Source organism: Onychostoma macrolepis, chromosome 02 (genome assembly GCF_012432095.1).
Source record: "Onychostoma macrolepis isolate SWU-2019 chromosome 02, ASM1243209v1, whole genome shotgun sequence".
Classification (NCBI taxonomy): Eukaryota; Metazoa; Chordata; class Actinopteri; order Cypriniformes; family Cyprinidae; genus Onychostoma; species Onychostoma macrolepis.
In genome coordinates, this window is record NC_081156.1 from 1,307,404 (window position 1) to 1,424,193 (window position 116,790).

The 116,790-nt window shown below is 39.4% G+C and overlaps 2 protein-coding genes and 2 long non-coding RNA genes across 7 annotated transcripts; 2 read left to right on the forward strand and 2 right to left on the reverse strand.

Moving 5' to 3' along the window:
* Positions 1-9,779: 9,779 nt before the first annotated feature.
* Positions 9,780-79,077, reverse strand: crfb16 (cytokine receptor family member B16). Of its 4 annotated transcripts, none has more exons than XM_058764954.1 (8): positions 78,876-79,077; positions 32,342-32,521; positions 31,568-31,691; positions 30,595-30,782; positions 30,385-30,509; positions 12,178-12,325; positions 11,882-12,033; positions 9,780-11,435 (listed from the first exon to the last, which is right to left on the reverse strand). In XM_058764954.1, exons 2-8 carry the CDS (start codon positions 32,397-32,399, stop codon positions 11,283-11,285), a joined length of 948 nt encoding a protein of 315 aa, XP_058620937.1. In that variant the 5' UTR covers positions 32,400-32,521; positions 78,876-79,077; the 3' UTR covers positions 9,780-11,282. The 4 variants fall into 4 exon arrangements, with proteins under 4 accessions (XP_058620937.1, XP_058620929.1, XP_058620947.1 ...); XM_058764946.1 differs by having other exon boundaries at positions 32,342-32,594; XM_058764964.1 differs by lacking the exon at positions 78,876-79,077 and having other exon boundaries at positions 11,888-12,033; positions 32,342-33,107.
* On the forward strand, positions 48,085-58,452 carry cldn15la (claudin 15-like a). The gene is made up of 5 exons (XM_058764986.1): positions 48,085-48,398; positions 49,409-49,573; positions 49,708-49,789; positions 57,505-57,618; positions 57,733-58,452. The coding sequence occupies exons 1-5, from the start codon at positions 48,182-48,184 to the stop codon at positions 57,812-57,814; spliced, it is 660 nt and encodes a 219-aa protein (XP_058620969.1). The 5' UTR covers positions 48,085-48,181; the 3' UTR covers positions 57,815-58,452.
* LOC131533039 (uncharacterized) lies at positions 69,265-77,995 on the forward strand. The gene is made up of 3 exons (XR_009269033.1): positions 69,265-72,108; positions 76,729-76,826; positions 76,917-77,995. It is a non-coding gene; the product is annotated as an uncharacterized LOC131533039 (long non-coding RNA).
* A 9,869-nt stretch (positions 79,078-88,946) lies between the features above and the next one.
* On the reverse strand, positions 88,947-92,082 carry LOC131533033 (uncharacterized). The gene is made up of 4 exons (XR_009269031.1): positions 92,022-92,082; positions 91,847-91,919; positions 90,851-90,885; positions 88,947-89,110 (listed from the first exon to the last, which is right to left on the reverse strand). It is a non-coding gene; the product is annotated as an uncharacterized LOC131533033 (long non-coding RNA).
* Between the last annotated feature and the right edge of the window lie 24,708 nt (positions 92,083-116,790).

Below are 116,790 nucleotides of genomic sequence, written 5' to 3' on the forward strand. Positions count from 1 at the left end.
AACACCGAGCCCATCTCCCGCAAATGACCTGATATTACCCAACACACGGGAGGACACGGGAGGACACGGGCTCCACTCGAAGATTATAAAATCCTGCAAAGGTGTTAGGTGTCGCGCAGTCCGCAGCTCTACAGATGTCTGTAAGAGAGGCGCCATGCGCCAACTCCCAGGAGGAGGCAACACTGCGAATGGAATGAGCTCTCACTCCCAGGGGGCACGGACCACCTTGGGACTAGTATGCCAAGGTAATGGCATCCACCAACCAATGAGCCAACCTCTGTTTGGAGACAGCCATCCCCTTCTGCTGTCCTCCAAAGCAGACAAAGAGCTGCTCGGAGCGTCTGAATTTCCGGGTGCGTTCCATGTAAATTAGCAAGGTGTGGACGGGACACAGCAACACAAGGGCCAGGTCTGCCTCCTCCGAGGGCAGCACTTGCAGGCTCACCACCTGGTCTTGAAAGGGAGTGATGGGACCTTGGGCACGGGGTCTCAAGGTAACGTGAGAAATCAGCCGGACCAAAATCAAGACATGATTCGTTGACCGAGAATGCCTGCAGGTCCCCCACCCTCTTGATGGAAGTGAGCGTGATCAGGAGCGAAGTCTTGAGAGACAGATGTTTTAGCTCAACTGAATCAAGCAGCTCAAAGGGGTCCCTCCGTAATCCCAAGAGAACCACGGAGGGATCCCAAGAGGAGATGAGGTGTAACCAAGGAGGATTTAGTCTCCTCGCACCTCTCAGGAACCTGACGATTAGGTGATGCTTCCCCAGGGACGAACCGTCCACTGCATCATGGTGAGCCGCAATGGCAGTGACATATACCTTCGAAGTGGAGGGGGACAGCCTCTGCTCCAGATTTTCCTGCAGAAAGAAAAGCACCACACCAACCGAGCATCTTTTAGGGTCCTCTCGGTGAGAGTAACACCACTCAACCAATAGACCCCTCTTCAAAGCATAGGCCTGCCTCGTAGAGGGGGCTCTAGCTTGAGTGATAGTATCTAGGCAAGGCAAGGCAAGGCAAGTTTATTTATATAGCACATTTCATACACAATGGTAATTCAAAGTGCTTTACATAAAAGGAAGTGAAATAGTCATTATTAAAAATAATAAAAATCACAACAATAAAAACAAAGTGATTTAAAAATTGATTTTAAAAGAATTTAAAACATTTAAGAATAGAAAGTGATTATACATAGTGCAATCAGTTCGGACGTAGCACAGTGCTCATTCAACAAATGCACAGCTAAACAGATGAGTTTTGAGTCTGGATTTAAAAGTGGCTAATGTTTTAGCACATCTGATCTCTTCTGGAAGCTGGTTCCAACTGCGGGCAGCATAATAGCTAAAAGCAGACTCCCCTTGTTTTGTGTGAACCCTTGGTATTTCTAACTGACTCGATCCTAATGATCTGAGTGGTCTGTTAGGTTTATATTCAGTGAGCATATCTCCAATGTATTTAGGTCCTAGGCCATTTAGAGATTTATAAACGAGTAGAAGTACTTTAAAATCAATCCTAAATGTAACTGGAAGCCAGTGTAAGGACCTGAGGACTGGTGTAATATGCTCAAATTTTCTGGTTCTAGTCAGAATCCTGGCAGCAGCATTCTGGATGAGCTGCAGCTGTCTAATGGTCTTCTTTGGAAGGCCGGTGAGGAGACCATTACAATAATCCACCCTGCTGGTGATAAAGGCATGAACCAGTTTCTCCAAGTCTTGACTGGAAACAAAACATCTAATTCTTGCAATGTTTTTGAGATGATAGTATGCTGATTTAGTTACTGCTTTGACATGACTACTAAAACTAAGGTCTGTCTCCAGAAACACCCCAAGATTTTTGACTTGGTTTTAGTTGATTGACCCCTAGAGTCAAGGTATGCATTCACCTTGAGAACTTCATCTTTGTTTCCAAATGCAATGACTTCAGTTTTCTCCTTATTTAACTGAAGAAAGTTCTGGGACATCCAACAGTTTATTTCATCAATGCATTGGCAGAGGGAGTCAATGGGGCTGTAGTCATTTGGAGATAAGGCTAGGTAAATCTGGGTATCATCAGCATAGCTGTGATAGGCAATTTGGTTCTTCTCATTATTTGACTTAGTGGGAGCATATACAGGCTAAACAAGAGCGGTGCAAGAATTGAGCCTTGTGGGACTCCGCATGTCATGGACGTCCACTTAGACTTATGCTCTCCTATACTCACATAATAACCTCTCCCTTCTAAGTATGACCTGAACCATTTGAGTACCATCCCAGAAAGCCCGATCCAGTTTTCCAGTCTCTAGAAGTATGTTATGATCAACAGTGTCAAACGCAGCACTAAGATCTAGTAGTACCAGCACTGATATTTTGCCTGAATCAGAATTGAAGCGAATATCATTTATTATCTTAACGAGTGCTGTCTCTGTGCTATGATGTGCTCGGAAACCAGATTGAAAATTGTCCAGGTATCCATTTAAGTTTAAGTGGTTGTTCAGCTGATTAAAACTACCTTTTCAATAATCTTACCTATGAATGGAAGATTTGATATTGGTCTATAGTTGTTCAACATTGTGTTATCAAGATTGCGCTTTTTCAGAAGGGGCTTAACAACTGCAGTTTTCAGGAGTTTGGAAAAGTCCCAGAAAGAAGTGAGGCGTTCACCACTTCTAAGAGATCTGCTTCTAAACAGTTAAGCACACTTTTGAAAAAGATGTGGGAAGTGTGTCAAGATAGCAGGTTGATGATTTAAGGTGCTGTACTATTTCTTTCAAAATTTTGCAATCAATTGCTTCAAAACAGACATAGTCACTTCTTTTTGAAATTGCGGTCGAATCTGTGTGACCTCTGCAAAAGTAGATATGCCAATCTCCTTTCTGATATTATTGATCTTCTCAGAAAAGAAGGAAGCAAATTCATTGCATTTACTGTCGGAGAGCATTTCACTGGGAATCTGACTTGGGGGTTTGTCAGTCTCTCCACAGTAGCAAAAGAGTGCGAGAGTTGTTTAAGTTACTGTTTATAAGGTTTGAGAAGAAGGTCTGTCTAGCTGTGGCTAGTTCCACATTGAAAGCATGAAGGCTGTCTTTATAGATGCTATAGTGAATTTCAAGTTTTGTCTTCCGCCACATCCGCTCAGCTTTTCTGCATTGTCTTTTCATACTCTGAACTGCTGTTGATTTTCTCCATGGTGATTTTTGTCTGCCATTCTTCTTGCAGACCCTTGTCGGAGCAATATCATCAATAACATTCTTAACTTTTGAGTTAAAAGAATCCAGGAGAAGATCAACAGAGTCTGCAGAAATGCTTGGTGTTAAAGATATAGCCTTCATAAATAGCGCACTAGTTTTCTCATTAATGCATCTCTTTCTGACAGAGACAGATCTAGATTCAGTGTTAACAGAGATCAATATATCAAAGAAAATACAGAAGTGATCAGATAGTGCTACATCCTTAACAACAATGGATGAAATTTTTAGACCTTTACTGATGAGTAGATCTAGAGTGTGTCCACGATTGTGTGTGGGTTCATGCACATGCTGGATCAGATCAAAAGTGTTTAAAACAGTAATAATTTCTTTTGCAGTTTTGATTTCTGCATTATCTATGTGAATATTAAAATCCCCTGCAATAGTAAAACAGTCAAACTCTGAGGAAATCATTGATAACAGTTCTGTGAACTCTTCAACAAAGGCTGGAGAGTATTTTGGAGGCCTGTAAATAATGATAAACAGAATGCGTGGAGCACCTTTCAGCACATTACCTAGATATTCAAAGGACAAATACTGACCAAATGACACTTGCTTGCATTGATAAACATCTTTAAATAGAGCAGCTACACCTCCACCTCTCCTAACAGTCCTGCAGACACTTGTAAAGTTAAAGTTAGGAGGGGCTGTTTCATTGAGGACTGTTGCACTGCAGCTGTCTTCAAGCCATGTTTCATTTAGAAACATAAAATCCAGGTTGTTTGTGGTTATAAAATCATTGATCAGAAATGATTTATTTTTTAGTGAGCGAATGTTTAAAAATGCTAACTTGATGGAATTACATTTTGTCTCTACAGCAATCTTAGATTGACGCATTACAGGCCACAGATTAGATGGGTCAGCCGTACGGCTTGAGAAGGCCTTAGACTTTCTATCACGTGATAAAACAGAAATATAAAAAGCTACAGGCACACTGGGTTCCCGCTTGTTCTGTGAACATTTGTGAGTGTTGCTGCTAATATAGCGGGGACCCGACACATATCACTGAGAGCTGTTATCAGTTGTTTTTGGTTCACCTACAGCCGATGGAGGAGGGTTTGGGCCCTGGCGTTGTGGCAGCGGACGGAGAGCTCTCATAGGAGGAGGAGGGAGAGCTGGGCATGAAGTCTTTGGTGGTTGTGGGGCCCGCCGTTTTTTAGTTGATATCTGGGGGCTTGCAGCGAACGAGTGGGAGAGTTTGTTCCCAGCATACACCAGTTCCTCCATTTTCTGTGAGAAGCTTACACCGTGTCCTAACTACACGCGACGCCGCGACACGCGATAAAAGGTATCTTTTCCATGTTAATCAGAGTTTTTGTCCTAACTAGCAGCGACGGCGACAAGCGAAATTTCTAATTTAGAAACGGTTTCTATTTCCGCGACGTCGCGGCTGGAACAACAACATACAAACTATATGACAGTAGATAATCTCAGGTGATTATATGCTTTATTCAAAGTTAAACGTGTCTAATATGAGTTTAAATATCATATTGCGTGACCCTATAGCCATACTGAAAGCAACAACAGATAGTTTACCTCAGATCTTGAAAAATAAATTAAATCAAAGATGACCGTTAAAACGGTGAACTCACTGCGAACCAACGAGTGTATTCCATAACAAAGATGTTATCGGTCACTCAGTGTGTATATTTAATGTTGTTAAAAAGCTTTAAAATTTATGAATTAGATTATAAACGTATCCATTTCGTTGCAAGAGCAGTGCGCTTCCAGAGAGAGCCCGCCCACACACGCTTCTGATTGGCTGTGATATTTGATTGATTCTGTCGCGTCGCGGTGTCGCGTCGCGTCTGGTGTGGACACCTAAATTGCTTGTCGCTGGAATCTTGTCGCGTCGCGTGTAGTTAGGACACGGTGTTAGAAGTGGAGATTCTGGAGAGAGGGATAGTGTGTCTGGCGAGCGGGGCTCTGGCTCTGGTGTTTCCGGTGGCTGTGATATGTTGTCCTGGCTTCCCTGGCTGTTTTCCAGATAGTTGTCCTTGGGTGCTGAGTCTTGGAGCTGATGTAGTACGTCACAGTCTGTTTGTGATGAGCTGTGTGGGCAGGGCTCAGCCGGGATAGTCTCTGTGAGGAAAGTTTGTTTTGGCTGCGTGGTGTTATCAGTGTCCTTGTGGGATGTGTCAACCATAAGATGACTCTGAGGCTGACATGAAGTCCTGTGGTCACTCATATTCTGTCCAGGTGTGTGTGTGCCATTGAGGCCGAGTGGATTGGCACACACCACTGAAGGATGACGGAGGGAGAAATAGATATTGTCCTTTAGCACTCTCGCACCAAGTTTGTTTGGGTGGAAGCCGTCCAGTTTAAACAGTTGTCTATGGCCCCAGAAAATATTGAAGTTCGAATCGGTTCTCAAGATGTATAGGGGGTTGTAAAATGCCAGTGTTTACAAGTCTTGTCATAGCCGTATCTGGGGTAGAGGATGCTACCGCAGCAATACGAGATACTCGTGACAATCTGATGTCTCGAGTGCCTTTGGGTCTCGCTCCCTGTTTGTGCCATCGATTAGTCTGTCGATCAGCTTGTTCTTCTACACTTTGTATAAACTGTTGAGATTCACTAGATTCATAGGACTCACCGGCTGTATGCCGCGGGGGTCTGTGATGCCGATCTGCTGTGTGTTCCACCTGTTTTGGAGGTCCAGCAAGTAACTTTGTTTCAAGAACCGCAATCCTTTGTAGAAGTCTGTGGCAGTTCATGCAGCAAGTAGATTCCACAAGGGGCATTTTCTTTCCCATCTGTTTGAATGTAGGCAGCTGTGTTTTCCCATCTCCAGAATGTAAACTGCTGGCAGTGGGAGGCAAAGAGTCTTCCTTTTCTAAAAACTGTGTTGTTTGAGCACTGTGCTGATATGCTGAAGTTAAAAGTGCATAAATATGGAGTGAAGCGCAGAGCAATAAGCAGGAGCGTCCGAACAGTTGCGAAGCCGTAATAGTATTAATAGTAATAGTATCTATTACAGCCTGAGAAAGGCCAGAGAGGTCTACCGCGTCCCATCCAAAAGCCAGATGTGCAGGTCCCATAGATCGGGTCGCAGGTGAGAACGCGCCCATCCCCTGAGAAAGAAGGTTTTTTCTCAGGGGAATCCTCCAGCTAGGGGCTGTCGCGAGAAGCATGAGGTCAGCAAACCAGGTCCGGGTAGGCCAGAACGGTGCAACCAACAGGACCTGCTCCTCGTCCTCCCTGATCCTGCACAGGGTTTGTGCAAGGAGGCTCACTGAGGGGAAGGCATACTTGCGTAAACCCCGGGGCTAGTTGTGTGCCAGTGCATCCGTGCTGAGGGGGGCCTCGGTCAGGGTCCCCTCAGTGACCTCGACAGCAGTGGAAAAGCCCCTGGCCCTCCCCCAGGGGTGAGGACGCAGATGTCGGTGTCCCCCAAAGAACAGTTCTTGTCATCTCTGGGTCGCCCGTCTCAGGGACGCGTCGCTGTCTTCTGAGAACACTTAGCAGTGCCCTGATAAGCAGGCTGCACCCCTTTCCCGTGGCCAGCTCGACGCCCCTGTTGAGGGGTTACCTCCTTCTGTGTTTCCTGGGGCGGAGAAGGTGTTGAGGCTACAGAGGGACGCCCTTGGGCGACGGGCAGACAAAGACCTGGCTCCCGGCGGCTTGGTGTTCGAAGAATCATGCCGGGGCAAGATGTGCTTGATAGCCTCCGTCTGCTTCTGGACTGACGAGGACTGCTGGGCAAAGTCCTCGACAGTGTCGCCGAAGATGCCGGCCTGGGAGACATGTGCGTTGAGAAAGCGAACTTTGTCTGCGTCACACATCTGTGCCAGGTTCAGCCAGAGATGGTGCTCCTGGACCACCATGGTGGACATCACCTGACCGAGGGTGGAGCATGGCCATCAACTCAGCCTCGGACACCAACTGAGCAGCCGCCGTGGCAGGGGGCTGCTCAGCAGAATATTCGGCTTCCGAAGACGATAGCCCCTCCTCTGATGCAGCAATAGACATCTTATCTTCTTCCGGAAGCCCCAAAAGAGACACTGGGTCTGCCGAGGGATGGACCAGCGCCATCTACCAGGAGCTCAACGGGGCTACACTGAGAGGGGCCGGACTTCCGTGGTTTCTGGCCCGACGGAGCATTCCTGACTGTGATCCTCATGTCACCCTTGTCCCTAACCAACGCAGCCGCAGAGTCTTTACGAGAGCCCGAGGGAAACCTCATTATAAATGAGAGCTGCGACCTTAGCGTAGCCATGGACATGCGCTAACAGTGTGGGCACGAGCCATCCACGAACGCTGTCTCTGCATGCTTATGGCCCAGACAAATGAGACAGCGATCGTGTCTGTCATGTAAGGAAACTACCACACCCAGAAGCACATGGTCAGAAAGTCATCTCGAAAAATGCTCTCAATAACCGTGCGTGCTGTAGGAAATTGTTCTTTTAGTTGGTGTGCCCAGGGGAGGACCACAGCACTTATCTGTGCTCTGACAGGGCGAGGTAGAACTCAACCAGAGGTAACCCCTGCAGCTTCGATGAAATCTTCTTTTCTTCTTGAGAGTAGCAGCGCTCACGAAGCGATTGGTTCCGAAGCAAAAATCTGAATGAGCGGATGCATGCCGCCATCTTATATACCCGTGCGTACGGGGGAGTATTTTGTGCTTTTGAGGAATAAAGAAAACAAACAGGGTGCGTTCTCAGTCTTCACTCTCTCCGCGAACTGCTTTTTGAAACACGTCACTAAAATGAACTGTAACTCAGCAAATACTTCACACAGAGACATGAGAAATATATCTACAGAAAGCTTGACATGTCTACTGTTAATGCCTTGAATTTTATGCGAGCAGCTATTGGTAGTAAGTGCAAATTGATGAACAGAGGTGTGGCGTGCATTAATTAATCTTGCAGCAGCATTTTGGATTAATTGTAGAGGTTTGATAGAACTGGCTGGAAGACCTGCAAAGAGAGCATTGCAATAGTCCAGTCTGGACAGAACAAGAGCTTGAACAAGGAGTTGTGTTGCATGTTCCAAATGAAAGGGCCTGATCTTCCTAATGCTGCATAAAGCAAATCTGCAGGACCGGTTAGTTTTAGCAATATGGAGAAATTCAGTTGATTATCAATCACAGCTCCATGGTTTCTGGCTGTTTTTGAATGATTTATGGTTGATGTGCCTAACTGGATGGTGTAAGAAAAAGTGAAGAGGACGTCGAAGATCTTGATGAAAAATAATCTTTTATTACAGCGTAGCAGTGACAAAGTACAAATAGTACTTCGGATTCAGCGGAGTCGGAATGAACCCCCAACATCCTAAGCTCAAACATTTTATACTGTATTACGTTCCTCTTCCCGCTCAACATGTAAATTAAGTTTCGTTTTAAATGTAAATTGCGGATAACAATGAAAGTGATAGCCTTCCATTCCCACATCTTTGGTAGACTTTCAGGTGGGAACAACCAAATGTTAGGATGACAAGATTAAACAGAATCCCTATCATTGTTTCATTTACCCTTTTGGTCAGCAGATGGTTATTGATGGCCTACTGCCGTTCCCACGCTATAAGTGATGAATTATCACTCCGGAGATACTATTTACATATCTTTTAAATGGAAAGAACTATCGCGATGATAATTGGGCTCTTTGTAGGGAAAGGAGTATAGTTCAATACACAATTTGGAGTGAAAGCTGGGTCGAGGCAGACTATAATTTCTTACAATGGTGAAATTGAAATGAAGTGATGGGCTTGTTGAAACCACATCCAGTTCTGTTTTGGCAAGGTTGAGTTGGTGATGGTCCTTCATCCAGCAAGAAATGTCTGATAGACATGCTGAGATGCAAGCAGCTCCCTGAAAGGGAGGTGTAATCTGTGTAACATGAGTGAGTGTGGTGCTTCTTTTGGGCCAAGAGCATCAAAGGGGGGACTGTAAGAATCTATAGTCTGCCCCGACCCAGATTCCAATCCACAATATATGTTTGGTCATGCTCATTTCCCAAAATGGCTTATTATTATAGAGAAGAAGAAAGTCAGCAGTTACGTTGTTTCTAGACCATTTGGGATAATCACATCCTGAGCAAATGGTGACCAATTGTAGAATGGGAATGGGCGTGGGACACAAAGAACCATCTCAGACAACGAGGTGTCAGAACTTAATTAACATACAGACCACAGCTGTAACAACAGGAGCAACTTCATTTACATTAAGCAAGTAGTAAACTGTAAGTGTATAAAAGCTTTGAGCTTAGGATGTTCGTGGGTTCATTCCGACTCCGTTGAACCCAAGATACAACATGTACTTTGTCACTGCTATGCTGCAATAAACATCTTCATCGAAATCTTCAACGTTCTTATCACTTTTCCTATACTTTCATATTATCAAGAATTTATTCTTGTAAAAAGAGCTATAACTTGTAATAGCTATGACTTGGTAAGAATTATATATATATATATATATATATATATATATATATATATATATATATATTTTTTTTTTGTATACTTAAAATACCAATACTTAGATAATATACTTAAAATACTTAAACATACACAAAACACATGTATTTAATACAAAAGTTAGTTACCAGAAAAATGCAGTACTTAAAATTGGGGATCATAGAAATTTAGACATGTAAATGTAATAATGTGACATAAGCATAACTGTTTTCTGATTCAACAGGTGTATTTGTAATTTGTAGATGGCAAATCAGGTCACACACAGTTGTTCATGTGTTATCAAAAACAGTTTTAGCTTTTGAAATCGTTTGTTGACACTTTTTACACTATGTTCAAAAATGAAGGCATTAATCATTAACTTTAATGTAATCAAAGGAAATTTAAATATTACTTTCATTTTTTGCAAAACAATACGCTGCACAACAGATGTTTATTGTTAAAATTAAAACAGAGAAGACAAAATTGTGGGATTACTCCTTAATTTGTAAAAAATAATTGTATTACTATTATTATTACTATTATTACATTGAGAAGTACATTCTACTTTTTGATGGGTTGTCGTGAAGACCTTCTACTTTCTGTATATGATATGATGATAGATTTGACATTTAATTAGACATGAAATTGTGAAAAGGTGGTGAAATGACTCTCAGAGTATCTCTGAAGATGAAGCTCATGTGTTCATGATGTCCTCATATATTGAGACGGTAGAGAATGGAAAAAATTCAGGCATCATGCCGCATGTGCTTCATGAAACCCTGTCCATGACATTCATTCACTCAGAGATGCGCAGCACAAGCAACCTTCACATTTAAATAGAAGTTCTTTTGTGCTTTAATATTCACAGATACTATTCCATGTAGTGTACAGAGATACTTTTGAATTATTCATCCAAGATTTGCTCAAAAAATGTGTCATTAAATGTTATAAAGTAAATTACATTTTATGACTAGATTCAGTCCACATTTTGCACACTGCGGAAATCACACAGACCTAAAATTATTTTGTAGAACCCTTGGCTGTGTGACCCAACTTTAAGAAACCCTGATTTAATGTATGATAAAATAAATCTGTCATGAAAACAAGTTATAAGCAGACACCATGTAGCCTAAATATTATATTTAAACAACAAATTGAGTAGAAACATAACTTTGTAATTGCATTTAGAAGTTAATGTAAAACTGCCCTATGTGCAATTGACATGTTTGCATACATTTTGTTTCATTTGATTATTATATTTATAACTATGTGAAATTTACATGTTTGCATTTCTTGGAGTGCTTATTATATCTAAAAATAAGTAGAAATTGTATTTAATAGTTTGGGCTCTGTTGTTAATTGTAACCTTTAATATTATAGTAATGCACAAGCAATATTGCTCCTTGTGTGTGTATATATATATATATATATATATATATATATATACACACACACACATATACATATACATATACATATACATACATTTTTAATTATAATTGAATTGATTTAAATACAGAGCAATAGTTCAATAAACCACTACTTAATTTTTAAAAAAAAAGTCTATATGTTTAGTTATCCCCCTGCTGTACAAAAAATGTACCAAATCGAGACTTCAAAACTGGGGTATGTACCACACCGTCATTTTTTAAATTATTTTTTCAGCTCATGTTCTGCATTCCACCTCCTTCAGCCTGTACCCTCCTAACTGCACCGTTGTGCACTGATGCTCTGCTGAGAGGAGCAGCAAAAGAGGGTCTGTGGGCTCCAGTGAAACATCAGTACAAAGGATGGGTGTTCTGGTGGGCCAGTCATCAAGCTGGAAAAATCAAGATCAAGTGGTCATTCTTCCAAATAATGTAAGTCATCACATCTAGAAATGGTGGTTTGGGGTGTTTTCTTTGTCAGATAGATGCAACATGTGTTCATTGGAAAAACATACTGTACTGGTATCTACATTTTTGCAAAACTACAAAAACGTACCAATATATACAATTCACTGCAGTTTCCAGCTGAAATTCACAATAGAGGCAGTAAAACAACTTACTTTTTGCTTGGGTATCACTTCCATGAGACACAAAATGTGTAAGAAGCAATGTAATCATTTTACATCATTACATCATTTTGCTGAAATGTCGCCACAGGCGTGCATTTCCAATGACCTTGGGTTGCAGCTATGCTAAGTAAATTAGTTTCTTACAGAAAAAAAGATGGGCTTATTCAGATGTCTGTACAAGAATTGATCATGAAGTTAAACACAGTTACCAGTACATTGGGAATGGTCTCCCTGTAGCAAAAGGTTTGTTTGATCTGTGGACCAAGATGTGTTGCCAGCCATCCCAGAATAAAAGCCACGGTAACTGCTACCACTACAGCGATGCTCACCATCACCAGCCTCATAAAGTCAGATGTCTGCTCTAGGAAGGAAATCCCATGTTAATGTGAACAAGTTCAGAATTAGATATTACTGTATTTATAATCTTGCCTATTCTCTTCACAGTTGTCTTTCCAATCTAGAGATGGAATGTATCAAACGATCACACCCTGCAGTGATCACTCACTAGGTATGATGACACACTGTGTGTCAATGCTGCAGCTCTTGTTAATGGCTTCTAATAGTGCTTCTGCCTTGAAGCACATCTTCTCTTTCCCTCGATGGGCAGCAATGGAAAAATGATATGGATAAGCTCTGATCACATGAATTAAGGCCTGCAAAGACATCCATCATGTCACAATAGGCCTTAGTTTGGACAGACAACAAATTGTACTTTATACAAATGAAAAGAAGGCTGTGAGTGATAGAGATACACACTCTGTTCAATAGGTTGCACTTTTCATAAGCCATGTTTTCCTATTTTTTTTTTTCTACTCAAAATGTGTCATCCAGTGGCGCAAATAAGGGGTAGCCTATGGAGTATATGCAGTGCATATGGGCGCCATTTTGCCAAAATCATTTTGTGAAAATCTTCTATAGTAATAAAACGTCATAAATAAACAAAAGCTTAGTTATTGAAAACAATTAATGCAACGTTTTTACATAACAGTTTTTAGCATTTTAATGAGTTAAAAAATGTATTTATTAAAAACTTATTAAGACGCGGAACGGCCGTATCTCTTTGCGACCACAACGAACCGGAGACTTTTCAGACGCGCACTTCAGCTTGCCCTCGGCGCGCGAGTCAAACAAGCGCGGAAAAGGTAGGCCAAATGAGCTTCAGTAGAACCAGAGCCATAGAGAGAGAGAGTTGCGACAACTCCGTTGACTCCAATGGACCGTTTTTTTACAGCAATGGCGGATCATGGAGCCGCTCAATAGTTCCCGGAAGTTCGCGCTCATACTATCAGCGCCATAGAGATACAGCAGAAGAGACCGCTGTGATGAACTTTTAAAAGGTAAGACATTTATAGAACAAAATTGTATATTATCAGCACAGCAAATCAAATTACCTTGTGCATTAAAACAGATTATTATTAGATTATTCCTCACTTAATTAGTAGATTTACGGGATGTTATTCATTCTCTTCGGGCAGTTTCATTCGTTGTTGTGTAATTAAGGCTTTTAAACGTGATTTCTGCTGCTGGGAAGTTATTTAATAGATTTAGATTTATTGCAAAGGATGCTGATGGACCTGAGTGAGAATAAAAATAGGCGAGCAGTTTTCATTTCAGAATCATGCTAGGCTAAATTTCCAAAAATGTATTATATAGGCCTACCACTACTATTTTATAGAAGTAATCACAATAAACCTGTACTGTATTTTATACTTAAATGTCTTAGCTACTGTAGAAGCACTGTGTTGAAGGAGCAGATGCCACAAGACTGAAATGTGATGGAGCATCATTAACCATTTCTCCTGTGTTTTTCTCCTTCTCTATCTGGATCAGAACAAGAACCACCTGAAGACTCCTGTAATGAGAAATCACCCTCACAATGAGTCTTCACTGGGTTTGGCAAGTCTTTCCCTGTTCTTTGTGGAAAAGTGTCAGTTCCCATATGATTACATCACATTTTGTTGGTGTAATCTATAGATTGCACCTGCTGACTATATCCAGCCTCTTATGAAGACTTCAGATGACCAGCACCTGTGAAGAGATGACGCCAACCCTTGAGTGGACTTCAGATGAAGCTGTCTCTGACTCCGAATAAACATACAAAACTGCTAAATTTTCCTTTCATTGTAATCAACATGATCAAATCATGTAACCATTGCTTTAATTTATTCATTGTTTCTGAACTCATGACATTACTTAACTGCATGATTTGTATAGCCTAATTTTAGAACATTTCTGCCATATGAGCATTACTTTGACAGTTACACCTGTTAACAGAACTCTTATTTGTAATGTAGAAACATTCATTTTCTGTAAAGCTGCTTTGAAACAATGTTTGTAATAAAAAGTGCTATACAAATAAATGTGAATTGAACAAAACTTGATGCATAATTTTTTTCTCCTCTCCGTGTCAGTAGGGAAACCATACATTCATACTCCTTTCTGTGAGTGACTGGAGCGCTCCCATGCAGCACATAGTGCTCCACAAACTATAGTGGAGACCGTTCAAGGACAACATGCTTTATAGCATGTAAATAAGTGCATAACAAAAGTTAACATACATCAAATATATGATTAAATGGGTAAAAATGTTTTAAGTTATTTTAAATTTGAATATACTACAAATATATATTTATATATTAATAATGGAGGGGTGCACAAGAATCAAAAACATTAAAAGAGATTAATTCCACTTAATCTTAAAATATCTTCACTTATTTGGAATGAGTTTTCAAAGACAACAAATTTAACATTCACCATGAGATTAATAAAAGGACAATGAACATTAAGATGTGATTGCACTTGACTAACAAGTTGTTAGACAACACACACAATTATATTTATACAGAGAGGCTGAAGTTACTTGGTAAAAGACCACGATGTCGTTTATATAGCAAACATGGGCTTTTACTATGGTAACGTCAGCCTAAAATATGTTAACATGGCAGGGAAGGACAGCTGACCACATTAATCCTCAAATATTAGCGAATTTTATATTTTAAAAACAACATTGATACAGCTACATATACTACGTATACATTATTTTATAATGTAAATAAAGTATTTTATTGTCTACTAATTACCAAAAATCGCAGTTCTGTCTCACTATAGTCACTAACTCAATGCATTCCAATTGCCCGCAATGAACTTCCTGGAACTATTGAGGTCTACGTGAACCACGTGACGATCGAGCGTTTTGAACTTCCGTTGTCGCAACTCTGTCTCTCTATGGCTCTGAGTAGAACAACAGGGAACTGCGGTCTGATGGGATATTGTTATATGTCAGTAAAACAAACTTTCCTGTCCTGTTTTACTGTGCTCACGACGCACACACTTCAACTGTATGCGAATATGAGGCGCACGCTCTATCACTTAATCATAAAAAAACCGCACTAGAAACTGCGAGCATCGTCAGTTAAATCACGAAATTACCAAAATGGCGATTAAAGCTGCAAAGCTGTGCATGCATGTATGTGCATTACATTTAAGAACGTCTCTCAAATGCATGCAGCCTACTGAAATATTCTGCAATTCGAAATCACAATAGTGCGCAAGATGATAGGATATGTACATTGTTTTTTTTTTGTTTTTTTTTATTTAATGCACAGGTAGGTCAAATGTGAGCACAGTGCAGTTAAATGTACTAGAATATATGCACTAATTTTTCGTTAACTTGTAAAGTACGAAAATGAAACCATAAAATGCATAAAATAACTAATTTTACATTCTTAAATTATTTTCCTTTGTACAGAGCTCGATTTAGGTATGACAAAAGTGCTGCAATTAATTAATTTTGACAACTAATATAATGTTAGAATAGAATGACTGATACGTTTTTTAGAGTTCATTGATTATGTAAAATTCAGTGAAGGTTGACTGCATGTCTCATCCATGCAATGATGGAGAACAAGATTTTGGGGGTGTTAAGACCCAGAACCAAGCTTACTGAGCAATAAAGCTATAGTGAGCCCTTTTATTAAAATACCTGGAGCCTAGGTAATACAAAAATAATACAAAAAATGTCATTCACTCAGTATTACTTAATGTAATTCACAACTATCTCAGTTACAATTAAGTACAAATTAATTGTATTCAGTTGTGTTTTAGGCACTAAAACAGTCCAGTACTTTATAGTCAAATCCATTTCTATGTTGAAATAATGAAGATTTCTGTGCCACCCCAGACTGGTTGCTGCCCCCTTCCTGGCCACCCCTATGAAAGAGAATTAATTCATTTGAGATTGTAAACAAGGATACAAACTAGCCACTTTTCACTGAAAATTGCCGTTGTAAATTTAAAATAGGCCATCTGTGTAATTCAAGTAGATTCAATGAGATGAAAACTCTTGCTACTTCATACTTCAAAACAAAACAATGCTGAACTTTGACAAAAAAGAGACTTTTAAATCTTATAATAGTGATTTTATAATGTCTAAATATAAATCCATTAGCAAAACCTGTGAAAAGAACTATATTACAGAGTGGAAATGGTAAAGGAGACAATACATGATCCTCTGTATTGGGAATAATAACATTCATTTTAATAGTATTTGTTTTTCTACCAGGTGAAATCTTGGCAGAAATCTTCCACTTAGCATGGCACATTTTCCATGAATTATCTCTTTAAGTAAAAATGAAAGAAAAAAAAAATGCATTTGTTCTTTAAAATAAATTTTACTATATAAAAATGTAGTAAATTCATTATTATCATTATTATATTGGTTATATTGTGTTAGGTCATGTGACCCTTTGTTCACATGTATAAATGGAGGCATATCAGTGTTGCTCATTTGTCTGATGAAGAGCCTGTGTGCTCGAAACGTTACACTATGTGAATTTTTAATAATAAATTTTTCTTTGATACTTTTGGAGCTTAGGTGTTGCCGACTTTGCATTTTCAATATGCTACTATATAAAAATTTGCAAGAATATGAATAATTTTTAGGCAAATAAATAATATTATATTATATAACAAGCGAGCAATATTACATGTGTTTGAAAAAAAAAGAATTAAAAAAATGTTCTACTGTCTGGGGTCTACCATCAGGAGTTAAAGGGGATGTTATGTGACACACTTTTCTTTTCTTTTTTTTTCTTGTTTTTTACTTTTTTCCCTATGGTATTAAACTAGTTAGATACTAATCATGTTAGCAACATGTTAGTAACTTGCTAATCATGTTAGCAAAATGCTAGTAACTTGCTAATCATGCTAGTAACATTCTAATCATGTTGGAATCATGCTAGGAACATGCTAAAACATGCTAGTAACATACTAATAATGCTAGCAACATGCTAGTAACTTGATAACCATGTTAATCAAACTTCAATTTCAACAACTTCAACAACAAATTCAAACTTTAAGCTTTTCAAAGCTATTTCAAACTTTCACACAAAGCTTTCTCAAGCCAACTTCAAAGTTTGTCTGCGAACTTATCTAGTTACTGGTGCTTGCCAAAGGCAAGGCATCACTATTATCTTGCATACTTCTTCCACACAAAATTTTGGCACTATTCCTCCTCCACCGTTTGTCACAGACTCATGAATAAGGCGTCAAATCGTGCGACTTATTGAGGAATGTTGTGCTTTTATCTTTTCTAAGCAATAAAAAAAATGATTTAAAAAATCCCATAGACTTAACATTGCAACCAACTTTTACGGGCCGTAGCACCGAGACAGAATTTTGCAGAAACATGTGGGTCACCACATTTGAAGACGCTGTCAAACTGTGTGAGAACATAACCCAAAGTGGGGTGTAAGTTGTACCCCTGGGGCACAATAGTGCCCCAAAGTTGCCCCATAAACATACTAAGATGAGGTACGGCCCATGAAACAGCATCTGAACACACATTTTTCCTACTATGGTAATTTACATAGGAATTTTTCACTGAACATAACTCTGCATCACAATGTCATAGAGACATGGGGTGGACTCATTTTACTCAGGCAGCCAATTAGACTCTCAGGATAATTATGAAGCTGTCAAGCCACACCCTAGCAACCATTTAGAGGGTCACCTAAAGATCACATGAAGCGACGCGAACTTAGCTGCATTGAAACAAAGTCCCTGAGTGCACATGTGCATATACAGCTCCCAATTGGGGCGAAGTTCATGGGATTTTGTCCATAGAATGATAAGAGCGCACGTTTTAACACGTTATTTTATTATTTAAAACTCAGTATTTTAACTTAAGCGCTGCAAGCCATGCATTCAGCGCCGGACATAACAGATTTTCTGTTACGCAAAAAAAAGGAAGGAATTCCTTTAGCTTATTACCGTTACCGTGGCAGCCAAAAACAGCACAACTTAATCCTGCACATATTTTTATATTTAGTTATATTGCAAAAGTTTCAATTCAGTCTATCTTTTTTACCCCGTTTTAACATGGATTTCTATGGAGACCTGCCGTAGCTGATGTCAGATAGCAGCAGCAGCACATAATATCCGTGTTCTGATTGATCAGATCACCTGTCAATCAAGCTCCCTGTGAACGGTCAATTCAAGCAATAGAACATATTAAAGAGGTAAATTAAGTGATTCTTAGCTGTTCTGTGGTCGCTGAGAGACCTGTTCTCGGCGCACAAACAGACACATACATACAAGATTACTTCAAATACATGATAGTTGTTTATGTCTGAAGTGAACAGAAACTGCTGAGAAATAAATGGGATGTTAATCATTACATTGGATTTGAACATTAAAGTGACCACATTTACCAGCTGCTGTCTTTCTTTGTTAGTCCATCAAAAAAAAAAAAAAAAAAAAAAGAAAAAATCATTCATTTGTCTTGGCTTCTTTTATTTATTTATTTATTACTCTAACAAGAATTGATCTATATTTCATGAAAATTATGCAATGCTATTTTGCATTTGTCAGCTGTATTTTACAGCTGTCTTTAACCAGTATTACCAGGGTTCGTACAAGGTGCTTAAAATGGTTGAAGTACATGACTTTGACTTGGAAATTAATGTTTAATCTTTGCTAATGACAATTTTTGTTGTCATAAAAAGTTTGTTCATTACAATACAAAATAACAAGGATCTATAGAAAATATTATGAAAACAATAACAGTTGTACTTTTTTAAACATTGTATTGTTTATGAATTATAATTGTTAAATTACCATTTAACAAAGGACATAATAATCAATCATTACTGCTTAAAAATGTAAGTTGAAAATTCAACTGTTAAAGCATGAAATAAGATACCGAATAAGTTAATTTGAGTTTAATGTGGGTATATTATCAGTAAAGTAATCATTTAACATTTGTAATCATTCAAAAAATATTGGCCATTTTTATTAATGTGCTTCAGAAATGAAGGCCATAATACTAATGTTGTCCACACGAGGGAGCTACAGAATAACAAATCCTTCAAGATCTCAGTTTAAAGACTGTGAAAATGGTTAAATAAAATTACTAAATTAAAAAAAAATGCATATAAATTCGTTATATTTTCATAAACTTTATAAGAACTTTATAAGCCCAATATAAGTAGTATGCAACAACTGTAATCTCGTCAATACTTATAGAATAGTATGTTTTTTATATTAATTTTAGTAGTATTCACAAGTTGAATGTATGTCCAACTGAAGAAAGGACATTATATTATCTATTTTAACATTGTGTATATAATAATACATGTCCATTGTATAACACATTTACACAAGCCATTGTGCTTGGACCCCGATGATTGCCTCAAGTTAAACTGCATTGTTTCAGTTACCTTATGTGTCGTTGCCCACAACGCTTCAGTGACAGGAGTTTGAAATAACAAACATGGAGAAAAAATATAAAAAGACATGATTTATTTCACATCCAGCTAGCCTACTCCGTCCAAGTTGTTGTCATAGCCTAATAGGCTTTTTATTAGAATACAAAATAGCAAGGGTTCATAGAAAAATACTGAAAACTGAATACTGAAAACTGTTGTACTTTTTTGCAGCGGGGCAGCTTAAGAACGCCGAACACACAAGTAATCTGGCTCTTTTGCCTCAAGGCCGCCCATGTTGGCTTTATCAAGCCAACATTTAAAGTTTGTTCACAAACTTTAGTTTCTAATTCTTCTTCTGAGACAAAACATTCTGACTGTATCTCCTCCTAGATACACTTTGACTCTACAAACTCAGCCCAGACCTTCAGACTGATCGGACTCGAGTTGATATATCTTTTCTAACTGATCAGACTTATGGTTTTCATAAATATGGAGATTAAAAATTATAAAAATCCCATGAACTTACATTGACAGAATGTTCAAATGAGCCAAAACTATTCAAAGTCCAACTGACAAAATTCAAACTTAAACTCCCAGAATCCCCTGAGACTCAATAAAGCTTCCCTTCTATGTACTATTTCTAACCCATTAAAACTCATTCAAACGTATCTAATATTTACATTTTCATTTACATTTAGTCATTTAGCAGACACTTTTATCCAAAGTGACTTACAAATGAGGACAATGAAAATCAACAAAAGAGCAATGATATGCAAGTGCTATGACAAGTCTCAGTTAGCCTAATGCAGTACATATAGCAAGGTTTTTTGTTTTTTTTAAATTATATAATAAATAAAAAGAAAACCGATAGAATAGAAAAAGAATAGAGCAAGCTAGTGTTAGAGGCCTTTTTGCTTTTTGTTAATTGTATAATAAATAAAAAGAAAACAAATAAATACAATACAAAAAGAATAGATAAGCTAGTTTTAGTTTTTTTAGTTTTTTTTAAACAAGCAGTTAATAAATGAATAGAGTGCAAGTCTAATGTTACGGAAGGAGACTCAGACAGAGGATTAGAAGATACACAGATAACTTTATTGACAGCAACGGTAGCAGATGGTGATGGCAGGTGAGTGTCAAGAGCAATGGAACAGTCTGTGGATTGATGGGGAGTATAACCTTGTTTCTTGTTTCGCAGGAGATCTTGGAATGGAGACTCTCTCCTATGAGCAGTGACAAGATCCACAAGGAGAAGGCACCTGAAACTGACGTTGGAGCGAGGAGCAGAGAAACACACTGGAGGAGACACAAAGGGTAAGTACACAAGGCAAGTATTTCTGAATAGTGTTTGAAAGGCGTAAGAGTGAGTCCACTTCGTAGAAACGAGACCGGACACCGAGTGAAGTGAGGTGTGTGCTTATGAAGGAGACCTGATGAGAGTGATGATTCCAAACAGGTGCGTGCAATTAATACTCAGGTGACTGTGTGCGCTGTGATTGGGTGGTGGATGAGCCTGGCCGATCTGTGACAGTAGCCCCTCCTCCACAGCCCGCTCCTGAGGGCCGAGGACCCAGACGTCGTGGTGATCTACCTCTCCCTCAAGGTCTAGGACGATCTGGATGAATGGAGTGAAAGGCTTCCAACAACATGGGATCGAGGATGTCATATCTGGGGACCCATGACCGTTCTTCTGGCCCATAGACTTCCCAGTCCACAAGATATTCCTAGAGACCACCACGGCGCCGGGAGTCCAAAATCTCGTTGACTGTATAGATGGCGCCGTCCTGCTGGATTAACGGGAGAGGGGGTTCCTCTGTCGGGCCAGGCTCTGTGGAGACAGAAACGGGAGGATGATAAGGTTTGAGTAGTGAGACATGGAAGGAAGAGTGAATCTTGTACTGTGAGGGAAGTTGATACGTGACTGAATTAATGCTTGATGATGGTAAAGGGGCCAGCGTATCTGGGACTGAGCTTCTTGCAGGGCAGGTGCATCCTGATGTCCTGGGTGGACAGCCAAACCTTCTGACCAGGTTGGTATGATGGAGTTTCAGCCCTACGAAGGTCTGCTGTCATCTTGGTTCTGGGCACTGCCTGCTGAAGCTGATGAGCTGCGTCCCAGACCCTCTCGCTCTCTCGGAACCAGTAATTGACAGATGGGACATCAGATGGTTCCCCCGACCAGGGAAATAGGGGAGGCTTGTAACAGAGGACGCACTGGAAAGGAGTGAGTCCAGTGGATGGTTGGCGAAGGCAGTTCTGTGCATACTCGGCCCAGCCTAGGAACTGGTTCCAAGAATTCTGGTGGCCATGGCAGAAGGTTCGCAGGAAACGTCCAATTTCCTGAATCTTCCTCTCCGTCTGCCCATTAGACTGATGATGGTATCCTGACGAGAGGCTTATGGTCACACCTAGGAGTGAGAAAAAGGCCTTCCACACTCTGGAGATAAACTGTGGGCCACGGACTGAAACAATGTCTTCTGGAATCCCGTAATATATGAAGATGTTGTTAAACATGATCTCAGCGGTTTCCATAGCTGTGGGCAGACCCTTGAGGGGGAAAAGTCGGCAGGATTTAGAGAATAAATCAATGACTACTAGAACACATGTGTTACCGTCCGAGGAAGGCAGATCTGTGATGAAGTCAACTCCTAGGTGTGACCAGGTGCGGTTGGGAACGGGCAGCGGAAGGAGTTTGCCAGATGGTAGGTGGCGAGGGACTCTTGGCGATAGCACAGTCGGAACAGCCTTGGACGAACCTGCTCACATCCCTAGCCATATTAGGCCACCAGAAGCAATCCTTCAGCAGCGAGAGGGTGTTGTTGGCCCCTGGGTGGCCAGTGCCCAGAGAAGTGTGAACGGAGTGAATCAGGGGAGTGCGTTGTGTTCTGGTGACATATTGCAACCCCTGTGGACAGCCCGGCAGAGTGGCTGTGGAAGCGTTGGCGGAGGTAGCTGGATTGGAGGTCCATTGGATGGGGCTTACAAAGATTTTCTTGGAGATGATGGGTTCAGGTTCCTCACTGACTTCTTCAGGAGCATGAAGGCGAGAGAGAGCATCTGCTTTAACATTCTTGGGACCTGGACGATAGGAGGTGGTAAAATTGAATCTGGTGAAAAAGAGTGCCCATCGAGCCTGGCGAGGATTAAGTCTCTTGGCATCTCGCAGATACTGTAGATTTTTGTGGTCAGTGAGAACAATGAAGGAACGTTGTGCACCCTCCAACCAATGCCTCCACTCCTCTAGGGCTAGCTTAATAGCCAGAAGTTCCCTGTTGCCGATGTCGTAATTTCTTTCCGCCGGGCTGAGTTTGCGAGAGAAGAAGGCACATGGATGGAGTTTGGCTGGAGTCCCCTGCTGCTGAGAAAGCACCGCTCCTACACCTGTGGTGGAGGCATCCACCTCTACAATGAAGGGCTTGTTGGGGTCTGGATGGATGAGGAGCGGTGCACATGTGAAGGCTTTCTTGAGGGCTTCAATGGCTTCAGTGGCTGCTGGTGACCAGGACAGAGATTTGGGCTTGTCTCTTAACAGACTTGTTAGTGGACTGGTTATGGAGCTATAGTTGTGGATGAATCTTCTATAAAAGTTGGAGAATCCCAGGAACCGCTGAAGTTCCTTGATGGTAGTTGGAACAGGCCAATTCCTGATGGTCTCTACCTTCCCCTCGACCACTGTGTTCTATGATGTAGCCAAGGAACAGCACTGAGGACTGATGGAAGGAGCATTTTTCAGCTTTGAGGAACAGGTGGAATTCTCTCAGGCATTGCAGGACCTCCGCAACGTGGTGGTGATTTTCGGCCATGCTCCAGGAGTAGATAAGGATATCATCAATGTAGACGAGAACGAACAGATGGAGATACTCCCGGAGAACCTCGTGCATGAAATCCTGGAATACGGAGGGCATGTTTACTAATCCATAAGACATGACGAGGTACTCATAGTGACCAGTAGGGGTAATGAAGGCAGTCTTCCACTCATCTCCCTCACATATCCGAATGAGGTTGTGGAGGTCTAACTTGGAGAAGACTGTGGCTCTGCGGAGATGTCCCAATACCGCTGGGACGAGGGGAAGTGGATAGCGGAATTTGACTGTCAACTTGTTCAACGTCCAGTAATCGTCCTTCTCGGCCACGAAGAAAAAGCTCAAAGCAGCAGGGGACGTAGAAGGGCGGATATAGTCTTGATGTAAAGCCTCCTCAATGTACTCCATGGCCTTCTGTTCTGGGAGTGATCGTGGATAAATCCGATTACCGATTGGACCTGGTAGGTGGTTTTGGTGGTAGAAGTTGGGAGCTTGAATTGGCAGCAGAGGTTCCCGGAGATGAAGTTCCTGGCTGACCCGGAGTCAAAGGAGGGCGTGTACTGAAAGGGAGATACCGGAGGCAGTAAGCTTCACAATAGAGGTGAGGGGCTGCATATTGATTATTGATGGCTCAATGACACTCACCACGGGTCTTGGTGGACGAATTGGGCATGCAGCGATCACATTCCCACCAGCTCCACAGTACAAACATAAGCCCTGGGTTAGCCGCGTCTGCCGTTCCGATGAAGAGAGTCGAGTACTATCCACCTGCATAGGCTCATGACCTGGTTCTGGAGGGCTGATGGTGTCTGGCCGGCGAAGAAGTGGAGTGGAAGATGACAGTTGATGTTCTTCAATACAAGATTGCATACGGGTGGCACATCGGATGGACAGCTGTATAAATGTTCCAGACCATAGGAGTTGTCATAGGCAGTGAGCTGAAGCCGCACTCTCGGCTCTAATCGCTGCCGGTAGGTGGTGAGGAGCGAGCGCTCATTCCAGCCGCTGGCCGCTAAGAGTGTTCTGAATTTAAGACCATAAACATTAATGGGAAGAGAGCCCTGATGGAGATGGTAGTGTTGTTTGCTGACAGAGGAATCGCCTGCTGGTCTGCCAAATACTTTCTCGAAAATGGGCAACAAAATTATCAAGAGAGAGGGTTATAGTACCAGCTTGTGACCAGATGGTCTCGACCCACTGGAGCGCTCGCCCCATCAGCAGGGAGATCAGGAATGCAATCTTGGCTTTTTCCGTTGGATACAGATGCAGTTGCATTTCTAAAGCAAGCAAGCATTGAAGTAAAAACCCGTTGCACTCCTCCACCGAGCCAGAGAAGGGCGCTGGTTTGGCCATGGGACTGGTAAGGATAGTCGGAGAAGAAGGAGCGGCAGTGTTGATGTCTGGTGGTACAGGTGGTGGCGGTGGTACTGGTGCAGGAGTGAGAATCCGTTTAAGAGCATCCACAATCTCCTGGAACGGATCGGCTGCACTCATGTTGCTGAATCCTTTAACGGTTCAGTCTTCTTTTACGGAAGGAGACTCAGACAGAGGATTAGAAGATACACAGGTAACTTTATTTACAGCAACAGTAGCAGATGGTGATGGCAGGTGAGTGTCAAGGGCAATGGAACGTTGGAGCAAGGAGCAGAGACACACACTGGAGGAGAAACAAAGGGTCAAGTATTTCTGAATAGCATTTGAAAGGCATAAGAGTGAGTCCACTTCGTAGAAACAAGACCAGACACTGAGTGAAGTGAGGTGTGTGCTTATGAAGGAGTCCTGATGAGAATGATGATTCCAAACAGGTGCGTGCAATTAATACTCAGGTGACGGTGTGCGCTGTGATTGGGTGGTGGATGAGCCTGGCCAATCTGTGACATTTAAAAGGGCAAGTTTTTTTTTTAAAGAATAGAATTAGAATAGAGAGAGCAAGAGTTAGAGGGTCAAATAAAGATGGAAGATATGTGTTTTTAGCCAATTCTTGAAGATGGCTAAAGGACTCAACTGCTCAGATTGAGTTGGGCAGGTCATTCCACCAGGAGGGAACACTTAATGTAAAAGTCTGTGAAAGTGATTTTGTGCCTTTTTGGGATGGCACAATAATGCGCCATTCACTTGCAGAATGCAAGCTTCTAGAGGGCATATAAGTATGAAGTAATGAATTTAGGTAAAGGGGTGCAGAGCCAGTGGTGATCTTGTAGGCGAACATTAATGCCTTGAATTTTATGAGAGCAGCCAGTGCAAATTGATAAACAGAGGTGTGATGTGCATTCTTTTCGGTTCATTAAAAGTTTTTCTTGCTACCGTGTTCTGGATTAATTGTAAAGGTTTGATAGAACTGTCTGGAAGACCTGCCAAGAGAACATTTTAATAGTCCAGCCTGGACAGAACAAAAGCTTGAACAAGGAGTTGTAAAGCATGTTCCGAAAGAAAGGGCACGATTTTCTTGATGTTGAATAAAGCAAATATGCAGGACTGGGTAGTTTTAGCAATGTGGAGCAATTTGTAGCCCTTAGCAACCACCCAGGGTACCCTAGTAACCGCCCTAGCAACCACCCCAAGTAGCCTAGAAACTGCATAGCAACACCCTAGCAACCACACAGAGTATGCTAGCAATCACCCCAGATACCCTAGCAACCACATAGCAAAAACCTAGCAACCACCCTGAGTACTCAAGCAACTGCATAGCGACACGCCCATGTACCCTAGCAACTGCATAGCAACATCTTAGCAACCACCCCATAGACCCTAACAACCACTCTGGGTACCCTAGTAACAGCCCTAGCAACCACCCAAGATACCCTTGCAACCTCATAGCAACACCCTAGCAACCACCCCAATTACCCTAGAAAAATAATCCAGAATACCTGAACAATATTTCTAAGCCATATGAACTAATTTTTCTGACAGACTGTATTGCCTTCAAGCTTATTCAAGCTTTAAAGGGGTCATATAATGCTACATGCATTTTTACAAGTTGTTTGAACTGAAATGTGTGTTGGCAGTGTGTATACGTACACAACCACCCTATAATGATAAAAATCCACCCAGTGTTTTTTTTTTTTAATCTACTAAAATCTTTACCCCTTTCTCAAATCGAGCCGATCTTAGATGCCTCTCTGTGTGACAACACACAGGCGAAGGCCACTCCCACTATAGTTTGATTGACAGTAGTCTCGCATAGCCAGACCTTCAGATTGACGGCTGAAGGTCTGGAATAGATGGCAGCTTTCATTGGCCAAGGCCCACCCATGATGCCGTTTGGCCGACATGTCAAACAACCAATCACAGTTCATTTCGTTCAGTGTCACGTTTCGGGGCGTGGAAATATCGCCACAATAACAGTGTATTTTAATTCATGTATTTTAAAGATTCTATGCCGCGAACTTTAAATATTTCACATACTTTTGAAAATCCAGCGTTTATTTGATCCTGATAAGCGTTTGTCGTCACAGTTGTAAGCACGACGGCTTTCTTCTTTCGTGAGGAGGTTTGGCGCCACAGCATTTTTGTTTCCAGGCGGACACACACGTCTCCCGGAAATCCTGTGTAATTCAACCAATCCGACGACGACTTCGATACTCCTGAAGTGTTTCCAGATAAGTGTGCCATATGCATCAGACGTTCAGCCAACGTTCTGTGGGCATGACGTCTGAGGCAGAGACTAGATTGACAGTGGTGTTTTAGCACAGACTGCACTGGTGTCTTACGTCAGACCCGCCCTGAGTGAGCTGTCATCAGTTGTTTCATCGCCGGAGCAGATGTAGACAAGAATGGCTCCTAAGCGATTGAGATGTTTTGTTGTTGGATGTAATAATGAACATAGCAGTAGTCATTTACTCCTGTCATCTGAGCGGCTGAAGAGGATTACATTTGGTTCTGAAGGGAATGTGCCCCCGATCTACCTAAATGCATCTATGTTCGCGCAAATCATTCGTGATCCAGCTTCACCTCTAGAAGAAGTGAGTACAAGGTTTTTTTTAAATGAATCTTTGCAAATCGCCTTTCCTAATAATGTGCTAATTAGCAAGTTTCACAATGAATGCGGCTCGGAAGAGAGGGGCGGGGTCAGCAGAGCTTATTAACATTTAATGGAGAATGACACAATACGGCTTGCTCTGACAAGAGCTGTTTTTGACAGGGTAAAAATGTGTTTTACACACTACCAATGAGAAATTTTAACCAAACTATGTTACAGACTTTTCATTAAGACCCTAAAGAATAATATCAACTTGTGGAAAATGGGCATTATGTGACCCCTTTAAGCTTTAAAACTATTTTAAACTTCAAACTGTTTCAGACTGAAAACCGTCAAACCTTTGAAACTTTTAAAACTTTTTGGTCAAGCTTTCTCAAGCCAACTTAAAGTTTTGTATCTAGTTACAATTAATGGCAAAAGGTATCTTTGGAAATAAAACTGATATTTCCTACTGAGACACTACAGCAAAAGATAGCTTGATAACTAGTGTTGTTTTTGGCAGCCTGTTTTAATTTTAGTTTTAGTCTAGTCTTTGTGTGAAGCTGTCATTTTAGTTTTTATTAGTTTTAGTCACGTTCATACTCTTTTTAGTCTAGTCAAGTTTCAGTCAACTAAAAGTCTGAGCATTTTAGTCTTATTTTAGTCAGAATTATCCATGACTATTTTTGTCTAGTTTTAGTCGACGAAAACTGATGACATTTTAGTCTAGTTTTAGTCAATGAAAATTGTATTTTAGTCTCTTTTTAGCAATGCAATTCTATTTAACCCAGTCAATATAGTATAAGCCCGAGGGGGAAACGTGATTTCTACCGAGAGGAACACTAGAGCTCTGCTTTTCAGCCCTCAAGGGCTGGGCCTCGGGCCAATTTTCACGTCATAGTTCAGACGCAGGCTGGGCCTCGGGCCTGTTTTAGGCTTCTCCTTATTTTTATATTTTAGACATCCATCAATTAGTGATGAAAAAAACTGCGGTGCTGGTGGAAACAACACGAGACCGTGCCGCAACTGTGAAGAGCAGCTCGACGGTGTTTAGAGTCCCGCAGCAGCAGAGAGTGCGCCGTCAGTGCAGCTGAAGAGTTCTGCATTCAAATACACACAATAAAGCCGTAAAGCACCAGCAAAAGTAATTACCATGAATGTGTCCGGGGGAAATAGTAAGGAGATGTTTGAATTATTTACTAATAAACTAGTGTTTTCTGTGTCAGTGTCGCAAAGATGAAGATGATGATCTTGACTCGACATCTCCTCATTAGACGCGCCTTTAGAGAGAAGTGCATCTTCATGGATTATAATGAAAGAGTTTTTGTTTTCGATTTGATTTATTTTGTTAAGTAGTAATTTAAAGCTTTCTATAGATATATTTATCATGTCTGTGAGGCATGTATTCGCTGACTTTCAGTTCATTTTTGTGAAGCGCTCCTGTTCAAGACGAGACGGCATAACATTGTTTTCTTTATTTTATAAAATTATTTTCTATATTTTATAAAACGTTTTGTTGATATTGTGAGTGCACACAAATAAAAGTAGACCCTTTACAGTTACGAATGATACTTTTACTTTTATGAGCAATAATTAATTACAGTGTAGATTGTTTCCATTCAGTGTGATTGCACTGGTGCCTCCATAGCATCCGCTCTCCGCACAAACTACTGATACAGCGCACATTTATCTAGGTTTAACGTTTAAACATTGTTATATGCTTGAACTGGCAATTCATGATGATTTGAGAAGGTTAAATTGATCAAACATGGCTACGATCAGTCTGCTGGTCTGCCGCTGACCGCTTGGTAGTTACTTTAAGAAAGAAAACTTATTTAACGAACAAAAAAAAATGCTCCAAACGTTTTTCTAAATTAACTTAATAAAAAAACTAAACGAAATATAACCACTTTGACATTACATTCAAAACTGAACTAGTTTAATAGCTGAAACAGTATAATCTGATTTGGGAGAAGGAGGAAAAAAGACGGGCTCGAGAGGGACCGGGCTGGTAATTCTGTCAAGCTCTCGGACACAGGAAGTGAGACACATGAAACAGAAATACTGCAAAATAATAATAATAACACGACTAAATGAGACGAAATAACGTTATAACATTTCGTCTCGTTTTGGTCAACGAAAACGAAACAACATTTTTGCCTAGTTTTTATTTTGTAAACCACATTTAGTCTCGTTTTTATTCGTTAACAATATTGCATTATACATTTAATTATAGTCATCGTCACATGACCAGCATTTACGTTGCGTCTCATCTCGTTTTCGTCATGTGATAAAGGTCCGTTGACGACGATATTTAGTCATAATTTTTCAAAGCATAGCGGGAGCTTCTAAAATCACCAAAAAGTGGTGGTCATTTTTGAATGTGAATGGAAGAAATGCTTTAGTATATTTAATATGCTTTTGTGAGGAAACAGCTTTTTGCATAACAAATTTACAGCTTGCCTGCTAATCATTGACATGTTTTACAAGGAAACTTTTTGGAGCGAATAATGTGTATTTACTAAGATTAAAATTATGTTTAATAAGAGAAGTCACGGATAATTTTGTGACAGGTTGAAAACACTAAAGCTCTACAATCCAAAAAGGCTTACTGTTATAAAACCTATAAAGTGAATCACTTTATCATACACTTTCTCTAGTGTTACAGGCATCAAGGCTGTAATGTCCTCCCTTAATAAAATAATCTTTCTTACTGAATCTTACTGTTGTATAAAAGTGCAATCCTCTGAACAGAGATACATCTGTCACTCACAGCCTTGTTTTTTAAAATGTGCTAAAAGAAATATGCCATCTGCTTTACCAAGGTCCACAGGCATTCGTTAGCAGAACCATCAGACATGTTATGCTGGGTACACAACACAAGATAATCGGTAATGTCCCGATTATCTTGGTGGTTCTAAAGATTATCTTATAAGATTTTCCTGTGGTGTGAGGTGTGTTAAGAGTGACTGAATCTGCTCGGAAGAATGTCAGAGGCGCCCTGATCGCGAATCGTAAATATTTTAACATGTTGAATATTTACGATCATAAATCCTGATGTGTGGGGGGAACACCGAGGACACCACACACTATAGGAGCAAAACGGTTAAATCTAGGATTTTTTGTCCTCATGTTTGTGGTCTCTCACATTTTTAAGATCTTATAAGATTTAAAAAATCTTTTAGTGTGTACCCAGCATTAGGTTACATAATGGTTACAAAATGTAATTTTGAAAAGATTCTCACATTCTGTTCGTCCCCCTCCTTCCAGACTTCAAGGTTTACAGTCATATCAGAAAGAGTTGTGCTAAAGTCCACCTGGATTAGATCCCCCTCTACATTCATCGTCATTTTTGGAACCAGTAACACTGCTATACAAGACACAAAAAAAAGGATGTGTCCCAGTTGAGCTATTTCAGACATCTTTCATTTGTTTTAATAAAAATAATGCTCAACTGTCTCTCCTGTTGAAGGTCGCTGGTAGTTGTGTCCATAATTTCTGGCCATCACAGGTTGTTTTTATGCGGATACTGTAATCAGAGTTGGAGGCCAGGTCATGGGTGAGGTCACACCTGTTTTCACTGATCTCTTGGCAGTCATAAGCATCCACCCATGTTCCGTTAAGATTGTACAACTCATACTCCCTACATTCAGAATCAGAGATGAGTAATATTAATTTTATCAGACACGAGTCACAATTAACACAGTAATTTAAAAAAAAAAGTTTGATTACAATATCTGTCTATTTATTCATTGAGTTAGTTAGCTGACAAAATAAGAAAGTGTTTTTGAAATGACTACTTGATGCCATGTCTGCAAACCTGTTTGCTTGAAGTGATGGGTGGAGACTAAACGCTTAAGAATATAATTTTTTTTTTTTTTTTTTTTTAAATCAACAAAGTGCAGGCATCATCTTGCTCAAAACTGTATCTTGCAGACTTTAAAGTAGAACATAAACTGCCAAAAATTTACATTTACATTTAACCATTTAGCACTTACACAAACCGACTTACAAATGAGGACAATAGAAGCAATCAAAACCAACAAATGAGCAATAATATATAAATGCTGTGAGAAGTCTTGGTTAGTCTAATGCAGTACAATTTGGCAAGGTTTTTTTTTTTTTAATAAATAAAAAGAAAACAAGTAGAAAGAATAGAAATAGAATAGAAAATGCTAGTGTTACAGGGTCATTTTTAAAATAAATAAAAGAAAGCAAGTCGAAAGAATAGAGTCCAAGTGTCACATGGTCATTTAATAAGTAAATAAATAAGAAAACAACTAGATAAAATAGAAAGTGCTAGTGTTAGAGGGTCAAGTGTAGAATTTGCAGTTAATGACACTGTTATTGAACTGAATCTAATCCTCATCCAACTGACTTGAGATTTAATAATGACAGATGTCAAAATAGGGAGGTATTTTTGCTTACCCTTGAAACTGCACAGAGTAGTTGACTGTGGAACACGATGCTTTCAAGATGCTCCATTTCAGGATGTGCATCATGTTTACAGAATGCATTGAGGCGTTCAGAGGTGTGGATAGTGCACTTGAATCTTAAATGCATGACCAATATTAACATTTGTCATACATTTGTTAAAAAGCTAAATCTCACATGCACACACACAAATACTGATTAGCATGTTCAAAAGTAGTTTCAGAATGTCAAACCTCAAATTCTTTGCATAAACCTGTTCAATATTTCAGGAACATCATACTAGTGCCAAAATAAATATCCAGGTTAATTTCAATGAAAGCTAAAGAAGCTAATGTTCAGATAAATATTTCAAAATAAGTAACATTTTTAGTAATTTACAAAAATATGACTGCGTAATGATTATGTGAATGCTTTCCCATATAAGCATCAGAAAACTATGCAAATACAATGATAATGGTACTATAACCATATTATTAGGATAGTTTTCGAATGACAAACTCAATTTTACACAAAATGGAACAGCATGATTCTGTTCCATTAAAAAGGTAACAAGACCCCTGACTAATAAATACAATTGGTTTCTCTTTAAAACTTGTGTTTTTACTTATGTCATTTCTTTATACAGTGTTATGTCGTTGTAATCGGTAATACTAATGATGGTCAGAAAAATGATGTTAGGTCAAAAAACTGACTGAAATGCTGTGATAAGAAGTATTGTATCACATACCCTGCTATTGTAATGCACAGTGGCTGAGAGGTTGTACTTACAGTTAATGGTAAAGTACAGAAGTAGAGGAAACAGACTCTTAATCAAACCACTGGTCATAACCTCTTCTTCTCCTGTCTCGGTGAATACCAGCCCTGGTCAAGCCCTGGACCCTTCTTCCTTTGGCAAAACCCAAAAGAGTCCAGGGTTTTCCCACTCTCCTTTTTCAAATAAAACAACTCCTGAAAATCATGTTGATGTGAAAAGGAAGAGTCTCAGTCTCAGTGACTGTAGGTGTCTTCGTGTTGTCTGCTCCTGTAAATGTACCGTTGGACTAAATGAAAAACTTGAGACATGGCAAATGAAAAAGGTGCAAAGAACAGCATAACTCGTTGGGCAAGATACCTCACATCCACTGGAATGAACCTGTAAGACCTGTTTGAAAATTACAGTTGCGTGAGGTCTATGAAACTATATGAAAGTATGTCAACAGGAGGAGGTGCAGTAATTATGTGTGTTGTTAACTATTATCAAGAAAGTAAAATAATTTCAGAAAATAGTTACACATAGATTTTCAGACTTTTGAAAACAATTTACCTCAAAATAATAAAACCTATCTACTCACACCTTGTAGTTATGAGAGAGGGGGGTCAAAGGAATATTTCATGATCATAAATTTAGGGGTGTAGTTAAAATCAGTCTTGGCCAATGGACAGAAACATACACTGTTTCTGTAGTGACATGAAAAATGCAGGACACATTTTTTACATAAAGTTTCATAATTTACAAAGAATATATAAAATAAATATTTTTTTTTAACTTGACTTTTTAAAATAATCAAAGAGCCAACTTACAGCCAACTGAAAGTACCCAATAAATTATGATCAACCCATTCAGAAGTACCAGTATTTACATAGAAACCTATGCATAGTAGCCAGAAATAAATGCTAATTTTAAGAGAAAAACGTCAGACGTACTTAAGAGGCTTTTGCATCTGAACTCTTCATATATATACAGTGGGGCAAAAAAGTATTTAGTCAGTCACCAATTGTGCAAGTTCTCCCACTTAAAAAGATGAGAGAGGCCTGTAATTTTCATCATAGGTATACCTCAACTATGAGAGACAAAATGAGAAAAAAAAAAATCCAGAAAATCACACTGTAGCATTTTTAAAGAATTTATTTGCAAATTATGGTGGAAAATAAGTATTTGGTCAATAACAAAATTTAATCTCAATACTTTGTTATATACCCTTTGTTGGCAATGACAGAGGCCAAACATTTTCTGTAAGTCTTAACAAGGTTTTCACACACTGTTGCAGGTATTTTGGCCCATTCCTCCATGCAGATCTCTAGAGCAGTAATGTTTTGGGGCTGTCGCTGGGCAACACGGACTTTCAATTCCCACCAAAGATTTTCGATGGGGTTGAGATCTGGAGACTGGCTAGGCCACTCCAGGACCTTGAAATGTTTCTTACGAAGCCACTCCTTCGTTGCCCAGGCGGTGTGTTTGGGATCATTGTCATGCTGAAAGACCCAGCCACGTTTCATCTTCAATGCCCTTGCTGATGGAAGGAGGTTTTAACTCAAAATCTCACGATACATGACCCCATTCATTCTTTCGTTTACACGGATCAGTCGTCCTGGTCCCTTTGCAGAAAAACAGCCCCATAGCATGATGTTTCCACCCCCATGCTTCACAGTAGGTATGGTGTTCTTTGGATGCAACTCAGCATTTTTTCTCCTCCAAACACGGCAAGTTGAGTTTTTACCAAAAAGTTCTATTTTGGTTTCATCTGACCATATGACATTCTCCCAATCCTCTTCTGGATCATCCAAATGCTCTCTAGCAAACTTCAGATGGGCCCGGACATGTACTGGCTTAAGCAGGGGTACACGTCTGGCACTGCAGGATTTGAGGCCTTTGTTACTTTGGTCCCAGCTCTCTGCAGGTCATTCACTAGGTCCCCCCGTGTGGTTCTGGGATTTTTGCTCACAGTTCTTGTGATCATTTTGACCCCACGGGTGAGATCTGCGTGGAGCCCCAGATCGAGGGAGATTATCAGTGGTCTTGTATGTCTTCCATTTTCTAATAATTGCTCCCACAGTTGATTTCTTCACACCAAGCTGCTTACCTATTGCAGATTCAGTCTTCCCAGCCTGGTGCAGGTCTACAATTTTGTTTCTGGTGTCCTTTGACAGCTCTTTGGTCTTGGCCATGGTGGAGTTTGGAGTTGGACTGTTTGAGGTTGTGGACAGGTGTCTTTTATACTGATAACAAGTTCAAACAGATGCCATTAATACAGGTAACGAGTGGAGGACAGAGGAGCCTCTTAAAGAAGAAGTTACAGGTCTGTGAGAGCCAGAAATCTTGCTTGTTTGTAGGTAACCAAATACTTATTTAATAAATACTTATTAAATACCGAGGAATTTACCAATTAATTCTTTAAAAATCCTACAATGTGATTTTCTGGATTTTTTTTTTCACATTTTGTCTAGTTGAGGTATACCTATGATGAAAATTACAGGCCTCTCTCATCTTTTTAAGTGAGAGAACTTGCATAATTGGTGGCTGACTAAATACTTTTTGCCCCACTGTGTATATATATATATATATATATATATATATATATATATATATATATATATATATATATATATATATTGTGAAACTCGTGTATTAAAAAAATTCTATGCACACAGACTGAAGTAGTTTAAGTCTTCGGTTCTTTTAATTGTGATGATTTTGGCTCACATTTAACAAAAACCCACCAATTCACTATCTCAACAAATTAGAATACTTCAGAAGTTCTGGAAAGTATGTTCATTTACTGTATATGTACTCAATACTTGGAAGGGGCTCCTTTTGCTTTAATTACTGCCTCAATTCAGCGTGGCATGGAGGTGATCAGTTTGTGGCACTGCTGAGGTGGTATGGAAGCCCAGGTTTCTTTGACAGTGGCCTTCAGCTCATCTGCATTTTTTGGTCTCTTGTTTCTCATTTTCCTCTTGACAATACAATTTCAGGTCTGGTGAGTTTGCTGGCCGGGTCAAGCACACCAACACCATGGTCATTTAACCAACTTTTGGTGCTTTTGGCAGTGTAGGTGCCAAATCCTGCTGGAAAATGAAATCAGCATCTTTAAAAAGCTGGTCAGCAGAAGGAAGCATGAAGTGCTCCAAAATTTCTTGGTAAAGGGGTGCAGTGACTTTGGTTTTCAAAAAACACAATGGACCAACACCAGCAGATGACATTTCACCCCAAATCATCACAGACTGTGGAAACTTAACACTGGACTTCAAGCAACTTGGGCTATGAGCTTCTCCACCCTTCCTCCAGAATCTAGGAACTTGGATTCCAAATGAAATACAAAACTTGCTCTCATTTGAAAAGAGGACTTTGGACCACTGGGCAACAGTCCAGTTCTTCTTCTCCTTAGCCCAGGTAAGACGCCTCTGACGTTGTCTGTGGTTTAGGAGTGGCTTAACAAGAGGAATACGGCAACTGTAGCCAAATTCCTTGACACGTCTGTGTGTGGTGGCTCTTGATGCCTTGACCCCAGCCTCAGTCCATTCCTTGTGAAGTTCACCCAAATTCTTGAATCGATTTTGCTTGACAATCCTCATAAGGATGCGGTTCTCTCGGTTGGTTGTGCATCTTTTTCTTCCACACCTTTTCCTTCCACTCAACTTTCTGTTAACATGCTTGGATACAGCACTCTGTGGACAGCCAGCTTCTTTGGCAGTGAATGTTTGTGGCTTACCCTCCTTGTGAAGGGTGTCAATGATTGTCTTTTGGACAACTGTCAGATCAGCAGTCTTCCCCATGATTGTGTAGCCTAGTGAACCAAACTGAGAGACCATTTAGAAGGCTCAGGAAACCTTTGCAGGTGTTTTGAGTTGATTAGCTGATTGGCATGTCACCATATTCTAATTTGTTGAGATAGTGAATTGGTGGGTTTTTGTTAAATGTGAGCCAAAATCATCACAATTAAAAGAACCAAAGACTTAAACTACTTCAGTCTGTATGCATTGAATTTATTTAACACACGAGTGTCACAATTTGAGTAGAATTACTGAAATAAATGAACTTTTCCACGACATTCTAATTTATTGAGATGCGCCTGTATATATTCAGTGCCGTGAAAAGGTTTTTGCCCCCTTCCTATTTGTTGTTGTTTTTGCATATTTGTCACACTTAAAAGATTCAGATCAAACTAATTTTAATATTAGTCAAGTCACCTTTATTTATATAGCGCTTTTAACAATACAGATTGTGTCAAAGCAACTTTCCAATATCAAAATAGGAAAATAGTGTGTCAATAATGCAAAATGACAAGACCAAACACTCAACCCTTAGCTAAAGGAACCCCACCATTGAACTCAATGATGCCACTGTCCAACCCAGTTCAAATAGTATCCGTGCAATCAAGTCGACGACACCGCTGGAAATCAAGTGCCCCCAACCAAGCAAGCCAGAGGCGACAGCAACAAGGAACCAAAACTCCATCTGTGACAGAATGTAGAAAAAAACCCTGGGAGAAACCAGGCCCAGTCGGGTGTAGGAAACTTTTTCCTCATCGAAGCAGAGACCAGGAGACGTTGGGATATCTTTCATACAGAAGTTACTCTTTATTGAGGACTCGCTGTGTGTTGCTGCAGTCATCCAAGTCTAACTAAAGCAGTGATGCATTGTAGTATATATACATTTAGGGGGCAGTGCTTAGGAATGGAAACAAAGCACCTGGGTGATGACCTTAAAGCATGCAAATGAAGTATTCAGGTATAGCAACCTGCCCCATTTAACCACTCCTAATACAATCAGCATAACTGCCCCAAGATTGGGGCAGGAGAACCAAGAGCCATTACAAACAAAAGGTGAGAGTCTCCGAGAGTGGCTCATTTGACTTACAATAAGAGAACAGGAACTGGCAGGAACCTCTTGCTACAAACTTTGTATAACAGAATCGTTCATCTGATGTCATCATCTTCACCATAAATGCTAAATACAATGTATGTAACTTCTTTAGTTTATATACTGTTACATTGGAACCTAGATTTAACATTTTATAAATTTGTAATCCAACACAGGAGGCCAGCTCTCCTCTGGCCAGGCGAACCAGCAGTTTGTGCCGAGGACCCATCCGTCCAGGCGACTAGGTCCCCACCGGGGATCCGTCCCTGGGGCTCATCCAGGTGTCCCGGTCTCCACCGACACCCAGGGCTGTAGAGGCCATCTCCAGGTGCCGATCCACCACTCGATCTGGACACGGACCAGATCTGTGTGACCGCAGTGACCACCCGATCTGGATACGGACTGGATCGGGTGGCCAAGGTGATCTCGGAATAAGAAAGAAAGAGACCAACACTAGCGCAGACGCCATTCCTCCCACGATGCAACAAGCACATCGGGTGTCACGGGAAGTGTTCCCAGCTCCGGCCGACCCAATCAATGCAGCCCAACAACCCTCCAACGGATTCGAACACCAGAAGCGCACTAGTGTGCCACGTGCACGCAAGACCAAAGAGATGGGCTCTCAATCTACACCCAAACCGACCGATTACGTCTGCCTCCCGAACAGTGCCAGGCAGACCGCTCCAGAGCCCGGGCGCTAAACAGGAAAAGGATCCGCCGACCCCGATACTCTATGCACCATCAAATGGCCAGAGCCCTGAGAACGCAGCAGACGCGGAGGACCACAATGCGAAAAGAGCTCGCTCAAGCACTGAGGAGCTAAACCATTTAGGGCCCTACAAGTAATCAACAAGATTTAAAAATCTATACGATGCTTAGTAGGGAGCAAGTGGAGTGTTGACAGAACCGGGCCAATGCGGCCATACCTCCTGGCTCCAGCAAGAAGCCTAGCCGCCGCACCCCGGACCATCTAGAGTTCGTCCATTTAGCGTGCAGGACAACCACCCAATAAAGCACTACAATAATCTAACCTTGAGGTCATAAATGCATGAATTAACATTTCTGCATTTGACTGAGAGCATAGGTCTCAATCTAGATACACCTTCAAAATTAAAAAATGCAATTCTACAAATTATGCACAAATTACACAAAGATAATGCAAGTAAATACAAAATGCCGTTTTTAAATGATGATTTCATTTATTAAGGGATAACGCTGTCCAAACCTACCTGGCCCTATGTGAAAAATTGATTGCCCCCTCCTGTCAAATCATGAAAGATCTGTGATTAACACATTATTTCAGAAAAATGAGTTAAATTTCACAAGCCACACTCAGGCCTGATTACTGCCAGACCTGTTGAATAAAGAAATCACTTAAATAGAACCTGTCTGACAAAGTGAAGCATGCTTAAAGAGCAACACATCATGCCGCGATCCAAAGAAATTCAAGAACAGATGAGAAACAAAATAGTATACATTTATCAGTCCGGAAAGGGTTATAAAGCCATTCCTAAGGCTTTGGGACTCCAGCGAACCATGGTCAGAGCCATTATCCACAAATGGAGAAAAATTAGAACAGTGGCGAACCTTCCCAGGAGTAGCCGCCCTACCAAAATTACTCCAAGAGCGCAACGGCGACTCATCCAGGTGTTCATAAAAGAACCCAGAACAACATCTAAAGAACTGCAGACCTCACTTGCCTCAATTAAGGTCAGTGTTCATGATTCAACAATAAGAAAGAGACTGGGCAAAAACAGCATCCATGGGAGAGTTCCAAGGCAAAAGCCACTGCTGACCAAAAAGAACACAATGGCTCGTCTCACATTTGCAAAAAATATCTTGATTATCCCCAAGACTTTTGGGCAAATATTCTGTGCACTGATGAGACAAAAGTTGACTTTTTGGAAGATGTGTGTCCTGTTACATCTGGCATAAAACCAACACAGGATTTCATAAAAAGAACATCATACCAACAGTCAAACATGGTGGTGGTAGTGTGATGGTCTGGGGCTGCTTTGCAGCTTCAGGACCTGGACGACTTGCCATAATTGATGGAACCATGAATTCTGCACTCTATCGGAAAATCCTGAAGGAGAATGTCCGGCTGTCAGTTTGTGACATCAAGCTCAAGCACACTTGGGTTATGCAGCAGGACAATAGCCGTGTTTCCACTGTTGGGCCAAAAGCGGGCGTACTAGTGCGTGCCAGGGTCAGTCGCGTTTCCACTGTCACTTCCAGGGCTTGATCGTGCCTCGTCGGTGCTTCCTCAGGGCCAACGGCCGGGGTTTTCTGGCCCGACGAAAACCTTGGGCCAAAGCGGGCCAACTGGGGCTAGAGGAGTGGTTATGAACAAAGGCGGAGTTTCTCCGTGTCTTGAGCGTCAGCGCTGCAGATCATTTCATAAAGTTAACAGCTATAACACCAGCATTAAAGACTTTTAAAATAATTTTAGCTCAAAACTCACTTTCAGACAGCACCGAGTGTTTGAAATAACTTGATCCGATGTGGATTATGATCACCATACAAGGCACAAATATTTATAAGCGATGCAAAAGACTATGCACGCTAGCCATTAACATTACCATACTAAACATGGTAAATATGACCGCTTGACGAAATCAGACGTCAGCTTCTCATTCTCTATAACAATTGTGTATTTATTTAGTAACATATTTTATCTGTCATAAGTCTCGTCTCGAGACTTTAGCTCTGTGTGTGTCATAAAAATATATAATGTTTTTTGTTCGGGAGCTCCTTCTGCTACTCAGGTCGTATTTTTGATGGAAAAATATAGCAATTATCGTTCTTACTTAACGTGATGTATACTGTGACTACAAATAAACAGAAACAGACTCTACTGAATAAGTAGGGTAGGCCTATTTGTCCTCTTTCTTTTGTGAAATAGTGGTTCACATTGCTTTATTTCTGTGTGACTAATTTTCAATCCTGATAAATTAATTCATTACGATCGATGTATCACTTAACAGGCTATTGTAAAACATCGATGCTTTTGGATTTAAATCTAACAAAACATGCAAAAAAACGGTCGCTTTTATCATGTTCGTTTTGTTATCGCGCTAGTTCCAGTGACTTATGTCTGATTAGTTTTCTGATAACTTCTCTTTGTTGATGAAATGATGGGGTTGTATGACGTTGTTCCAGAGAGGCGTGTAAAGGGCAGGTTTTAGTGAAGCACAGCGGAGCTTCTGGCCCGTTGGTGGAAACGCATCGTGATTTTGGGCTCGGTGCTGCTACAGGTCTGAGCCTATTAGCCCCACCCGGCCCGTTTAAAGCACTGGCTCGCACTAGCCCGACAGTGGAAAAGCGGCTATTGATCCAAAACTCACCAGTAAGTCCACCTCTGAATGGCTCAAGAAAAACAAAATTAAGGTTTTGGAGTGGCCAAGTCAAAGTCTGGGCTTAAATCCAATTGAGATGCTGTGGCATGACATTAAACAGTCCATTCATGCTCGAAAACCTTCCAATGTGGCTGAATTAAAACAAGAGTGGGCCAAATTTCATCCACAGCGATGTGAAAGACTCATCGGCAGTTATCGCAAACACTTGATTGCAGTTGTTGCAACCAGTTATTAGATTTAGGGGGCATTTACTGTTGCACATAGGGCCAGGCAGGTTTGGACAGCTTCTTTCCAAATTAGTGGAGTGCCCTCCACTAATATGGCACCCTTGATAAATATGAGCAAAGGCGGCCGTGAAAATAAATCTACATTGTTTATCCTTTTGATCTTTCACTCAAAAAATTCACAAAATTCTAACCTATCATTGGAGTAAAACAATTGAAAGTGGGGAGAAAATCTCATGATGAAATGTTTTTCTCCAGTGAATGTTGGCCACAAATATTGGCACCCCTAGAAATTCTTATGAGTAAAATATCTCTGAAGTATATTCCCATTCATATTTACATTTTTAGCTCACCAGCGTGACTAGGAGCATGAAATTGTCCAGCCATGACTTCCTGTTCCACAGGATTATAAATGAGGAACACAAAGGCCAAATTTCCTTAATCATCCATCACAAGGAGTAAAACCTAAGAATATAGTTCTGATGTGCAGAACAAGATTGTTGAGCATCACAAAATAGAAAGTGGCTGTAAGAAAAGAGTTAAAGCATTGAAAATCCCCATTTCCACCATCAGGGTAATAATTAAGAAGTTCCAATAAACTAAAGATGTTAAAAATCTGCCTGGAAGAGGACGTGTCTATATCGTCCTAATGCACAGTGAGGAGGAGTGTTTGAGTTGCCAAAGATTCTCCAAGGATCACAGCTGTAGAATTGTTGAAATTAGTTGTGTCTTGGGGTCAGAAACCTAAATATATATATATATATATATATATATATATATATATATATATATATATATACATATATATCACAAACATCCCCTACATCACCACATGTTGTTCAGGAGGGTTTCAAGGAAAATTCTCCTCACTCATCCAAAAACAAATTCCAGCAAATTCAGTTGTCAGACACGACTGGAACTTCACATTGCACTGGCTTCTATGGTCAGATGAAACTGAAAAAAAGAGCTTTTTGGGAGCAAACCAACCAGATGAGTTTAGTACAAACAGGGATAAAAAGTACCCCATGTCCACGATTAAATATACTGCTGGATCTTTAATATTGTGGGCCTGTTTTCCTGCCAGAGGTTCTGAACATCTTGTTCAGATGCATGGCATCACGGATTCTATCAAATATCAACAGATAAAAAAATCAAAACCTGACTGCCTCTGTTAGAAATCTTATAATGGGCCGTGTTTGGATCTTCCACCAGGACAACAATCCAAAACAAACATAATCCAATAAACACAAAAATGAGCACAAAATGAATCTTTTACCATGGCTGTCCCTGTCCTCTGACCTGAACCCTACAGAAAATGATTGAGGTGAAATGAAGAGAAGAAGTATTAACATGGAGCTGTGAATTTGAAGGATCTGGAGAGATTCTGTATGAAGAAAATGGTCTCTGATCTCTAATCAGGTGTTCTCCAAACTCTTCAGGCATTATATGAGAAAACTCAGAGCTGTCACCCTGGGAAAAGGACGTTGATAAACAATGCAGATTTATTTTCACAGCCACCTTTGCTCATATTTACCAAGGGTGGCAATATTAGTGGAGGGCACTATATATATATATATATATATATATATATATATATATATATATATATATAAGCTTACTAATATTTTAAATATTAGGGTTTCAATAGATAATAGAGGGATTTTAGTAAACATCTAAAATTTCATTACTTAAATGCTTTTTAAAAAAATTTTTTGGTTGTGGGGCAGCAGTTTGGACCAATTCTGTAGAATGGCCCATATACATATTTAATTTCCTATATTTGAATTGAATATTGGCCATAATAACACTGTGAATTGGATCTGAATGATTTTTCCCATTCTGTCTATAGGTTTTATTCATCTGGTGTAATCACACATATGGCTGTGTGAATAAATCCGCTGAGGCTAAATTAAAGTTTCAAACGTAGATTCTGGAGGAGCCTAATCATTCAGTCCAGTCATAGTAGCTAATTAGATGCTATTTATACTTATAAATAGCGGCAGATACTATTTGCACCTCAGTATTGTTGGACATTAACAGGATGCAATAATAACATTGATTTTTAATAACAGTGATTTTGTGTTTTGAAATTATTAAATAGATGCTGCCTTATTAGAACAACAAAGCCCTCCCTATAGCATGCCTATCCCTAATTAATACATTATTATTAAACACTCGTTAAGCAATTGATTTCCACTTTTCCGATGTGATATGTGATGAGAAAAGGAAGAAAAGCGAGTTTGGCAAAAGTCAAAACCAAACCCAGTCAATCGTATAACACACACTTTGTTCTGCAGTGAGGGGCTACTGCTGCAGACGCTGAATAACACTGTCCAATGAGATGAAATGAACATGACATGAGTGTTTATTCTCGACTTTTTTCTCGTAATTTAATGAGTTTATTCTCAACGTTTTATTTTGAATTTTCTTCTTGAAATTTAACGACTTTTTTTCCTCGAAACATAACAACTTTATTCTCACAATTTAATGAGTTTAATCTCAACATTTTAGCTCTACTTTTTTCTTGGCTTTTCTTTCGCTTGGCCCTAATCCTCTTCTGTAATAATGAGTTATGATAACATTCTTAAAAAATCTATAAAAATAGAGCATAATATACTGTATAATTTGAAGGAATTTTTCCATATTTATTTTTTTACAGGTGTTTATTAGTATTTTGAATTTTACACTTCATTGAATTGTGTTTTTGAGTTAACAGAAATTAAAATTAATGGATACTGTTATGTGTAATGAGCTGTCAGTACTTTTTCTGTTATTTTACAGATTTATTTTTTACAGTGTCATCTCTGATATACAGACACTGGGGTCATTAATTTTATTATTTGCTGCTGAAAAAAAAACTTGTTGATACAATTAAAGTAATAATAATAATAATAATAATGTTTAATTTATATAGCGCCTTTCCCAAGCTGTACAAAAGCAGAAACACAATAGACAGTCGAATTCACATAATCGTAACAGTCCTTTCACAATCAATTAATCAGTTAAGTGGACAGTAGACAGTTGCCCAGTCACATGTAGACATGATTGCAGTTGCATATCATGGTACAATTATGTACAGAAAATAGAGATACAGACATAGTATAAAGTAACAATAGGAAAAAAAAAAAAAAAAAAAAAAAGGTAATGTCAATAAGTAACAAACAAAGAATAGAAAATGCAACAAAAAATAAACAAAATGAAAATACTCAGAGAGAAATACATCTGGTAGTATAGGATGAGAAGAGTGTCTAAAGAATATGATATGACTCATAGTATTGGGTAAACAAGTAGGTTTTGAGTTGTGACTTAAATGCAGAGAGAGAGGTTATTGACCTTAGTGCCAGAGGTATAGAGTTCCATAGTTTAGGTGCGATGACGGAAAATGATCTGCCACCCACTGAGGATAAACAAAATCTAGGTACAGTAAGAAGTTCACATCCTAACAATCGAAGTGATCGAGGCGGAACGTAAGGAGACAGTAGATCAGAGAGATAAGGGGGAGCAAGGCCATTGAGTGATTTAAAAGTAAGCAGAATAATTTTGTAAGTAATGCGGGATGATACAGGAAGCCAATGGAATTTAAATAAGATAGAGGTAATATGAGCAGATCGCTTAGTATGGGTTAATATTCTTGCAGCAGAATTTTGAATATATTGTAAGCGAGAGATAGAGTGCAATGGTAATCCGGCAAAAAGAGCATTACAGTAGTCAAGGCATGATGTAATAAAAGCATGCACTAATGATTCAGCATCGTTTGGAGAAACATATGATCGAAGTTGGGCTAAGCGACGGAGCTGGAAAAATGCAGCTCTGGATAGTTTACTAATGTAAGCATCCATAGTCAATGCAGGATCAAGAGTAGTGCCTAAATTTCTGACAGTAGCAGATGGAAAAACTGTTGTAGCATCAAGGTTGAAACTTGGAGCATTTACTATATTTTTTGTTAGTGAAGGGGGGCCAGTAATTAAAATTTCTGTTTTGTTTAAATTCAAACTGAGAAAATTAGAACTGAGCCAGGCCTTTAGCTCATTAACACAGGTAGATAGTGATGTGGTCTGGTGAATGGAGTCTGGTCTGCAGGCAGTATAAATCTGAATATCATCAGCATAACAGTGATAATGAAAACCGTGACGACAGATAATATGTCCAAGGGGCATGATGGAAGTAATAAATAGTAATGGCCCGAGAACAGAGCCCTGGGGTACACCCTGACTGAGTAAAGTAGTGGGAGATGTATTATTATGCATAGTGATGTAGTATTGTCTATCAGTGAGATAGGAAGAGAACCAAGATAGTGCAGCACCTGAGATGCATATCTCAGAAAGGCGGGAAAGTAATAACTTGTGACAGACAGTATCAAATGCTGAGCTGAGGTCGAGCAGCAGGAGAATGGAGAGATTACCTGAGCCACCAGAGAGTAACAAATCATTGACGACCTTAACTAAAGCAGTTTCAGTGCTGTGATGAGAGCGAAAAACCAGATTGAAATGCATCAAACTGATCACTGAGAGATAGAAAAGACTGTAGCTGTTTGGCAACAACTTTTTCCATAATTTTCGAAGTAAATGGTAAATTGGAGATTGGACAATAGTTGGTGAAATCTGCTGGGTCCAGGTTTGGTTTTTTAAGAATAGGAGTAACAGCAGCAGTTTTCAGTGAAATCGGAACAGTGGCAGAGATAAAGGACATATTTACTAAGTGTGAGATAGGAGCAGAAATGACAGAAGTACAGTGTTTCAGAAGGAATGTGGGTGCAGGATCTAACTCACATGAAGAAGAATTAGAGTTCTGTATTATCTCAGCAATTAAGGTTGGAGTTGTCAAGGTAAAATTATTTAACAGTTGAATAAATTGAGCTTGCTCACAAGTAGAAGTGGTTGGTTCAGTGCCAAGAGACCCACATAGAGCATCCAGTTGTGTTTGACAGTGGCGCAGGAAAGAGCCGCACAAATCATCACATTCATTTTGACTGGGACTATGACTAGGTGGCTGGACTAATTTGTTAACCATGTTAAACAGTGTTTTTGGCCTATTGTTAGCTTTATTGATGATGTCGGAGATATAGAAAGAGCGTGCAGCATTCAAGGCAGTTTTATAATGCCTAATATGTTCTGAAAATATTTGAAAATGGACAGTCAGGCCAGTTTTTCTAAAAAGGCGTTCTAGCTGTCTGCCTTTCGCCTTCATAGCACGAATCTCAGCATTATACCAGGGTGAAGTGTGGGACAAAGGAACAGACCTAGTCCTAATTGGAGCATGCTTATCTAAAACATCAACAATAACAGAATGATATAGGTCAGATATCACAGATGGACAGGTGAACTTGAAAACATCAGAGATAGTAGAGGAAGCAACTGAGGCAGCAAAAATATTTACATTGATAGCATTGAATTTACGATACGAAATGGAAGTATTACCAGCACATTTGGTAGGATGTATTAGCGTAAAGTCAAAAGTGATAAGCTTATGATCAGAAATAGGAGTAGCATGACTACTGATGGAGATGTTATTCACACCGGATGTACAAACTAAGTCAAGTGTATGGCCATGAGTGTGAGTTGAGAAATTAACATTCTGAGTAAGATTAAAGCAGTCCAGGACAGTCTTCAATTGAGTGCTGTTAGAGCAGACAATGTCAACATGGATGTTAAAGTCACCAAGTAAGATGACCTGGGACGATGCAGCACAAGCTAAAGTTAATAGTTCACAAAGTTCCGAGAAAAATTCAGTATGCTGCTTGGGTGGCCTATAAATAAGAATAATTTTAAGAGGACTGCTAGAGCCAATTTTCAGAACCATGTACTCAAAAGACTTAGAAATGTAAAAATCCAGCTGAGTGATAGATAAAGAGTAGGTACTGCATTGTAAGTAGTGTAACAGTAAACCTGTACACCCCAACAAAGTTACATGCACATCCTCATTTTAATCAATCCAGAAAAAGCCTTGTGATGCCACTTTCTTGCTGTATATAAAAAAACAGTCTATAGAATGTCCCCATTTATACAGCAAAGTAATTATGTGTGTTGCCCAATTGCCCCTCAAAACAATAGCTCAGACAGCTATTCTCTGTGCTATTAGTGCTTAAAAGAAAGTTTTTAGATTATTATATAAGACAATAAACATTTATGGAAATTACCAGAGTGCTCATTTACACATGACTCTAATGCACCACCGGCTAATACTAATAGCCTTTCGTGAGGACACGAGTAACATAGTAAACATGTAAAGATGAAAAGTTTATGACACAAAACAAAAACTGAAACTGTTATCTTTCAATAGATATTAAGTTTGAGAATGAAAAAATGGGTAGGGAATGAGAGAGAGAGAGAGAGAAACTCTGAAGTCATCTGCTTATTGAGGGAGTTCGGACTTTGAGCTCTGATGATGTTAATCAACCATTAACTGGCAAGCCATAAAGCCATAAAGTCATATCTGTTGAAACCAGGTCACAGTGAAACCAAAGAATAAGTCATAATTTATAGTGTGCTTTATTGTCTGTTAGCAAAACCATCTGGAAAACAGTCCATAAGACAATATTTTTCAATATTGTCTATATTATCTGGACTGATGTGGTATCTATTTGATGGGATTATATAGCTATCCCATCCATTAAGTGTTCTCTCAGTTTCATGAGTCATTGGCAAGGACATTTCAGTTTCTCTTGTGAACTTTAATCACTGTTTTATCAACGATAATGCAATTATAATTCACAATAATAATGTAATACAATACTGTTGACACCAGTATTATACTCATTTGAGATTCATCTGAAAAACATTTACAGATTTATATTAAACACATATTGGTACATTTGTGCTGTTAGTCAGTGCACCTTTCAATAATCGTCCACTAATTTGATGACTGAGTGTGTAAAGCTGTTAGTGTGTTATCCCTGCAGTAGACTAACCATACATACAGTGTGTTTCCCTATTGCCCAAGACATTGGTATAAGCATCAGGTTTCCCCATGACCCTATAGGACAAGCAGTTTGGAAAATAAATGCATGGACGGTTGATTTGGTGAGACAGCCAATCACACTCTCAGGTTTTGTGAGTTCTATTTTCAATGCAATATTACATTAGTTTCAATATAATCACTTAAAGAGACTCTCAGAAACCAATCATATAATAACCAAACATGGTAATGGTGTTATCAGAGTAAATGTGCTTCACTAGATGATCACGCCCATCATCAACAGCATCGTCATAACCTGAGTGGGTTCTTGGGTGCGGCGATAGCTTTATGACCCTCTGCAAAGGTTGAAGTCCTGCTGCTCAACGGAAAAACAATTCAAACTCAGGTATCAGGAGCAGGGACAGTGTGCTTTCTAGCACATTATTTTAGCATATAACATTTTGTATTTCTTGTATTTTCACTCATTTTGTATGAGAAGTTGGATGTAAAAATGTCAACAGCATTAGAAGTGACTGGATTCTTCATGTGTTTGGTGGGCTGGATTGTTACTGCCCTTGCTGTGGCTAATGACTACTGGAAGATATCTAGCTTGCAAGGCACAGTGATCATTTCGAACCGCCTTTATGAGAACTTGTGGCATGCTTGTGGCGAGGACAGTTCTGGAAAGGCCAACTGCCAAGATTTTCAATCCATGTTGGCTTTGCCAGGTAGGAAGCAAATTAAAATAAAATTTGGTTATTATTATATTATTGTATTTATGAAGAACTATACTTGGACCTGGAACTTGGTAAAACTCATTCACCGTGATCTCAATCTCTGGCAGCTATTTTGCATTGTAACAATATGGAGAACAGCCTACACCACTTATTTCTCTTGATTTCATGTTTTGAGAATTACTGGCTTTTCATAAATGATAAACATATCAACCAATGATGAGAGAAATGGAGCTTTTTGGAACTCAAATAAACTGAACCAATTGCTTTGCAAAATGTTTTTTCTTTTTACTCTTAAAAATAAAAGGTTCTTTATTGGCATCTATGGTTCCATGAAAAACCTTTCCATTCCAGGTTCTTTATATTTAAATTTCTTAAGATTTTTCACACTAAGAAAAAAAATAAGTTCTTTTAAGAACTTTTGGATGAAAGGTTTGTCATTATTTATCATTAAAAATTAAATCTAAATTATAAAACTAACCCAAGATCAATTAAAACAATATTAGACACTAATTCAATGGTTCACCACATCAGTGCCCACATAAATGCACTCTATAAAAAAAAAAAATGTAAAACATGTTGAAACAGTATATCATGTAACAAAAAATGTCTTGTTAGCTGTAATCATGTCCTTTTTATGCACACTCTAAAGCACTGATTTGAAACAAACATTTATAAGCATTTTGAAGCTTCAATTAGCAGTATTTTGAAAGCACCCATCACTAATATGAACCATAGACAATTAATGCCGGTCATTACAAAGGCTACTATAATGATTTATAATAAATAATCTCTGATATGCAGATACTGGGGTAATGAAACTTTTTATTTGCTGCTGAAAAAAAAAAAAAAAAGAAACTGTTGTTGATACAATGGAAGTAAGTATTGTATTGTAACATTAAACCTGTACACCCCAAGAAAGTTACATGCACATCCTCATTTTAATCGATCCAGAAAAAGCAAAAACTAAACTCAGTTTTGTTTTTTGTCCTTCTTGTTTTTAGTTCATATTCAGGCATGTCGAGCATTAACGATCATCGCCCTGATCCTGGGGCTGGTTGGTATCATTTTATCTATCATGGGGCTGAAGTGCATTAAGTTTGGGTCGAAAACAGATGAGTCAAAAGGCAAGACTATGGTCATTGGTGGCATTATCATCATCTCTGCAGGTAAGCAGAATTACAGTATGTGTGCATATGAACTTAAACAGTTTCTATTGTTTAATTGTCTACATGTTTCCCCCTTTTATTTAGCATCTATATAAAGATACAGTTACTGAGAGAAATATTTTTATTCCCTGTAGGTCTTTGCACTATGGTGGCCGTATCTTGGTACGCTGCGCGGATTGTTGCAGAATTCAATGATCCATTTTATGGTGGTGTCAAGTGAGATGTCCCACATTCACACACACTCAAATGCACACACTTTTACTTATCTAAACAGGGATATTACACAAACTTCTGCTGTTTTCATATAGGCAACAGCTAATTATAATTCTGTAACCTAATACTAACCTACGGAAGTTCTAAGCGGCCATGCATTATTTTTTTTTTCCTTCTTGTTTTCTCGAGATCACTACATAAAAGTTGTTTTCTCGTTATCACGACTTAATTTTCTCGTGATTTCGACATTACTATTGCTATAGTAACGAATGCAACTTTGACTGGAACATTCTAAAATATTTAACCTGACTTAAGCGTTAATTGAGAGTGTTTTTAAAAGACAAAACTCAGTATATACACATAGTAACTCATACAGACAAGAAGATGAGCCCATAATAAGAATGCAATTCATTTAATTCCGCGTTAAACGAAGGCTTAATGCGTTAAGGCAGTGTTTTTAAAAGACCAAACTCAGTAAACACATCATTAATAAAGCATTCCATGTACAGATAAACAAGTATATAACAAGAACGCAATGCGTTTAACGCGTTAAGCGTTTACCCATAGAAAACAGTTAGGCTATAAGAAAAAAACGCGTTGCGTTCGACTCATCTGCTTGTCTGTACAGGCTATTAATTTATTAAAAATGTGTTTACTGAGTTTGGTCTTTTAAAAACACTCTCTTAAGGCATTGAGCAACGTTAAGCGTTTTGGAATGCCCCCTTTGAGTCGCAAATGATCGACAGATAACCGTACGCTCGTATCTTGTGGATATAGAAATGACGTCTACAATAAAATAAATAGGCTAATCAAACACTGCTGATTTTGTCCAGAGTTTAGCTACGCTAAACATTTTATTTGTGTAATTAACATGTTTAAATGGTCCAACAACAAAGCATTTAACGCCGCAAGCGCAGGCGGAGCGCCTTAGAAGAATGCAGAGAAGAACTATTCTAAAAATCTTAAACTGCTTGGATTTAACTCACTTCATTTTCCTCGTTAGTTTAAAATGATTTATAATAAAATAAAATTATTATATATAATAAAATTATACATAATACTATATTATAATAATTTGTTTGTGATTTTTATTAGTCATGTAGGATATCATGTGCGTAACAAGCTTAATGCTGCTGCTGTGTGTGTTTTTTACAAACAAATGTAGAAAATACAATAGATTAGGTTACAACACTGTATAACATCACTGAACTAAATTATACACATATGTATATCGTATTACATTTATTAACAATAAAGATTAAAAATAAGAAAGATGCACATTAGAAATGGGCTATACGTCGTTGTATATGAGAAACAGAGTCGTGCAGCAGTAACGTAACGATAACAGATAAAATTTCAAGCAAAATGATCATATTTATTCTAGCATTGAACATTTATAAGTTAATTAAATGCCAGTAATGAATGGCACAATTATAACCTAAGAAGGTCCTCTGCTCTGTCCCAAACGCGTACAGTATGCTGATACAACTCCCCAATCGTAGTTCTATACTGCCACCTGTTGGCGCAGTTGTGTAACTTGAGAACAACTGTAGTTATGTCGAGATCACGAGAAAAAAATAAGTCGTGATAACGACAAAACAACTTTTGTTATGTCGAGATAACGAGAAAAATAAGTCGTGATCACGAGAAAACAAGAAGGGGAAAAAATTATAATGCATGGCCGCTTAGAACTTCCGTACTAACCAACATTCTTGTCCTAAAACTTACAGAAAACATTCTACATATATAAACTTTATCCCAGAGAGGGATGTCAAATGGGTAAAGCAGGGTGTGGTGGGTAGATACTAAAGAATTCATTAACATAATAATTCAGGATAAATCAAGATATGTTTTTATTATTTTTTTTTTTATTTAACTAACATACTAATACAATACATTGAGGTGTGTGTGTGTGTGTGTGTGTGTGTGTGTGTGTGTGGCGTGTGTGCGCGCGCGCGTTTTTGTGAAAAGTTAGGACAGGTATGTTAGTCAGGTTAGTCAGGTACAAGTCAGGTATGACATAGGTATTACAAGGTGAAGGTGACTTTTCAGGACATTGACCCATGTCCCCACTTTTCAAAACGCTTATAAATCATACAGAGTGAGGTTTTTTTGGGGAAAGTTGAAATGCACAGTCTCCTGTAAGGGGTTGGTTTAGGTGTAGGGTTGGTGTAGGGCAATAGCACATACAGTAAGTGCAGTATAAAAACCATTATGCCTACGGGATGTCCCCACTTTTCACAAAAACGAACGTGTGTGTGTGTGTGTGTGTGTGTACAGGTTTATATATCCTAGTGAGGACCTGAATACATACAGACTCATGGGGACTCATGTCATGGTGCGGACCTAAATTGAGGTCCCCATGGGTACAAAAGCTTTTAAATCATACAGAATGTTTTTTTTTTTTTTTTGATAAAGTAAAAATGCACAAAATTTCAGGGTAGGTTTAGGTGTAGGGTTGGTGTGGGGCGATAGAAAATACGGTTTGTACAGTATAAAAACCATTACGCCTATGGAGAGTCCCTACAAGGATAGCTGACCAGGGGTGCGTTTCCCGAACAACGTTGTAACTCGCTGATTAACCACCATAGTACGATGCATTGTTTTGGAAACGAACTAGCTAGTCACAACTGTTTCCCGAACACGGTCCCCAGCTAACATAAGACCAGCGGGCCACTGGTGGCAGAGTCGGCGGCCCACCGGCAGACGCCGCCCGCGGTTCACCGGCGTTTTGCTCATCGCTATTCCAGCGGACCACCAGCGGCAGCCACCGCTTTTCCGACAGCGGTCCGCTGACGAGCAGCTGGTTTATAATTACTGTTTGCTGGTGGTCCACGGTTGGTCCGTGGTTCATAATCAGTTCGATTACGCTAACCAAAATATCCTTGCACACAATAATGGATCAAAAACAATGTACAATGACAATTGCAAATTTATTTTCAGTGAACAGATTAAACATACAAATGCATACAGTATATGTATCAGATGGTTTTATCAAATATGACTTTCAAATAGAAGCATTCAATTCACATATGTCCGTACAAAAGTCAACCACAAAATTAACCATGGTTTAACTATGATTGTTGTAGTAAATTCACAGTAACTACCATAACCATGGTCTTATTACAGCATAGTAGTAAACCTATAGTAACTACAAACTTCACCATGGTTTCAAAAACTATGGTTACCACAGTTTTACTCCAGCATTACTAAAATATTACTATTGTATAACCATGATATCAAAACCTTAGTTTGAGAAAAACTAAAAAACCCTGATTACTACAGTTATAATTACTAGTTTTACCATAGTAAAAACATGGTTAACTGTTGTAAGTGTACACTGCTTTTCACAATCAAAGCAGCTTTAGAAAATTTCAAGGTTTCAAAAAAAAATCCTATCAACAGCCTGAGGTGACTGTGACTCAATGGGGAGCATCTTCTGTCAACAAATTAATGTCTATATGTCAATAACTCTAAGATAATACAAGTTATGTGTTCAAAGTCATGTTCAGTTAAACAGACAAACATTAAAGGCTAAGTTTGGTGAATTTAAATCTGATTTTATTCTATATCCCTTAGTAAGCATATAATTTGTCCTCAGTATTCAGGGAACAGACACAGTCTACACTCTAAAAGTAGTTTTATAGTCCATTCAAATAAAATGTTTTAATTGGTCAAACATTTAGAAGACTACAGCAAGTTATGTCAATTAAAATTTAACACTTTACTCCATGTGTTTTATATGTTACCTCAACTAACATTTATATTTTGGGCATCACAAGAAATTGCGGGGGAACTAAAACATATATTTTTATAGTTTAACAAAATTATTAAAAATTATTAATTGGTGTTCATCAATCACTAAAAACACACAATTTACAACACATAATAGCCATTATTTAATAACAATCTCCATTTATAACATTTGTCATACAGACTAAACATACAGGCTTAAAGAAAAAACAAAGTCACCTACATCTCGGATAGCCTAAGGGTCAGTAAATTAACAGCAAATTTTCATTTTTGGGTGAACTATCCCTTTAAAGCAAAAATGAAAATTTGCTGTTAAACATTACATCTCTAATACAACTGCAAAATTCAGTTTAAACTTTAATGAACTAAGAAAAACCTAAACAAGCTAAACAAAATGTTAGCAAACAAACATTTTACAAATATTACTACTGTTCACAATTACATCTTTAAAATGAGGCAGAAGTCACAAAAAAATAAATAAATGAAGCAGGAGTTACAGTATATAAAATCAAGTCAAGTCACCTTTATTTATAATGCACTTTATACAATACTGATCGTGTCAAAGCAGCTTTACAGTCAAACAGGAAAATAGTTTGTTAATAATGCAAGAGGACATTAACAAGTCATTTTTCCAGTTAAAGTCAGTTCAAGATGGCAGCGCTGTTTCTCCTGCGAAGTCACTCAGGCTCGTGCACGTGCAGAATGATCTCAGTGTTGGCTGGATTTGTTTTTATTAGTTTAGTCAACATTTAGCATTCTGAATGTTGACTGGATTTGAAAATAATTGAAAATATTTTTTTAAATATACTTGTGCAGACTTAATATGTCTTCTCAACTAAGCACAAGCAATAAAAAGAGTTCAACTTAAATATTTGGTAACACTTTATTTTGATAGTCCACTTTAGACATTCTACTAACAGTAAGAAACTTTAAAACTACACGTCAACTAGCAGTCATTAAAGTATTAGTAGACTCTCTGCTTAATATCTTCTAACACTTTATTACATATATTAACACTATATTACAACATACTGACTATGAGAAACTTTACAAGTATATGTCAACTTATTCTACTAACCCTAAACCTACCCTACTGAGAGTTAGTAGACATGTAGTTGCAAATTAATGAGAATTAGTCGACACATAATTACAAAGTTACTTATAGTTAGTAGAATGTCTAAAGTGGACTATCAAAATAAAGTGTAACCAAATATTTTTGCCCTTTCAACATTTTGTTAATTGGATTTTTTACAGTGTACATATGCCGCAGTATTATTGAAGTGGGAGGAACATCATAACTAATTTACACAACTGTTAAAAAGTCTGGGATCAGCAGGATTTTTACATCTTTGAAAGAAGTCTCTTATACTCACAACTCAAAAAACAGTTAAAACAATAACATTGTGAAATGATATTACAATTCAAGAGAACTGTTTTTTTTTTATTATTTGAATATGTTAAAATTGTAATGTATCGCTGTGATCAAAGCTGAATTTAACATCATTACTCCAGTCTTCAGTGTCACATGATCCTTCAAAAATAAATCTGATTTGCTGCTCAAGAAACATTTCTGATTATTAACAATATATTTAAAAAGATGTGCTGATAAACATTTTAGTGTAAACCTTTTTTTTTTTCAGGATTCATTGTTAAATAGACTCCAGGGGGCGTATTACAGAAATTTTCTTATCTTAGGTCTTAACTTAAGATATGATGTGTTAAATTAGGATTTTTCGCAAATTCGTATTTATCTTATAAATATCTTAACTTGATTTGGGATTCTTATCCTATCTTACAAAATTGTCTCTTATCTCTAGTTAGGAAATCTTAAATGGCATGATCAAGCTCGACAATCCACTCTCAGGTCTGTTACCAAGCAACCAACACTGCTGATGAGGTAAACAAAATAATAGAAGCTACTTCACTGTGAAAATCGCCTTTTGCAAAAAACCGTAAGGCATTAGTCACTTTCACTACAACAAATAATGCTCTGTGACACTTTTGTTGGTCTCTATAATGCTGGTTGCAGTTCCTGTGCTAACTGTAATATGTCGTGCGGCAGTCTGAAATTACTTATAAGTGTTTTGTCATCAAAATATAACCAAGTCTTTCTACCATTAAACATCTTTGTTCTTCATTTTCAACTATTAATAAATGTAATACCATTGTCAGACAGCACAGTTGTAAGCTTTTTTTCCGTTGGTTTTCAAATAATTTTGAAGTTAGGACTGCTGTGGGGTTGTCCTAAAGTTAAGACAGTTTTTAGGGGTTTTTGTCAAGTTAGGAGGTTTCTGTAATACCTCTTTCCTATCTGTAGTTAAGATAGGACAACGCACTTAGGAAATGCTGTTCTGTAATAGCTTTTGTCCTAAATGTGGTCCTAACTGAAATTACCATGGTTACCAAACAGATAAGATAAGATTTTAAAGTTAGGATCTTTCTGTAATACGCCCCCAGACCTTTAAATGGTAGTGTACAATACTGTTCTAAAGTTTACAGTCAGTGAGGTTTTTTAATAAATTCATTTTTATTCAGCAAGGATGCATTAAATTGATGAGAAGTGAGTGTAAATATTTTTGTTTAAAAAAAACAAAACAGATATTTTGGCCAGATATGGTGGCCAGATATTCACAGCCCTCTCATCTTGTCCACGGTGCTTCAACTAGGTCCTCTAGGCTTTTTTTGTCACAGCTGGCACTGCCGCCGCCTCGCTGACTTCATTGTTGAGCCTGTGATACAGCTAGGTCCCATAGACTCCATTGCTATTTTACTCTTCATCTTCATTATCAGTGAGGCTGCTATCTAAACACAGTGTCTTCCTTTATATGAAGCACCTGCATTGAGCTAAGGCAATGTCATTCAGTGCTGCTTTATATAGGGAGTGAGCCCATCCCTATTCCACACGCTTGAATGCCATTGGCCACTGCAAAGCAATTGTGTTATTGAATCAGGTTTCAGTATTCCCTCGGAGAAAGGTATTTCACCATAGTGCCAGCTACTAATGCAATGTCTCTTTCCCACATGTCAGGGAACTGAGGTTACATTTAGTAAATGCAGACGTTTTCTCTTATTACTGATCCTGGATGAACCCTCATTTTACTACAACTCTCTAGGGCAGGGGTGTCTAATCCTGCACCTGGATGGCCATTGTCCTGCAGAGTTTAATTCCAACCTTTGTTAAACACAGCTAATAAAGATTATTAGAAACTTCCAAGCAAGCATGTTAGAGCAGTTTGGAGCTAAACTCTGCAGCTGGAGCAGGATTGGACACACTTTCTCTAGGGGTAGAGCTGCAATAAAGAAAAATAATGGGGAAAGTGGCTTCCCACTCAATCGTCAGACAACAAAAATAAAAAATTTGAGATAGCAACTATGTTAGTAATTTATTGAGAAATTGTTTTTTATTTATCATTTTTACAAATTAAGATGTTCTTGGATTACCCCAAAGAGGTGTTTTGTGAGGTTTAATTCACTTCTGGGAACAAACTTGTGACCCTGGACGACAAAACCAGTCTTAAGTGTAAATTTTTAGAAATTGAGATTTATACATCCTCCTCTGAATAAATAAGCTTTTCATTGATGTATGGTTTGTTAGGATCGGACAATATTTGAAAATCTGGAATCTGAGGGTGCAAAAAAAAAAATTAAAATATTGAGAAAATCGCCTTTAAAGTTGTCCAAATTAAGTTCTTAGTAATGCATATCACTAATCAAAAATTAAGTTTTGATACATTTACAGTAAGAAATTTACAAAATTTCTTCATGGAACATGATCTTTACTTAATATACTAATGATTTTTGGCACAAAAGAAAAATCGATAATTTTGACCCATACAATGTATTTTTGGCTGTTGCTACAAATATACCCCAGCGACTTAAGACTGGTTTTGTGGTCCAGGGTCATATTTGTCCCCAATATACTGTTAAGTAGGTGCATACACCTCACTCTCTGTCTTTGTTTGCAGATTTGAGCTCGGTACTGGTCTCTACATAGGTTGGGCTGGTGCAGCGCTGTGTATACTGGGTGGTGCATTCCAGTGCAGTGCCTATCAAAGAGTCTCTAAAGCAAAAGAAAAAGGGTATATGCTCCTCATTCCACACCCTTTACAATGTATGTAGCTCCTTATTTTTCTAATCTTGCTGTGTATGTATTTTGAAATTTTGTTCTTTTTCTGTGTATTATATCTTAACAGGGCATACTACCCAGGTGGTAAGCCAAAGACAATCTATACCGCAGCTCCATCTAACACAGAGACTTCAAAAGCTTATGTTTGAGATACCAGGGTCACCCATATAAACAAGGCTGAACTGTTGTTGCGTTGATGTTTGTTTTACTCCATTATGTTTTCTCTGCTTTTTTTAGGACTACACTGTGTTCATGATGAATGTAAAAATTACTTAAATTATCATGAATGTTGAACTTCTGGAATAAAATACATTGTCTAATTCAATTTATGTAATTATTTTGCCATAGTGGTTGTGAATGTGTTTAGACTTTTGTTTTTATGTATAGGGGAGACTGAGGCGAGCTTTTTACAGCAGGAAATATTTCTCACAGTGGGTTTGTTTTTAAAATTTTAATTCTCTATAAGTAAGCTACATACATTACATATTGGCTACAAAAAAATATTTCCACCATTTTTGCCCTGGAAAACAAATACACATGGCAGCAGGGAATGTTGGCATGTTGTCACATTATATTAGCAAGTTGTCAGAGTGGGACCTGCTGTTAAATAGCCAGACAAACAGTCATAATGTCATAATGTCAAATTACAACACATACTTACAGACAACTGCTGATGTTAGATTAGCCGCACGTTAGTATTTGAGTCATTCCACGAAACCGGTACGATTTGGACTTACACATTTTCAGATTTTTTACCAAAAAATATTACTTTTCTGAACACCCCACAGAATTAATGACATATTTCACTTCCTGAAAAACATATTTTCCCACCTCAGGCATCAAATCCCTATTATTATTGGTCATTATTTTAAGATATGGGCACTATTAATCTTCAACCCCTTTACGGACACTATGGGAGCTCTCTGAATATGATCATAAAATGTATTTGTAATGAAATCAACATTTTCCTATTAATCAGATGTCCCTCACACTAATTCAGTATTTGCAAATATAAAAGTTACATAAAATCTCACACTTTTTCTATACTAAAGCCTGAAATTGAATTTTATGTGACAGCAACCTTTATCAGTTTTGATAAAAGAAGTGGGTTAACTTCAGAATTTGAACTAAAATCAGTATTCTTATGATTGCTCTGAACATTTCAGACTGAGTTCAACAAACATCAAATTACTTTCATAAACTTAATTTTTTTATAAAAATGTAGGTGTGACGGGGTTGAGACTAGGGTAACGGGGTTGAAGATGGCAACAGGGTTGAAGAGACAAATACAGCTTAACATATAAATAGTTGTTTTTTACTCAAATTCACTGTAAGATTTTCTAAGATTTTCTATGAACACTGTATTTAATTATGTGACAAAAAAACAACAGATATAAATTGAAATTGAACTGAGTTTTATTAACCCGACTGCAGAAAAAACAGACTGCAGACTGAATAGGTCATCAAAATAAAACATATAACTTGTGTGGCATTCAATATCTGGCCCACACCTCTTTCAAGATCTCCACATGGAGATGGTGCTGAAGCACACAGGCTCTGGTTTTCCACCAACATACAACACCCCTGTACAGTGCATCCGGAAAGTATCCACAGTGCTTCACTTTTTCCACATTTTATGTTACAAACTTGTTCCAAAATGGATTCAATTATTTTCCACAAAATTCTAAAAACAATACCCCATAATGATTATGTGAAAGAAGTTTTTTGAAATCTTTGCTAATTTATTGAAAAAAAAAAAAAAAAAAATCACATGTACATAAGTATTCACAGCCTTTGCTATGACACTCAAAATAGAGCTCAGGTGCATCCTGTTTCCACTGATCATCCAACTTGATTGGAGTCCACCTGTGTTAAATTGAGTTGATTGGACATGATTTGGAAAGGCAAACACCTGTCTATATAAGGTCCCACAAGTAACAGTCCATGTCAGAGCACAAACCAAGCCATGAAGTCCAAGGACTTGTCTGTAGACCTCTGAGACAGAATTGTATCGAGGCACAGATCTGGAGAAGGGTACAGAAAAATTTCTGTAGCATTGAAGGTTCACAGAAGCATGTAGTCTCTGTTACCCTTAATGGAAGAAGTTTGAAACAACCAGGACTCTTCCTAGAGCTGACCTCCTGGCCAAACTGAGCAACTGATGGAGAAGGGCCTTGGTTAGACTGGTGACCAAGAACCTGATCATCCTCCACCTCCATGATCATACGTGGAGATAGGAGAAACCTACAGAAGGACAATCATCACTGCAACACTCCACCGATCTGGGCTTTATGACAATGTGGCAGGACTCAATCCTCTCCTCAGTGAAGACGCATGAAAACACACTTGGCATTTGCAAAAAAGCACCTAACGAACCCTCTGGCAAGATTTTCTGGTCTGATAAATCTCAATATCAAGCATCATGTTTGAAGGAAACCGGCTCTGCTCATCACCTGCAAAGTACCATCCAAAAAGTAAAGTGTGCTGGAAACAATCTCATACTGTGGGGCTGTTTTTCAGCGACAGGGACTGAGGGACTCGTCAGAGTAGAAGAAAAGCTCAGTGCACCAAAATATTGAGATAGCATTAATGATAATGATTCAGAATCTCAGACTGGGCAGAAGGTTCACCTTCCAACATGACAACAACCCTAAGCACACAGCCAAGATAACAAAGGAGTGGCTACGGGACAACTCTGTGAATGTCCTTGAGTGGCCCAGGCAGAGCCCAGACTTGAACCCGACTGAACAACTCTGGAGAGATCTGAAAACCGACGCTCCCCATCCAACCTTATGGAGCTTGAGAGGTCTTGCAAAGGAGAATGGGAGAAACGGTCCAAAAATAGATGTGCCAAGCTTGTAGCATCATACTCAAAAAGACTTGAGGCTGTAATTGCTGCCAGAGGTGCTTCAACAAAGTAATGAGCAAATGCTGTGAATTCCACTGACCGCTTCACTAACGCTAGCTATGAAGTTTGTTTACCTTGTTTTTTTAACAATGGCTGGAGAAAATCCGATTTTACCTGCATATGTAAGGTCACTCACTGTGCAGGACCATTATTGTTATTTAAATAAGTTAACTTTAACGGACAAAGTCAGATTGGCCGACCCTATGCTCATAAATGGATGATCTGACAGGATTACCTCAGGTTGAATGACTTGTTAGAGAAACCTAACGAGTAGTAAAGAGAAACTCACCTGTGTCTATCTAGTCATGAAGATGTACATATATTTCAACTTCAGCGGGCTATTTTTACAGCTAACGTGAACTGGGCCAAAATACAAAAAGTTAAACATTCAATGTGATGATATATTATTTGAACATCTATCATGGCCAAATAGTTATTTTAAAGTATACATCCTGTAAATTATGTAAGTTAAGTTTACAATACTTTACATACAGTACATTTAAAGGAAGATGTGAATAGTTTCTAGAAATAAAAATTCCAGAAATTAATTTTGAACTTTCTGTATTTGATTATTCTTTCTTACTAAGTTCTTAGAAAGTCCAGCCACTATCAATCACAACAATTACAGATGATTAAGCATATACATCGTCAGTTTGTTGTTTTACACACATGCACACAGACATTATTTCATAGTTGTGAGATGCATAAGAAATCTTTAGACACGTAAGACAAACCATAATCCATAACAACAGAAGACAATAATTTATATTTAACCTTTTCTGATAAGAAGTGTGCGCTGCAAACGCTGATAGTTTCTGTCCAGTCCGCTCATTTTAACTCGTTTAACCACAGCTGTCGTCGGTTTTTTGTCTGCAAGTGGCAGCAGGTATGTGTTAAAATTTCAAATTGGAGCCTGTACTACATAGATTCTTGCATCCAACATCACAACAAGATGATATTTTAAGCTCCTCATGTAGCCGAATCTGCGCTGGTTTGAATGGGCCACCTCTAGTTTTCCGTTTGTTTTGCCTCCAGCTAGTGCTGTGACGTAATCGTGACGTCGGCGCAAAAAGGGTCTATATAGCAATATATCAGCGCTCCTAAAGCGCCACTTCGTGGCAGAAAATGAATTTGCATTTCCAATAAGCCTTTCTTGCCGTTTATGGTCAGATCAATGCAAATATCAACTCATGTTTTTACACAGCAAACACAGAGTTGTAAATGAGAAAGAAGTTAATGTGCCTTCTAAAAATCTAAACAATTAATATTTATACGTTTTAAATTAACATTTTTATGAAAAGGGATAAATCAAGCATATAAATTGTTCTATAGCCTGAAATGCTGTTGTTTTTGTGAAAACCTACATCTGAACTGAAAATGATGTAATTTTATGGCTCAATACTGTGTTACCATAGACATTGTCCAACCCCGCTCATTCTGTGTTCATTTTACTTGGCAGCTCTTAAAATGGGTCATAAATTGCCTTAAATTTACTTTTAAAAATTCTGCAGATACCCTGTAAATAGTGAAATAAGATTCCTTCCTTCCTTCATATTTGTTGATATTTGTGTAATGAAAATATTTTTGATTGACATTTAAACTCCTATCTGATTTTCTATATTTAAAAAAAAAAAAAAAAAAAATCTTTTTAAATTTGGGCTAGTTAAATTAATTTTCGGGCTACCAAAATCTGAAGAGTACCTGCCCGAAGGGCTATCAGGGATTTTGAAATTTTGCGAGCCCTGATGTATTTTTGTCGCATATGCTCCCATAATTTAATCTGTGCGACCTCAAAATATATTTGGGAGCATTTGTGCGAGTGCATATAATTGTTATAGTGCGACCGGTTTTAATTTCTCTAAAAACGTTCACAGTTATGTAACTTCTGTGTGCTGATATGGTGACCGGTCTGTCGTTCTATCAAAGGTTACATAACTTCATCTTTACGTTCTTAAATTTAATGCATATTTTAGATTGGTTAATATTAGCTGTCAATCACTCAGTCACTGCTTTCCGCTGTCAGGTGACCGGGAGCTAACTACCGCGGGAAATGCAAAGGGCTGAAGAAGAGAGAAAATGAAAGGAAACACAGACAGATTTCTTATGTAAACCACCTAAAGTTACAAATAATGGTGTTAGGGATAGCGATCATGTGGTGAATGTTGACCCACCAGCCGAAATGGTGTACAGTTTTCGGAGAGAACGGTTGAAATACTTCGAGTGGCTCCGCTATGAAAATGCTCTGTGCTCTATGCACTGCATTCACTTTAAAGCCTGTGGGACGGAGTTTGCAGGTAACACTAACAGCATTCGCCACCGAATCTACACATTTTAAGCTCGAGAGCTTGGTTAAATACAGAGAGTATGCCAAACACAAGAAATGCAGGGACAAGTGTGTGGCAAAATGTTCAGGACCGTCAGGTTCAATCATTAAGGCCTTTAATTGTCAGGATGCTCACATAAGGGGCTGCGATAATATCGTAATTGTTGTTTTAACGATGTGTGATTTGACATTGCAAAAACCAAACCAAACACCTACAGAGAGTGCAAGCAGAAATGACGTGATGAAGTCTAGTAGGTTAGACTAGTGCGTGTGCGCATTTACAGTGCGTTTTCACTGCATGATTTAACCTATTAAAATCCTAACAAAATTCAAGATATGGGGGCTTTATATCATTTCATATAGTTAATATCACACAAACAGTGCCATTATTTCCTCCAAAAATCAGCATGATTACAAATGTGATATTGATTTTATACAACAGGTCAATAAACAAGAAGTTAATATTAAGAGACTTACGTTTTAGACACCATATTTCCTGTTTTTGCTCCAATTCGACATCAGAAATAATTCCAAACAAAGCCACAGCACTGTTTTGCGTCTCTGAGCAACATGCATTCCTGAATGAATCAATCGTTTAAATGATTCCGTTCAATCGCAGTGACTCACTTATTAACAGTGACTTGATGCCACCTACTGGCGATTGTAATTTCACATTTAAAGTATCTTTTAATTTTTTTTAAATAATTTCAAATATCAGTATTCAACGTTTTATGTTTACAGTGTAACTGCAGGTTAAATGCATTCATGTCCTCCATTAAGCAGGGTGTAAGTGCATCTAAATGCCACTTCAGAAATTCAAAATTCAAATTCAAAGATGAATTTTGTTGATACAGATTTCATTTGCTCGATAACAGCCCAAATGTCTTATTATTCTAATTGACTGATTAAATGTAAGAATTTGACTCAAATGATGATACACACTTTTCGAAAAAATGGCTTAATTGTGAAAATGACCATAAAAGGTAAAAATCTATTTAAACTTATTGGAAAATTAATTTCTATCACTGCTGTGAACTGACCACCACACAGAATATGAAGAATATCAAAATCAGCTGTCCACGGTAGTCCTTAAGACTACCAGCACAATAACACAAGATCAGCACAATAACAAGCAAAATATCGTCTAATTCTCGTTATCTATAAAATCCTAGAAAATATCGAGATATAATTTTTTGTGTCAATATTGCACACCCCTAGCTGCCAGCCGTTCTGTGCAATTGGCAGAGCTGAATGTAAAATGTTCTTTTTTTTTTTAAGATTTATTTTGGCATTTTTGCCTTTATTGTGATAGGGCAGATCAGACATGACACGAAGTGGGAGAGAGAGAGGGGGGCGGGATCGGGAAAGGTCCTCGAGTCGGGATTCGAACACGGGACACCCAAAGAGCAATGGCGCTGTATGTCAGCGCGCTGCCCACAAGGCTAGTGGTGCTGACCTGAATGTAAAATTTAACAGGCATACACCATCCTAACCCTCGCCAAAGAGGAACTCTCTCTCTGTGTTCAACCAAACTCAGATTAACTTAGGTGGTTTACAAAAGAAATCTGTCAGTGTTTCTTTTCATTTTCTTTCTTCTTCAGCCCTTTGCATTTCCCACGGTAGTTATAGCTCCGTGTCACATGACAGCAAGAAAGCAGTGACTGAGTGATTGACAGCTAATTTGAAGTTATGGTGCTCATTAATTTTTGCTGGTGCTCCTAACGTTTTAAAGTTGGGAGCACCAGCGCTACCAAGTAAAAAAGTTAATTTCGAGCCCTGGTATCTCGTATATGGATTTAACATCGTCCGCTGCTCAATATACAGCATTAAATTTTGATAAATAAAGTTTGGTTCTACACCAGAAACACAAATATCTTTTAATACTTACAAGTATTAAAAGTAGACCCTTAAGAGTTTTGTTAATAGGTTTTAAGCTAAATCTCCTAGCTAGGACACCTATTAGTAAGATAAAATTCACTGTGAAAACGGCCCCAGAATTTGCCTTTCCTTTAGAAGCTGGAGAACCACTTAAGATTTCAAAAGGAAGATTCACAGTTTGTGGCCACCATCAAAAAAAGTCTTGGGTGACTTATCCAAATTGTCTATAAAATTATTTGATTATTTTTATGCGTTTATTTTTGTGTATATTCAAGGGAAAGATGAAAAATAAGGAAGTCTGGGAACGACTGAAGAAGACCGCAGCGAGGGAAGAAAGTAATCAGCACAATGTAAGTTCTTTGAGAATGTATGTATTGTTTATTACAAGTTGTGTTTTCATTTAAATGTAGCAATGTACACAGCTGGTCAAAAGATTGAAATATATTTTAAAATATAATTTATTTCTGTGATCAAAGCTGGATTTCCATCATCATTACTCCAGTCTTCAGTGTCACATGATCCTTCAGAAATCATTCTAATATGCTGATTTGCTGCCCAAGAAACATTTATGATTATTTTCAATTTTGAAAACAGTTGTGCTGCCCAATATTTTTGTCTACACCAGTGTTTCCCAACCTTATTTCTGCTGCTGCACAGTTTTGACCTGTAAAAAAATCCCACGGCACACCACTAAGTATTATAAAAATTTAAAAAAAAAATTGGTCATTGGAGTTGGTATTTTGGCTTTATATAATCAGTCACTTGCACCTAATTTCTGAAAATCATACTCAAATGGAGTTAACAAGGTTTCTGATGAGCAATTGACAGAGATCTGTGTTTTCTCCATCATTAGAACGGCCGCATCTGAGGCAGTAAATTAATAGCATCGCATTTTCATCAGTTTGCAGGTTATAAAGTTTATTGTAGCTATATGGGCACTCAGTTTCTCTTGTTGTTAATGATAACAATGACAAATTGCACAGATTTAAAATAATATTAACGAAATAGAGAAGGAAGTTTTTGATCATCTTCCAGGGCACACCTGACCTGTGACGGCACACTGGTTGGGAAATACTGGTCTACACTACGGTTCAAAAGGTTGTAGTGACTAAGATTTAATTTTTTTTCTTTGGGAAGACATTAATAGCAAGGATGCATAAAATTGAATTAAAGTGATAGAACATACTTTTATTATATTACAAAATATATATATTTTTTACTTTTACTTTGTTTTTTTTAAATGTTTTGAACTTGTATTCATAAAATAATCATGAAGAAAAATATCATGATTTACACAAATATTAAGTAGCACAACTGTTTCCAACACAGACTACGTTTACATGTGCACAAATAATGTGATTATTTCCAATCAGAGTAAGGACACATTATGATGTTTACATGTCAAGAACAAAGCTTTTCACTCCCGTTTACATCAGGGTGGTCCTTATGTAGAATTATTCCCCAATTCATCTGATATGCGATTCCCTGATCAATCCTCTAACAGAAACGTGAGGAAGAGGTCAGATAAAATAGAAGTTGATTTTGATGATTTTTTAGTTCAAGGAATACAAAGAGACTGGAGTAGGGAGGTCAAGAAACAGGAGAAGAAGGAATGTCGCAGACGGGCCCAAGAGAGAGCGAGAGGACCAGAAGATCATCTTCAAGATGAAGGCAATATTGAGACGACAAATAAAAGAATAATGAAATTAATAAGAGAGATGATTGAATTATGTGATTATTCAGATGAACTGCAAAAGTTAACAAATGGTTTAGAGACAGTGAAACTCTAGACTCCTGTTATAAAATTATGAGTGTTGAAAACTATGTATAAAAATATCTTATGTCGAAACCATAGATGATTATAATCTTGTAGGTTTAACGGTTATATAGTTGCTGTGCTTATTTTGTAACATGACGGTTAAAAGCAAGAGGATGCACTTTGCATTTCCATGCAAGGTGGAACCTTTAGCTAAACCGTGGCATAAGATGCTCTTAACACCTGCTAGAGGTGTTATATTGTGGTTTAGGTATATAGGTCTATATGTTGCTTATGTTTGAAAAAGGTGTCATAATTTTTCCTATAGTTTAAAATAGAACTAGACACGCTTGCTATCTAGAGATGTTGTAATATTTCCTTCTGAACTTTTGACATTACTTTTGTACAGACTCTTGACATAAAGGTCATGTTTCCTGCCTGGGATGGAGGAGGCAGTTACAAGCGGTGCAAGAACTATATAAATGCTTGTTAGACTATATGTCAAGGCCGACACTTCGTGGTGAAGACTATTCGCTGTTATTTTATTGTTATTTGCTTATGAGTTATTTGTTTTTTAATAAAACGAAACCAATGCTTTGGTGATTCGTTAACCTTTTTAAACAAGTCTCTGAGTGATTAATTAATAATAATAACTCGTTATCTGAACCTGAATATATTCTAAACGAGCTCCAAGAGGTACGAATTTGACTGAGCCAGGACGGTCACCGGCGGGGAAGCATCCGGAATCATCAACAGCATCCATCCAGATAAGAGGTAAATATGCATTTGCTATTTATGAGGTACTTATGGATGATGAAGATGTGAATTATAGATTTTTGGATCTTTTAACCGGTATAAAAGCACAACACTTAAAAAGACTTAAAATGTCTTAAATTCAGATTCAGTGGGTCTTAAATATCTTCGGGCTCATTACCGCACAAGTTTCACCAGTCTGATGGACCCAGTGACTGTTTACAATCATTGGACAGACGGAAGATTTTATTTTATTTGTTTCCCGCTGTAGTTACTGCGTCATCAGAGAGAATTGCGGTAGCAGAATGCAGGTCGAATACCACCAGCTCACTGAAAAGCCTCCTAGCTGCTTTAAATGGGTTAATGCAAGTTTACTGAAAAATTGCACGAGGATTTTACTTGCCCGACGAGACAAATAGCCTGATTAAAACTTAAGTGACATTTTATTACATTCGGCGTAAACAGCGATCGATAATGGATAGTGTATTTCTGGTATCAATGTTGCGCTGTTGAGGCTAATGCTGCCTGTCTCTGTGAGAGACTTATATGGAGAAATCAAATCAAATGAGCATAACGGCAAACATAAAGAAACTCACAGAACGAAAATAGTTCCAAACAAAGATCAGAAGTATTGCACATTCTCCAAGCAGCACTCACATGTTTGTTACTGAATGAGTCAGTGTTTTGAATGAATCAGTTGAATGAATAAGTGACTTACCGCCACCTACTGGTGGTTTAGTTAGTTTAAAAGTATACATTTTTCCACCAAAATTTCTTATTTGTATATTCAAATAAATGTATTTAAAACATTAATATCATAACATTATTTATTGCGGTTGTAAATTTGTAGTGCAAATTATTTAATTTGATTGCTAACAGCTGTTGTGTATATTAAATTTCTTCATCAATTGTAAGAATTTGACATGAAAGATGACGCATACATTTAATAAGGTTAAAAAATATTGGACTTTATGGAAGTAAATAAGAACCTGGGGTAAATATTAAAAACATGCAGATTTAAATATGTAAAAGCTGAATAGAAAACTGATGAAAATATTGCTTCATTTACACCACCAAAAATATTGCTGATGCGGAGCTTTTGAGGGGATATTGTCTGCAGAAAATTTCTCTGTATATCGTAATAATAAATCGCTTTTTTGACAGCGATGATATTTTGTTTTCTTTTTAAATTTAAAAACACATTAAATATTACATTTACGCATGTAATATAATGTGTATTTTCTTCACAGGTTTGGTCTTAAATTTTACATTAGGTGGTATTAAAAAGGTCTTAAAAGTCTTAAATTTAATTTGTTCATATCTGTAGACACCCTGTTACATGCAATTTCCATTATTCGTATTATTTGAGTTGTGGTTATTTTTTTACCGCCATTATTCACATAACATAACCCCACTGCTCAGCACAAATTGGTGTGTTACTGGCCGCTGTTTTAATTTGTCTAATGCAAAACACGTTTGTATGTTTGTATTCCATGCTTTTTCGCCACCATAGCAAAGTGATGGGTCTTCACTTCACAAAGTGATGTCACTTCAGCTGGGTTTGCCTACGCTGGATGAGGGTAAGGAGCAGAGACTGGTGTTCTGACAGAGTTTAGCGATTCGGCTCTCCAGAAATGCAAAGCTTTCTTCTCCATCATTTCTAATCTGGGGTGCGTTTCCCAGAAGCAACTATGGTCACAAGTTCCATAGTTACCAATAGAGTTCGGTGGAACTAACGACCATAGTTAGCTATCGATGCTTTTGGGAAACGCACCCCTGCAGGTGCGTGTCACGTCATTCATGTACGTCACGAGAACATGCACACTTTGGTCAGAGAGGCAATAATGTGATTAGGTGCATGGAAATGCACTGATTGATAATAATCAGAAATGTTTCTTAAGCAGCAAATCAGTATATGAGAATGATCATGCGACACTGAAGACTGGAGTAAAGGCTACTGAAAAATTCAGCTTTGCCTCACAGGAATGAAATACATTTTAAAGTATGAAAAGTGAATTTTAAAAAGTATTTTAAAAAGTGAATGAAAACTTATTTTCAATTAAAAATATATATATTTTACAATATTAATGTTTTGTACTGTAAATTTGATCAAATTAATATAGCCTTGGTGAGCAGAAGAGATTTCTTTTGAAAAAAAAACAAAGATTCCAGATTTTTGACTGGTTGTGTACATACATTAGCAACATTAACACGGCACGATCCTCCCTTTCAGCTGCCGGAGAAGGATATTGACAGTGCAGGCTCAGGATGGCGAAGAGGAGGAAGAACACCTTTAACATAATTTTCTCATATCTTTGCCATGTGTTATAATAAAAACAATAAACCTGACTACAATAATATGGTAAATTTTATTAAAAGATTCCAGTTTGCAAGAAATCTCTGACTCTGCACTAGAGGAACTCTTTGCTGAAGAAGACCAAGTGCTGAGGAGGAGCCTTGTTCTACAGCAAAACACTATCAACCCTCCATGAAAAGATGAAGAGTGAAGAGTCTCCCTCCTGTCCTTCCCCCAGAAGAGTCTGCCTTCTGCTGTGGGGTAAGAACGACACTCTTCCTCTTCTCTCGCAGCCGTCCAGCACCTAACTCTGCCTCCTCAGCACTGTCTGAAAGAGTCTTCTCCACAGTCAGTAATCAGAGATCACACATTCTCCAGAGAAACTCAACATGCTCATTTTCCTAAACAAAAACTGTTTATGTTTTTTGGGGTCGGCCAAATTATGCTATAATTATTAGGAGTGATGCTAGAAATCTTTATATTCTTCATTTTACATATCTTTACTCTTTATGAATGTTATTTTCTTTATTTCTTTTATCTTCCAAGAAGCTCAAGAACTATGGTTCTTTGGTAATTGTAATATTGTTTAGGTTTATCTTCTGATAGTGAAGCACTATTAAAGCACATCACCACCAGATATTTGTAGCAGGTACCTCATATAGGATAATCCGGAAACAATTTAACGTAATTCTGCAAAGTAGTAGTAATGAAGTATCTACTGAATTGTTTCATATCTTTTTATCATGTCTTTATTTTTTTTGCACCAAATTAAGGGAGTTGTATCAATAAGAGTACTGATAATTATTGATAATTTTCACTGATAACAGCATTATTTAACTATGCACATCCTTAATGAGACACAAACTTTTTCAGTTGATTATATTGTGCAATCTATGAATTGATGTGCACTTTGCATGGTTAAAGAACAGGTGTAATGTTCGAAATGTTTTGGTTTAGTATTTGTAGAAAGTAGCACTGAATAAATGTTGATTCATGAATGCATTGTGTTTTTGTCTATTTTCTATTAGAATTTAATGTTCTTGAATTGGTTTGCACTGCATGTATGTAATGAATGTATTTACTATAAATCCCTTATAGACGGTCTGTGTTTGTTTATCGGTCTTGTTAGTGGCGCCGGCTACAAACACAGTTAAAGTTAAAGTGATGAGTAATGAAGTTGGGCTCAGGTTGTTGTGCTGTGGCATGTGTTTCCCATACATTTGTTTATTTGTGGCGACCCGCCACGATATCAAAACTGACCGATTTTCCAAAAGGCTTCGTTGAATAAACATGAGCACATAGCGCACGTTTAAAAATCAAAACGAGGCGCAGGTGTTTTTATATCACTGTATTTCTGAAGGAACACTGTCTTTAGAAAATGTTTGATGTCATTTTCATTTCATCTTGCATGTTATATGCCTGATTAAGCAGCCTTTGTAAGCTCAGCACTGCTTGTGTACAGCCCAACAGCCGTTTCCGGGGGAAACCTCTAGTTCTCCGGCTTTAAAGCGCCTCCTGCTGGCAGAGAATGAATTTGCATTTTTAATAAGTCCGTCCAAGTAGTTATCGCTGAATCTCAGTCCGTCTGATTTACACAGCAAACATATTTTGTTTGTTATCAAAACGTAATCTACTCTAGAGGGACTTAGCTGTTGTTACTGATTGTATTTGGATGTCTACCGGAAGTTAAGTTTGGGCCACAAAAGCGCGCATGCGCAGTAACGTTTGTTTATGTTGTTGCCGTTGAAACCGTCTATAATTAAATTACTGTTAGATTTTATAAGGTTTCTTTTTTGCACCAAAGATGAGTTTATTAGTTCTATATGCATTTCAAAGTAATGGTCAGAACACATTCTCAAGACCCGTATATGGTCCGGTCCAGTTACGTCGTCACAACGTAACTGTGTTAGCTGGGTCGCTTCACTGCTGCAATCCAGGAGCGTTTCTCGGAAATCTAACCCTTTAATTTCCGATTATTTATAAGTGAAATGTTAGTTCCAGCCCAGAGGGAGCACCCAACCACTGAGCAATAAGGATCTCAATTTTAATTTTGACAATTTAAACAGCAGGATTAAATTAATTATTGCAATCCTACTGTGTATCAAGTGCCTTGCGTTCGAACATTAACCGGAAACGTCCGAGGACCAAAGACGTCACTTCCTTAAACAGCCGAATAGCCGTTGAAATGGTCTATATATTAACTGTTGGTAAGCTGACAAGAAAAGTTATTTAGGAAAATTATTATTTTAGTTATTGCATTTAAGACTGCTATACCACGTGCAGCTAAAAACAAAAACAACAACAACAACAAAAAAAAAAAAAAAGAAAGAAAAACAAATTGTGTAATAGCCGCATTAGGAGACAGGCTACAGCAAGTGTAGATCAAATGAGCACATGATCGAATGACATCACTTTAGGGCACACAGCATGTATCCATGGCAACGCTCAGCTGCTTAGTGACCGTTAAACGGTTCTCCCGATGATTTCCTCAGACACGGCCTTGAGTTTTAGCCTTCATCGGTCGAAAAGGTATTTATACTTTTATATTTGTGGGCATTAGCTACTTTAACCAATGTGTATCTCGTAATGCTTACATTTTCTGAAAAGTTTACCTTTTTAAACGTTTGCTGAAGTTGTCTGTCGTGTACGGCTGCTCGTTAAGCCGCGGTCACACTGCTCTTTTCGCTCCATTGACTTCCATTCATATGCATGCGTATGCGTCAGATCGCAAACGCAAGCCTGTGGGAAAAGTTTTCGCATTTCGCTGCGTTCCAAAGTCCAAACTTGGTGAACTCTGGCCTGCGAATTCGCATCACGTGACACCGTGTGACCAACGGCAGATTGATGCGTCACAGCATGACCTTCTTTCTGAATTCAAAGAAAACTGCAGCGCTGCAGGAAAGTGGAGTAGATTGTATGTTTTTACATTTTAGATGTATTATTATACGTTACTTGTTGAATTTACGTTTTTAAAAAGACGCTGCACAGCATGACGTCATATCACAACCGTTGCAGCACGCAAAACAATTTCGCATGCTCAAAGACTGTTGCTGCGTCCCAATGTGCCTACTTATACTACGCCCTTAAAGTATGTACTCTTTTGGTGAAGAAAAAGTACACACTTTTGAGTGTGTAGTAGATGAGTAGGCAAGCTTTGGGACATACTATCACGTCACACAACTGCGTCTTTAACGGACCGTTCATGTCGCATCAGTTACACGCACCCTGTCACTGTAAACTGGCCTGTCAATGTAAACTGGCCTGTCAATCATCTTGTCACAGTTAACATCCTCCACATTTAATTTAATTTAACTTACTACCGTATTAGAGAAAAAAAGAAGTAGCTCGTTGATCTGACAGTCGCGGGTCTTTTATGCGGAAAACTCTGCTATTTTCTGCATAATGATGCATTTAAAAGTTAACGACCAAATGGATGTTTATAAAACTTCACATTGCTGTTGCAGATGAAATATAACACGGATAACAATAAATAAATAGTTTTTACCAGTTTAAATGTTGATTATAACTCTCAGACCCCTTTTTGTAAACCTCTCTACATAAAGGTCGATAGCACGCATCCACCACGTTTGTAGTTTTTCTAACGCTTTTTATTCGTGTTTGTAGTTCTGGACCGAAAGCGCAATGGATTGTGAATTTTAGCCATTAGAGTGTGCTCGGATCCACACTTCAAAAATCGACCTGAAATAGTAGACCATCCGGGGACTTTTGGCATACTCTTTTCAACATACTATGCTTTGGGACACACTTATTGCAGTCTCATATACTATTTAGGATGGATAGTATGAACATTGGGACACAGGGTAAGACTGCGGCTTTAGGCTGTGAACACTTTCGAAGCTAACATTAGCATGTAAAGCTGAAATGATTAAACGTATGTAATATTGACAGATATTGAACTTAAATATTTAATTTTCATATGGTGAAAATACACACTGAGACGCCAAACGTTATATGAGCAAAAAAGCCCATTTGGGACAGCCTATTTTCATGTGCGCTAAATTTCGGACCACTTGGTCTAAATCCAAATTGTCAACAACAACGTTACACAGGGTTCCCGCGGGTCCTTAAAAAGTCTTAAAAGGTCTTAATTATGATTTCAAGAGGTCTTAAATTTGGGTACAGACCAGAATCGCCATACAGCTTAATGTGACGATTAAACTTCAAAAGGCTATAAATAAAATATGAGCGCTGCACGTTTCAAAGTCCGGTGCTGCGCTGCGTTGTGTTCTGGCGTTACCGGGGAAACCGTTCGAAAGCGCCTCCTGCTGGCAGAGAATGAATCTGCATGTTCAATAGGGCTGTTGTTATGAGTAGCCGGAGGCTGTAGTTTCAGAACTGGATTTCTAGGACCCTATAGTTTTTTTTTGTTTGTTTGTTTTTTAATTATTTTATTTTATTTATTTATTTTTTTGCATTTATGTATTGTGTCAGGTCTTCCAGCCAGTTCTATCAAACCTTTACAATTAATCCAGAATGTGGCAGCAAGATTAATTTTTAATGAGCCAAAAAGAATGTAAGAGAGAATGAAGAACGTCACACCTCTCTCTATTCTAATTCTATTCTTTAAAAAAAAAGAAAAAAAACAAAACAAAAAAAACCTAACTAGCTTTTCTAATCTTTTTGTATTCTGTTTTCTTTTTATTTATTATACAATTAACAAAAGCAAAAAAGGCCTCTAACACTAGCTTGCTCTATTCTTTTTCTATTCTATGCTTTCTTTTTATTTATTATATAACTAAAAAAAAAATCTCTTGCGACATGTACTACGTTAGGCTAAATGAGACTTGTTATAGCACTTGCATATCATTGCTCTTTTGTTGATTTTGATTGCTTCCATTGTCCTTATTTAGAAGTCGCTTTGGATAAAAGCATCTGCTAAATGACTAAATATTAGTGGCTCATACTATTTTATAGCACTTGGTATTCAATTCTGTATATTATTATTTTTAAGGAATTATGCAGTTATTTAATTGTATACACTTAATTATATAACTCTAAACATACCCATTGGTAACCCTCTTGAAATATTTAACCTAATTTATTTCAATATTCAGTATATTCTGGTTTAAAATTCAGTTTTCTTGGAAAGAAGACTTGTGTCTGTGCGAGACTTCAGTTAATTAGCTGCAGCGCTTCACGTCTGATCAGTGTTGCCAATTTGGGGATTTTGTCACCAAATTTAGCTACTTTCTCATTGTTGCTGCGACTTTTATTGATTTTTTGCGACAAGGAGCTATTTTAGCTATATTTAAATACAAATAGCGATTTTTTTTTTTTTTTTTACTTGGCCACACCTCGCCGTAGGCCCGTGACCTCCCACATTTACTCTCAATCATGCCAATGAGAACACACATCAGTACACCTGCCATTCAGATATGATGACACGCACAACCATTTCATTATAAGCTTCAAGATGGCGGAGAACAAATATGAAAAATTATGATTACATCGGGGCACCAAATACTCAGTGCATGAACATCTTGTTTTAACCACAGACACAAATGTTATACCACAATTCATGCACAATCATGTCAACCAGATACTGAGAGACAGTGCATCATCGTGCCATGTGTGCTGGGATGCAGTATTTTGCACTTTGCAGTATAAAACACATGCAAATAGAAAAAGCACCAGCAAATCAAGAACATATCTTCATCAGTTTGACAGCAGGTGCTGCAAATGCTCACAACACAAACAAATAAAGAAACGCACTGCAAATGCTCACAACATAACCAAATAAAGAATTGTATTTGCGTTTCTTGTGTTGTGAGCATTTGCAGCGCATGTGTTGTCAAATTGATGAAGTTTCTTAATATGCAGGTGGTTTTTTTTCCTATTTACAGCACGTTGAGATCTCTCGGCCACCGTATAATAGAGTGTGTTGACTGAAATAAGTTTGTATGAATAAAGGTTTTGTTTTTGGAGAATCATAATATCTCTTATCTGTTGTATTTGAGCAGGACAGGGATGCACTTTGGTGACACATGAAACAAATGCCCAACATTGTGTGTCTTTACATCATTTCCATCATGTGCTTGCAGATCACAGGAAGAATTTACTGATTCAAATGTGTCGTGCAGAGTTACAAGAAAGCAGTTCCTAAATTTCACTTCATAATTTTTTATACTTTTGTTATATTTTTTTATACTGTAATAAAATTGTACTGTCATTGTAAAGTATATATTTACTTTCCTTTACCAATTTTACCTGTATTTACTTTCTTTTCATATTTGACGACTTTTTGTGAAAAATGGAGACTTTTGTGGGTGGTTCTAGAGATTTTCTGAGGGAGGGGTTTGGCAACACTGCGTCTGATGTGCTGTTTGTTTGCATCTGTTTGTTTGATGTTTGAATCAGGTCTCCTCTGTTGGAATAGATGGTGCTGTCCCAAAAAATAGGGTCCTAGAACTGCAGCCTCCAGTATTGCAGGAACATTGTGTTGTTTTTGTTCAGACCAATGCAAAAATTGACCCATGTTTTTACCCTGCAAACACACAGAGCTGTAAATGTGAACTGGTTGATCGATAAGGAGATAATTCATTATGAAAATCTAAACAATAAAATGTGTTTGTATGTTATTTAATTAATATGTGACCCTGGACCACAAAACCAGTCTTAAGTGTCAATTTTTCAAAATTGAGATTTATACAAAGCTGAATAAATGAGCTTTCCATTGATGTATGGTTTGTTAGGATCGGGCAATATTTGGCCGAGATACAACTATTTGAAAATCTGGAATCTGAGGGTGCAAAACAATCTAAATATTTAGAAGATCGCCTTTAAAGTTGTCCAAATGAAGTTCTTAGCAATGCATATTACTAATCAAAAATTTACTTTTGATATATTTACAGTAGGAAATTTACAAAATATCTTCATGGAACATGATAAAAGAAAAATAAATAATTTTGACCCATACAATGTATTGTTGGCTATTGCTACAAATATACCCCAGCGACTTAAGACTGGTTTTGTGGTCCAGGGTCACATTTAATAATTTATTGATAATTGTTTAAATTAATATAATTAATACTTTTGACTCATCCATTTTCTTAAAAAATGGTTTAATGGCTGAAATGTGAAGTGTATAATTTTATTAAACTTTTTGTTTCATTTACATTCATTTTACAGTTTACCATAGACGTCGCCCTACCCTGCTCATATGGTATTAATTTGTGCAGGTCTTAAAAAGTCTTAAATTGGAGCTTAAAAATCCTGCAGCAACCCTGGTACAAATCTTTTTTCAATGTATAAATGGTAGTCCTAGACATATTAAATCAATCATAACACTACTGAATGTGTTCATTTTGTTGTTTTAGGTTATGAAACAACTGGAAGACTTGCCTTCGGACTAAACCCACAGCTGACAACCAGAGACGCAGACGCAGACACACACACACACACACACACACACACGGAAAGAGAACCGCAACTTTACAATTGTTCAATTTAAAATAAACGTATTTTGCTCCATACAACGTGTCTGTTGTCTTTGGTTAGCCTAAAAGTAAAATAAAATGACATTCAGAGTACTTAAAGCAAACGTCCCCTAAACGTCCCGAATGGCCGCTGCACGTCCCGTGAACGTCCTCGTGAACGTTTAGGGGACGCCCTGGGGACCTTTTTTTGTTAGCTGGGGCGACACTCAAATCTGCTGCTATAAAACACATGACAATTAGATACAACCTGAAAACTGTAACAGTACACCTGTAAATAGTAACAGTGTAGTAATACTGGCCAATAGACTGTAGAACAAGAAAACTTCATTTCTAAACAGCATTTGTTAACATTTATAACGTCATAAACATGAAAGCAATACAAACGGGTACAAATCAGGTTGGCTGAAGGAGACAATATACTGCAGATATACATATGACTAGAAAAACAGAAATTACACTTTCACTCGACTCATATTACAATTATCAGAAATTTTAAGACCGGCACAATGACCACATGCACTCGTTCCCGCTCGAGGAAATTCAATACATTTAAAATGACCTCAACAACCGTGTTAAATATACATTATATACTCATGTTCAAATACGGCAATTCAATCAATTACGTCGAAAATATTCACATAAAACATATTTCCACAATTAATACGTTAATGAGTTAGAGCGTGGAAAATCGTATACCCACAGCAGCGACACTCTGCTGCGGTACGGAAAGAGAAGAGGGACAAAATACTACATCTGCAATACCATTAATAGCCACAGGAGGGGAGCCTTCGAACACCAACAAATACAAACAAATCCCTTATTTTATGAAATTCACACATCTTTACTCTTTAAATTAAATGTTCTATTTTACCCCGTTACTCACACTAGGCAATCCGTGACCAAGCACGTTTGACCCCCAAAGCCCGGTTCGTTTGATTAGTGTTTGAGTAGTGATCGCTCCGTGCCCTGTATCACACCACTTACTGCGCCACTGGACCAGTTCTAGGTTCTAAGGAGTGGGGAGCAAAAAATAATTACACCAGAGACCGTTGCTTTAAATACAAAAGGCCGACAATTTACTGAATGCAGAAGACACTAGAATATACAATATGCAAAAACAGAAACAAAATAAAAATAAAACCCTGCAGATTCTTAGTATTGAGGTAAATATAATAAATGAAAAGGTATTTCACTCTCTTTTTGTTCTTTAGTTCACCTAAGTTATTTTAGTCAGGCTAATCCAAGTTAGACTAGATTTTCCTAGGTTGCACCTATTTTAGAATTCCTATTTTTCTTCCTGAGTTAACTCTTTTCCCTTTCTTTAAATACCTTCAATTTATACAACCAAATCAAAGTGGACCACAAGCATTTCAAATCACATCCAAACATATGAACTCAGTATGAAAATAAAAGTATAACACCTTAAACTCAAGTTCAAGTCCAAATGTTGAGTTCAGTTATTCAGTTCAATGAAGAGTTTCAGTTCGATTACTCCTACCACCATCATAAACACAATAAATCTCTTTTTAAATCCTCAAATTACACAAATGAATGTTTCACAGCTGAGTTGTAACTTTACTGCTACGGTGCTTTTCACCTCTAAAATGGCGGCGGAGCGGTCTCTTTTAACTCACGGCTCCGTTTCCCACACAACTACTTTTCATTTACAAAGCATTCACTTTTACAACATTCACAGTTTTCATAAACCCAAAATATTAACTGGTAACAGTTTATGGCGAAGCATTTCCTTGTAAACAGCTACGTTTTTAATGTTAGCTCTCCGCCAGAGAAAGAAAAAAATACAACACGGCAAAATGCGAGAAAACAACTGAAACTCACCAAAACCGGTGTGGCTTAGTTCTCATAAAATCCCCGTCAGTTGCCGACCAGGTAAGTTATGTTTTTCAACTGCAAAATCAACTTTTTCACTCTTTTCTCTCCGATTTCTCCTCTGCTGCAACGTCACTGAAGTGCTGTGTCTAGCGTCACTATAGTCCCTTAAAGGGGCAGTGACATGAATTTTCTGTCAGCATACTTTTAATCTTAAACATTAAATTGTTGTATTAACATTTTTAATTAACTCTTGATGAATTAACTTACATTTTAAATGAATCACTTAACTTTCAAACTTATTTATACAGCTTTTAAACTATTTATTCTTATTTATGTCATATTTTAACATGGGTTACATCCTCCCCTCTTTACCTAATGCACGTCCCCGTGCATTTTGAATCTATACTGTCATAACTCTAGGGGTTTTTGGAAAGCTAGGCTCTTCAAGGGAATCTGTAAACACATCACTCAAGGTTTGAAATAAAGACTGAACTATTGTAACTAACGGGTTCACTAGCTCAGGGTAAGTCAGTCTTTTAGTCGCTTTTCTATCTCTGATAGGTCTTCTAGAACAGTCAACTTCTGTCTGGATGTCAGTTTGGTCCGTAACACTTGTGTTTTATTTTCCCTCCTGAGCAGGTTGAGTAAAAGGGTGGACATTATCCAGGTCTTCCTCAGGTAGGTTTCCAGTTTCCTGTTGAGCTGCTCTCTTCAGGATCAGGTAAGTCATTGTTTCCAGGGTCAGGTAAGTTCAGGTCATAAGTCTCTATCGGAACATCCTCAGGGAAAGCTATGGTTACATCTGAAGGACCTTGCTTAACAGCAGTCAACTCTTTGGAGGGTTCCGGTTCAATCCTTTCTGGTAAGTGTTCTATGGGTTCAGGGGTCGGGTCAAAACCTAGCATTTCCACTCTTAGGTTTCTGTGTCCATCAAAGTAATATTCCTCAGAGTCAGATTGGGATTCATCCCCATTAACTCCATCTGAACTGTCATTTTTAGGATGTTGGCGAGTTCTTGGTCGTCTCACTGCCACTGACAGGGTTAGTTTCACTTTCGATTGAGGTCATAGAAAGGAAACCGCATGGCAGCAGGAGGTCACAATGAAGAGTTCTTTGTGGACCATCTCTTGTCTCAGGCTTCACAACATACACTGGGACATCTCCAGACTGTCTCTGGACAACATACACGTCGGACTCCCACCAAAGGCTAGGTGAACTGGCAATCTTGGCTGACGCCCGAACATTAACTCGTAAGGGGTAAAACCAGTTGTCTCGTTTTTAGTACAATTATAAGCGTGTACTAACGGTTTGACGTAATCCCGCCAGTGGCTCTTTTTCTGGTTCTCGAGAGTTCCCAACATGTTGAGCAGGGTCCTGTTGAAGCGTTCTACAGGGTTCCCTCTCGGATGGTAAGGGGTGGTTCTTATCTTTTGAGTGCCAATGAGCTCACACAGTTCTTTTATTGTTCGGGACTCAAAGTCGGGACCTTGGTCACTGTGGAGTTTTTCAGGTATGCCATAATGGACGAAAAAGTGGTCCCACAGGCTCTTGGCCACTGTCCTGGCTTTCTGGTTCGGGGTGGGGACGGCCACTGCATATTTCGTAAAATGGTCGGTAATGACCAGAATGTCTTTGGTGTTACTGGAGTCCGGCTCCACACTGAGAAAATCCATGCACACAAGCTTGAGTGGTCTTGTAGCGACGATGTTGACGAGTGGTGCGGCTTTCTCGGGCATAGTCTTACGTTGTATGCAGCGGTTGCAGTTTTGACCTTAGTTTCCACCTCGGCTGACATTTTGGGCCAATAGAAACGCTTCCGGACGAGATCTAGAGTGCGCTCTGCGCCCATGTGGCCCATGTCGTCATGGAGGCTCTTGAGGACTAAGGGTCTCAGGATTTCGGGAAGCACAAGCTGGTAGTGAGTCTGAGCACCCTCTTGCCGCGTGCGATACAAGACACCATTTAAGACCATAAGTTTGCTCCACTCTCTTAATAAGAGACCAAGCTCAGGAAGTTCCTTCCTCAAGGATGGTGGGAGTTTCTCTTCTAACTCCACTTGCCTGAGTACTTCACGGATGCAGGGATCAGCATTTTGCTTGTCTCTTAATTCAGCTGGTGCTAATGAGGGGATGACAGGTAAGCCACCAAGCTGATCCTCTTCTTCAAAGCTTTGTGGGAGAGCCTTTGGATGATGGGCAAGTGACACAACCAAGGTGGTGCTGGGTGATGTTTCCTCAGAGTGATTGTTGATCACTTGGCGAACCAAGTGCTTCTCACAGATAGCTTTGATGGTGTTTTCATCCAGGTGTGCATAATCAGCCTCTGACAAGTGTCTTTTTGTGAACTGTTGTATCCTCTCCAACTCTTTTCATGATGATGTGTCATCAGGTAATCTGCCATGGGGACGCCTGGACAGCCCGTCCGCGTCTTGATTTTGCTTACCGGCTCTGTATTGTAGCTGGAAATCAAATGTCGACAGAGCGGCTAACCATCTGTAGCTCATGGCGTCGAGCTTAGCAGAGGCAAGAATGTATGTTAACGGATTGCTATCGGTGACAGCAAGGGACGTATTCCCGTATAGGTAGTCCTGGAATTTCTGTCACTGCCCATTTAAGGGCAAGGAATTCCAATTTATGCGCAGGATACCTGGACTCACATCTCGACAGACCTCGACTTGCATAGGCAACAACTCGCTTCCGTCCCTGTTGCTCCTGGTAGAGGGCAGCACCGAGTCCCGAGGTGCTTGCATCTGTGTGTAAAATGTAGGGGACCTTGGCGTCAGCAAACCCGAGGATGGGTGCTGTTGTCAGTTTTTCGATTATGCTGTCGAACGCTGCCTGGCAAGCAGGCGTCCATCTGTCACCAAAGAGATCCTTTGGGTTGTAGTATTTCTCAGGGTTCTCTGTGGTTTTAGTGTGCTTTCTCAGCGGCGGATAGCCAGCAGTGAGCTTGTTGAGTGGCTTCACAATCTTTGAGTAGTCTTTTACGAACCGGCGGTAATAACCGCAGAAACCCAGGAAGGTTCTTAGCTCTTTCACGTTGTTTGGTTTTGGCCAGGTTTTTAATGCTGCTACTTTGTCTGGATCAGTTTCGATGCCTCTTTCAGACACGATGTGGCCGAGGTACTTTACAGAAGTTTGGAAGAACTTGCACTTCCCTGGCAACAGTTTCAAGCCAAACTCTTTCAATTGGTTGAGCACGCGCATCAACCTTTCCTCGTGTTCCTCCAGTGTCGAGGAGAAGACGATGAGGTCATCAAGAAAAACTAGGGCTTGCTTCAAGTTCAACTCTCCCATACAGCGCTCCATAAGCCTCTGGAACGTGCTAGGGGCATTAGTTATCCCCTGAGGCACCCTGTTGAACTCGAAGAATCCTAGTGGGCAGATGAATGCGGTCTTGTGTTTGTCTGCTTCCTCCATCTCTATTTGATAGAAGCCTGATTTGAGATCGAGCACTGAGAACCACCTGGACCCGGTCAATGCCAAGAATGACTCCTCAAGATTAGGTAAGGCATATGAATCTTTTACTGTTTGGGTGTTCAACTTTCTGTAGTCTATGCAGAGTCTGACATCGCCATTCTTTTTCCTGACGACGACAATCGGCGAGGAGAAGGGCGACTCCGATTCACGGATGACTTCTGCATCAAGGAGTTGCTGGAGATGGTTACGCACAGCCTCTATATCTTGGGGGTGTATAGGTCTTGGTCTGTGTTTGAATGTTGTCTCGTCACTGAGGGTTATGTGGTGTTTTATTTTGTCAGTGCGACCAAGATCAAGCTCGTGCAGTGCAAACACCTCCGGCATGGAACTTAATTTCTCAGTTATCCTCTCTTTCCACTCATTGGGTACAGGAGAGTCAATGAAGTCAAGGTTGAGATTTAATTTTCGGTCAGGTTTTGTGGGAAGGTCTGAGTCAGGGGTCTTAATTGATTGAACACTCTTGACAGCGTGTATCTCTGCTATTACAGCCTTTGGAGATAGGGTGATGTCATGATGTGACTCATTCTTGAGCATGACTGGTATGCAACGTGGTAGTTTCGGTGGTAGGCTTACCAAGCTATCTGTCACCAGGATGCCACCTGACAGAGAAGATGACCTTGGTGACTCTACCATCACCCACTTTCCAACATCAGTTGTCCTGCGGCTCACTGATCCTTCAAGGACTTTGGTCTGTCCAGCTGCAATAGTCTCAAAGTCCCTACTATGAAGCCTCACCTCTCCTAGACTGGAATCAACAGACTGTCTTTTCCTGATTTCAAGGGTCTTTAATACAACTTTGTAGCCATAAGGAAGAGACTCATAGTACTGAGGTGCGATATCTGCATACTTTTCATAGAGAACATCCAAAGTATTTGTGCCTATAAGCACTGATGACAAGGTGGAACGCATGTCAGGTACAACCAAAACCAGTGTGAGCACCTCAATGTCCACTCCAAGCAAGCTCTTTGGGAATATGATGGTGGTCTCAACATAGCCAAGGTAAGGGACGCTTTGGCCGTTGGCTCCTTCCACTTCAAGCAGGTCATTCAAGGAATGCATAGGTAAGTGAGATAGGTTCTCTAAATAGAAAGAGTTGGGGATCGTTGTTACTTGAGAGCCTGAATACAACAAGCATCTGCAGTCTTTGTTACCTATGGTCACTTGTGCAGTGCACTTGGCTCCAATCAGCCCTTTTGGCAGGGTCACTGTCTGTTTTTGTGTGTGAGAGAACACACGGGCTCTGTGCAGCTTCTTTTTGGGACACTTTGTCTGTGTTCCAGTCCCCGTTTGTCCCACAACCGGAACTGGGTCTAGTTTAAATGATCAGGCTTTGAAGCACCATTTTCAATGTCCCATGTTAACTGCTTTTCTCTTAGCTGCTTCCTCTTCTCAGCTACAAGAGATGGGTTCGGCTCACTTTCACACTGAGGCTTAGTGTGTCCGTCCTCTCCACATCTAAAGCAATACCAGGGCCTTGGCCTATTGCTTGTGTTGTTGTTTACATCTCGGCTGTGGTGCAGCCTTTGAGATGTTGGAGTGATAGCTGTTTGGGGGGCTACTGGTCTGGCAGATGATTTAGCCTTTCTACTGTCTTTCTGTGTGATACATGTGAGCTGGGACTGTAAATCAGCTATTTGTTTCTTTAGGTCTTGGATTTCGGACCTGTGATCAAGAGCTGGCTGAGATGGGTTGCAGTCTTCTTCACTCTGCACATAAATGCCTTGATAATAAGAAGACACTCTTGGCTTTGCAATATTGAAGTGCCATTTCATGCGGGATGCTTTGGAAGTACGCTTATCTTCTGCTATGCGGAGTAACAGGAGAAGTTCAGCAAAGGTAGGTGGGTTCTGTTTCTTTTGTTCTAGCTGGAGTTCAGCTATCAAGATGTTGTCCCAGCAGCCTCTGACAAACTGTCTGAGAAGATGCAAGGTCACTTGCGGTTACACCTCCCCTCCTGAGGGTGGTGTTCAGCATCACCTGCAGCCGTTGTAGATAAGCTGAGGGTTTCTCACCGTTATCTTGCATTGTGTTAAGATACTTTGTGAAAAGGTCATCTCCGTCCTCGACGGTGCCGAAAGCGGAGTCCAAGATCTCCAAGTACGCATTAAGGGGAGATTCAGGTGTCAGGTGCTTCACAATATCGATAGCGGGTGATAAGAGACTTTCAAGAAGCTTTCGTGACTTGTAAAGATCAGACTGTGTTGTGTCTTTAAGGAGAAGTTCCACATTGGAACGCCATGTCTCATAATCCACTTCATTGTTGGATCGGGGGAAACGCCCAGAGAAGGGTCTGAGTCTCAAAGAAGTGTGCACCTGCAGAGCAGAATCTTCATTTCTCACTATGTGCTCGACTATTACTTTTTGTATGTCAGGTGGGTTGACGTCAGAAAGTTTTAGAGCAGACTGTGTCTTTTCTTTAGATGGTGGTGGAGACCAATGATGTTGAACATGCTGCCCTGGGACCGTACTGGGCAGGGGGCTTTTCTGGGCGGCATTTTCAGGGCCATATTGCCCTGGGATATCAGGTGAGTTTTGTTCCTTATCTTCATCTTGGGTTTTTGATTGATCTAGATCGACACTCTCACTGATGACGGAGAGCTCTTCTCTGAGGACAGCTGCAAAGTCTTTGCCAGTCAGTTTTGCAATGTCCCTTAACTCTGAAAGGTAAGTCTGTGTAGCTGTTTTGCTAGCTACAGGTGTGTAGACACTGGTTAAGGCTCTAATGTGATAAGTGACATCAGTCCGAGTCTTACTGTTGAGTCTGTATGGCAATGAAGGTAAGAGAGACTGCATAGCTGTGCCATACACATACTCTGCTATAACCTGTTTGTCTGACGCTGGCTCAGCGGAATCTACTGGAATTCCCCTTTGAATGGGACCATATTGTTTCAGGAAATCATATAGTTCTTCATCAGTTTCTGTACCGGCTATACCACTAACTATAACTGAGTTAGGGATTTTCACACTACTCGTTTGAATAACATCCATAATGAATCACTGATAACAATACTATACGGTCTCTGGTTTCTAGCTTTAAATGCTTTAAGCCACTCCTGGCTGGCTCGCCGCGTTTGTAGCACCGGTATCACACCACTTACTGCGCCACTGGACCAGTTCTAGGTTCTAAGGAGTGGGGAGCAAAAAATAATTACACCAGAGACTGTTGCTTTAAATACAAAAGGCCGACAATTTACTGAATGCAGAAGACACATAGAATATACAATATGCAAAAACAGAAACAAAAAAATAAAACCCTGCAGATTCTTAGTATTGAGGTAAATATAATAAATGAAAAGGTATTTCACTCTCTTTTTGTTCTTTAGTTCACCTAAGTTATTTTAGTCAGGCTAATCCAAGTTAGACTAGCTTTTCCTAGGTTGCACCTATTTTAGAATTCCTATTTTTCTCCCTGAGTTAACACTTTTCCCTTTCTTTTACAGGTAAGAAAATACCTTCAATTTACACAACCAAATCAAAGTGGACCACAAGCATTTCAAATCACATCCAAACATATGAACTCAATATGAAAATAAAAGTATAACACCTTAAACTCAAGTTCAAGTCCAAATGTGAGTTCAATTATTCAGTTCAATGAAGAGTTTCAGTTCGATTCAGTCCAAAAATAATAGTTCAATCAGTTTCCAGTTCAGTCCAAAAATAATAGTTCAATCAGTTTCCAGTTCAGTCCAAAACCAATTTCTGATACTCCTACCACTCTGGCAGCGAGTCACCATGCGCGGGAGATTTCCTCACTGATGCGATGGAGAAGATGAGTTGAAAGTCTGGGTCTGGCTCGCCATCTTGAATCCCGTCTGTGCATGTGCGCACCCACACACTGCAGACCAATCCTTGCTCAGACCGAGCTTCAAACCAAGCAAAAAACCTGACCTGCGCAACAGTTCATAAGCACAATAAATCTCTTTTCAAATCCTGAAATTACACAAATGAATGTTTCACAGTCTCAGAGTTGTAACGTTACTGCTACGGTGCTTTTTCACCTCTAAAATGGCGGCGGAGCAGTCTCTTTTAACTCACCGCCAGTATGTGAAGTGTGACGTGGATCGTGACGTGACTCCTGACGTTGTTCGTCATCCCGTTGGCTGGGGCGGAGCTTCACGTGTGCTTCTTGTTACTGTTGTGTTGGCCGTTGCCATTAAAGGCTTGACTAAACTATACTCTCGTGTCAGCGATTAAATGTGCCTCACCTACACACTGGTGTGGTGGCAGCGTTATCGTATTCACCCCCCAAACGCTCCAGTGAGCTCAAGTGAGATCCATTCACGCTATAATCGCGTGCAAGCGAGCCGCGTTGTGGATTTTCCCCACTGACGACACCCGAGACATTAGCCATGGCAAATACACACAGAGCACCGAAGCAGTGGTGTCTAACGAAAGCTGAGACCGTGAATTCATTTGAGAACTGGCGTCAGAACCTTGTTTACACGTTGTCATTGGATACTGAGTTCGTTCCCTTTCTAGTTGACGGCGCACGCTGGGAAAAGAAGAATAGGGCTTCACCATTCAGAGGTTTTACAGATGACGACGACGATGTTCCCGCGGCGCGACGGCGCTCGAGCCAACAAAAGGTCAGCACGCTTGAGCTTATGCTGGGGCAGATTGCTAACTACTGCCCTGTTATTTCCCGAAATACTATTGTTAAAAACTCCACGTGCATTGATCACATATGGCAGACTATCAGACTACATTATGGATTCCAATCAACTGGTGCACATTTCATTGACTTTGCTGCCATTAAACTTGAGTCTAATGAAGGGCCAGAGGATTTGTACCAGAGATTAATGGCGTTTGTTGAGGACAATTTACTATGTAGAGACTCTGGCATTACTCACGGAGGATTGTACACACTGGTTTGCTCCATCGTTGTTTGTAGGGGTATCAGGAAAAATCAGAATTCCCAATCTGACTGACGCACCACAGGGCATTAGAAAACATGGTCATGTATGCCGTGTTCACAGGACCTACGTACCGGAGTCCCAAACTGAACAAGACCTGTTGGAAGTTCCCCAAGCTGTCGCTCGCAAGCCTAGTATGCACAGTACAACTCTGTTCTCTGACCTTATCTCACTAGACCCCAGCGGCATTATGACGGCGGACATTAGACATAAATTTCAGGAGGTCCATAGAGAATTTGATGAGGTCTTCAGTCCACAGTTTAGGGGCTATAATGGCGCTGCTGGTCCCTTCCAAGCAAGAGTAAACATGGGGCCTGTCCAACCGCCTCAGCGGAAGGGAAGAGTTCCGCAGTACTCCAGTGGCCAGCTGCAGGACCTGCAGGTTCAGTTTGATGCACTGGAGTCATTAGGCGTTTTTCGAAAGCCTGAGGACATTGATGTCGATGTGGAATATGTCAACCCATCGTTTCTTGTCAAAAAGCCTAACGGAGGGTTTGTCTTGTTACGGCATTCGCCGATGTGGGCCGTTATAGCAAACCTCAACCGTCGCTGATGCCAAATGTCGATGCCACTCTGCGTCTGATAGCTCAGTGGAGATATATCGTTGCGACAGACCTCACAAATTCCTCTCTCCAAGTCTTATATGAAGTACTGCGGAGTGGTCACACCATTTAAAGGAGTCCGTGTGTATGCCAGATGTGCCATGGGCATGCCCGGCTCAGAAACTGCATTAGAGGAGTTAACCTGTCGCGTGCTTGGCGACCTCCTCCAACAGGGACAGGTGGCCAAGGTCGCTGCCCAGATAGCAAAAATCATTTGGGCCAGATCTGGTCCAGACCCATCGGACGTTCTGGACCAGATCTGTGTAACGGACTGATGTAACGGACTGATGTAACGGTGTCTTTTGGCACAACGGGCCAATACCGGCATGGATTCGTTTTTTCCGGATCTGGACCAGAACTGGGCCAGCTCCAGACCAGATGTGGATTCCTTTATGGTGATTTGGCCCAAATGTGGGCAGGATCTGGTCCAGTACCATGCCGGATCTGGGCCAGCTCATTTTGTGTATTTTTTATATATATATATATATATAGGCCTTCATACACACACACAAATAAGTTGTATACATATCAAGAATTCCCGGATAATACAAATCATACAAGTAGATAATGACTATTTAAGTAGAAATGATAAATACCTTTAAAGCAATGATTACAAGCATCTTACCCAGACAGCAAGCAGTGTCGGCCCAGATCCGGCCCACAACTGGCCCGCATGGATTTCATACGGGCCAGATGTGGGCTGGATCTGGGCCAGAACTATGTTGCTGTCTAGGTACATAATACATAATTAAATATCTTTTTTTTTTTTAAAGGTATAATATGAAGGTCTTAGACAACAAAAAGTTTAAAGAAATGATTTAGATGTACAGACAATTACTGTCCTGAACACTATATTAAAACAATATTCATATTAAAACAATTGAATTACTACATAAAACATATTTTACTACACTACATCTTTTCTTTTGATAATTTCTGCATCAAAAGCAAAATTAAAGTTCATTTAAAACACTATCGCAAGTAGTATAAGTCTCTACTTCTAGTGCTTACTGTACATAATATTCAACAAGCTTAAAACAGTGTTACACAATGAGATTGAGAAGAATCTGAATAATTACCACAGGGAAATTTTATATCACAGGGAAAGGTCTTACAAATGTGTGTCACCATTGTGTGCTTGAGTTGGTTCTAGTTGTTTGAGTCTTCTGCAATGCCGTTTTTGAGGTAAATGTGAGCCCTCCATCTGACTCCACAGCTTAAAGACAGTTCCCCCCTTTTCGTTGTCTCTAAAAAAAAAAAAGATTAAATATCTTTTTAATATTAATATATTATACACACACACACATACATACATACATACAGTACATATATATACACAAACACACACATAAAGTCAAAAGTTTACATACACCTTGCAGAATCTGCAAAATGTTAATTATTTTACCAAAATAAGAGGGATAAGACATTTACATATTGTCCACAAGAGAAAAAATTGTTGAATTTATAAAAATGACCCCATTGTTTACATCCACTTGATTCTTAATACTGTGTTGTTCCCTGAATGATCCACAGCTGTGTGTTTTTGTTTAGTGATAGTTGCTCAATGAGCCCCTTGTTTGTTCTGAACAGTTAAACTGTCTGCTGTTCTTCAGAAAAATCCTTCAGCTCCCGCAAATGCTGTGCTTTTCCAACATTTTTGTGTATTTGAACACTTTCCAGCAGTGACTGTATGATTTTCAGTGACTGTATGAGATCCATCTTTTTACACTGAGGACAACTGTGGGACTCTCATGCAACTATTACAGAAGGTTTAAACGCTCACTGATGCTCCAGAAGAAAAAAATAATGCATTAAGGGGTGAAAACTTTTTGAATTTGAAGATCAGGGTAAATTGAGCTTATTTTGTCTTGTGGGAAACATGTAACCCAGACAGCAACATAGTGTTGGCCCAGATCCGATCTCCAGATCCGGCCCACATCTGGCCCGCGTGAAATCAATGTGGGCCAGATGCGGGCCACATGTGGGCCGGATCTGGGCCGACACTGCTTGCTGTCTGGGAAGTATCTTCTGTAGCTTCTGAAGGGCAGTATTAAATGAAAAAAATATTTAGGCAAAATAAGAAAAATGTACACCTTCATTCTGTTTAAAGGTTTTCACCCCCTTAATGTATCGTGTTTCCTTCAGGATCATCAGTAAGCATTTCTCACTTCCAGTTCTTGTTGATTATATACTGTAATTATAAAATGATCGTACACAAAATTAATAGTAGTTATTATGATTAATATGGTTTGGAATTGGTAAAAGTGCTTAAAAAATGATCAGTATATTGAATCGCCTAATAATTATGCACGCACTGTATATGCTTTTCCACATCATAAATGTTATCCATGGTTAGCATTTTTTAATTTTCCTGTAATCGAGTAATTTTGTCCTGCTTTGTGTGTAACAAAGATAATGTTCATTCTGCTTACTGCCCATAGGTGTAAAGTATAATAACTGATATAACAGAGAAGAAAAGCAAGGGGAAACTGTGCCACCTGTTTTATATATTAAAAAATACACAACTAATTGCATATTACACAGATATGTTATGAATGTATTTGTTTCATTTAGTATTACAAAGCAAGGAAGGCAATGTTTAAGCCTTACACATAAGAGTCACAGTTTATTAATATGCTCCACCGTGGAAATTAGTGCATGTGACATCAGTGTCATACACACTTCCTTTAATCACCGACTTGAGATGAAAAAGGGTTTGTACCCAAATGACACACAGACTATAGCATTGCTAGATGACTATGACTCTCATAACAGGTATATTGTTCAGGATGAGTGTGAAGTTATTTGAAGGAGCATTTCTCCAGAAAGCTGCAATTCAAAATCGGCAAACAGTATGTTTTGAACAGCACAAGTTGTAACATTATCAGGCACTCATTATTATCAATACTCAATTATAAATTGTGGAATTCAAATAGCTTGAATAACTCAAACTCCACTGAAAAAAAAAATAAAAAATATGGACTCACCTTACTATTTGACAGTCCCGGCTCTCAGGTGGAACCTGAAATTGAAACAGATCATTATATAGTGTTGCTGGACAATTTCTCAGTTCATTTACCCAATTAACATGGAGCATACCGTTAACAGAAATAAAAGCATATTTTGGCAAAGCTTTTATAAATAAAAACCATACCAAACAATATGTTAAAACAATAAAATATGTTTTTTATGACTATATTGTAAAACGTAATTTATTCCTGTGATCAAAGCTGTATTTTCAGCATCATTACTCCAGTCTTCAGTGTCACATGATCCTTCAGAAATCATTCTAATATTATTATTTGCTGCTCAAGAAACATTTCTGATTATTATCAGTTGAAAAACAGTTATGCTCCTTAATATATGCAGAAACCATGATATACAACCATTCAAATGTTTGGTGTGTGTTATTTAATAGAAATTACTGTTTTTATTTACATACAATGCATTATATTGATAAAAGTAAAAACATTTATAATGAAGCAAAAAATATATTTCAAATAAATGATGTTCTTTTGAACTGTCTATTCATCAAATCATAAAAATGTTTCCAGAAAATGTTAAGCAGCAAAAACTCTTTTTTTTTTTTTTTACATCTAATAATAATAAGAACCATTACTGATAACTGAGCACCAATAAAAATCCAGCACTAAATCAACATGTTATGAACGATGATTCTACGAATCAACAATGATTTCTGAACGATCATGCACTGAAGATGCTAATGATGCTGAAAACTCACAGGAATAAATTACATTTTAAAAATATATTCAAATGATATTTCACAATATTACTTTTTTAATTTTATTTTTGATCAAATAAATGCATGCAGCCTTGAGGGTTAGCACTTAAACGTTAACATTGCTAGCCCACCATGACAGGCAGCAATCTTAAACATAAAATTTTAATAGAAGCAGTCAAAATTACTAAAGTTTAAATTAAGTAATTAAGTTAAAATTCGTTAATTACGTATAATTACAGACCTCTGGACCTTTTTCTTCATGTTAGCAAGTCCTCTGATAATAGGCCTAAAGTGTTCGCCGGTCCAGCACCGATCTAAGGAGCATTAAAAACACCAAACCTTTAAGTTATCAAGTACACAACATAATAAGAAATTAATTTGTTAGTAGAACAGTGTGATAACACAGTGTGACATACCTTAGTGAAGTTTTTGAGGATAACAGCGTACAGTCCGTGCCTCGATCGTCTTGACGTCTTCTTCTTCTACTAAGGTTTATTGGCGGTTGGCAAACAACTTTTTGGTGCATTACCGCCACCATCTGGTGTGAGTGTGGACCAGAATGTTGTGTATAAGCACTGTTTTAATATATATATATATATATATATATAATCTCCTTCCACTTAAATTGGTTTCTCTAAGATATTGAAACAGTATATTACAACACATTTTTTTTACTCTTTCCGTGAAATGCTAATCAAGCCAGCATTTATTTGATCAAAAATACAGAAAAAAGTATTACAATTTAAAATAATGGTTTTCTATTTTAATTTACTTCAAAATACAATTTATTGCTTTGATCAGAGCAAATATCTTTGACGTGTTCTGTTCTGAACCGCAGAAAAAAAACGCACTTATTTCGGACAGTAGTTCCCTCCACAGAAACCGGGCCCGGGCTGGATCCGTGTTACAGCACTGAAACGGATGTGACTGTAATACGGATTTGCCGGTTTGAAAACGGATCCGGCACAGAGTCAACTGCTGTCTGGGTGATGACCTGTACTGTGGTGCTGATACCCTTGAGGATCTTCTTGCAGTGTGGAAAAAGGTCCTAGTGGCCCTCCAGGCATGCAGTCTGTGCTTATCTCCCAGTAAGACGGTCGTTGCCCCAGTCAAGACCAACATTTTGGGATGGGTCTGGAATCAGGGTACTATTCGTGCCAGTTCACACCGCATTTCAACATTGGCCTCGTGCACCCCTCCTGCAACTGTTAGGGGTCTACGGTCCTTTATTGGTGCGTATAAAGTCCTAGCTCGTGTTCTTAAGGGTTGTGCGTCGATCCTTGCCCCATTCGACAACATGGTCGCTGGTGGTGAGTCGACTTCTGCAGTTGTGTGCTCAGATGAGCTCCTCCAGTGTTTTCATAGGGCTCAGCAGGCGTTATCCACTAGTTGCGCTGTGACAATACCAAGACCTGATGATCAACTTTGGATTGTCACCGATGGTGCTCTCAGGGATCCAGGGCTGGGTGCGACAATGTATGTTACGAGGGGGGAAAAGTTGATGATCGCCGGACATTTTAGCGCTAAGCTTCGCAAAAATCAGATCAATTGGCTTCCATGTGAGATTGAGGCCCTAGCTATAGCCGCTGCCCTGAAGCATTTTGGTCCATATATTATTCAATCATCACAGAAGGCGTGTGTACTCTCTGACAGTAAACCATGCGTACAGGCCTTTGAGAAGCTGTGTAGGGGGGAATTTTCTGCGAGCCCGCGTGTTACTACTTTCTTGTCTACTGCAAGCCGCTTTCAGGTCTCTGTTCGTCATGTTGCTGGGACTGCTATTCTCCCTTCAGATTATGCTAGTCGCCATGCCGCACAATGTGACAGCCCGGCATGTCAGGTGTGTAGCTTCGTCCGTGAATCCATGGTCTCCGTCGTGTGCCGCACTGACGTTACCGACATCTTGCGGGGAGCTCAAAAGGTGCCCTTTGCCAACAGAGCCACATGGGTGTCTATTCAGGCTGAGTGTCCAGACCTCCGTAGGGTACGCGCACATCTTCAGCAGGGTACACGTCCTTCCAAGAGAGTTACCAATGTCAAAGACGTGAAACGGTATTTGAATACTGTTACCTTAGCAAGTGATGGGCTGTTAGTTGTGCGGCGTGACACACCACTGTCAAACACTACCGAATGCATCGTTGTTCCAAGGTCAGTACTGCATGGGTTGCTTATGTCATTGCACATTAGGTTAGATCACCCCTCAGCTCACCAGTTGAGACTTGTCGTTGGCCGGTACTTCTACGCGTTAGACTTGGATTCGGCCATCCAGCTTACCAGTAAGGGATGTCACCAATGTGCTGCACTAGCAAAGTCCCCTGTGTTTGCAGTGGAGCAGTCCAGCTGTGATCCACCTGAGACGGTCGGGTCTACTTTTGCAGCTGACGTGCTAAAACGTGAGCGCCAACTCATCTTAGTCATTCGAGAGTGTGTGACATCCTTTACAGCTGCTTTAGTAATTGATGACGAGTGGAAGGAAACGTTGCGCGATGGAATTGTACGCTTGTGTATTGGCCTTCGTCCGCTCGATGGCCCCTTTGCTACAGTTAGAACTGACCCGGCACCAGGTTTTGCAGCACTGGCCAAGGACACAATGCTTGCTCAATACAGGCTGGCCATTGAGGTTGGCGATGCTAAAAATATCAACAAAAATCCGGTGGACGAAAAGGCCATCCAAGAGCTACAGGGCGAGATTTTCCGACTAGAACCACACTGTGGGGTCATTACCCCCTTGCTTTTGTCTGTTGCTGTTGCTCGGTTAAATAGCCGTCTTCGGTCACGTGGCATGTCAGCCCGCGAGATGCTGTTGCAGCGTGATCAGTTCTCTCACGAACAGTTACCGGTGCACGACCGTGAACTGATTGCGATGCAGCATGCACAACGTCTGGTTAACCACCCCCACAGTGTTAAAGCTAAAGCTCCACTGAGTCGGGGTGCGCCTAGCCTTGATATTTGCCCTGGCGACCTTGTGTATTTGTATAGCGACCGTAACAAGTCACGAGCTCGAAGCAGATACCTTGTGCTTAGTTCAGACGGGACGTGGTGCAACATCCGTAAATTTACGGGTTCCCAGTTGCGGCGTGCTTCTTATAGGGTTCGCTTAACAGATTGTTATAAAGTTGACTCTTTCCCAAGTGTCGCAGGTCATTGTGATGATGGTGCAGCATCTGAGAGCGGAGAGGAGTACGAAGTGCCACTTGCTGCTCCTCCAAGCGACCCTGATATCCCCCTGGCGATAGCGACACCCGCTGCTCCTCCAGGGTCTGATGGCAGTGGATGTCCGGAGGGTACGACCATGTCCCCATCAGGTTCGCTGGAGGTATCGTGCCATGAGTTGGCCTCCCTCTCAGCTGTTCCGGTGCAGGCTCCTCTGCGGTCTGGCCGTCTCCGTCGGCTTCCTGACAAGTTAAAGGATTATGAGCTGCACTAGATGGGCTGCCTTTACCCGTATCCTTGCTTTGCTTTAGGAAAAGATTTGTGGAAGCTTTGCATTGGTGTTTTGTAATGCTCCATAAAGATCTGCTGTGCTGTTGGCACTGGACCGATGGTTCCATTGATTCATCTTGTGTTGTCACGTCACCCTTTTGTTTCTCCCCTTTTTGTTTGTCTGTTTCAAATATCCACAGGTGCCAGAGGCGAGGGGGTATGTTCTGGAGGGAAAATGGGCGGCGCCAGTATGTGAAGTGTGACGTGGATCGTGACATGACTCCTGACGTTGTTCGTCATCCCGTTGGCTGGGGCGGAGCTTCACGTGTGCTTCTTGTTACTGTTGTGTTGGCCGTTGCCATTAAAGGCTTGACTAAACTATACTCTCGTGTCAGCGATTAAATGTGCCTCACCTACACACTGGCGCATGGCTCCGTTTCCCACACAACTACCGCACACATCTTTCATTTACAAAGCATTCACTTTTATAACATTCACAGTTTTCATAAACCCAAAATATTAACTGGTAACAGTTTATGGCGAAGCATTTCCTTGTAAACAGCTACGTTTTTAATGTTAGCTCTCCGCCAGAGAAAGAAAAAAAAATACAACAATTTTCTGTCAGCATACTTTTAATCTTAAACATTAAATTGTTGTATTAACATCTTTAATTAACTCTTGATGAATTAACTTACATTTTAAATGAATCACTTAACTTTCAAACTTATTTATACAGCTTTTAAACTATTTATTCTTATTTATGTCATATTTTAACATGGGTTACACGTTCGTTTAGCCGTCCCTGGCTCGGTTGAAAGAGGTGAGGCAGACGCCTGTTTCACACATCGTCCGTTTGCAGTGCGTATGCGGTGCAGAAGCAGCACGGACTCATTGTGCTTTCACACAGGACGCGTTTGCCTTATTTGGGGTGCGTCCGGTGTTCCGCTACACAAGGAGACCAGAAGTTGAATATAAAAATGACACTTTACTGTAACAATAATAATAATAATAATAATAATAGCAAATACAATCACAAAACAAAAAATAGAATCACAAAACAAAAACAAAGCAATAAAACATCAAACAGTGTCACACTCTCAGGGGAGCACGGGAACCAGGAACGAGGAGACGAGGAATTAGCAACACGGGAGTTTTAATATACAGACAGGAACACAGATCACAGGCAGGGTTGACGTACAGGATGACTTTCAAAGACCGACAAACACTAACTGAAAGGACTGGGGTTTTAAAGACAGGACAATCAAGGAACTAAAGGAGACACACCTGGAATCAAATTAAACAATCAAAGGGAGACAGAAACTGGGTCACAGGGCACACATGGGGAGCAAAACACACACAAGACAGTCCAGGGACGTGACATTACTCCCCCCTCCCGGAAGGTGCGTCCTCGCACCGTGGAACAACAGAGGGGGGGGGAAACGGGTGGGAACCTTGGCGGAGGCTCAGGAGGAGGACGGACCACCGGGAGGAGGTCGGCAGACAGAGACCAGGGAGGCAACGAAGGAGGGAGGAGCCAGGGAAGAGACAGGAGGGACCCGGAGCAGGAGGAGCCTGGCCGGACCCAGGCCACAGCCATGATGATGGCCACGGTGGAGCCGACGGAGGGAGGAGCCATGGAGGAGGAATGGCCTCCGACTCCAGGGGCCGACCAGCGGCGGAGCAGGTGGTGGAGGAGCCCGAGGCGGAGACGGAGAGCCGACGAGCCAGGGGAATGCCGAGGATCCGGGGGCCAAGGTGGAGCCGAGTGCTCTGGCGATCGAGGCGGCGGAGCTCCGGAGATCCGCGGGCGGAGCCGGAGCGACTGAGGACCAAGGTGGAGCTGGCGGGAGGAAGGAGCCCAACTGAGCCGGTGGGACGGAGCGACGAGGTGCAGCCGGAGGAGCGGAGTCCTGAGGCGATGGCGGGTCGACGCCCGACCAAGGCGGAGCCGGAGGGACGAGGGAGCCTGGTGGAGCTGGAGGATCGACGGGTGACGGTGGAGGCGAGGGAGCTAGGAGCCGAGGTGGAGCCGCTGGGTCAACGGGCCGAGGCAGAGTCCGGGCCGAGGAGGTTGGAGGCGGAGGTGAGGATACTCCAGCCCCGGCGACGCTGGAGGATGGCAGTCCTGTGGGGCTCGCACCGTATTGATGGTGGGCTGAGGCGAGCAGAGGGGCTGCCAGGCGACAGCGGTGGAGGAGGCAGGAGCGGGTGGGAGGGTGGGCATTTGCGAGGGGCCGGCACTGGGGCGCGAAGCGCGGACACTTGGGGCGCCTGGCAGCTGGAGACAGGGAGACGCTCTTGCAGCGCTGGAGACAGGGAGGCGCCTTGCAGCGCTGGAGACAGGAGGCGCCTTCTTGGTGCAGGCACTGGGGCGCCTGGCAGCGCGGTGCTGGACGGGACCAGCGGGGACTCTTGAAGCGCCTGGCGCAGGCACTGGGGGCGCTTGGCAGCACGGTGCTGGACGGGACCAGCGGGGACTCTGGAAGCGCCGTGGCGCAGGCACTGGGGGCGCTCTGGCAGCGCGGTGCTGGACGGGACCAGCGGGGACTCTGGAAGCGCCGTGGCACAGGCACTGGGAGCTTGGCAGCGCGGTGCTGGACGGGACCAGCGGGGACTCTTGGAAGCGCCTGGCGCAGGCACTGGGGTCGCTCTGGCAGCGCGGTGCTGGACGGGACCAGCGGGACTTGGAAGCGCCGTGGCGCAGGCACTGGGGCGCCTGGCAGCGCGGTGCTGGACGGGACCAGCGGGACACTTGGAAGCGCCTTCGTGGCGCAGGCACTGGGAGGCGCCTGGCAGCGCTGGAGACAGGGAGGCGCCTTGCAGCGGAGACAGGGAGGCGCCTTCTTGGTGCAGGCACTGGGGGCGCTCTGGCAGCGCGGTGCTGGACGGGACCAGCGGGGACTCTTGAAGCGCCTGTGGCGCAGGCACTGGGGGCGCTTGGCAGCGCGGTGCTGGACGGGACCAGCGGGACTTGAAGCGCCGTGGCGCAGGCACTGGGGGCGCTCTGGCAGCGCGGTGCTGGACGGGACCAGCGGGGACTCTTGAAGCGCCTTCGTGGCGCAGGCACTGGGGGCACTTGCGCGGGCCGGCACTGGCGGGCACTGCGAGGGCCGCACTGGCGGGCATGCCATACTCTCTGCCGGCGGCTTGCCATACTTTCTGCCGGCGGGTTTTCCTGGACCGCGAACGGCGGCTGGTGAAGGGAAACGTTGACCTCCAGATCCGCTTCCCAGTCCAGTAAATCCTCCTCCATGTCCAGCAGCCCCAGATAGATGATCAGCTCATCCTCAGCCGTGATGCTGGGGCGGAGCTCCACCGCGCCACACCGCCCACGGTTGGCTCCTCGCGATGGGCACCGCCGCCGCTCGCACCTGATCTGACGTTTGGGCTCAACTTCCGGGCGATCTTCCGCTCAGTCTCTCGGCCGCTGGCTCGCAGATCGCAGCGGGCAATGGCTCTCCGTCATCGGTGGGCTCGGGCTGATGCTCCGTACCGCTGGGAGTTGGTGGGCTGGGCTCTGGGTCTGGAGTGGATCTGGCGAGATCATCCTCGGAAGAGACGGTGAGGGGTGATCCGTTTCTCACCAGCATCCACTCCACGAAGGCGGCGAAATCCTCTCGAGGACCATCCTCGGACGACAGCGCTCTGCACGCGGTGTTCAGACTTGCGTTGTAGAATGAGCAGAGCGTGCCGTCCGGGTAGCTGGTGTCATTAGCTATCATCAGGAATTTTCTGGTGTGGTCCTCGAGATCTGTCCCCTGCTCCAGCAGGAGGAGGAGGAATTGGCCGAACATAGGGATCCATCGAACACAACGGAAAGAAAAAACACTGGGTATAACGAGAAAACAAAACGGAGGGAAAAATACGGAGGTTACTGTATAGGTCGGTCTTTCTGTCACACTCTCAGGGGGAGCACGGGAACCAGGAACGAGGAGACGAGGAATTAGCAACACGGGAGTTTTAATATACAGACAGGAACACAGATCACAGGCAGGGTTGATGTACAGGATGACTTTCAAAGACCGACAAACACTAACTGAAAGGACTGGGGTTTTAAAGACAGGACAATCAAGGAACTAAAGGAGACACACCTGGAATCAAATTAAACAATCAAAGGGAGACAGAAACTGGGTCACAGGGCACACATGGGGAGCAAAACACACACAAGACAGTCCAGGGACGTGACAAACAGTAAGTAGAATTTGATATCGTAAATCAGTTTAATTTCCCTTCGAGGTGTATAATACTCTTCATTTCATGCAATAAGTGTTATAAAGTTAAGTTTGTGTGTAATGTAAAAAGAGAGAGAAACCAGTTAAGGGAAAACCAGGAAAAAGTATGAAAAATATTGTCTCCAATATATTTCAAAGCAATCACTAATGCTCTGTCAATTGACCATATGCACGATTACTTCCTGGTTTTAGATAAGCCAACTCAGTCATTTCCAGTCAATTGTACTGTGCTGTAAGAGGAGCACTCTTTGCTTAGTTCATAGATCCATTCACAATTTGAAGAACATTTTTGTTTATCTAAGAGGACCAAACATCCACATATACCATTTCAGGAATGACAAATGCGGGTGTTAAATATTACGCGGGTAAAACTGCAAAATTTTCAGGGACTCATTGGTATGATTGACCTTGATAATGGAAGCCAAGCCAATGTCAAAATATAGCTCTGCATTAAGTGATTCAGACTAAATTTAGAGTAGCAAAACTACAACAGTAACAAGTCTGTGTTGACTGAATATATTTAGCAGCTTTTACAGTTAAAGATAAAACTTAAAAAATGTAGTTACTAAATTAAATCTAAAAATATTTCAAAATATTTAATGCATTATTTAATTGTTATACCATTAATAATGAACTTATTTAATTTGTAGTTAACTAGTTTAACTAATTCTCCCTTATATGCTGCTGGTGTATATGCATATTTATTTATTTATAAAATGACATGAGACTTTGTGATTCCTGCAATTGCTATACTTTATACTTCAGTACAATAAAAGCACACAAATTTGGAGTTGAAATGGCAGCTGAGCTAATGCTAGTTATAATGATAATTTAATAACATTTTCATCTTAAAAGTCTTTGTTTTTCGCTAGGAGACACATTTTTTTCATGTCATCTTCATGAATGAAAAGTCTATCTTTAAAGTGAATTTTAATCCACAGCCATAAAGTTGAGAAGGCAAATATTATAAGTGTTTAAAATGTGTTCATGACTATGAAGGTAAGTTATTGATTGTCAATAATACCATTATGATGCCATTTGGGAGATAGCATCTCTAGCTACCTAATGTGAAAGGCATCATCTATCATTATTGTTATGCTATCATTATTTACAATGTTGCAATTATTATTATTATTTATTTTATTATTTTTCGATTTCTGACAAGAAAGAGGCAGGAGAGGTTTCTGTAAGGGTCTCAAGAGTCTCTAGCTATATAAACCACAACATTAAATCAGCTTTACCGGACATTTACGAGCTGGCTTGTTATAAAAGATGAATAAAGGATCATTTAAATGCTGCTCTCCAATAATCTATCTTGTCTTTTTTATTTTATTTTATGTACCATATATGGTTTGTTTTTTGAGTATATTATTTCTGGGTTTTATTTTTTCGACATATGTTCTAATTAATTTGTAGTCATTTGTATTTATATATTTGTTATTGTAATCAAACTTTTCTTTTAGGTTACTGAGTTTTTTTATTTATTTATTTATTTTTCTCCATTGTTTAGGTGGAGGCTCTAATTAAGCCCTTTGGGTTTTCTGCCTCTCCCTGCACAGTATATGGATTGTATTTTTTTTTTTTTTTTTTTGTATCTATTTTACTCTTGCAAAAATAAACTAAACTAAAACTATGCGGAAGTTCTAAAGAGCGCTCTGTGCATATGGTCAATTGGTTACCAGGCAATGCAGCAGGTCCTCTCACTCAGAGGTCCCCAACCACCGGGTCGCGACCCACTACCGGGCCTTGGAAGAATTCCTACCGGGTCGCGAGAAAGTTCTGGGGAAAATGTGTATAGATATGACGCTCTGTTATTTATTGTGCATAAATGATTTTTCTAATTACTCTTTATTTTCGTTGTATGCGATTGATATCGAGTAGCAATTTGACGATGGTTAAATTAGTAAATAAAAGATTGCTCTGATCTGTCATAGGGCTTAAATGGATCGCAGTTGATCCGTGATATACGGACCAGGTCCAGACCCCACCGTTCGGCATGTGATTCGCAGATTAATTTGCCAATTCACATTCAATCTACTTAAAACCACAAGAAGAAACGAAACAGAACTCAATTCGTTACTTGCGCGCTGTACTCGCACACACCCGAAGCATGCACAAGCTTAGAGACGTGTTTCAGACAGTGCGGCATACCGAATTGATTCCTCTTTCATGTATTCATATAGTTTATACAGTAGAAGGCGAGCCAATGGATATCACACAAGCAACGTGCAAACTTTGCGCAATAGTTATGCCGGTGAACGTCTTAACTTCAGTCATACAGAAAGTGAAAGTAAAAAAACTGACGGAGCATTAACAGCGCATATTATCTCGGAGACAAGAGACGAATCTACTTCAACATGTGCTGATAACAGTATAAATGAATAGAGCTGTTTTAAAGACCCTATCCACAACACATTCTGTAAAATATACAGCATTTTACTGTTTTATAAAAATACATATAATACTGTTAGAAAATGCCTGTAAAGTTTTACAGTGAAGGCTATTCGAGAATTTAAGAGTAAAATGTGAAAAAGCTCTGCCTCCTTTACTGGACTTTGATATTCTGGGTACTATCAATAGTCCAGAGTTGTGTGACATTATAGCTTACTTTGCTAAACTTTGGTTAAATCGCAATCCGATTTTATTCTATATCCCTTAGTAAGCATATCATTTGTCCTCAGTATTCAGGGGATATAAGTCCCCTGAATACTGAGTGGGAGGAACATCATAACTGTAATTTACACAACTGTTCAAAGGTCTGAGGTCAGTAGGATTTTTTGCATCTTTGAAGGAAGTCTCTTATACTCACCACAGCTCCATTTATTGCAAAAAAACAAACAAACAAAAAAAACAGTGAAACTAACATTGTGAAATGGCATTTCAGTTCAAGATAACTGTTTTTTATTTGAATATGTTAAAATTGTAATTTATTGCTGTGATCAAAGCTGAATTTTCAAGATATGTTGATTTGCTGCTCAAGAAACATTTCTGATTGTTATCAATATAAAAAACAGATGTGCTGATAAACATTTTAGTCTAAACAATTTTTTTTTTTCCAGGATTCATTGTTAAATAGACTCCAGACCTTTAAATGGTAGTGTACGAATCAGGAATATTTCCTGAGCAACAAATCAGCATATTGTTTACGTTACTCAGGAACACAGAACGAGGAGACGCGGAAATCAGCTTCAAATATAATAGTCTTTAATGACTCAAAAGGCAAGGAACATATGCAAAACACACAAGGATGACATTCAATCCCGGACGTAGGACAAGGGAAGACAAAGGGCCTAAATAATCAGAACTAAACTAGGAGATGAATCAAACACAGACTAATGAACTAATAATCGATTGCTTCAGTCTGTTGCACTGCTGAGAGGTTTGTGATTGTAGCTCCGTGTACCTTCGCTTTTTATTGAATCTCTACCTTACTTTCACTCCCTTTTTGTCTAAAGTGATAATATATAACTTAATTCCCACCATATTTCTGGTGCTATCTTTTAAACTAATCTAACTAATTTGATCGTTCACTTTTAAAACAGCGAGTGCAGCTTGTTAGCCAGTTAGCTTGTCACTCGCGGTTCCATTTGCATTTCTATTCGCGCCTAATGATTCCTAATGATTTTTGGCATAAAAGAAAAATAGATAATTTTGACCCATACAATGTATTTTTGGCTATTGCTACAAATATACCCCAGAGCCTTAAGACTGGTTTTGTGCTCCAGGGTCACATATGTCATGCAGCAGTTATTTATTCATTTATTTATTTAACACTCTAGCATAGTCTGATCTGTTTTAAAAGTTATGTATTTTGTAGTTTGTTAGTGAATTTAAATGATTTAATTACACAACATATTATGTGAATAGTGTAATAATGTTCCTGCTACACTTCTAATATTTTTGTGATTGCTTTTTTATATTTTTGTGTCAGATTTGTCAAGATCATCTGAAAAGAGTTCACCTGTGCCATGTAAGTAATTGAATGTTATCTTGGAAAGACAAAAAAAAGTCCAGGGTGCTCAGGGAGTTCAACGAGATGTCTGAGGGTGCTCTTTGGGGTCGGGAATTCAAGTAAATTTAAAAAAAAAAAAAAAAAAAGGGAAATCCAAGGCACTCTTCTTCAGAATTATTTAAAAAGCCTTTATTTTACTGGCTATTTCATAATAGAAAATATAAAAGACATGGGAAGAAGACATGGTTGCTTCTTCCTATGTCCTTTATATTTTCTATTATGAAATAGCCAGTAAAATAAAGGCTTTTTAAATAATTACATTTAATTGAATTTTATATTTAGCTATAGAGTAGATGTGTAAATATGTGGTTTCTCTTAGGATATTGTAATCAGATGGGCTAGGACATAATATCTTAAGATTAATTTTGTTGTACTGTTTGAGTCAGGGTGTTGTAAGTTGTCAAGTAGTAGTGATCATGCAGGGTGCCCAAATGTTTATAGACCTTTTTCTTTTTTTGTCATTTTTAAACTGTAAAACTATTAGTTTTAAATTAAATCTACAACATAATGTCTGCAAAAAGTGAAAAAGTAGTCTGAATTTCTGAAATGACTTTTTGACCACATAACATACAGTATATATCTTTTTTCTTGATCTTCTTCCTACCTGGTCTCTATGCTAAGCTTCATGTTTAAATAGGCAAACTTGTGCCACATATACCAGACTGACACTGACACACACACACACACACACACACACAATATATATATATATATATATATATATATATATTTATTTATTTATTTATTTTTCTGCAAATACTGCAGTGAGCAGTTTATAGTTTATAAACAGATGGCATGGAAGAAGAGAGCAGGTCCTACAACAAAGAAATCCTTCTTAAGGTATGCTCTAAATTTACCATTTACCATTGAGACTAACTATGTGTCAATATGTGTCCCCTCTTTATCTCTCTTTCCTTTTTTCTGTCCCCCTTTTAGGATAAACCTGAGGTCCTGGGAGATCTTAGAGGTTCTAATGTGTTTTTTATGCATTTGTTGATGTCAATTTTTCAATAATAAATTCTCATATTTTTTACATTTATGGTGTCATTCTTATTGGGGGGTATTGAGGGGGGAACTACACGTGTGTGTGTGTGTGTGTGTGTGTGTAATATTTGTGGAACTGTTAAAAAAAAAAACTGGAGGAAATCTCTAATACCACTTGTTGGGGTACCCCAGGGCTCTATTTTGTGTCCAATTTTATTCTCCCTGTATTTGCTCCCTCTTCGTTCTATATTTGAGTCTCATAAAGTTTCATACCATATTTATGCAGATGATACTCAGCTTTATTTTCCTCTAAAATCAGGTTCTGATTCAGTGTCCTCCTTGCTGGCTTGTTTAGAGGACATCAAGAATTGGATGGAAAACAATTTTCTACAGTTGAATCAAAAAAAGACTGAAGTTATGTTGTTTGGTCCTTCTCACCTTTTACAAAACTTAAGACCTACTCTGGGCCCTTTTGAAGACAACATTCATGAAAAGGTTAAAAATCTGGGAGTTATTTTTGATCCTGAATTAAAATTTGATAAACAAATTAACTCTGTAGTCAGAGCCAGTTTTTTGCAGCTTAAGGGGCTTCGAAAGCTGAAAAGTTTTCTCAGTTTTAACGATTTAGAGGTTGTTATTCATGCATTCATTTCAACCAGGCTGGATTACTGTAACGCTCTTTATGCCGGAATTAACCAGTTCTCACTATCACGTTTACAACTGGTACAAAATGCTGCTGCTCGCTTTTTGACAGGGACAAAAAAGAGGGAGCATATTACCCCTGTGTTGGCTTCACTTCACTGGTTACCTGTTAAATTCAGAGTTGATTTTAAGGTTTTAGTTTTTGTTTTTAAAGCACTTCATGGTCTTGCCCCAATTTACATTTCAGATCTTCTCCATTTTTATTCTCCTGCGAGAACGCTTAGATCGTCTTCTCAGAAGTTACTGATGGTCCCAAAATCTCGTTTAAAATCCAAAGGGAACAGAGCTTTTTCAGTTCTTGGTCCTACTCTCTGGAACTCTTTGCCTTTATCCATCAGATCATCCCCTACGTTATCTTCTTTTAAATCATCTCTTAAAACATACTTTTTTTCTCAGGCTTTTGCTTAATTTGGAAATATTTTTTTATTTTGTTTCTGTTTGTTTCTTTTGTTTGGTGATGTTTTGTATTAATTTGTATTTAATGATTTATATTTTATATTGTCTTAATGATTTTGTTAGTTGTTATTTATGATGTCTTTGGCTGTGCAGCACCTTGGTCAGCACTTGTTGCTTTTAAGGTGCTATAATGCTTGACCTTGACCTTGACCTTGACCTAGTGAGAAAACTGTGCAATATTTTGCAGAAATTACATTTATATATTTACTCATAATTGCTCTTTTTTATTATAATTAATAAAAATGTATGGATATTAACATAAAAAAAAAACATTTAAAAAATGGTCTAATATGAACTTGTATACAAAACAATTGGTACTTTTAACCATATCAATAGGGTATTTAAAATAACTGCTTTCTATTTGAATATATTTTAAAATGGCAGCCCTGTTTGAAGTAAGTTGAAGTTTTAGGTTCCCTGAACAACATTTACAAAATTCACTGTATCCAAGTTAATGTTAGTTCTTTTGCTCCAACCACTGGTTAATGAGGTGATAGGAGTAAGATACGGTATTTCACAGAAGTGAGTACACCCCTCACATTTTTGTAAATATTTTATTACATCTTTTCATGTGACAACACTGAACAAATGACACTTTGCTACAATGTAAAGTAGTGAGTGTACAGTTTGTATAACAGTGTAAATTTGCTGTCCCCTCAAAATAATTCAACACACAGCCATTAATGTCTAAACCGCTGGCCACAAAAGTGAGTACACCCGTAAGTGAAAATGTACAAATTGGGCCCAATTAGCCATTTTCTCTCCCCGGTGTCATGTGACTCGTTAGTGTTACAAGGTCTTAGGTGTGAATGGGGAGCAGGTGTGTTAAATTTGGTGTTATCGCTCTCACTCTCTCATACTGGTCACTGGAAGTTCAACATGGCACCTCATGGCAAAGAACTCTCTGAGGATCTGAAAAAAAGAATTGTTGCTCTACATAAAGATGGCGTAGGCTATAAGAAGATTGCCAAGACCCTGAAACTGAGCTGCAGCATGGTGGCCAAGACCATACAGCGGTTTAACAGGACAGGTTCCACTCAGAACAGGCCTTGCCATGGTCGACCAAAGAAGTTGAGTGCACGTGCTCAGCATCATATCCAGAGGTTGTGTTTGGGAAATGGACATATGAGTGCTGCCAGCATTGCTGCAGAGGTTGAAGGCGTGGTGGGTCAGCCTGTCGGTGCTCAGACCATACGCCTCACACTGCATCAAATTGGTCTGCATGGCTGTCGTCCCAGAAGGAAGCCTCTTCTAAAGATGATGCACAAGAAAGCCCACAAACAGTTTGCTGAAGACAAGCAGACTAAGGACATGGATTGCTGGAACTATGTCCTGTGGTCTGATGAGACCAAGATGAACTTAATTGGTTCAGATGGTGTCAAGCGTGTGTCGGAAACCAGGTGAGGAGTACAAAGACAAGTGTGTCTTGCCTACAGTCAAGCATGGTGGTGGGAGTGTCATGGTCTGGGGCTGCATGAGTGCTGCCAGCACTGGGGAGCTACAGTTCATTGAGGGAACCATGAATGCCAACATGTACTGTACTGACATACTGAAGCAGAGCATGATCCTCTCCCTTCGGAGACTGGGCCGCAGGGCAGTATTCCAACATGATAACGACCCCAAAAACACCTCCAAGACAACCACTGCCTTGCTAAAGAAGCTGAGGGTAAAGGTGATGAACTGGCAAAAGCATGTCTCCAGACCTAAACCCTATTGAGCATCTGTGGGGCATCCTCAAACGGAAGGTGGAGGAGCGCAAGATCTCTAACATCCACCAGCTCGGTGATGTCATTATGGAGGAGAGGAAGAGGATTCCAGTGGCAAACTGTGAAGCTCTGGTGAACTCCATGCCCAAGAGGGTTAAGGCAGTGCTGGAAAATAATGGTGGCCACACAAAATATTGACACTTTGGGCCCAATTTGGACATTTTCACTTAGGGGTGTACTCACTTTTGTGGCCAGAGGTTTAGACATTAATGGCTGTGTGTTGAGTTATTTTGAGGGGACAGCAAATTTACACTGTTATACAAGCTGTACACTCACTTTTACCTCACTCACTGTCCATCAGCGCTTGGAAACACCCTTTTCACTTTGCCGACTAACCATGAAGCCCATGGTAACTGGGCGTCAACCATCATCACAACAGAACCCTCAGTAAGGTCTGCAGTAGTCCCTTGCTATTTTTGCCTCAGCTGAAGACCAGGTAAGTAGTAACGTATGAACTTAGCCAAGAAATGATCCACTAAGATTTGACTCTGTCTCCACTGCCTGCGACTCAAGCTTTCAGAATCATGGTAGACAATTTGAGACAATTAACTATTAGGCCGCCCCATCAAAAGGTGATTTGGGGTTATTGGGTCTACATCTGAGATATTAGCTGCCACATAGCCCAATGGTTTGGAGTTCAAGATAGCCTCCGCCTCAATCAGAACTGTTCTGAGTACTTCCTCCGGAACACTCTGAGCTCCAATTATGGTGTTGAGTGCTGCCTTCACAGAGCGAATCTCCAGCTCCCTCACTCCTTCAAAAATGTGGAGCTGCTGGAGGATTGAAATGGAAGTTGATCTGATGCTTTGCCAGCAACTCTTGCAGCCCAGGACTTATTGCAGAGAAAGCTTCTCTCAACTCGTTTTGATCCCCTCTGAAATTTGTCTCTTGATCAGAGTAAAGCTCAGCAGGGGTACCACGGCGTGCTGTGAAGCTCCATACAGCCATTAGGAAGGCATCTGAATCAATAGAGGTTACCACATCCAGATGCACTGCTTGAGTTGTGAGGCATTTGAAAATAATACCCCACCTTTTTTCTGTACGCCTGCCGATTTTCACCTGGAAAGGCCCAAAGCAGTCCATCCCCATAGAATAAGATGCAGGTTTGAACAAAGAAAATCAAGCAGGAGGCAAGTCAGCCATCTTTGGCACGACAGGTTTGGATCTCAACTTCCGGCATCCTAGACAAGTACTCTGACCAATACCTGGCAAAGGTGACTGCTCCGCACTGATGGGCTCCTGCTCTGTCTGCTCCGCCGTGGAGGTCTTCTGCCCTGTCTACTCCGCCGTGGTGGTCAGCTGTCTAGCTCTGGCGGTCTTCTGCTCTGCCGTGGTGGTTTGCTGCTCCATCTGCTCTGTCATGGTGGTCCTCAGTTCCACCTATACTGCCGGATCTGTCCTGGGTTCCTGCTCTGCCGGCTACACCCTGGCTCTCTGTTCCTTGGCATCCTGCTTTGCTGGCTTTGCCTCAGTCACCTGTCCCTCCACTTACACATGGACCTGGCCCCCCATCCCTCCCCCTGTTCCGCTTCCGCTCCGCCACCCTCATGTATTGCACTATCTGGGGAGCGTCTGGAAGCCACTCCTTGGGGGGTGGGGGGAGGGTGGCTCTGTCATGAATCTGGTTCATGGACTTCCATCCGCTAGCCACCAGATGTTGTCTTCTCTTTACATTGACTCTCACACCACACAGACTTTTACATGTCACTCCGGACTACAGTTCCCATGATCCATTGCACTGATTGCACACACACAGCTGAATGCACTGATTACACATACATAGCTGAATCCATTCAGACACGCTTTATAAGCCTTGGACTTCCTCTTTCAGATCGCCGAGTATTGTTCTAGAGTTTAGCACTCTCCTAGTGTTAGCTGCCTTACCGAGCCATTCCATGTTTCTGTTTAGTCTCTAGTATTGTTCTGCATTTATCACTCACCTAGTGATAGCTGCCTTACTGAGCTTAGTTTTAGTTCTAATTGAAGTCTAGTCATTTCGTGTTGCCTTGTTTCCTGTTTCCTGATTCTTGCCTGTGTATCTCGGATTTACCCTTTGCCTGCTGTTTCGGACTCTGTTTGTACCTCGCCTGGACTATTGCTCATGTTTCTGGATTACCCCTCTTGTCTAGCCCTCTGGATTGTGTTCTCTGATCGATGACCTACGCCAGCTCTAAAAAATATTCTGTCTTGCCTTCCACATATTTGTTTGCTAATGCTCGACCCCGCCTGTGTATGACCATGTTTGTGAATAAAGCTTTGCATATGGAGCTGCACGTCTCACATCTCGTTCGACCCGTTACAATATATATATTTTTTAATAATCAAAAAATCCTGAAAAAAGTATCACAGGTTATAAAATAAACATTAAGCACTGTTTCTAACACTGATAATAAATCAGCATATTAGAATGATTTCTGTAGGATCATGAGTAATGGTAGATAAAAATTCAGTTTTGCATAACAGAAATATATTTTATAGTATAGTAAAATAGAAAAACATTAGGGCATTTTAAATTGTTAGAATATTTCACAATATTATTTTTTCCCGTATATTTTTGATCAAATAGGCTAAATCCAGGCTTGATGAGCATAAAATACTTTTCAAAAACATTTAGTAGTAAAAATGTAATAGTAATGCTTCCAAATTTTACTGTATAAGTAAAAATATACAAAATTTTAAATTAAATGTTGTATAAATAAAAAGGCTAGGAATCATATTTGTTTCAAGTGCTTTTAATTGGGGGTGGGGGGCCTCCAACATGAATTTTGCCTAGGGCCTCCTAATGTCTAGAACCTTGTACGGCATCCACAGCAGAAGAGAATGACAAAAGAATCTGTCTGGAGCTGGAGCCTGATTATAGATAAGTGCTGGCTGTTGTGGGTAATACCAGAGCTGGAGGCTATCACAAAGCCATGGCTTTCCCTTGGATCCCATTTTAAAAAGCCTTTTTCCGATCCACTTGTGATCCTCTGGTGGCAAGGTCTCCGACCACAAACGAGGAAGTGGAACTACAGATGGAGCTTGCAATAATGCCCAAGAAGGAGCTGTCTGTTAAGGAAAAAAGATAAAACATTTAGTCAAGTGAGGTAATTCATTTAATAAGCACCTTATTTATCCATAAAATTATCATTGCAATTATAGTTTTCACCTAAATACTTTTGGTATTAAAGTGATTATTATGACAATAACACTGGTAACTTTATATTAGCCACTACTGTCATCCAAAAAAGGAATGAAATAACAAAAATTCTGAAATCCTGGTTAATATATAAAATAATACAATGTTGTGTAATTTTACAAACAATCTCACTTTATTTTGACAAATGAATGTTAACATGTTGTTTAACATTAGTAAATTAGTATCAACTCAATTGACATGTTGTTGGTTTTTTTATAGCTTGAATGTGTTTAAAAAAAACCTACAGGTTATAAAAGTAATTTTCAAAATTTCAGGGCATGTGAGCCTTTTCACATCTCTAGACTTTAAGTAAAAAGAACAAAATAGATAAATTTCTCTCCATAGTGTTAAGAATTGTGTCAGCTGGCTGGCGACAGCTGATTTAATTATATTTTTAGACCAACAGAATATGAAATTACTTACCGAGACAATACTGCATGGCTCCATGGGACTGGTCACATCTGCAGTGGCTCTGGGGACAGAGGCTGGAACTTGAGGAACTTCTGTCTGTATAACCATGAAGTGAAATATAATAGATTTTGTAAATATAAGATTATAATAACTATCTTTATCCTAAATGAAATCATGCACTACAGTTTAAAAATTTGAGGTCCAAATGTTTATAAAAGAAACCTCTTCTGCTCACCAAGGCTACATTTGATCAAAAATACAGTAAAAAGAAAATAATATTGTGAAAAATTACTACAATTTAAAATTGTGAAATGTAATTTATTTCTGTGGTGGCAAGAACAAATTTTTTGTGTTACATGATCCTTCAAAAAATCATTCTAATGAACATAAACATTTATTACTAATAGATGAAAATGGCTGATGCTTAATAAACTGCATCACAGTGGTGATTTTCAGGATTAAGTTTGAAGAACAGCATTTATTCGAAATAAAAATCCTTCGTAACATCATATGTTGAATAGAAATCTTTTGTAACATTGTAACTTTCCTTCGATTTTTGATCAATTTAATGCATCCTTGTTCAATATCAATTTCTTAAAAAAGAAAATAAAACTTACTGACCCCAAACTTTTGAATGGCAGTTTGTATGAAATAAATATTGCTTTTTCTTTACTAAGATATGGTTTTCTGGTATTAAAAAAAAAATGTTTTAAAAGGTTTAATAATTTGGACAGAATGGAACGTGTCTTCATAGAATACAATGTGGATTATGCCATTACTTACAGAGACAATGGTGCATGGTATAGGGGCACTAGACATTGCTGCGCTGGGCTGGTCTTCAACCTGACAAGGTCACCTGGCTACATTAAGATTTGGCTTTGCTGCAGCGATGTGAGAGCCAGTAAATCTTGGTTTGGTAAACTAAAAAGGGGCAAGAAAATGGGCATTTTAGTGAAAAGACAGAATGTGTTATAATAGCATTTATTACTAATTATATTAATATTACTATTTTAAGTAAATGCAGCCTTCAAAAACACTTCTTTCTGAGTGGTAGTGTAGTCCATAAGAGGAATGATTTATTAGCAGTACTGACTTAGGTCACTCTTGAAATAAAGTATTTGCATGATGGAATAATTATTAATATGTGTACAATTAATAATATCCAGTGTATATGTGAAATGTTACCTGAGATAGAGAATGAAAAAGAGAAAATGTAGCTTTAACACATACGAACTATTGAGAGAAATGCCATGAGGGACATGAGTCTAACTCAGTGACCTTGAACCCAAGCAGAGCTCAGTTAGAAAGGAAGAGGACAATCCAAGAGTAGAGCCCAGAGATGAAAGAGAGAAAGCACACAGGTTACATTCTTATTTTATCCTTGACCATGTGACTTAAACCAAATCTGAGATATTCAAACCGACCAATACAGCTGCCCCCACTGTACAAGAGGTGTTATAATTAAAAGGTCTCAGCCAACATCTCAGTTTTGTTGCTTCTTCTTCTTACTTTCTGTACTTCCTTGAATTTTAACTGAACTTACAGTATACTTCAATCCTTTAAAAAAAAAAAGTAATTGTAATTCCTTTACCATTGACAATTATGGTGCAACTCTTGTTGCCACAGGTGCAGTAGGCTGGGGCTGGGGCTGGGGATGAGGCTGGGGCACAGGCTAACTCTGCTCCATGGCCTCCTTTGCTGTTCCAGCTGCAGGTTGTTCCACAACCCTTTGTGCTGGTCCAGTAGAGCAGGGGTTTTCAAACCTGTCCTGGAGGACCCTTTCCCCCACCTTCTCAAATCTCTCTATCTCTCAGTACACAAAAATCTTTAATGTAGCTTTTCTTTAACAGTACACTGTAAAAAAAATTACTGTGAATTTAATGGTAAAAGACTGTAAAACGCTACAGTAAAAATCTGTTTAATGGTTAACGGTAAGTTCCTCTGCTATGGTGAAAAACTGTATTAGACATTACATGTAATTTTATGGTAGTATACCATTTTTGGAAGTGAAAAAGAACGTATAGTATAATTTACAGTAAATAACCATAAATTGACATTCCTAGAATTTCCTGTATTACATTTTTTTTTAATTATGGGTTTTTTGTTGTTGTTGTTGTTGAAATAACAAATGTTATGTTACATCTATTGTTGCTAGATTAATGTTTATTGCATTATTTCAGTTTCATGTCTGTTACCATGATGGTGTTTAGAGGTTGTGTGAATGACACTGTGCACCTTCTATATATGTTAATATTTAAAAGCCGCTTGTGATGGGCTTTGGTTCATCGTGTGACTTTCTCATCACCACCTGTTTTGGTGGTTATCAGTGTATTACAAAGATACAAAACAGATTTCAGTACTTCATTAGGTTGATATATTAACATTATATCACTTAATGAAATTACGGTATTTAAACTGAAATTTAAGTTAAAACCATAAAACGTAAAATGTTTCTACCATATTTTTTACGGTAAAATTCTGGCAACCACAGCTGCGGGTTTTTTACCATGAATTTGATGTAATTCTTTTTACGGTGTATGACATAAATCTCAAAATAACTGCAACATTGTCTACATAAATATCTAGAAACAATCATGACAGCAAGTGTACATTGGTGTAAGCCATAACATAACACAACCGTCACATTACATTGTTCTAATGATTGGGATCAGGTACATGTTTGTATTGAAGCCTAATGTGGTGTTCTGTTATGCAAATACATAAAACAAAGATACTACTATAATGTTTGATTATGCAAGTCAACAAAACACTTAAGTCTTTTTTGTTTCTCATGCAAAGGTAACAAACACACACTCACCCTTTGATAAATCTCGTAGCACTTCTTCTGTCGAGGAGCTGGCCTGTTACCCTCATTTGATGGCCAAATTCCTGTGCTAGCAAACTTTTTACGACGTGAAATCCATGTAGCGTCCGACATCTCTTTATGCGTTTTTTTTTTTTTTTTTGCCAGACATTTTTCTTGAACTTGATGAAACAGTTTTGAAATAATTATTAAAAACGATACACTAATTAAAAAATAAAAAATAAAAAATGTAGAAGTATGCAATTAGATTAGGATTTCTTAGCTGTTGTAGTTCGTAATATTAGTGTATTTGGTTAAAAAATTAATAAATTGATGCTTGTTGTAGGTCATGAACCTAACTTTTTTGACCTCTGACACTTCGGCGTGGTTCGGCAACTTGATTGACACCTGACTAGAGTGCTGACGACTCCACCTAGCGGTGATAAGTGAAACGTGCCATCGACATCCCCTTGAACTCTGATTGGTCAAATATCACAAATGTTATAAATATGTTAAGAATCACACTTTTTGATTGGCTTAAAATGTTATAGTGCTTTAACGCGATTGGCCCAAATGTCCTATCGTTTCAACGTGATTGGCTGTGCAGTTCGACAAAGCTGTAAATGTACTGCACTCTCTTCCACCTTCAATACCACGACTGAGGTGAGACTCTTGAGCAAGGCACCAAAGTGTGTGTGTGTGTGTGTTCGTGTTCATTCGTTCTTTCGTTCGTTCGTGTCTGTGTGTGTTCATGCTCACTGCTGTGTGTGTGCACTTAGATGGGTGAAATGCAGAGCACAAATTCTGAGTATGGGACGCCTTACATTTACATTTAATCATTTAGCAGATGCTTTTATCCAAAGCGACTTACAAATGAGGACAACAGAAGCAATCAAACCCAACAAAAGAGCAACAACATGCAAGTGCTATGACAAGTCTTGGTTAGCCTAACGCAGTATGGGGCCATACTTGGCCCCACGTTGCATTTCCTTTCCTATCTTCAGCTGTCCATCACTTAGTCGTTGTCATTTTAAGGTGAGGGGGGAAACATTTAAAACAGTCAAATATTACATATTCTGTGGCAAAAAATAAAATAAAAACAAACAAACAAACAAATAAATAAATAAAAACATCAAATGGAAGTAAAAATTACATCAAAGGAACACAAAGTGGGATCAGGGATTTTTTAATCTTTTAATATTCAGAACTAAATTAGCAGGAGAAATATTTAATGTTAAAGGAAGTCACTTTTTTGTAAACTGTAGTGTTTAATCCGAGACCAAGACAATTGTGTGTTTGAGGGGTTGAGACTGAGTCAAGACCAAGATCAGACCATCATCTATTCTAAAGGATCCACATTTACTGCCTGAGAAATGCCTTGTTTTTAATCATTAAATATAATAATAAGACTTAAGAATTGGTACAATTACAAATGCATAAATAATGTTGAAAATAATGTTAAAAATTGTTTACTGAATGTTTTTATAAAAGCAATATATATATATATATATATATATTTTTTTTTTTTTCAAAACAGTTCTCTTGTGAAATTTATTAATTATATCATATTATAATATAAAAATCCACATCTCATACACTCAAGCACTTATACTCTCAAGCACTTTTTTTTTGCAACAATATCTTGAATTTTGTGGGTGTATGTATTAATTTTGGTGACATTTTTGACACAGTCCCTCAATAATTTCTGACCCGGCATAACAGTATAAATCATTTGTTCTCAGCCAGGGGCCGGGGCCCACTATGGGGCCTTAAACTTCCAAGGGGCCTTAAAATAATTTAAAAAACAAAAACAAAACAAGCATTAAAATGAACTAAAACAGGTAAAAGACGTCTTGATTATCTTTCTGTTATCCGGGTGTTATGATCTTTCTAGTCATGCTAAGCTCTAAAATATTTTGGGTGAGTGAAGTGAAGTGACATACAGCCAAGTATGGTGACCCATACTCAGAATTCGGTCTCTGCATTTAACCCATCCAAAGTGCACACACACACAGAGACGTGGGCAGCCATTTATGCTGCGGTGCCCAGGGAGCAGTTGGGGATTCGGTGCCTTGCTCAAGGGCACCTCAGTTGTGGTATTGAGGGTGGAGAGAGCACTGTACATTCACTCCCCCCACCTACAATTCCTGCTGGCCTGAGACTCAAACTCACAACCTTTGGATTACGAGTCTGACTCGCTAACCATTAGGCCACAACTTCCCCATTGGAGTGGAGGGGGGCCTTCAAATCAAGTCAACCATTTTGAAATCCACTGGTATAAATCAAATGATTTATTTTTGTTGTTTAGTTATTTGATTAGTTATTGCATCCAATCACATTAATGATGGTTGTAAATAAATCAGACAATTTAGTGATACCCCCGTAGTTGTAGTCTTGACTGGTCTTGAAACAAAATCCCGTGTCCTCTTAGTCTGAGACCAAGACAAGACCGAGTACAAATGCGGTCGAGACCGAAACAAGACCAAGACCATCAAAAACCAAGACCGGTCTCGAGTACTACAACACTAGTAAACTGCATGCTATAATGAACATTCAAACAAAGTTTATATGTGCATACTCAGATTGTTTGCACTTGGTTTCATGAGCGTACGTGCACAATGACTATGGCTGGAAATAATCCCGAATGAGATAACAATTACTTCATGTCTTTCATGGTGATAATCCCTCTTTAGCTTCCTGGGGTCTTACACTGCTGACACTGACAGTCTGGGATTATAACTGAAGCACTATCAATGATTAATACGCCTGAGAATCTTCTCCTTTGATTAAATCTCTATGCATGTATTAATGGGATCCATTTATTCATGCTATTTATGCTAACATGAATTATTTTTTTTAATTAATTTTTTTATTTTTATGATAAACATTCCTGCCCAATTGTATGTCAGTATATTATACTGTTACTAAGACTTTTAATTTTATTGTTTATTTGATTGATCACGCTGATTATTTATTAGTTCTCCAGTTACAATGTGCAAATGCAATTGTTTTATAAACTCAATTATAATTCTATTTTTGACTGTGATTTTGCTACATATGATGAAATTATCACCCTATAAATCTCAACCATTATCTCAATTTATCTGGATTCTTTAATAAACATGACTTGTTTATTCACAAGCCCCACTACATAGACCTCAGTTTTTGGCACGTGACTTGATCCTGACAAAAGTGCTGCTCCTCGTGTCCAAAGTGTC

Bases quoted from the DNA above. Each gene is read 5' to 3' on its own strand.
- cldn15la (XM_058764986.1), top strand. From the start codon at position 48,182: ATGTCAACAGCATTAGAAGTGACTGGATTCTTCATGTGTTTGGTGGGC. The intron at 48,399-49,408 runs GTAGGAAGCAAA...TCTTGTTTTTAG, and splicing joins ATCCATGTTGGCTTTGCCAG to TTCATATTCAGGCATGTCGA. The intron at 49,790-57,504 runs GTGAGATGTCCC...CTTTGTTTGCAG, and splicing joins CCATTTTATGGTGGTGTCAA to ATTTGAGCTCGGTACTGGTC.
- crfb16 (XM_058764954.1), bottom strand. From the start codon at position 32,399: ATGACCAGTGGTTTGATTAAGAGTCTGTTTCCTCTACTTCTGTACTTT. The intron at 30,510-30,594 runs GTTGAGCATTAT...TGTCTTGTATAG, and splicing joins GACCTTCAACAGGAGAGACA to CAGTGTTACTGGTTCCAAAA. The intron at 12,326-30,384 runs GTGAGAATCTTT...ATGTCTTTGCAG, and splicing joins AGGAGGGGGACGAACAGAAT to GCCTTAATTCATGTGATCAG.